Source organism: Pantherophis guttatus, chromosome 5 (assembly GCF_059756535.1).
Source record: "Pantherophis guttatus breed Tessera chromosome 5, ASM5975653v1, whole genome shotgun sequence".
Lineage (NCBI taxonomy): Eukaryota > Metazoa > Chordata > Lepidosauria > Squamata > Colubridae > Pantherophis > Pantherophis guttatus.
Window position 1 is genome coordinate 12,972,098 of NC_142067.1, and position 144,179 is coordinate 13,116,276.

At 44.0% G+C, this 144,179-nt stretch overlaps 1 protein-coding gene and 1 long non-coding RNA gene across 2 annotated transcripts in view; one reads left to right on the top strand and one right to left on the bottom strand.

Annotated features, from left to right (window-relative positions):
* Positions 1-884: 884 nt before the first annotated feature.
* Positions 885-76,716, top strand: DEUP1 (deuterosome assembly protein 1). The gene is made up of 13 exons (XM_034408566.2): positions 885-921; positions 1,193-1,254; positions 13,242-13,413; positions 18,790-18,885; positions 20,695-20,829; positions 28,025-28,138; positions 29,547-29,801; positions 34,572-34,717; positions 37,809-37,914; positions 39,649-39,798; positions 47,673-47,872; positions 72,309-72,585; positions 76,309-76,716. The coding sequence occupies exons 2-13, from the start codon at positions 1,211-1,213 to the stop codon at positions 76,480-76,482; spliced, it is 1,869 nt and encodes a 622-aa protein (XP_034264457.2). The 5' UTR covers positions 885-921; positions 1,193-1,210; the 3' UTR covers positions 76,483-76,716.
* Positions 76,717-100,151: 23,435 nt separating this feature from the next.
* Positions 100,152-144,179, bottom strand: part of LOC117660476 (uncharacterized) — a 73,313-nt gene continuing 29,285 nt past the window's right edge. The window contains exons 2-3 of the long non-coding RNA XR_004589661.3: positions 107,111-107,203; positions 100,152-100,941 (exon numbers count right to left, since the gene is read on the bottom strand). This is a non-coding gene — a long non-coding RNA (uncharacterized LOC117660476). The remainder of the gene's footprint in view (positions 100,942-107,110; positions 107,204-144,179) is intronic.

Sequence of the window (144,179 nt, forward strand, 5' to 3'; positions counted from 1 at the left end):
TATTGTAACCATTCAAAGTTACAACGTGGCACTGAAAAAATTTGACTTATCACCGTTTTTCACCGCTACGACCTTTGCCGCAACCCCATTGATCATGGGATCCAAATTCAGAGGCTTGGCCACAGGTTCCTATTTATGACCGTTGCTATGTCCCACGTTACGTGACCCCCTTTTTGAGACAAGCAAAGTCAATGGGGAAGCGAGGCTCACTTAACAAGCAGGTTACTAACTTATCAACCGCAGGGATTCCCTTAAAAACTGAGGCAAGGAAGGTCGTAAAGCGGAGCAAAACTCAACAAACGCCTCACACACACTTATAGCCACGGAAATGTTAGGCTCCGTTGCGGACATAAGCCGAGGTCTACCTGTAGCAGCCCTCCCACTCTCGGACTCTCAAAGAGAGAGAGAGGGGAAAAAAAGAGGCGACAGGGACTCGCAGCGGATCGTGCAGAAATATTAGGCGACTTGTCTATCTATAGCAGGGATGGGCAACTGTGGCCCTTTTACAACCTGTGGACTTCAACTCCCAGAATTCCTGATACAGCCAAGCTGGCTCAGGAATTCTGGGAGTTGAAGTCCACAGGTTGTAAAAGGGCCACAGTTGCCCATCCCTGATCTATATAGAGAGAGAGAGATTCTCTGAAGCGAGCGCCTCCGGCGTGCGCAGCGTCTGTTTTGACTCCGCCCCCTCGGGGTTTTCCCCCGCCGCCGTCACCGCCGCGGCTTGCCCCGTCGCCCCTAGCAACCGGAGAAGCCTGCCGGCCCCGCCCTGCAACTGCCGCCGGGCCGAAGGGGGCGTGGCCACGAAAGGCGGCAGCCGCGGCGGGAGGGCGGCCGAGATGCGAGGCGTCTTCCCCACCTGCGTGACTAGAGCCGCGGGGATCCGCAGGTGGATGGGAGAGTCCTGAGAGAGCCCTCCAGGTGAGCTCTTGGACCCCCCACCCACGGAAAGAGGGGCGCCGACCCATCCCGAGGGCATTTTTGAGGCGCGCGCTCTGCGTATGCTCAGAGGACCTCTTTCCTGATTCCGTCGTACTCGAACCCGCTTCTTGCTCCACCGAAAGTCTCTAGAAAGGGGGAAAAAAGCTTGCTATTCTCCTCCCCGCCCTCTGCAAAAAAAAAAAAAAAAAAAAAGGCGAGGGCTTCCAGAAAACTAAACTTTTTTCCTCTTGTTTTTCCCGTTTTAAAATAGAACTGATCAAGACCAAGGATGGAGAAGACCATAGAGGGACTGCAAGAACAAATGATGGCTAGGTAAGGTCGAAGGACAAGCCACGATTTGACTTTTTTTTTTAAGACAGGGAGCAATTTTGGGGGCTTCTGGAGCCCGGTGGCTAATTTTTAATTCCCTCATTGAAACCACCAACTGAATTAATAAGGATTAGCACAAATTCATTGGACGAATGAATACATAAATCGCAAGGCACATTTATAGGAAGCCCTTCTTTAGGGTTAGGATTAGGGTGCTTATCTTTTTTCAAGCTTCTCTGATCTTTTTAGACTGAGTCGAATGGAAAAGAGGAAACTTCAGATCATCGTCATTGCTTGACAGCGTATTCAGAAGTCAAGCTGTTTTTCTTTGTAGCCTCTTTCTTTTAAAACAAAATGTATTTTATTCTCCTGAGAGCATATACACACTGAGAGCATATACACCAAAGACAAATTCCTTGTGTGTCCAACCACACTTGGCCAATAAAGCTATTCTATTCTATTCTATTCTATTCTATTCTATTCTATTCTATTCTATTCTATTCTATTCTATTCCATTCCATTCCATTCCATTCCATTCCATTTCATTCCATTCCATTTCATTCCATTCCTCTATTCTATTCTGTTCTGTTCTGTTCTGTTCTGTTCTGCTCCTGCTCCTGCTCCTGCTCCTGCTCCTGCTCCTGCTCCTATTCTATTCTATTCTATTCTATTCTATTCTATTCTATTCTATTCTATTCTATTCTTAGCCGATTTTACCTTGCAGCCCATCCAGAGAGCCAGTCGGAGGCTGAAAAAAAAAACATTCTTTTTTTAATATGGTATATTTAAAATAAACAACAAAATACACTAAAAATACCCCAAATGCAAGAAAAGTCCAACTGATAAACAAAACAAAGGGAAAAATATATATAAACAAAACAAGGCTATCACATATACATCAATTATATACATTGTATTATTTTTTAAAAAAAATCATTTTGCAGTATACAATATTCAGATGGTGGATTTTACTTGTAGCCTATTCAGACAGTGTGTGAATAGCTGCTACAGGATGATTAATTTAGTTAGCATATAGTTTCCTGAGGGTAGAGGTTTCTGGGTTGGTTTCCAAATGTTTTGTTACCAGGCTAGGTAAAATCTTCAAGAATTTAGGGGATGTCAGTGTCTGTGTTCTTCTGCTTATAAGGGCTTGGTGGGGTCACTAGGTCTTCTGATGGTTTCCTCCAAAACGGTCAGATTGTGTGAAATAGGTAATAACATTTAGATACTATATTCTAATCTGTAGAGATTGGGTTATATAAACTAGTATCTAAACTATTCAGCTCCTCAAGTAATGCTCACCCACATAGTGTGAATTTCAATTATTATAATTTCCCAATTGGCTCAGTTTAACAGATAAACAGAGTTGGAAGGGACCCTATAGGTCATCTAGTCCAACCCCTCGCTCAAGCAGGAGACCCTATACCATTTCTGACAAATGGCAGTCCAATCTTTTCTTGAAAGTCTCAAGTGATGAAGCTCCCACAACTTCCGAAGGCAACTTCTGTTCCATTGGTTGATTCTTCTCACTGTCAGAAAGTTTCTCCTCATTTCTAGGTTGAATCTCTCCTTGGTCAGTTTCCATCCATTATTCCTTGTCTGGCCTTCAGGTGCTTTGTAAAACAGCTTGACCCCTTCCTCTCTGTGGCAGCCCTTCAAATATTGGAAGATTGCTATCATGTCTCCCCTGGTCCTTCTTCTCTTCACTAGACTAGCCATGCCCAGTTCATGTAACCGTTTATAGTATGTTTTAGTCTCCAGTCCCCTAATCATTCTGGTTGCTCTCCTCTGCACTTTTTCTAGAGTCCCAACATCTTCTTTATAGTGTGGTGACCAAAACTGGATGCAGTACTCTAGGTGTGGTCTTACTAGGGCTTTATAGAGTGGTATTTAGTACCTCATTTAATCTTGAGCATATCTGTCTGTTAATGCAATTTAGGATTGCATTGGCATTTTTGGCTGCTGCTGCACACTGCTGACTCATTTTTAGCAGGTTATCCATTAAGACTCCAAGATCCCTCTCACAGTCACTGCTATTAAGCCTGTATACTTTTGGTTTTTCTTACCTAAGTGTAGTACTTTACTTTTCCCTACATTGAATTTCATTTTGTTAGATAGGGCCCAGTGTTCAAATCTGTCAAGATCCATCTGGATCTTGAGCCTATCTTCTAGGGTGTTAGCTATTCCTGCCAGTTTAGTATCATCCGCAAATCTGGTAAATTCCCCTTCTATTCTCTCATCTAAGTTGTTTATGAAGATATTGAAGAGTACTGGCCTAAGACGGAACCTTGTGGCACCCCACTGCTTACTTCTCTCCATGTAGACTTAGATCCATTAAGGACTACTCATTGAGTACAGTTTGTCAACCAGTTGCGAATCCATCTGGTGGTGAAGCTATCCCACTTTTTTCTAGCTTACAAAGAAGTAGGATGTGGCCTACTTTGTCGAATGCTGGGGTATCCTGGCAATTGAAGTCCAATTGGAAGAATCATTTGTTATGGCTACTTTTAGAAGTAACTCTGCTTCCTAAAATACCTAGTCAGAAAGGAATTGACTGGGGTTTTATATGTAACATTAACATTAACACTGTAACAACATTGCCAAAAAGGCATTAAGAGTTGTTAACCTAATCTTGCGTAGCTTCTTCTCTGGTAATGTTGTACTACTAACTAGAGCATACAAACCATTTGCTAGACCAATTCTTGAATACAGCTCGTCTGTCTGGAACCCGCACTGCATATCGGACATAAATACAATCAAGAGAGTCCAGAGATATTTTACGAGAAGAGTCCTCCATTCCTCTAACCGCAATAAAATACCTTATGCCACCAGACTCCAAATTTTGGGCTTAGACAATTTAGAACTACGCTGATTTCAATCTGACCTAAGCATAGTACATAAAGTTATCTGCCACAATGTCCTTCCTGTCAATGACTACTTCAGCTTCAACCACAACAATACACGAGCAAATGATAGATACAAACTCAAGGTTAACCGCTCCAAACTAGATTGCAGAAAATATGACTTCAGTAACAGAGTGGTCAATGCCTGGAATGCACTACCTGACTCTGTAGTTTCTTCCCCAAACCCCCAAAACTTTAACCTTAAACTGTCTACTGTTGACCTTACCCCATTCCTAAGACCTTACCCCATTCCTAAGACCTTACCCCATTCCTAAGAGGTCTGTAAGGTGCATAAGCGCACCAGCGTGCCTACCGTCCCGGTCCTAATATTGCTTTTTACTTACTCTTTTCATGTATTCAAATTATGTTTATAATTTACCTGTTATCTTATATATGCTTGACAAATAAACTTATGATTATGATTATGATTATGCAGTGATGCAGCACAGTTAATCTTAAAATGAGTTACATAATGTAGGCACTACTGGTTTAAGTCTTGTCCCTGGGATGCCTTCCTGCAAATTTCTTTCTCCACTTCTGGTCCTGCTGTTACATCTTTCTTTCCTTAAAAAATGATGCAAAGATAAGAATAGGTTAATGCACATAAAGCACTCTGAGCCCTTAAAAGCATCATACAAATATTACCCCTTTTTTATTAAGACAGTTTTATAAGAGATACACAAGGTGTCCTTTTGGTTCTCCGCATTTTTTCTAGCTATGACATTGCGGTTCAACCTAAGAAAAGAAAGCTCTTTCAAAGTTGTTGAAAGTGCCTTTTGCCAGATCTGACAAAGAGGAAGAACTGACCACATGCTGATTAGAAATGCACCATAAGCAGTGTAAAATATGTTACTACCGGTTCTGTGGGCGTGGCTTGGTGGTGGGGGTGTAATGTGACGGTGGGCGTGGCCAACCTTTTTTTTTTTACTTTTAAAACCATTTTTTCTACAACCTCTTCAGCTGAAGAGGTTGTAAAAAAATGGTTTTAAAAGCCTCTGATGATCTCAGCTGAGTTGCCTGATTGGCAGAGGCTTTTTTTTCTTTTAAAAACATTTTTTCTACAACCTCTTCGGCTGAAGAGGTTGTAAAAAAAAATGCTTTTAAAAGGCGCTGATGATCAGGCAACTCAGCTGGGATCATCAGAGGCTTTTAAAAGCATTTTTTCTACATTTTTAGCGAATTTTAGCAACAGGTTCGTTGGTTGTGAGCTCTGCGCCTTGCTTTTTCAGCCTCTGAAGCCTCCATTTCAGAGGCTTTTTTTCTGAAGCTTTGTTTCAGAGACTTTTTTCTGAAGCTTCGTTTCAGAGGCTTTTTTTCAGCCTCTGAAACCTCCGTTTGAGGGGCTATATTCGGAGTATAAGATGTACCCAGATTTTCACCCTCTTTTTTGGGGGGGGAAAAGGTGCATCTTATACTCTGAAAAATACGGTATATACCGCTTCACAGTGCTTTACAGCCCCCTAAGCGGTTTACAGAGTCAGCATATTTATTTATTTATTTATTTATTTATTATATTTCTATACCGCCTTTCTCCCGTAGGACTCAAGGCGGTGTACAGTCAAGAAAAATATAGACACACAAACATCATAAAATTGCTAATTAAAATTGTTACTTAGTTTGGTCAATTAAATAAAACCCAGAATTAGATAACATTTAAAAAATCATTTGCATGTTTGTATGTTTAGCCCTGCCTGTTGGAACATCAGGGTCTTGAGGGCACGGCGGAAAGCACGGAGATCAGGGATATTTCGTATCTCCGGGGGCAGTTCATTCCAAAGGGTTGGAGCCCCCACAGAGAAGGCCCTCCCCCTGGGAGTCGCCAGTCGACATAATTTGACTGACGGTACCCTGAGTAGTCCCTCCCTGTGAGAACGAACTGGTCGGTGGGAGGCTATTGGTGGCAAAAGACGGTCTCGTAGGTACCCAGGTCCTAAGCCATGGAGCGCTTTAAAGGTGATAACTAACACCTTGAATCGCACCCGGAAGACCACCGGGAGCCAGTGCAGCTCGCGTAGGAGAGGTGTTACATGGGCGTAATGAGCTGCGCCCATAATCACCCGCGCGGCTACGTTCTGGACCAGTTGGAGCCTCCGGGTGCTTTTCAAGGGGAGCCCCATGTAGAGAGCATTACAGTAGTCCACACGGGAGGTAACTAGGGCATGAGTGACCGTGCGCAAGGCGTCCCGATCCAGAAAGGGACGCAACTGGCGGATCAGGCGAACCTGATAAAAGGCACCCCTGGCCACGGCCGTCAAATGATCTTCTAAAGATAACTGTGAATCCAGGAGGACACCCAAGTTGCGGGCCCTCTCTGTGGGGAGCAAGATCTCATCCCCTATTGTCAGTGATGGTACCAGCTGACTATACTGGGACGCCGGAAGCCACAGCCACTCGGTCTTGGAGGGGTTGAGTCTGAGCTTGTTTCTCCCCATCCAGATCCGCATGGCCTCCAGGCAACGGGACATCACAGCAAGGGCATCATTGGGGTGGTCTGGGGTGGAGATGTATAGCTGTGTGTCATCAGCATACTGATGAACACTCACCCCAAAACCACGGATGATCTCACCTAGCGGTTTTACATAAATGTTGAACAGAAGGGGTGAGAGGACTGACCCTTGCGGCACCCCACAAATAAGGTGCCTCGAGGTTGACCTCTGCCCCCCTGCCAACACAAACTGCGAACGGTCAGAGAGGAAGGAGGAGAACCACCGAAGAACGGTGCCCCCTATTCCTAACCCCTCCAGCCAGTGCAGTAAGATACCATGGTATACCATGCCCCCAACAATCTGGGTCCTCAGTAGGATGGAAGACTGAGTCAACTTTGAGCTGGTCAGAATCGAACTGCTGACTGGCTGGTAGCCGGTGATCAGCAAAAGTAGCCTACAGTACTGCATTCTAACCACTGCACTACCGCGGCTCTTAAAAGACTAATATCTCTCCCAGGAATTTACTACTAACTGATAAAACCTGCTCTGGTGCTACAAAAAATACCTCTCTGGAAAAAAAAAAACCTGAATGACTTAACATATATACACTCCATTGTGTAGTTGGGATTAATTAAATAAAATTTACAGATAATGGCTCATTTGGATGAACCAGAAAAACTGGTTTATTTTCCAGAATAAATGCTGGCTGGGGGATTCTGAGAATTGGCCCACGGGTCTTACAGTTGCCAAAGTTGGGAGCCACTGCTCCAAGCCATATTGTAATTGGTTTACTTATCAGTATCGCGTGTTCTGTATGTGTTCCCAGCCAATTGAGACTTGTTATACAAACCATATCTTAGCACAATATTTTTGCATGATTCCAATCAGTAAACTAGTATTATCCCAGGACTCCCTATTAAAAGAATAATGGGAAACTCTGGTTTAAATGAGAGGCTTGAAGCTGTCGTGTAAAGCGAGATGTGATCGATGGATGACATGTTTTCAATGCTTCTTCATGGCTAGCTAAGCAACAGTTTAGCAAGGAAGATCCATTAGATTTGAAACAGCCCATTACTTTTTAGTGAGGCTTATTTCTAAATGGCCTTACAAATTGGCAGAATCTGGCAGATATGGACAGAATTTGGAAACTTAAGAAGGGCAGATCTGATTAGTACCTGGATATTGTTGTTGTTGTTAGTTGTGAAGTTGTGTCCGACTCATCACGACCCCATGGACAACGATCCTCCAGGCCTTCCTGTCCTCTACCATCCTCTGGAGTCCATTTAAGCTCACACTGACTGCTTTAGTGACTCCATCTAGCCACCTCGTTCTCTGTCGTCCCCTTCTTCTTTTGCCCTCAATCTTTCCCAGCATTAGGCTCTTCTCTAGTGAGTCCTTCCCGCTCATTAGGTGGCCAAAGTATTTGAGTTTCGCCTTCAGGATCTGGCCTTCTAAAGAGCAGTCAGGGTTGATCTCCTCTAGGACTGACCGGTTTGATAGCCTAGCAGTGCAAGGGACTTGCAGGAGTCTTCTCCAGCACCATAGTTCAAAGGCCTCAATTCTTTGGCGCTCAGCCTTCCTTATGGTCCAACTTTCACAGCCATACATTGCAACTGGGAAAACCATAGCCTTGACTATATGCACTTTTTTGGCAGGGTGATGTCTCGCTTTTTAGTAAGCTATCTTATACCTGGATATACAATGCCACAATACATTGGAAAATTTAAAAAAAAAATCCTACCATACTCTTCTCAAAAAAAAAAATAGCATGTAGACATTAAGAGTAGAATTTAATTTGAGACTTTACAGCTAACACATATATAAATGATTGCTGACTTAATATTTTCATGCAACATTTGTGATGAGGATTCAAGGTGCTACAATCTGCATATCATTTTTAAAAGCAAACTTGTAAGGAAGGCCTCTTTACAGATGGGAAAAGCAATCTTAGGCATGGTGCTGATTGTCTGCCTTGAACTCAGGGTTTTTGTCATTAAACTGAGATTTGGACTGTCTCATATCTGCATTCTCTTGTTTTGTCATGATATTGACAAATAGTATGACCTGTGACCCTTCAGTTTATTTAACATTTTTTCTAAATAGGACACTGTACTGGTAGTCCTCAACTTAACGACGACAACTGAGCCCAAAATTCCTGTTGCTCAGCAAGAGAGTTGTTAAATGAGTTTTCCTTCATTTTACGACCATTCTTGCTGTTCTGTCCCCGTCTCAGACACGCACACAAACAGTCAGCCAGGAGTTAAATAAAACTTGCAGACAATAAATTCCTTCGATAACAGGATTGGCAGCAACCCAGTAGCTGCTTGCCAAGAACTTTACTCACAGAGGGAGGTGTTCCTCCTCCGTCAGATAAACCAAAACAAATACACAAAGCCACAGAATTGTCAAGTCCAGTCCGTATTAAATCCAAGGCAGGCAGATAACATAGTTTCAGAGATACAATGCGACTCGCTAGTTATTTAGTTTTGTCCGTCACAGAGCCTGAATGGCCACCACACCCCCTTTTATCTCCTGTGGGGTGTGGTCCAGTGACTCAACTTAATCTCTGGCATGCCTCCTTTTCTGCTACGTGCGCTTGTCTCTCCGACCCTGGCATGGATCCAGCCAAGACTTATCTCTGTTACTGTCCGACTGCGACTGTTCGGAGATACCTGGCTCCTGGCCAATCTCTTCTCCTTCGGGAGACACCTGAGGCATTGCCAGAGAGGAGGGTTTTGGAGAGGGAGGCCTGGCCAACTCCTCTCCTTCACTTTCGGAGCCTTCTCCCTCCGATAAGACGGGCTCGGGAGTCGGAGTCACAACACTTGCCACAGTTAAATAAATTGCTGCAGTTGTCAAGTTAGTAACACCGCTGTAAAGTGAATCTGGCTTCTCCATTGACTTTGCTTCTTAGAAGGTCACAAAAGGGGATCACATGACCCCGGGATAGTGCAACTGTCATAAATATGAACCTGTTGCCTAGCATGTGAATTTTGATCACATGACCATGGGAATGCTGCAACAGTTCTAAGTGTACACCGCCTTGAGTCCCTTTGGGAGAAGGGCGGTATAAAAATTTGATAAATAAATTTGATAAATAAATAAGTGTGGAAAAATGGTCATTAGGCACTTTTTTCAGTGCCCTTGTAACTTCGAATGTTCACTAAATGAATAGCTGCAAGTTGAGGACTACCTGAGATTTCAAAACTTCTTTAGATTTTGAAAATACGGTTGTGGCCTGTCGGCTGCTGGCCCCTCCAGCAGCTGACTCAGAGGAGGAGACGTGGGAGTCAGGATCCGCATCAAGGCAACCTGAGAGCTCCAAGGGAGAAGAGGGAATGGTTTGGGGAGGGGAGAGAGAGAGAAAGAGAGAGAGACAGAGATGGAGACAGGGGCGGAGTCTGGGCCGTCTGTCAGCCCTCAGATGGAAAGTCAACAGCCCCCAGGTCCGGAGGTGGCTGATGAGGAAGAGGAGGAACAGCTGGGCCCAGTGCCTGACACGCGGATGCGCAGAAGGCAGAGGAGAGGAGAGCAGTGGAAATCAGTGGGCTGATCCTGGGGAAGGAAGAGTCACCGCTGCTAACTCTGGAGATAAAAGGCAGGGGGCAGAGATATGGCAGACTATTCATCTTCTGGCCGGCCGGACTTGTTAGCCTGCATTGAGAAAGAAACTTTTTGCCGGGGCTGTCGGCGCTCCTAAAAATGGAATCTTTTGATTCCTTTCAGTTCAGAGGGTTTGTCGTGTTTGGGGAGCTGGGCCAGAACATATATTTGAGAATCTAAGGAGGTTGTGGGGAAGTGTCTCTCAACCTCAGCAACTTTTAAGATGCATGGATTTCAACTCCCAGTATTTTTCCTCCCTAAAAACGCATTTAATCGCCTCGGTAGCCTTGCAACACATCGCCACACATAATAATCGGGAATTGAAGTCCACACATCTTCAAGTTCCTGAGATTGAGAAACACTCTTCTAGAGATTTATACGGAAACCACAAATACGCAAATCATATTGTGTCACTATTACAGATGCAAAAGCCAATCAGCCTGTTAATTAGCACCCTAAACGCTTGATACTGAAGAATTTAAGATTTCATTTATTAGGGCTATGGAGCCACAATGGGGCTAACTGCTTTTCATTAGGAGGACTTTCTTAATTGATCCTCATTAGTCGCTGAAATTACTTTCCAAACCTGGTCAAAGAAGGGGAGTTTTCTTTCTTTTCATTTTTTTAACTCTCTGGCACACATAAACTTGCTAATTAGGAAAAGGTTTACAGTTGATCAGTTACCCTCCTTTCCCCACACCCACATCAAAGGAATCTTGTTGAAAAACATTTTTAATTGTTATCTAATTGGGCTACTTCAAAAGCTTTAGTGTAAAATGGTAGGCTAGTACATCATCAAGAAGAGATTTCCTGAAGTTTGGGATTATTTATTTATTTTCCTGTCAAAGAGACAATCTTGGCCTATTACACAAAGTCCTCGACTTACATCCACAATTGAGCCTAGGATTTTGGTCATAAGTCTTTGCGGTCATAAATTGAGTCAGTATTTGACCAGACTCAATTTTACAACTATTTTTATGATGGTCATTAAGTGAGCCCTGTGGTTGTTAAGCAAATCGCACGGACATAAATCCAAATTCAGCTTATCCAATGGATATTTGTTGCCACGTGACTGTAGAATGCTGCAACCTGTTATAAATGCGAGCTGATTGCCAAGTGACCCAAATGCCGCCACTTGACCATGGAAGTGGTATGGCAGTTGTAACTTTGAGGCTGGGTCATAAGTAATCTTTTTTAAAAAATCTGTCGTAATTTCAAATGGCCGCTAAGAAACCGGTCATAAATCAAGGGTTACCTATAGAGTTTTAATTCAATTTAAATTTTACCTGCAATGTTTCTTGGTGCTGAACCCAATTCTATGCAATTCAGAAGTAGTTTAGTTTAGCTGATCTGTGTGTGCCTTTCTCTGGGCCTGGTGGCTCAGCAGACTAAAAGCATTGTGATTAATACCAGCTGTCTGCAATTACTGTAAGTTTGAATCTCCCCAGGCTCAAGGTTGACTCAGCCTTCCATCCTTTCTAAGGTAGGTAAAATGAGGACCCAGTTGTGGGGGCAATAAGCTGACTTTGTATAAATATACAAAAGTATGAAGGCTATTGCTTAACGCATTGTAAGCCGCCCTGAGTTTCCGGAGAAGGGCGGCATATAAATCAAATTAAAAAAAAAAAAAAAGTATCTTGGGAAACAGGCCAAAAATCAAGGTTATTTGCAAAGTAGTTTGTAGAAGTAGTATCTTGGCATTACCCGTTGCAACAGTCATGTAGCTACAAGGTGGAGGATCCATTGTGAGGACGTGGCGAAAGGAGAGGTGGGGCATCTCGCAGCCAGATGACATAGCTGGGCAGATGACCCCTTGGTAAACAAGTTACAGTAGTGGCCAAAATTGTGAAAACCAAAGTATATTTTCTAAAACTAGCTAATAACACTAGTTTTGGAGTAGTACCATATTTTTTGGGGGGGGGGAGTAGTACCATAAAACTATATATCAATGGAAAGATAATTTAATCAAGAATGTAATGCAATAACTTTTATGAAGGATTTGCTATTAGAATAGCAGTTACATTATAAAGAAAAGTGAAACATAGAAAAAATATGAGATTTACAAAAATTATCACCATAGAAAAAACAAGATATACAAAAATTATCACCGTGTCAGTTAATAGTTGGGTAATCTTTAGCATGAATTAAGGCCTTACAACGTCTTCTCATGGAGTGAACCAAGTCTTTTAGTTCTGCAGCTGTTATCATGTGAAACCAAGATTGAATGATTGCTTTTATTAACTGGGTTTTATTGCTGGGTCGCTTCTGACTAATAAGTTTCTTGAGTCAGCTCCATAGATTTTCCATTGGGTTAAGGTCTGGGCTATTCCCAGGCCATTCCAGCAGTGGAATATGATTATCTTGAAACTCCAAAAAAAAGTGTGTATTAGCCATCATACCTCAAAAATACACTTTTCCCAAAAGGTTTCCACAATTTTGGCCACTACTGGCCAATATTTACTTTTTTTTTTATATTTACATATTTACTTTTGTATGAACCAAGTCAATGGCACCCCAAAGCTTGATCTGAACACATCATCACAAATGTCTTAGCTTAGAAATGATCAGTGTCTAAATACAGGTAATCCTCAATTTATGATCACAATTGAGCCTAAAAGTTCTGTTGTTTAGTGAGACATTTGTTCAGTGAGTTTTGCCCCATCTTACGACATTTCTTGCCACAGTTGTTAAGGGAATCTGGTTTTCCCTTTGTCTTTGCTTGTCACAAAAGGGGATCAGATGACCCTGGGACACAGCAACTGTCGTGAATATGAACCAGTTGCCAAGCGTTTGAATTTTGATCACATGATCATGGGTATGCTGCAAAAGTTGTACCTTGTGAAAAATGTTCAGAAGTCACTTTTTCCAGTGCTGTTATAACTTTGGTGACTAAATGAACTGTTGTAAGTCGAGGACTACTTGTATTCTTTCCTTGCAGAGTTTTCCCAACACAAAAAGACGGACTAATGGAGAGGGGGAGTTGTCATTTTCCAGATAAAATGTGGGTTCTGTAGATGTTTTAAGTTGCTTAAAGAATGAAACAAATGGTTGCTTTTAGATCTATCCCTTGTGATGCTGAACTTCAACAACTAATGCACCAGATCGACATAATGGTAAACAAGAAGAAACTGGAATGGGAAAAGAGGATGCAGGGATTGGAAGCAAGAATGACCATCCGGGATCAAGAGTTAGCAAGTGCCCAAAGCAAATTAGATCAGAAAGGTCAAGAGGTAAGGTTGCATCATTTATTTTGTGACTGTTGCATTGAATGGGAGGGTCTGCGCAATCATTTCCCTTGGATGATCTCAAAAAAGATGAACAGAAGCCAGCCTGATTAGTTGCGGGATAGAAGTCCAGAGGAAAGTCCCTGGCTTGTAGAATAAGTAGATTGGGTAGCCATTTTGCCTTGTGGTTGCCAAGGAAACAACATGGACCAGGAGTGTCAAACTGGTGGCCCGCAGGCCAGATGTGTCACACGGAGGCCGTGCCCACCCCAGCTCCATGAAGGGAAAGACATCATCATACGTCATGGCAACGTGACACGACGGGTTTTACACCTGTGACATAGACAATACATAGTACATAGAAGAAGATATTAATTAATGAGGGACTTTCTCTTTTTGATACTTCACCCCCGTCGCTATCTTATGCCCAGTCATTTTATCTATGTTGAAATCTAAATCTTAGCCTTGTTATACTCCATAACCATGGGAGGGTTTAACAGGGGTAGGGAACTATGGTCCTTAAAGGAGAAGGTTTGTAGCTCAAGGTTGAAATCAGAGGTCCTTGGTGCTCTCTGAGCTTGTTTGCTTTCTTGCAGATGTTTCATTACCCACACGAGTGGGTGTCAGCTGATGACTAGCACTGGCAGACTAGACTAGCACTGATGATGTTACCTAGTTTGATTCAGGCAAGAAACCTTATACCATTTCAGACAAAACTCTAGAAAGAGTGCAGAGAAGAGCAACAAAGATGATTAGGGGACTGGAGGCTAAAACATACGAAGAATGGTTGCAGGAACTGGGTATGTCTGGTTTAATGAAAAAGAGGACTAGGGGAGACATGATAGCAGTCTTCCAATAACTCAGGGGCTGCCACAAAGAAGAGGGAGTCAAGCTATTCTCCAAAGCCCCTGAGGGCAGGACAAGAAGCAATGGGTGGAAACTCATCAAGGAGAGAAGCAAACTAGAGCTAAGGAGAAGTTTCCTGACAGTTAGAACAATTAATCAGTGGAACAACTTGCCTGCAGAAATTGTGATTGCTCCAACACTACTACTTCACCTGGCTGCCTCCGACACAAGAGTGACACGAAGTTGTTAAGAAGATGTTTTTAAGAAGATGTTGGATAACCATTTGTCTGAAGTGATGCAGGGTTTCCTGCCTAAGCAGGGGGTTGTTCTAGAAGACCTCCAAGAGTCCCTTCCAACTCTGTTACTCTGTTCAATTCTAAAAGGTTGTCCAATTGCCCTAAAAACTTCCAGTATTGGAGCACCCACAACTTCTGGAGGCAGGTTGTTCCACTGATTAATTGTTCTCACTGTCAGGAAATTTCTCCTTAGTTCTAGGTTGGTTCTCTCCTTGATGAGTTAGCATCCACTGTTTCTGGTCCTGCCTCCAGGTGCTTTGGAGAATAGGTCAACCCCCCTCTTCTTTGTGGCAGCCCCTTAGATATTGCTGTCATGTCACCCCTAGTTCTTCTTTTCTTTAAGCTAGACCATGTATGGTTTCATTAAGCTAGCCCACATCATCAGATTGTTTTCTGTCCCCCACATCTGACACAGATGTTGTTAATCGGATGATGTCTGAGGTGGCATGATTCTTCTAGTTCGTGTCACTCTTGTGTCTGAGGCAGCCAGGTGAAGTAGTAGGAGGTCTTTGCCCAAGGACGGCTATTGGTACGGCCAGGATTTACACCCCGGTATCCTATGTGAAAAGTGGCTCTCTAACCACTACACCATCCAGCTGGCATGCGCGCACACGCACAAACACAGATAGACAAACAGACATATCAGGCCTTCTCTCAGCAATATTTTCCTGATCTTTCTGGGGTTGGGGTTTTTTTGGGGAAGTTTAATAGACCAGGTATAAAATGTTCCAGAACAAAAATAGTATATCCAGGGCAGTGGTGGGTATCAAATGTTTTTACTACCGGTTCTGTGGGTGTGGCATGGTGAGTGTGGCTTGGTGGGGTGGTAGGGGAAGGATACTGTATCTCCATTCCCTTCCCACTCCAGGGAAGGTTATTGCAAAAGCCCCATTTCCTCCCAATCAGCTGGGACTCAGGAAGCAGAGAATAAATGGGGGTGGGGCCAGCCAGAGGTGGTATTTATCCGTTCTCCGAACTACTCAAAATTTCCACTACCAGTTCGCCAGAATTGGTCAGAACCTGCTGAAACCCACCTCTGATCCAGGGCCTCCTACCTAACCTTTATACATGGATTGCATTCATACATAACGGATAAACCATTTTAAAATAATACTTTGTTGCACAAGCTGTGGAGGCTTTTCCCGCCACATAGAAAGCTAAGCCATAATGGGTTCATGCATCATGCTGAGCTGAAACCTGACAGGAACATAATGTAGCAAAATGTGTGAACCAGGCAACGGAATAAATATAACTGATATTTTGCATTATTTATCCCCTTTTTCAAAAAGATAGACTCTATAAAATAATTAGGTTTCGACAGAGCAGGCTGGAAGGAAGGAAAGGCATTCTGGCTCCTACTAAACAGTGTTTTGTGCAGAGTGGATCAGCATTTTAAAAAATAAAAAGTAGAAGCCTCCTAACGAATTCTTTTGCGTGAAAAGATATATTTCTCTGCTCTCTCCCTTCTGATAATTAGGATTTGTATGTACAGAGATCTGTATCAGGTTAGAGACGACCAGATATTCGTAATTCCTCAACAGAATTTTTGTGTAACCAAAAGTTATACAAATCATTTTGAATTCTAAATCTAAATTTTTCCCTTCTTCCCAACCATCCTTAAATCCTGTAAATAATATTATGACTCCTGTTTTCTTTTAGCATCTTTTCCTTTTCTCTCACAGTTATCGGCTTCCAAGTTCACTTGTAGTTTCTGTGAAGTAGTTCCAATAAATCTCTTCAGGGGTGGGCTTCAAAAATTTTAGCAAGAGGTTCTCTGCCCGGTTGCTGGGTGGGCATGGCCATGGTGGGCGTGGCCTAGTTGGCCTCCTGCACCACCATGGGGGGGTCGTTTTTGCCCTCCCCAGGCTCCAGAAGCTTTCCTCAAGCCTCTGGGAAGGCCCTCCTCAAGCCTACGCGCACACCCTGCACTTACCTGCATCCAAAATGGGCCACGTGGGGACTCCGGGGAGGGAAGGGGCGGGGTGGGTGGGTCCGGCCAGGAGTGGAATTTGAGGGTTCTCTGAACTGCACAGAATCTTAGCTAGAGTTTCTCCCAAACCCCTGAGAACCCCCAGCAGCCCACCCCTGAATCTCTTACATTATAATTTGAAAGAGTAACCCACAGTGTCTTTTTCCATTTTTAAATGGCCATCCAATTGCATTTGTAAATCCAATGTATGTGTCCATCTCTGTGGTCTCAAAAGGGATTTGTTCATCTTCAGTAGTAACTCCTAGTTCCAGCAGAGTGTTAAAAAATCCAAGCCCTTCACAGGCCCATAAGTCAAATATTGCCTTTAAAGTAGGCATCTTGTGCTTTGATAATCAGCCTTCAAGGTGTTGTTTTACAGCTGATAATAGGACACCAAGAGGTTCTTTCTATTCACCTTTTCAAAAAAAGAAAAGTTATTTCTGCCCATTTAAATATTTTAATCTTTCCAATTCTCCGTTTTCTGCAAGACAAGCAAAAGTCAGTAAAATTCTCAAACATTTTTAAATAACAAACACCACCAAAGAGAAACACTTATCTATCTCTGAAGAAAGTTTTTTTGTTTTTTTTTTAAACTGAAGACAAAATTATAAACTGTGTTTCTCAATCTTGGCAACTTTAAGATATGTGGATTTCAACTCTGAAATTTTCAATGCTGGCTGGGGAATTCTGGGAGTTGAAGTCCACATATCTTGCTAAGGTTGAGAAACACTGATCCAAAAAATGTATTAGAATTGAGGAATTGTGGTTCTAGTGCCCATAATTTAGGCTGCATCACAGCTATTAACTTTTTTTTTTAATTTGATTTATATGCCGCCCTTCTCCGGAGACTCAGGGCGGCTTACAATGCGTTAAGCAATAGCCTTCATCCTTTTGTATATTTATACAAAGTCAGCTTATTGCCCCCACAACTGGGTCCTCAATTTACCTACCTTAGAAAGGATGGAAGGCTGAGTCAACCTTGAGCCTCGGGAGGTTTGAATTTGCAGTAATTGCAGGCAGCTGAATGTTAATAACAGGCTATTAGTCTGCTGCACCACCAGGCTCTTGATGGAAGAGCCTGCCTCCCGGTCACTCAACTCACCAGCCAAAGAAACCACCATTTCCATGACTTTCTCACGAGGATCAACAATCTGGAGGACAGATGGGTCGATTTGAAGTTTCCTTCTTAAATCTGGAGGAAAAAACAAATCCAATACTCTCTCCCCCCACCTCCCCAAGGAGCAAAACAAATCTGTGATACCATCTCAACTTAAACATCCATTTTCCCCACTGGGACCTGGAACCCAGAGGTGGTATTCAGCAGATTCTGACCAGTTCTGAAGAACCGGCAGCGGAAATTTTGAGTAGTTCGGAGAACTGGTAAATACCACCTCTGACTGGCCCCAACCCCATCTATTCTCTGCCTCCCGAGTCCCAGCTGATTGGGAGGAAATAGGGATTTTGCAGTAACCTTCCCCTAGAGTGAGGAGGGAATGGAGATTTTGCAGTATCTTTCCCCTGGAATGGGGTGGGAATGGAGATTTTACAGTATCCTTCCCCTGTCACGCCCACCAAGTCACACCCACAGAACCGGTAGTAAAAATTTTTGAATCCCACCACTACTGGAGCCCCACACTTTCTTCTTTTCAACTACAGTTAAATCTGGGGTGTTAAAAGCCAAGATTTTATTAGGTTGTATTCGGAAATCCCACAGTATTTTAACCAGTTTGGTGCAGGGGTGAAATCCAGCAGGTTCTGACAGGTTCTGGAGAACCGGTAGCGGAAATTTTGAGTAGTTCGGAGAACTGGCAAATACCACTTCTGGCTGGCCCCAGAGTGGGGTGGGAATTGAGATTTTGCAGTATCCTTCTCCTGCCACGCCCACCAAGCCATACCTGCCAAGCCACACCACACCCACCAGGCCACGCCCACAGAACCGGTAGTAAAAAAATTTGGATTTCACCACTAGTTTGGTGTAATGGTTTAGGCTTCAGGCTAGAAATCAAGGGACTGTGCGTTTACTCCAGTTTTAGGCACTAAGCTAGCTAGATGACCCTAGGCCGGTCACTTTTCTCCTTGCCCTAGGAAGGAGACAATGGCAAATCACTTCCAGAAAACTTTGCCAAGAAAACTGCAGGAATTTGTCCAGGTAGTCTCCAAGAATCAGACATAATTGAATAGAAGAAAACTATTCTTACGTAGCCCAGTGTAGGAATAATTTCAATATTGGATTTGTTTCAAGGCTCCAAATAACATCCCTTTCAAATACAGGTGGGCTTACTCAGACAGAAACTGGACAGCTTACAAAAGTCAAAATATGAGATGGCTCAGAATTACGATGCCCAGCTTCAAGCCTTGAAAACTCAAGTAAGGAAAAAGTCAGATTCCTATTTTACAGTGCTTGAAATATCCCAAGGTTAGTTTAGTGATTTGGAAAAATTATTACCTAATTTTACCCCTACTAAGGGATTTTTATTCGGGGAACGAAAGAGGTCATGATGGAATCCTCACCAGCATTTGGGTTAATAATTTCCTTCTCGCCAAAATGTCGGCTAAAGTTACTCTTCCCCCCCACCCCACCCAAATTGGACCGAACTGTTTTTATCTATGGAGACTTGGCTTGATTCATATGCTTGATTAATTGGTAATTGTGGACCATGGCTGGGATTCAGCCCAGTCTGTTCAGATAAAACCAATTAAACCATAGTCCGAAGCCAGTCACTCCTCATTCTTGAAGCTCACGTGCTCAAACAGATTAGGCGAGGAATGAGATTGTGTGAATGCAGAAAACGGGTTTGTTCTGGAAAGCAATCCACCTATGAGTTCATCCATTGTTTTTGGATTGTGCTTCAGGAAATGGTTATATACGTCCACCATGTTCCTCCATTTGCCTGAACATTTTGGTGGCTGACATACAACCCTTCAAAGGCAGCATCTAATTTTGTCCATTAAAATCCAGCAATTCCCATTCAACACTTGGGGTGTAAGGAATAGAGATGATATGTTCTTTTGATAGGGTATCTGGGAGTGGGAAGTACTGTACTGGTAGTCCTTGACCTACAACCAGTCTCTTAGTGACTATTCGAAGTTACGACAACATTGAAAAAAAGTGACTTATTACTGTTGCAGCCTCCTCATGGTCACGTGATCAAAATTCAACCACTTGGCAACTGACTTGTATTTATGACAGTTGCAGTGTCCTGGGATCATTGATCACCTTTTGCGACCTTCTAAAAAGCAAAGTCAATGGGGAAGCCAGATTCCTTTAACCACCATGATACTAGCTTAAGAACGGCAGTGATTCGCTTAACAACGGGGGCAAGAAAGGACATCAAGTTGTCCTTTCTTGCCAAAGTTGTCACGTAACAACTTTCTTGCTTAGCCATGGAAATTTTCGACTCAATTGTGGTCATATGTCGAGGACTCCCTGACTGTATTTCTTTCTCCACCTGTATGCAATCTTTCTCTCGCTTTCCCAGAACAATCAGGAGCCCTCTGAACAATGTATTTTCTGTGCCCTTTTGAAGGTAACCTCCTTCTGGATACACTCATTTTCTTTGACCCTAAATGTCATCTTTAATGATCATATTCTTAGATCCATAAATGGCAAGGCCAAACGATATATTTTACACAAGAACCTCACTTAATACATATGATTTTGATTGGCCCGAGTTGCTTAGCTTGCAAGTTTAGAATTGGGATCACGGTATTCAGGTAGAGAGGAACGAAAGAGAATCATTCTTCGTGATCTAGGTAAAAAAAACACTTTTTTTCCCAATGCTACTCTTTATCACCTAGAGAAGCCACTATTAGATCTCTTAAAGATGACTTTATGCTAGTTCACTCAATTCTTTTGATTTTGAAGAAAGATTAAGTCTGCCTGCAGAAGATGGCGCTAAATTAATGCAAAACAGTGCCTACAAATACTAGATAGAAATGCTTTTAGACAGCGGGTACAATACACCAAATAAACATTGTTTAATCATGCAGTTAATCGATACCACAAACTGTGTGAAAGTTCATCTGTGTTCAGATTTAACTGCTTAGTTGTAATAGCTGATACAATAAAAAAAAAAGTCTGGTTAATTATAATATTCAAGCTTAACTGCCTCAGTCTATCCCACTGTCAGTTTTTAAGAAAGAAATAATATATTCTTGGCATTCATTTATTTTTAGTTTGCTAAGCTGACACAAAGCTATGAAAAGTTACAGTTGCACCAATTAAAACAAAACAAATCTCACAGCATGGAGAAATGCATGGAAAACCAAGAAGCACCTTTCCAGATGAACAGTTTAAACCAGAAGTTGGAGGTAAGGATCTCTATTTGAAGTAGTGCTTCTTTTTTTGCAAACCAAGATCAACAGAGGGGACAGGAAGGGAAAATATTATCATTTGTCTTTGGAGACCTGCAAGAGTCAGTCTCCTTTCACCTTTAATCATGCTCCACCTGATTAAAGGTGAAAAGAGACTGACTCTTGATATGCCATGAGAAAAATTGATTCCAGCTTTTGTTTGGTTTATAGGCGCAGAAAGCGAGGGCTGTTTCATATAACTTTTGATGGCAAACTGAGGGGCAAATGACATGGGTTTTGTAATTTGTTAACTAACATAGTTACTTTGTATTTTAATTTGATTTATTTTCTTGCTTTTAAAATGATGTTCAGATTTATTAGCTTTTAAAGTTCCTAAACTGATAAATTAGACTCGCTCCAGATAAGAAAAGTTAGTTAGTACAACCTGGGGTCTGGCTTATCTCTTTGTGAACTCTAAACAACCTTCTTCAAGGTTTCAAGCAGCGGTGAAATCCCTCCCGGTTCTATCCGGTTTGCTGAACCAGTAGCGCTGGCGATAGAGGATGTCATTACGTCCAGTGGTGGGTTCCTCCCGGTTCAGCCCGGTTCGGCTGAGCCAGTAGCGGTGACGATATGACAACACCGAACCGGTTCTCTTTGTTCGGGAGCTGGACCCTCCCGCCCCGCCCGCGTTATTCTTACCTTTTATTTGGCCCCGCCCCCAATCTATTCGCTGCCTCCCGATGGCTAGAAGGAAAAAAACTGTTTAAACTCTTGCCGCGGGGCTTCAAAGGGCCGCCCTACAGCTGATCAGTGTTAAAAGGCAGTGTGGTGGTAGATCGGTGCCTCCAAAAACAAATGGGTAGACTGAGACCCTCGAAAAACAAATGGTTAGACCAGGATACTCCAAGAACAAATGGGTAGACCGGTACAGCTCTGCAAGCAGTTAAAAGCCTGGTAGACCAGTACCTCTACTAAATCCTAAAGAATTGTCACATGACCATCAAACCACGCCCACAAAATAAGCCACACCCACAGAACCAGTAGTAAAATATTTTAGAACCCACCCCTGATTAAGTCCCTTTTTTAACCATTTGCGCATGCGCAGAAGAGGCGCGTGTGTGTGTAGCAGTCACACACTCCTGTGTGCTCCCATTCCTAAACCGGTAGTGAAAGTAAGTGGATTTCACAGCTGGTTTCAAGGTTTACAATTACGCCCCTTCTGATGTCAGACCTCATTTTAATGAACATGTGTGATATTATGGGATGCAAATATGTAACATGCGTGATTATATGTAATTGATTTCCTATGCAAAGGGGAGGTTACTTTTATTCTGTCGAAACAACTTTTCTCTTGCATTTTCTTTGTTGTGTTAACTATAAAAAGGAGGGAAACATGGGGTTCGAGGGTCTCTCTTCTTTTTACATAGAGAGACTCCACTTTATCAGGGTACCCTAATAAACTGCTTTTAAATGATCTTCCGACTCAGTTGCTTATTGGGAAGGTAAACTGAGGCAGAACCTAGAGCCAGATTTGGCTTTCAAAACCAGAAGGATAAGCACAGTGGTGAAATTTTAAAAATTCCCCTTCCGGTTCTGTGCGCGTGGCATGTTGGGGGGAGGTCATGTGACTGGGTGGATGTGGCCAACTCGACATCACTCACATCGAGGGGCTCCTCACTGGCCCCTCCCCTCCCAGCCACTCCTTGTCGCGAATGCAGGAAAATGGGGAGGGGAATATTCCTGCATACCATCCATCCTTCCCTCAGTCTGTGCTGAGATTGAGGAATGGATGACAGGCAGGAAAATCCCCTTCCCTATTTTCCTGCCTTTCACGAAAATGGCTCCATTCCAGCTGCTCCCCCCCCCGTCCCCCTCCCTCCTGAGGGCTACCTTAAAAGGGACAGGCTGCAGCAGCTCTGTTCTGAATGGAGGGAGAAAAGTTAGCATTCTCTCTGCTGCATTTAACATTGAATTCTGTGGAATATCGAGCGGCTGGAAGAGGTGAGCGGCGACCGGCCAGGCTTGGGTGGGGCCAATGAGTGGTGATTACTACCAGTTCGGCGAACTGATGCCAATAATCCATAGCCGGTCCGAACTGGTAGGATTTCACCCCTGGATAAGCAGCTGATTTGTGTCCCAGGAATTTGACACAGGCATAGGAAGGCCTGCCTCTCCCACCTGTTCTGATTTCCTCTTTCATGGGCAAGCCACAGGATGGAGTAGAACAAGAGAGACACCTGACATCAGGTGTACCGTGACATCATTTGGACAATGATATAATGAAGCACATGATTGTATCATCTGCTGGACACCTGTGATCCTGTCCGATAACTTAAAAGCACATCAAAATATGACAAGGACAGGGACTTATTTTTGTCGTTGTTAGTTGTGAAGTTGTGTCCGGCCCATTGCGACCCCATGGACAACGTTCCTTCAGGCCTTCGTGTCCTCTACCATCCCCCGGAGTCCATTTAAGCTCACACCAACTGCTTCAGGGACTCCATCCAGCCACCTCGTTCTCTGCCGTCCCGTTCTTCTTTTGCCCTCCATCTTTCCCAGCATTAGGCTCTTCTCCAGTGAGTCCTTCCTTCTCATTAGGTGGCCAAAGTATTTGAGTTTTGGGAAAGGGAAAGGAGACCTCTCAGCTGCCAGCTTAAGTTGGGAACAACAGATTTGACATGAGGGGTTCTTGGTGCTCTCTGAGCTTGCTTGTTTTCTTGCAGATGTTTCATTACCCAAACTAGTAACATCATCAGTGCTAGTAAGGAGTGGGGTTTGCTCCCGCTTCTTACTAGAAATTCCTTACTAGCACTGAGGATGCTACCTACTTTGGATAATGAAACATCTGCAAGAAAGTAACCAAGCTCAAAGAGCACCAAGGACCCCTTCAAATTTATATGCCCCGAACAGGGGTGAAATCCAGCAGGTTCTGACATGTTCTGGAGAGCCGGTAGCGGAAACAGCCACCAAGCCACGCCCACAGAAGCGGTAGTAAAAAAAATTGGATTTCACCACTGGCCCCGAGTATATAAAAGATTCCTTGATACATTATTTGGGTATCTACAGTTTGGCAGGAGAGATTCTATCACTGGATTCTAAGGACAGGGAGACATTGATGAGTATTGCTCAACCGAGCTTCTTCATCCAGTAGTGTTTAATTGCTAATTTGCTGCTGGGTCTACTGCTTGGAGCCGTCCTTGTGTCACAGAATCTGCATTTTGCCAATGCAAAATTTACACGTTTCCCCAGAGCTACTTCAAAAGACAATGATTTCAGAAGAGGGTACATGGCATTTCTCTTCTCCATGGCAGAAAGAGCTGAAGAAAATGCCCTTTTCAAAGGCAGCCTTGTCTTTTATTCCGGGGGAAGGATGAAAGAATAGCTTTTGCATTTGTTCTTAGCTTGAAAGCAAAGCGGGGAAGAGCTGTTTACAGGCTTCTGAGGAAGCCAGCGAAAAAGTGCAAGACGGCAGAACTTTAGTGCAGAAAAGAATGATAGAAAAACCCATTCAAGGGTGGGTTTTGAGTCTACTTGTCTTCGGACCAGAGAGATAAATGATTCTATTATATAGTCATCAACTTATTTGAGCTGTGAGACTAGAGAAGGCTTCTGCATGTTCCTTGGACAGCAAAGGTGACCAGCAACCAAGTAACTGGAGCGCATAACACCAGACATGTCACTGGAAGAAGAAAAAAATAATCACAAAACTGCCCCTCACTTATTTTGGCCATGTCATGCGGGGGAATTCATTGGAGAAAGCAATTGTGTTTGGAAGAGTTAGCGGTAAAAGAAAACCAGGCTGCCAAAGAACACCGTGGCTGGACACCATCAAAGCTGACACTAGCCAGAGCTTAGAACAAAGAAGTAGCGCAAGATTGGAAGATGTGGAGAGACCTGGCCCAGAGAATCGCCAAAAATCAGAGATGACTGGATGGATAACATCATCATCATCATCATCCCCCTGCCCATCGTCATCCCTGCTAGATGTGGGTATGGTAATTTCTGGAATGGTGTTCAAAATCTCAAAACAAATGTATTGTAGGAATTGATCATTGGAGATGCCTTTTGAACTCCATTTGACGGGTATGTCAACCATCCGTGGCTCTCTGTGTCACTCTCTCAACAAACTGGTAGCAATAGCAATTAGACTTATATGCCGCTTTACAGTGCTTTACAGCCCTCTCTAAGTGGTTTACAGAACAATCTGGGTCCTCATTTTACTGACCTCAGAAGGATGGAAGACAACCTTGAGTTTGGTGAGATTCGAACTGCCAAATTGCAGTCAACCGGCAGTCAGCAAAAGTAGCCTGCAGTACTGGACTCTAACCATTGTGCCACTGTGGCTCATAATCCTGGTGTTTTCCACTCAGGGCAAATCTGGAGGTCTAGAATTTAGAACTTCTTCCTGATTCTACTGACACGACTAGTCGTCTTCTTCTTCTTCCTGAAGTTTAGATTCGTATCTCCTTCACTAGGATGTTGGATTTAAAAAGGTGTCCTTGGGTGAGAAGAACTGTGGATGCTCATATGTAATGATTGATTGATAGTTCAGAGAAGAACAACTAAGATGATCAAAGGCCAGGAGACTAAAACGTATGAAGAATGGCTGCAGGATTTGGGTTTGGCTAGTCTAAAGAAAAGTAGAATTAGGGGTGACATGATAGCAATATTCCAGTATTTGAGGGGTTGCCACAAAGAAGAGGGGGTCAAATTATTCCACAAAGCACCAGACGGCAGGGCAAGAAACAATGGATGGAAACTAATCAAAGAGAGAAGCAACCTGGAATTAAGGAGAAATGTCCTAACAGTGATGACAATTAACCAGTGGAACAGCTTGACTTCAGAAATCGTGGGTGCTTCATTGCTGGATATTTTAAAGAAGAGACTAGACAGTCACTTATCTGAAATGGTATAGGTTCTTCTGCTTGAGCATTAGAAGACTTCCAAGGTCCCTTCCAGCATATTCTATTCTATTCTATTCTATTCTATTCTATTCTATTCTATTCTATTCTACTCTACTCTACTCTACTCTACTCTACTCTACTCTACTCTACTCTACTCCTATTCCTATTCCTATTCCTATTCCTATTCCATTCCCATCCCATCCCATCCCATCCCATCCCATCCCATCCCATCCCATCCCATCCCATCCCATCCCATCCCATTCTATTCTATTCTATTCTATTCTATTCTATTCTATTCTATTCTATTCTATTCTATTCTATTCTGGTATAGTCCAACACACACACTATAGCGTGATAAAATGGAGGATCTATCAATGCAATTGTTTGCAGATCCTTATTCGGTAAGGGTGCCAAGGCTATAAAACAGACAAAAGAATAGGTGAGTAACGAGTGACCCAAATTTCATATTGCATACGAGCAAGCACAAGTGAAAATACATGCTCAGGTCCAGTTGGGACAGGGCATCCTCAAGTATTCATCCCACAGAGCTATTCCTGGACTCAAATAGATTATGAAGATGAAACCTAGCAGGGATGTGATGAAACCATCAAAGCCCTGCTGTGACAGGTTTGCAAGCCCCCTTCAAGAATAAAATTGCTCATGCCACCTCTGACTTCAATGCTGGCATGGATAATTCCAAAGAAAAGGCCCATTGTCTACCCTAAGCAAGCCCCATTCCCACCTACTACCATTTGGGGATCGATTGCCTGCCTATCGTAGCCTAATGCTCTGAATAGCTTTCCAAGCGGGGGACCCATAAATCCAATATGACAATATTTTTTAATATACGCAAGAGTGCATTCATAACGGCATCACAACCAAACTCTGCTCCTCTGTGGGATCCAACAAATGAATCACAACTAGAGGAATTGCAGCCTAACTTCATTGCTTTGGGCTGATGTATACAAACAAGGGCAAGCCCTTTGTTATTTTTTTTTTTAAGTTTTATTTTTTTTCTTCATAAACATATCTTAAATGTACAGTTTCTTATCTAACATACGTATTTTCTTTTAGCTTTCATACTAATACAATTTTCATCCTAAACAATTTAAGTATATTCGGGGTTGCTTTTCTACCATTTCATCTACCTTATTTTACAACAATCCTTCTTCTCCCTCTCCTCTCTTTCCTTTCCCTCCCTTCTTCCATCTACTCTTCTACTTTCTTCTTTCCTCCTCTCCTTCTCCTTTTCTACTTCCCCTTCCTTTCCCCCACACCTCCCTTCTTCTTCCCTGCTAACCTTCTCTCCTACTCTTATTTCCCCTCTCTTTTTTCCTCTCCTTTTCCCTTTCTTCTTTCCCTTTCTCTCCTTCCTCTCTTCTCTCCTCTATCCTCTCCATTCTCTCTCTATTGTTGTATTCATTTTCAATTTAGTATTTTCCAAAGTGGTATTCAAGCAATCCCGATTTTTACTTTCTTTTCAATTACTTTTTCATTTGACTAAATTCACACATATCATGAATGTACATTTATATAATATTTTCTTTCTCCACCCCCCCTTTCCCCTTTTCCATTTACACAGGTGTCTTCTTGGTTTCTATTTCTTTTTTGTCTTCTCTCTCATTTACTTATACCTTATCTGATTTATTTCTCTATAATCTTTTATTCAGATTTCTTTTCTAACCATACATAAAATTGTCCCCATGTTTTGAAATACACTGATTCCTCTTTATCTTTTATTCTCAATGTTAACCTTTTCATTTCTGCATATTCTAAAATCTTCTTCATTACCTCTCCTTCTGATGGGATTTTTTCTGTCTTCCACTTTTGTGCAAATACAATTCTCGCCACTGTTATTATATGAATAATCAAATATGTATCTTCTTTGCTATATTTCTCCGGCAATATACCCAATAAAAATGCCTCTGGTTTTAACTCTATACGTTGGTGCAACATTTCTTCTAACCATACCTGTATTCTAACCCGATAAAGTCCTTTGTTATTTGAAGGGCTGGTGGAGAAGGAAGCACAGTTCTATGTGAGAATGCCTGTTTGTAGGCCAAGCATTTCGAACACTTAACAGCAAGTGCTAAGTGTAATGAATGGCGGATAATGTGTTTTGCACCTAGCCAAGGACTATCTAAATTGCTAATAATGATGTATTATAGAAGAACATTTAAGTGCAAAAGGCTCTTGATATTGAAGGTTGCACCGGTTGTTCGTTTTCAAGAAATATAAAGAGAAAGTAGATATTCAATCATCATTTTTTAAATTTATTTTTTTGGTCTGCCGCTTTTCTCTTTCAGGAATTTAGAGCAAAATCAAGAGAGTGGGATAAGCAGGAAACGCTGTATCAAAATCATTTGGTTTCTTTAGATGCTCAGCGAAAATTATTGTCTGAGAAATGCAATCTGTTCCAGGTACCATTCTTTGCTTCTTCTCTAAGAGGAATTGGAATTAAATGAACTGTGAAGCCTAGATAAATACTTAACAGAATATATATACTCACCTACATTTTCTAAGCCATAAAAATGAATACGTAGATATCTTTGCAAATGAGGTTCGTCACATTTAAACATTCCAGGAAACACACACACACACACACACACACACACACGCACACACACATACATACATATCATATTTTTTGGAGTATAAGATGCACTTTTTCCCCCATAAAAGAAGGTGAAAATTTGGGTGCATCTTATACACTGAATATAGCCCCGCCCATCTGCCAGCCCCCCAGAGAATAGGACGCACGGAGGTGGCAATAGGCTATGGCAATCCCTACAGCGTGAAACAGCTGCTCTTCGGGAGGCCGATCCAACCGACAATCAGCTGCTTGTGCTAATCAGACTGTGCTAAAGCTGAAGCTGAAACGGGCTGTTTGCTGCAAGGAGGCAAATTGCTGGGAGGCAATTTTTTTTTCTTGTGCTAATAAGGATGTGCTGAAAATGAAACTGAAACAGGCTGCTTGCTGCAAGGAGGCAAATTGCTGGGAGGCAGAATCAGAGACAGATTTTTTTTTCTTGTTTTCCTCTCCAAAAAAGGTAGGTGCGTCTTATAGTCCGGATAATAAGCCCAATCAGGCTTTTGAGCGTATGGCAATAAGGCCAAACACTTATTTCAGGGTTCAAAAAAATATAAGACAGGGTCTTATTTTCGGGAAAACTCTGTGTATACACACACACACACACACACACACACAAGCAGACAAATTACATTTTTAATAGCAAGAACTGTATCTCAATCACTTCAAATGGTTTTTACACTCACGAATGTCCTTATAACTCGTTCAGATAAGGGAGGAGGGGAGATGTTTCTACATTCCTTTGTTCAGAGTGCAAGTTTTTTAGAACTGAGACTACACTGAGCACACTAATAAAGCAGTACAACCATCCTCAGCCAGTGACTTCCAACAAACCAGGTGTTGCTTCTAAGTCATAAGTCAAAGATGGCAGCATTATACTCTGCATTAAATCTGCATTTCTTCCTCACTTGGTGGAGAATTAGTTGTTGATGTATTCATCATAACTGAAGGGTTCCCCCCCCCCATGTGGTCTCATTTCTGGAGATCATTGGGCATACAAGGATAAATTTGCTCTGTTAGAAGTTTGGGCTAGTCCAGGACTGAGAAATGATTGGTATACAAGGATATCGCCTATAAATCTCCTAACTGAAATTTGCTTTAAATAAATAGAGTTACAGTTCTCAAGTGCCAGCTTTCTATAGCGGCATAAATTTCGGTGTAGAAGAGAAATACCGTTCTTCCCAAAGCAATGAATTTCATGCAACTGTTTTCTTGTTTTTTGTTTTTTGTTTTTTCAGAAACAAGCTCAAAATTGTAAAATCCAAGTACACTGTCAAAAGCTGAAGCAAAATGATAGGGATACTTGCAGCCAGTACAGAAACGAGCAGCTTGGGGTCCAGAACAGTGCTTTCACCGAGCCCGCTGATAGGAACGAATTCTTTATGGAAAAACTTGAATCAACCGTGAGTGAAATAGCAGTGAGCAGAAACAAACTACAAGAGGAAAATTTAAAGCTCCAACAGGAAGTAAAAATGTACCAAAGAAAATGCCAGGTAAAGACCAAGCTATTTGCTCATTGTTGTTTCTAAACAGTGGTTTTGTAATGTTTTATGGGAATGATACTGGGTGCTGCTCAGGGGTGAAATACTCCCGGTTCGGACCGGATCACTCGATCCGGTAGCAAGGGCGGCGGGTGGTTCGGAGAACTGGTAGCAAAAATCCCTCCCCACCCCAACCCGCCATGCCCAGCTGAGCCACGCAATCATCAGAGGCTTTTTTTTTTAATTTTCAAAAGCATTTTTTTTAACAACCTCTTTGGCCAAAGAGGTTGTAGAAAAAAATGTTTTTTAAAGAAAAAAAAGCCTCTGACCATCAGGCAACTCAGCTGGTATCATCAGAGGCTTTTAAAAGCATTTTTTTTACAACCTCTTCGGCCGAAGAGGTTGTAGAAAAAAATGGTTTTAAAAGTAAAAAAAAAAGTTGGCCATGCCCACTCAGTCACATTATCCACCACCACCACCAAGCCATGCCCACAGAACCGGTAGTAACAAATTTTACATTTCACCACTGGTGCTGCTGCCAATCTAGAAAGAGTTGTGAGCACATGAATGCTGATTGGACATATAAATGGTCACAGCTATGTACTATGGATGTAACCAGCTTTCCCCAAAGAAAAGGAGTTTAGAATCTCTTGGATTGCATAGGTAGATCAATAAAAGTTGTCAATAATCAAGCTATGAATGAATGAATGAATGAATGAATGAATGAATGAATGAATGAATGAATGAATGAATGTCGCCTCTTGTACGCAACAGTTTTCCCTTTCCCAAAGACTTACCTGTGGAATAAGAAAGATTTGGGAAAACAGTAAACTTTATCCAAAATTCAGAAGAAGAATCTGTGAGCAGGTGGGACCAGGAATCTGATCCGCTATTTTAAATCCTGCAGATTGCTCCTTTGGAGCCAGGAGGGTTTATAATGCAAAGTTTAAAAAAATCCTATCATGTATATTTTCCTGTGATGGAAAATAAAAGACTTACAGCTGTCAACAGATGAGGAATGCCGCTAGTTATAGCTAAGTGGCGTTGTGGTTATTTTCCCCCTCCTAATCCAACATGTTGTTCCTCATTACTGTTGCAATATCTCTGATTTAAGCAGTCAGTTAGAATAGAATAGAATAGAATAGAATAGAATAGAATAGAATAGAATAGAATAGAATAGAATAGAATAGAATAGAATAGAATAGAATAGAATAGAATAGAATAGAACAGAACAGAATAAAATAAAATAGAAATAGAATTTATTGGCCAAGTGTGATTGGAAACACAAGGAATTTGTCTTTGGTGCATATGCTCTCAGTGTACATAAAAATACAACATACAACATACAACAGAACAGGGGTGAAATGCTCTCAGTTCGGACCGTATCGCCCTATCCGGTAGTGATGGCGGCGGGTGGTTCGGAGAACCGGTAGCAAAAATCCCTGCGCTCCCCCCCATGCGGGGGGGAGCTTTACTGCTTTACTGCTTTTCCAGGAATGTCTACTTACTAGGGACATAAACCTGGACATTATCATTTCACTTTATTGGTTCCTACTGGAAGTGGGGAGAGATTGTCTTTTTTAAATCAATAGAGGCAAAGTTGCTAACAGCATCTCCTTGACAGCTGCAACAGTTTATTCCAGCCTCAAGGGATGAAGCTTCTCTTCCTAATAACCCAGTTAAGGCAACTTTTCCGTTTAGAAAGATCTCGTTTCTTTCCACAAATCAGGAATTCTCTGGAAAACAGATGTTCTCTCTGAATGGAAAGCAGATGTTTCCCTCTGAATGATCTGGACATTTCTCGGATTCTTAGAAAGTTCCACATTTTAATTAGAGGCTGCTTAGAAGGATATTAAATCGATGCTTTCCCCAGGACCTCAGTTTACAACTTCACCCTCAGGGGTTGTTATTTTTTTTTCCCTCCAAAGAACCAACATTTTCTACCTCAGAATAAAATGTTGGAAGGAAAATCCATCTGGTTCAGTTCCAAACTGAGAGAAAGATGCTGGAAATAAAATGGAGGCTGGAAGCTGATTGGAAAGAAGGTCCATTTATTGATGGACAAAACCACCAGGGTTTGTGGTTCTGGGGCAGCTGACCAACCAGCTTGGATGAGTGCCAGGATTTTTATACAGGTCCTGAAATGTTGCTGGAGTGTGTGTGTGTGTGTGTGTGTGTGTGTGTGTGTCCAATGTCTGAAATGCCCTTAGGAAATTGTGCAATGTAGTGAGCTCTGTGTCTTCTGCTAAATGGTAGTGGATTAATATTATTACATCCTAAATCAAGGGTAGCAAATTCGATTTCATTGAGGGCTGCATCAGGGTTGTCCTCAGGGGGGCCGGGGTGGGCGTGGCTGGGGTGGGTATGGCCATCTTGACGTCACTCCTGTCGGCACCTGTGGTGGCCTATGCGCTCTGCCAGCGAAAAGGGGCTCCCGAGCTCCGTTTTTGGCTGCCACGGCCTCCTGCAACCGTCTGCCAGCGAAAACGGAGCTCGGGAGCCCGCTTTCGTTGGCAGAAGCACTGCGGGCTGGTCCTTCGCTGTTTCCAGGGTGGTGCCATGGGCCAGATCTAAGTATCCCGCAGGCCAGATCCGGGCCCCAGGCCTTGAGTTTAACACCCTTGTCCTAAATGGTCATGTCCTGTTCTTAGAATTTTGGGTGGAGGAGAACATAAATTTTAATCCCATCACTGGAGCTGAAGATCTTTCGTTTTGTAGATAGGCTGGCCCAGTCTTTCTTAATGGGCACAAAATATCTACTGGGGGCTATTCTGAAAGACTGGGTCTGCTTTCCGTCTTTAAGAGCTTGTTTCTCCATTTCTCCTTTAGGGAAATATAATATTCTGCCTCTTTTAATATTCCCCAAAATATTTCATTCTTCTAGGAGGCGTCTTCCCACAATTGGGAAGAACTGGGGTATCTCTTTATGTACGTGGTAGAAAGTAATTACTCATGAGAATGCAAGTCTCTTTGCAGCTGGCAAGTTACCTGAAGTATTGTGATTTAAAGTGCATTCAAAAAGTATTGAGACCCCCTTCACTTTTATCGATTTTGTTGTGCTGCAGCCTGATTCTACAGTTGTTGAAATTCATTTTTTTCACCTCATTAATTTACACTCAGTATTCCATAGTGACAAAGTGAAAACAGAATTTTAGAAATGTCTGTATATTTATTAAAAAGGGGGGGAACCCCTGAAATTTCACAATGGCATAAGTATTCAGATCCTTTGCAACAATGCTTGAAATTTAGCTCAGGTGCCTCCCATTTTTCTTTGCTGACATGTTTTTTACTCCTTGATTGTACAACTGTAGAATCTGGGCTGCAGCATAACAAAATGGACAGAAGTGAAGGGGATCTGAATACTTTCTGAATGCACTGTATCTGACATGAGGCGCTACATTCAAAACCTAACCAGGCAAAGGCCCAACTTTCAATCCAACTTTTAATCCAGAGAAAGTTCAGGAATTGACATTTTTTCATTTCATACTACAGATAGACAGAGTGTAGCAAAGCCCGGATATCCCAATTTTATATGAGTTTTTAATGAGTTTTTGATATTAGGAGAGATAGAGAAGGAGGAGAGAGGAAGAGAGGGAAAGGGAGGGTGAGAGACGGAGAGAGAGAGAATACACATAAAGCTGATATACGTTTACAATGTCATGTTGTGACAATGTTAATATTGTGTAGGAATAGGTAATAAACAGGAGTTCCAAATGTGTGGCTTCCCTCTTCTAAAGGTGCTTTTTCAGGAGACAACTGGACTTCCTTGTTTTTTCTTTGAAGACATTTCGCTTTTCATCCAAGAAGCTTCTTCAGCTCTGACTGGATGGTGGGGAATGAAAGGATTTATATTCTGCCTTGCTGTCTGCAAGGAATATAAATCCTTCCATTCCCCACTATCCTGTCAGAGCTGAAGAAGCTTCTTGGATGAGAAGCAAAACGTCTTCAAAGAAAAAAACCTGTTTGGGATAACCATGACCTGGATGACTGAGAATCTCTACAGACTTCCCTCTTCTAGGGACGTCTCCCAACTGAATTAAAATGACACCACACATATTGGGGTCAATAAAAACTTGACCCCAGCATGAAATTGGCAATCCCTATTTTCAATTCGGTTCTCATTGCCTCTGTTACCAGTCATTGCCACTCACCAGAAAATCTTGCAGATTATATCTGAGGGAGCAAGAAATAAAGATCTCTGCCTCCAACTATTCTCCACACCTCTTCAAATCTCAGCTCATAAGGTACCTGTAGGGAAGCCATGTGATTAAACTGGTTCAAAACATATATGCAGTCTGTTGTGTGGGTCGATATGTGATTGAGTTATTGAATGTAATACGATTCTGAAGTGCTTTTCAGAATATCCAGCCCCATCATCTGTTTTGGATTACGACTGACACCTGTGCATAGCACATCCTTCATGTTAACCATATTGTTGTAATCGGGACAGGAGTTTTTAATGTGTATTGAATCTGGGCCAGCTTTCTTAGACGTAAATACCACAAAAGGGCCCATTTTCCTTCTGAATATACAACGTCTTGCAGCTTCCTTGCTTTATTTCAAAGCGATCTTCCTGCAGAGAGAACCTGGCAACTCAAAAATTATATAGGGGCAATTAAAAAAAAAATCTAAAGCCTACTTTCCAAATGAACAAGAGTCTTTGGTTCCATGGAATATCGGCATTAAAGGCCAAGCAAAAGAGAGCTCTGAATGTTACAGAATCGCGAAACGGCAAGTTATCGGTGAACAAATGAATTGAGGGCGCTCTTTGGATTTATTTAGAACACGGAAGCCAGACTTATGGAAGTGAGGAATGAACTGCAATCTCGTGAAGACCTCCTAACTATGGTGGAACTGGAATGCCAGCAGTTGCGAAAGGAAGTGGCCAAAATCGAAGAGTATAAAAACAAAGAAGAAAATCAAGTGAAGTAAGTATTGAAACAAATTCAAATCCAAATCAAATGCAAACCTTTATTGTCAGAGTACAACATGCGTATAACGAGATTGGCTGAGCCTCCCTTCGTGCACACCCCCAACCAGGGGTGAAATGCTCCTGGTTTGGACCAGATCGCCTGATCCGGTAGCGATGGCGGCAGGTGGTTCGGAGAACCGGTAGCAAAACTCCCTGCGCCCCCTCCTTCCCACCATGCCCAGCTGAGCCGCACGATCTTCAAAGGCTTTTTTTTTTTTTACTTTTAAAAGCATTTTTTCTACAACCTCTTCCAATGAAAAAATGCTTTTAAAAGTTTTTTAAAAAAAGCCTCTGATGATCATGCGGCTCAGCTGGGATCGTCAGAGGCTTTTCAAAGCATTTTTTTCTGCAGCCTCTTGGCCAAAGAGGTGGTAAAAAAAATGCTTTGAAAAGTCTCTGACGATCCCAGTTGAGTTGCCTGATCGGCAGAGAGGCATTTTTTAAAAAGCCTCTCTGACGATCCCAGCTGAGTTGCCTGATCAGCAGAGGCTTTTCAAAGCATTAGAAAAAATGCTTTGAAAAGTTAAAAAAAAAAAAAAAAGTTGGCCACGCCCATCCAGTCACATTACCCCCCACCAAGCCACGCCCACAGAACCGGTAGTAACAAATTTTACATTTCACCCCTGCCCCCAACCCAATACAACTCACAGTGAAAGACAGTAAAAGAGAAATCCCTAACCCAGTGAATCCTACTAACAAACACACAATCCTGCTGCACCATGTGAACTTATTGTACATTGCGCCGGCCCCACAACGCAATCGTACTATGTTGTTGTAAGGTTATTTTCCATTCAGAAGCCTGACAGTCCACGGATAAAAACTGTTCTTCAGCCTATTTGTGCGGCTGCCTATGTTTCTATATCTCCTTCCTGACGGCAGGAGAATAAAAAAGTGCCGACCAGGATGTGAGTCATCCCTGAGGATTTTCCTCACTCTTCTAAGGCAGCGAGCCCCAGTGATGTTGTCTAATGATATCGGGGGACAACCCACACTATTTTGTGCTGTGCTCACCACCCTCTGTATCCGTGGCTGTCAAGCCGGCATACCACACCATAATGCAATGAGTGAGAACGCTTTCTATTGTGGACCGGTAAAAGGAGGTCATCAGTTATTGTTCCACTGTACACCAATACTTCAAAAACTGGTTCCATGCTTTCTACATGGCAGTAGACTAGAGGCATGATCTTCTGCAGGCCAGCTGGGAAGTAAGTCTCAGTAGAGACTCATTCAGTAGAGACTTATCTCTTTAATGGCACTTACTTTTAAGTAAGGATGCACAGCTTTCTAGTTGTGTACATTTTAAATGCAGAATACAAATAAAAGCAAATTGCATTTTTTTCAGTGTCAATTAGAATGGTTTATACCAGCGGCCCCCAACCGTTTCGGGACCAGGGACCGGTTCCATGGTTTTTCTGTGGACCAAGGGGGCGTTTCATTGGTGCCTGCATCCTGCAAGATGGGGCTTCTCTTGTTTGTGCCAGTCCGGTTTCTGGCATGTCATGCATCGAAGCCGATCCACAGACTGGGGGTTGGTGATCCTGTTGTGACCTAGGCTTACTAAGTCATTACAAGACACAATTAGTTCCAAATAAACCTATTTTATTGTTAACAGCTGAGAATTACGTTCATTCCCAGCTGAGTCCCAATTAGTTGCAAAACAAGTCCTTCGGAAGAAGTCCTTCGGGATAATCACCAATCTTTATCTTCTTTGGCACCCTGCCAAAGGCCTTACTTGGCAAAGCCCCATGAAGGTCAGAAACAAACAAGAGACACCAACTAGAAACAGAGTTAGCAATGTTGCTTTCCTGCAAAATGGCCCAAGTGCCTTTGTTTCTCTTTTAAGCCTTATGGGAGGGTCCAATCATCTTCTGGCCTTACTCCCGAGTCGTCCCTTTTGCTTTAGCTGTTCTTGCCTTCTGGCAGCTCTGTGCATGTGTGCACTAGGAACAGGCTCCTCCTGTTCCTCTGCCTCTCTGATGTCCGACTCTGGGGGCTCCGGTGTCCATGCATCACTCCCAGATGGCCCTGGCCCCATCTCTGCCTCCGACACAGAGCCCTCGTCCAGGCCTTTCCCAGACTCCAGGACTGGCCCATTATCCTCCCCAGCCTCCTCACTGTCCGACTCAGCTGCCAGCTCCGCAGGCTGCTGGCAGACTACAACAGATCCCTGATTTATGCAGTCCATTTTCCCTTAAAGTCTCAGAAGAGATACAAATGTAACAATGTGTCACAACTTCATGTTTGATGTTTTACATCAAGGGTCCCTAACCTCAAGGCCATGGACCGGTATCCAGTTCCGCATTGGGAACTTGGCCAGGCAAATGGAGGGTGAGCATGTGAAGCTTTATTTGCTCCTGCATGGGATTAGATTGTGCATGTACGCAACCATCCCATCCCCCTCACTGCGCCGCTGGTGGTCCACAGACCCAAAAAAAGTTAGGGACCACTGCTTTAAATAATTTCCACTACTATCACCTTTCTGGAAAGAGGAGGAAAATTCTCTATTTTTATAGTCAATATATCCTGTGTGGTGGTTAGTTACATTGACCACCAGGAGGCAGTGTGTGACTGATTTCATTCTTATTAGGCATCATCAGAGATAGCTGGATTGTATGAAAATATTAGATAATTACTGCCCAAGCTATAAATATTGTATAGAGACTTATTCTGTACATTAAAAAAAAGGGAAATAAGTGAAGAAAATGCACATTGTACAATATAATTGATACTGCCTTTTAGGAATCATTTTTCTAAGGTCAGGTCTTGTATTTTATACTTACAAAAATGTATTTTTTATTGTAAGTATATTCTTGTGATATATGAATACGTGGGGGGGAGGGGGAGCCCTTGAGAAGAAAATGGATGTATCACATTTATTGTAGGAGGGGAAAGAAATCCTCTGACTTGCTCAAAAACTGGAAATAATCAGATCTTTCCCGAGAGACAATTTCCTATATCTTCTCTGATTTTATTTAAATATTTTTGCTGACAACACAAATGCTTTGGGTAAAGAGCTTGAAATTTATATATATATATATATTTAATAGGCTTCAGTCAGCTTACGCACAATGCATCAAGGATCTGGAAATAAAGAAAACTCAGATACTTATTCTGGAAAAGCAGCAGGACAATCTACAAAAAGAGCTAAATGAGGTATTATTATTATGTATTTATTTTGAAGATATATTTCAAAATGTCTCATAGACAGTATTATTGGGGATGATGTAGTTAAGGCCTAGTTCGATTCTAAGTAGAGGCAGACATTTATCTCTCTGGGCACACTGAGAATATATCTGCTGAAAAAAAACTCCGCATTGGCGACCGGAAGGGCATCCGGCCAGTAAACACTCAGCTCCATTCAGTTGCCCAGACTCCACCCCGCAAGGGATTATGGGGGTCGTTAAAAGAGGATGATGTAGTTAAGGCCAAATAACTGCCTCAAACTGAGAAGCATTCTAGCTGAAAAGTGTTGGAATGAACATGGTAGCCACATCTGGTGGTCTCCTTGATATTTCCTTGATAAAAGTCACTATCAAGGAAGATCAACCAAGAGTTTCCCGCAGAAGTGACTTCTGAGGTGGGGATTGAAGGAACCAAAAGAGAGGGAACAGGGAAGCTTTAAATGCTAAGGTGTCAGCTTTGGAAGCCATATTAGGCCAGAAACTTCCATGCTGCCACCTTCTCATGTGTGGGAAAGTAGGAGGGGGGGATTTAGTAGAGGGGTTGTCTCTAGACATTATAGCATTCTTCCTGTCGGTCAAGGTCAGGGCGATCCTGCATCCAGAGAAGGAGTAGTCGTAGTGCTGTCTCAAGATGGGACGGATGGTAATTGGAGCATGTGATTGACTGAGGAGTGAGGGGATGGTTTGGGAGGTTTTGATTTACTGAGGGAAAACCTGGACCTCTCAGATTCGGGTTTTCCCAGATGTGCCAGTTTACCTATCCTAGTAAATAGAACTTTGAAAAAATGCTTGCTTCAGAGTTTTTACTTGGAGTTGGGGGATCTTTTCTGGAACGCTGACATAGGGTTGATGGAGCAAGAAGAGAGGGGGAGCAGAATGTAAGAGCAGAAGGATAAGTCGGGCGTTGGGGTGGAGGGAAGTAGATACAGAGGAAGGCCGAGAAAGTAGATACAGAAGGGAAGAGCTATAAAATGGACTGCTTGCCTCTTGAAAAAGCACCTTTGGGACAACCGTGTTACTAACTTAACAACTGCAGTGATTCACTGAAGAACTGCGGCAAGAAAGGTTGCAAAACGGGGCAAAACTCACATAACAACCTTCTCGCTTAGCAATGGAAATGTTGGGTTCAATTATGGCCGTATGTTGAAGACTACCTACTCTCCGTCATCCAGGTCATGGTTGTCCCGAAGGTGCTTTTTCAGGAGACAAAGGTGACAAGCACAGGTGACCTTGAGGACACAGATAACCCTCCAAGTGCTTCAACGACCCTCTAAAAGGATGCAAATATCCAGCTGTCTGCAAGGAATATCAATCCTTCCCATTCTCCAGTATTTAATCAGAGCTGAAGAAGCTTCTTGGATGAGAAGCGAAACATCTTCACAAGAAAAAACAAAGTCCAGTTGCCTCCTAAAAAAGCATTTTTCCTATTGGGGGCAAGGGATAATTCCTTCCAGATTGTGTTTTATGCTCAATATCTCTTTACCTGTGGGGTAGACATTGGGAGTGACATAGAAGAACCCATAAACATGCTCAAAGCAGTAGCAAAGCTTGGCCATTCTGAATCAACCCATTTTAATTCCTGTGTGCTTCCACTGTATGGTTGATATTTAAGAATAGACCGCTCCAAAAGTCACTCGCAGATGAAAAATGATACCTTATGAAAAGCCAACTCTCATTGTTCTTTTTTGGCCCACGTTGGGTGCAGATAAGTGGCCGACTTTTTCGGGAAGCGCAAACCCATCACTCCGAGGTGGAGAGACTGAGGATGGAAAACTCGAGCTTGACAGAGGAGCTTCATCAGAAGGAAATTACTATAGCAACTATCGTGGAAAACGCCGCTGTGCTGGAAAAGCAGGTACAAACAGAGTTAGAGATAAAAGAGAAAATGTTAGCAAAACAACAGGTATGCGGCGGGAATAAAACATGGTCGAGGTCATTTGGCGATTGCAGAGATTAACACCTATGGACATCTGAAAAGCTGCTGCTTGGCACCCTTGAAACCCAAATATGTGATCTGCCAGTATCAAGAGCAAAAACGTAGAGAATGATAAAAATATGGACTTTATATTATTCCAGAATAAAAGCTTTAATGCAGGGGTCCCCAACCCCTGGTCTGTGGACCAGCAACAGGCCACGGCATGCTAGAAACTGGGCCGTGCAAACAAGCAAAGCCCCATCCACGGGATGCAGGCAGCACATGAAACCACGCCCCCTCTGGTCCGTGGAAAAATCTCCACAGAACCGGTCCCTACTACAGAAAAGGTTGGGGGCCACTGCTTTAAATGTTTATTATTTGTCTAGAGCAGTGGTGACAAACTGGATTTCTTCAAGGATCAGCATTGTAGTTCTCCGCAGGCTGGCTGGAGGGTGGGGGGGGGGCATTTTCATGGCTGGTTTTCAGCCTGGACAGACTCCTGCAGCACTTTGCTGGCCAAAACAGGGTGTGGGGGAGGCCACACGTGGTCCCCGCGTGGTCTCCACATGGCCCATTTTCAGCCTGGACAGTCTCCTGCAGCACTTTACCAGTCAAAACCCTAACCCTGTGAGCCTTGGTGGCACAGTGGACTAAGTGCTGTTAATTAGCACTTAGCTGCCATCTGCCTGCAATTACTGCAAGTTCAAATCTCACCAGGCTCAAGCTCGACTCAGCCTTCCATCCTTCCGAGGTAGGTAAAATGAGGACCCGGATTGTGGGGGCAATAAACTGACTTTGTATAAACAAAGAACACCGCTTGGGGGGGGTGTGAAAGCCCTACTAAGCAGGTATATACAAAAGTATGAAGACTATTGCTTAACGCATTGTAAGCCTCCCTGAGTCTCCAGAGAAGGGCGGCATATAAATCGAACCAATAAATAAATAAATAAATAATAAACCCTAACGCACACAGACACAGACACAGACATAGACATAGACACAGACACACACACACACACACACACACGCTCCGTTTTGGCTGCCAGAGGCACCGCGGACCCCAGGTCGGTCCTTTTGCTATTTCCATGTCGGCCCTGTGGGCCAGATTGAAGCACCCCGCTGGCCGGATCCACCCCTGGTCTAGAGTCCTTGTTTTGTTTTGTTGATTTTGCTGTTTATTATATTGTTTTAGTCCAAGTGGTTTGTCTGATTTGATGTTTTTAGCCGTTTTTATGGGAGTTTTTTTTTTAGTTTTGTATGCCACCCCACAGTCCATTGGAGTTGGGCAGCTGGCAGATTTAAGTAATAATAATAATAATAACTTTGGAAAAAAGTGCAGAGAAGGGCAACTAAGATGATTAAAGGCCTGGACACAAAAACATATGAAGAACGGTTGCCTAGTCTCGAGAAAAGTAAAACTAGGAGGGGACATGATAGCAGTGTTCCAGTAAATGAGAGGTTGCCTCAACTTATTTACCAAAGCACCAGAGAAGGCAGGACAAGAAACAATGGATTGAAACTAATCAAGGAGAGAAGCAACCTGGAATTAAGGAGTAACTTCCTAACAGTGAGGAAAATTAAACAGTGGAACAGCTTGTCTTTCAGATGTTGTGGGTGCTCCATCACTGGAGGCTTTTGAGAAGAGACTGGACAGTCACTTGTCTGAAATGGTATAAGGTCTCCTAGTTGAGCAGCAGGTTGGACTAGAACAGGGGTCCCCAACCTTTTGGACCTCAGGGACCACTAAATTCATAATTTTAAATCCCAGGGACCACTAATATGATCTGCCTAATGAACGGCTGGATGGGCATGGCTAGGTGGTCATGTGACTGGGTGGGTGTGGCCAATTTTGATGTCACTCACGTCGAGGGGTGCCTCGCCGGCTTCTACTCACCCTTCCAGCCACTCCTCGCCTGTCCGCTCGGGCTCCTTAGGGCCCCAACAGGAAGCCGTTGTTGGAGCTAAGCAGCCACCATGAGAAAGAGTTGGCAAAACAGCTCAGTTCAAATGGGATCTGACCGAGAAGGAGGCTCAGCAGAAGCACCTCACTGAGGACTACGAGCATAGGCTTTCCAAGCAGAGGGAAGACCTGCGGGAGTGCAAGGCCAGGTACCGGCGCCTGGAGACTCAGTGGGCTGAGATGGTCAGCCAGTTCCAGGCCACGATGCAGTCCCACTGGAACAAGGCCCTCCGGCTCCTTACCACCAGTGGTACTTCCCTCCAGCCTTCGCCCAAAGCCCCTCACCAGGAGGCTGAAGCAGACGAAGTCAGAATTTCTTCCCCCCTCCGACCCCCACAAGAAGACCCCAAAGGGGGAGACTCTCTGCAGCAACACAAACGTTCATTGCATGTATTTAACCCAGGGGCCATAGTTTGAGGACCCCTGATTTAGTGCAATATAAAAAATGCAAATAATTTTTCTGCGGACCACCAAAATTTTCTCGTGGAGCATCAGTGATCCACGGACCACCAGTTGGTGACCGCTGGACTAGAAGACCTCCAAGGTCCCTTCAAGCTCTATTCCAATTGATTGATAGCAATAGGCACTATTTAAGCTATTAATTATGGCTTATGCAGAACCAGCGGTACAAAAGCAAAGATTGCCTCCAGAGACCTGGCACTTACAGTGAACAATGTGAATAAGGCATGTGCGAGTATTAAAATAACATCCGTTGAACAGACCAATCGGCTTGCCTACAGCAGAGCAGTGGTGATTACAGAAGGCCTGGGTATCGAAATTAAAAAAGCAAAAGCAAAATCATATTTAATCCCAAAGTAAAAGATCAGACTAGAGACCAAGATAAAAAAAAAAAAATTAAGATCAAATGCAAATAATTTAAAGAACACAAAAAAAGCAAAAATTAAATAACTGTTAGGATCAAGATAAGCCTAAGGGGGGGGGGAATAAAACCCCCACATTGGCTTAGCACCAGAAAAATAATTAAAAAAAAAGCTTTGGAAATCATAAAGCAGAAAATCACAGCAGTGTCTGGGAAAATTGAACACTGTAAGGCACAAATCATCCAATTGAAGCAAAATCAGCTATTTCAATCAGGCCAGAGGCGATTCTACCCAAAGTGTAAATGGCAATAGAGATTCAGAAAATGGAAAGCCAAACAAAAAGGAAACCGTTCAGTTTTGGAAGATCTATGACAGTGATGGCAAACCTATGGCAGGCGTGCCAGAGGTGGCACGCAGTGCCCTTTCTGTGGGCACATCGCCCCAGCTCAGCTCCGGCACAAATGCGCTCACTCCTCCCGCCGGCCAGCTGATCTTCGGGTCTCTGCCGCGCATGTGGGGGGGATGGGGCACATGCGGGGTGCACACATGCATTCATGGGGGCACACATGCGTGGGAGTGGGGCACAGGGCGGGCCATGTGTGCATGCAGGGGGCTGCACATGTATGCGGGGGCACACATGTGTAGGAGGCAGGGCGCATGTGGGCGTGCATGTGTGGGGGCAGGGCGCATGCAGGGGGCACACACGCATTGCATTTGGGGGCATTGCGCGTGTTTTGGGCACTCGGTCCGGAAAAGGTTAGCCATCCCTGATCTATGGGAAAGCTCAAAAGGACGATAATAAAAATGCTGGCTAGATAAAAGAATTTGAAGATGAATTTAATTAAAAAATCAAGCGGAAGAACTAATAATAATTATCCTGATCAACACTAATAATCACTACAAACAATAGCATGATAAAGTATCAACAATGGTTCATTGGAAGATCTGCAAGAAATACCCTTTACCTACCAGCAAGCATTGGGGGGCCATAAAATGGAGAATGTGATAGAAAATGAAAACGTTAAAGTGATCTGGGGCTTTGGAATTTAAACCGACAGAAACCTGCCACATAATACCTCAGAGTTAAAAATTGTTGATAAGAATGACAAAAAAAGTCTGGATGTGGCAGTACCTGGAGACAGCAGACAAGAAGGGAAGGACCTGGAGAAAAATCACAAAGTACAAATTCCTGCAAATAGAAGTAGAACAACTGTGGAAAAATAAAACAAAGATAGTACTACCAATAGTGATAAGTAGGTAAAAAAGGTAAAGGTTCCCCTTGCACACATTTGCTAGTCGTTCCCGACTCTAGGGGGCGATGCTCATCTCCGTTTCAAAGCCGAAGAGCCAGCGCTGTCCGAAGACGTCTCCATGGTCATATGGCCGGCGTGACTAAACGCCAAAGGGGCACGGAACGCTGTTACCTTCCCATCAAAGGTGGTCCCTATTTTTCTACTTGCATTTTTTACGTGCTTTCAAACTGCTAGGTTGGCAGAAGCTGGGACAAGTAACGGGAGCTCACCCCATTACGCGGCATAGGGATTCGAACCACTGAACTGCCGACGTTTTGATCAACAAGCTCAGCGTCTTAGCCACTGAGCCACCGTGTCCTATAGTGATAAGTAATTTGATTGCAAATTGCAAAACATCTGGGGCACCATTGGAACACTGTCACCATTGACAAAATCTCCAACAGTCAATTGAAAAAGTAGTTTTATTTAGAAGAGCCTACATCCTGCAACAATAGCTTTTAACGCCACCAAACATCTGCCTCTCCCAGTTCCTTGGGAAGGACTTAATAGGTGGATTAATATCAGAGAATCGAGCTGGAAGGGACCTTGGTGGTCTTCTAGTCCAGCCCCCCTACTCAAGCAGGAAACCCTAGACCCGTGAGAGCGAACCTATGGCATGCGTGCCAAAGGTGGCACATGGAGCCATATCGGTGGGCACCCAAGTGTTGCCCTAGCTCAGCTCCAGCACATATACATGTGCCGACCAGTTGAATTTCGGGCCTTCCGGGCCCATTGGAAGTCGGGAAATGAGCCGTTTCCAGCCTCCGGAAGGCGTCCGGAGGGTGAGGGAGGCTGTTTTCGCCCTCCCCAGGCTCCTAGAAAGCCTCTGGAGCCTGGGGAGGGCAAAAAAAAGGGCCTACCAGGCCCACCGGTAATCTTTTTGCCATCGTGTGCCAAAAGAGGGGGAGCGCGGGGGGTTAAACGTGCATGCGCGAGGGGAGGGGCATGGGGGAGGCATTGAATTATGGGTGTGGGCATGCATGCGCACGACCCCTCTGTGCTCCCCCCACTTTTGGCATGCGACAGCAAAAAGGTTAGCCATCACTGCCCTAGACCATTTCAGACAAGTGACTGCCAGTCTCTTCTTAAAAACCTAGGTATAAAATAGGTCATAGAAATATAGCTGTTGTGACTCCGACCCTCGAGCCCGTCTTATCGGAGGGAGAAGACTCCGAAAGTGAAGGAGAGGAGTTGGCAAGGCCTCCCTCTCCAGGACCCTCCTCTCTGGCAATGCCTCAGGTGTCTTCCGAAGGCCAAGAGATAGGCCAGGAGCCTTGCACTTCCGAGCAGCCGCAGTTAGACAGCGACGGAGATAAGTCTTGGCTGGATTCCCGACAGCGTCAGAAAGACAAGCGCACGCAGCAGAGAAGGAAGCATGCCAGAGATTAAGCTGAGTCACTGGACCACACCCCACAGGGGATAAAAGGGGGTGGTGGCCATTCAGGCTTTGTGACGGACAAAACTGAAAGCTAGCAAGTCATTCTGCATTTCTGGAACTTTGTTATATGCTCTGCTTGGATTGATTTTTGGACTGGACTTGACTATTCTTTGGCTTTTGTGGACTTACTTTGATGTTTCGGTGGGAGGAGATAAACCTCCCTTTGTAAGTAAAAACTTTTGGCAAGCAGCCACTGGGTTGCTGCCAATTCTGTTATCAAAGGAAATTCTTGTCTGCTGGTTTATTTTAACTCTTGGTCGACTGCTGGTGTGCGTGTGTGAGACGGGGACAGAACATCAGCATGTGTAAAAGTATGTAGAATAAATGATTAAAACTAAATGACATTTGCTTAGTATCTAGCCATGTCAACAGCATTTTGTCCTGCCAACATGAGATCTTCCTCTGTACGTAACAGAATAACAGAGTTGGAAGGGATCTTGGAGGTCTTCTAGTCCAGCCCCCCTGCTCAAGCAAGAAACCCTATACCAGTGATGGCTAACCTTTTTACCATCACGTGCCAGGAAAGGGGTGGGGTCGCGCCCACACCCATAATTCTATGCGCCCCACCCTCATACATGCATGCACGACCCCACCCCCGCTCCCCCTGCTCCAGGCACACAATGGCCCAGTAGGCCATTTTCTTTCTCACCTGGCTCCAGGGCCTCTCTAGGAGTCTGGGGAGGGCGAAAACAGCCTTCCCCACCCCCATCCCCAGAGGTCCTCTGGAGGCTGAAAATGGCCTGTTTGACAACTTCCACTGAGCTCGCGTGCCCACTGAAATGGCTACATGTGCCACACATGCCATAGGTTCGCCATCACGGCCCTATACCAGGTGGGCAATTGTGGCCCCTTTACAACCTGTGGACTTCAACTCCCAGAATTCCTGAGACAGTCAAGCTGTCTCAGGAATTCTGGGAGTTGAAGTCCACAGGTTGTAAAAGGGCCACATTTGCCCACCCCTGCCCTATACCATTTCAGACAAGTGGCTGTCCAGTCTCTTCATAAAAACCTCCAATGATGAAGCAGCCACAACTTCTTAATATATAATATTAATATATAATATACGTTATATATTATTTATTCTTTATAATAATAAAAACAACTGCTTAAACATCTTGCTGACTGTGCAACCCACCATAATAATAGCTTTTCCGCTGTTTGCCTTTGCTGCTTTCTCACTTTTTCCATCGTCTTCCAAACATTCAGCTGCATGATTTGTTTGTTTGTTTTATACCCTGCCTTTATTGTTTTGGTCAATAATTCAAGGCAGCAAACGTTATACTTGCTCCGTTTCTGCAAGGGAGGAATAGCTTTGAACGTCAAGTTTTTCCTGGGTTTATTTCCAATAGTGGAGAATAAGGGGAGGATCTGAACAGTAATTTATGTATAAAAAATAGGGTGAGCATAAAAAGACGTAGAGAGCTTAGTCTAGAGGTGGGACCAGCTGGCCCAGATGTTCCACCACATTCTCCACACATGTATGCATTTTTTTAATGTTGGGACAGCATTATGTATGCAGAATCCAGCCAAAATGAAGCCTTTTCAAATCTCACCGATTTTCAATCGAGAAAAAAAATGTTGCTTTGGTCCCTACTGTTGAAACCGGCAAAATCTAATTCTGTTTTTTAGTTGGTTTTTTTCGAATCCTCGCTTTGCCTCTTAAAATATTCTACTTTGTCATTCATTTTCATCAGTAGTGTGGCAGGATTTTATTTTCATTTTTTTTTCTATAGAACTATGGCAGGCCTTTTTTTTTAAAAGGGGTCTTTTTTTGTCCTTTAACACTCATGTATTGCATTTGTATATATATATTTTCATCGTTTGGTAACATTAGCTCTATAGAAAATTTTGAAAGCACGGTTCCGCTTTTGCCTCTGGTGAAGGCATAATTCGAGGTAGCATTTTAATGAAAATATTTACAGCTCTGGCAGCCTTCGAGCTTTTTTTTGGTGCTGCTTTAAGGCCTCGAAGGCGAGCGATTCAAATACACGGAGTGCTTTTTTTAAAAAAAAAAACCAGGGATACAGCCTTGAATGCAGGGTTCATTGAGCACGTATAATATGTTGTTTTTGTGTTCTCTAGGCTATTATCTTTTCTACCTATTTGTCTTGCTTGCTGCTTCTAGAGGCAATTCTATTGCTATTATTATTTACAATAAACGCTGTATGATTACAAATGGTGTGTGTGTGTGTCTGTGTGTGTGTTACCTTGTGCCTGTTCTTTTGTAGAATTGCATCAATTCAATTATATCAGAGTTATAAATAAGTGGTGGTTTTTTTTTTCTCCCTACCTTCCACCCACAGAAAATGGATTTATCGAAGAAAGAGCACAAAACCTGTTTGGATCCTGCTGATACGCTGGAGGGTAAAAATGGAAGGTTACACAAAGAACTCCTTAAATTGCCGAGGGACCCAGACATGCCATCCTTGGTGAATGCTCTTGCATACTTTGGAACAAATCACGCCAAGCAGGCCTCTCTGAAAATGCTGGCAAAGGAAGAGAAGTAGGTACATGACCGTGCACAAATCATTCTACTTTAGCTCTTAACATTTTTTTTCTTCTTCATTTTGATTTTTTCTTTCGTCCTCATCAGAAAGGGAAGAACTGGGTGCTGCGGTTACATCAGAGTTGCTGTTCTGTCCCCCTTCCTCACACAGGCAAACGTAATACCAAGCACGCCTGCCAGTATTTTATTAGGTAAACAGATTAGAATTCTTGGCAACTAAGGTTTTGGCAGCAAACTGCCAAATGCCTGCCAAGACCATTTTCACTCCCATAAAGCAGAAGAGGACTTATCTTCAGTCCGTTCCAGGAGCAACAAATTATCCACGAGACAAGAGTTTAGTCAATGTTCAGTCCAAAATATATCCAAGCCGAATTTCAGAGATCACGATGTGACTTTCAGGGTTTAACTTTGTCCGTCACAAAGCCTAAAGAGCAATCCCACCCACTTTTATTCCTGGTGGGATGTGGCTCCGTGACTCAGCTCAATCTCTGGCCCTCCCACGCCTCTTCCGTTGATGCGCAGGCTTCTCCCTCCGACGCTGCCTGGGATCAAGCCAGGATCCATCATCCTCGCTCCCTATCAATTGGTGCTCCGATATGCCTTCCTTCTGGCACATCCCAGACTGTTCCTCCTGGCCTTCGGATGGAACCTGAGGCATTGCCAGAAAGGAAGGTCCTGGAGAGGGAGGCCTTGTCAGTTGCTCCCCATCACCTTCTGAGTCCTCTTCCTCTGTTAGGACAGGCTCAGGAGTCGGGGTCACAACAGTTGCCTTGTTGAAGACAACTGCGTTGTCTTCATTCTTAGTCCAACTTTTGACACCAACTATCTTCAGTATATAATGCAAATCCTTTTGGCTGTTCCAAGGAGATTCCATACCTCTGATACAGGTGATCCTGAGGGCATAGATAGCAATAGCACTTAGACTTATGCACCGCTTTACAGTGCTTTTACAGCCCTCTGTAAGTGGTTTACAGAGTCAGTCTATTGCCCCCAACGATCTGGATCCCAATTTTACCCACCTCGGAAGGATGGGAGGCTGAGTCAACCCTGAGCCTGGTGAGATTTGAACTGCCAAATTGCAGGCAGCCGGCAGTCAGCAGAAGTAGCCTGCAGTACTTGACTCTAACCACTGCGCCACCATGGCTCAATTTGCAATAAACACTGTAAACAATAAAACCCCAAATAGCCTCAGGGAGTGTTAAGACCAGATGACTGCAAAGAAACACAGCCCTCCCATTCCCTCCCCCCACTCCACCAACCTGTCAGAACCTATCCTTCCGTCCCACCCAATTAGCTAGTCTCAACTGTCAGTACCTGTCCTTCCTTCTCCCCCATCAACCAGTACAACTGATGAAGCTTCCTGAATGGGAAGCGAAACATCTTTTTCTTCTTCCTCAAAAAAGTCCAGTTCCCTTTTCAAAAAAAAAATCACCTTTGAGAATCCAGCTTTCAGGATTCCAGGAATACCTGACCAGGTGCCTCTGATTTTGCAAAGGCATCTTTTGCAGATCACTACTTTTACATCAAAATTACAACGCAGCTCTGTTGGGAGAGGTTTGCTGATCCATTCTTGAGTAGCTGAAAAATGTTTCTGTAATAACAAAAGTGCTATCTTCCCTTCTAAATATTTTTTTTTGTTGTTGTTGTTAGTTGCAAAGTCGTGTCTGACCCATCGCGACCCCATGGACAATGTTCCTCCAGGCCTTCCTGTCCTCTACCATCCCCCAGAGTCCATTTAAGCTCACGCCGACTGCTTCAGAGACTCCATCCAGCCACCTCGTTCTCTGCGTCCCCTTCTTCTTTTGCCCTCAATCGTTCCCAGCATTAGGCTCTTCTCCAGTGAGACCTTCCTTCTCATTAGGTGGCCAAAGTATTTGAGTTTCATCTTCAGGATCTGGCCTTCTAAAGAGCAGTCAGGGTTGATCTCCTCTAGGACTGACCGGTTTGATCGCCTTGCAGTCCAAGGGACTCGCAGGACCATAGTTCAAAAGCCTCAATTCTTTGGCGCTCAGCCAAAGATTACACAACCGGAAATGGAAAGGTGGGGCAGGAAAAAGGCTCAAGGTTGACTCAGCCTTCCATCCTTTCTAAGGTAGGTAAAATGAGGACCCGGATTGTGGGGGCAATAAGCTGACTTTGTATAAAATATACAAAAGTATGAAGGCTATTGCTTAACGCATTGTAAGCTGCCCTGAGTCTCCGGAGAAGAGCGGCATATAAATCAAATCCAAAAAAAAAGCAAACTCCAATACCAATTCTTAAAAGTTTTTTGTTCTTACCATTGTGGGATGGTCATGCTAAAGGATATTTAGAGATGAGCTAAAGCAAATTACTGTATTTTCTACTAATTGTGTAACCATCTGGAGGACATTTTATTGCCAAGGGTAATAACCACCAAAGTTCTACTTTTTTAGTTATTAGATTTATATTTCATCTTTTCTTCAGGAATCTGCATAGGGCTCCTTCCACCTATATTTCCCCATAAGTCAACCTGGGTATAAATTGGGCTCAGAGATTTTGACCAAAGTGAACATCCATGAACATCCAGTAGAGAGATCCTATTCAAGCCCAAGGTGGACATCCATGACTGAGTTTGGGCTTGAATTGGATCTCTCTACTCTTGGTCCTACCCATTGTCCACTGCATCACCTTCACTCTCTCTACTGTGCATCAGGTCTCCTGTTTGAGCAGGAGGTTGGACTAAAAGACCTCCAAGGTCCCTTCCAACTCTGTTATTCTTTTCTGTAATGCCTCACCACCATCATACCTTCTGCTACAGGAAGCCCTCGACTTACAACAGTTCGTTGAGTGAGCGAAGTTACGACAGCGCTGAAAAAAGTAACTTATGACCGTTTTTCAGACTTACAACCATTGCAAACATCCCGATGGTCAGACACTTGGCAATTGGCTCCTATTTATGACGGTTGCAGGGCTCTGGGGTGACGTGATCCCCTTTTGCAAACGTCTGACGAGCAAAGTCAATCGGGAAGCCCGATTCACTTAACAACCGTCTTACTAACTAAACAACTGCAGTGATTCATTTAACAACTGCGGGAAGAAAGATTGTAAAATGGAGCAAAATTCACTGAACAGATGTCTCATTTAGCAACATTTGGGGCTCAGTTGTGGTCGTAAGTTGAGGACTACTTGTGCTGAATTCTAGATAGAAAGGAATACTTCTTTGTTTCTGTCTCCAAGTCCAACTGACAGATCTTTGCAAATTCACTATTAACTGTCCTCTGTTGTCTAAACCAGAGGTCCCCAACCCCCAGTCCATGGACCGGCACCGGGCTGTGGCATGCCAGAAACCTGGCTGCACAAGCAAGCAAAGTCCCATCCGAACGATGCAGGCAGCATGTGAAACCACACCCCCTCTGGTCCACGGAGATAGATTAACAGAGTTGGAAGGGACCTTATAGGTCACCTAGTCCAACCCCCCGGTCATCAGGAGACCCTACACCATTTCTGACAAATGGCAGTCCAATCTCTTCTTGAAAGTCTCAGGTGATGAAGCTCCCACAACTTCCAAAGGCAACTTCTGTTCCATTGGTTGATTGTTCTCACTGTCAGAAAATTTCTCTTTATTTCTAGATTGAATCTCTCCTTGGTCAGTTTCCATCCATTATTCCTTCTCTGACCTTCGGGTGCTTTGGAAAATAGCTTGACCCCTTCTTCTCTGTGGCAGCCCCTCAAATATTGGAAGACTGCTATCATGTCTCCCCTGGTTCTTCTCTTCTCTTCACTAGACTAGCCATGCCCAGTTCTTGTAACCGTTTTTAATATGTTTTAGTCTCTAGTCCCCTAATCATCCTAGTTGCTCTCCTCTGTACTTTTTCTAGAGTCTCAACATCTTTTTTATATAAGGAAAAACCTCTGTCCATGGAACCGGTCCCTGTGCCCAAAAATTTGGGGGCCACTATTATAAATCTGTCCACAGACCCCTCACCCAATTCTCTCCTGCATCAACAGAGGCATCTTCTCTCCTTTTGACCCTCTCCCCATTCACCCCATGCAGTTTCCCTTTAGCCTGCCCCACTCACTTAAAACTCATCTTCCGCCATTCATTGGCACCTGCACATCCCAATCTTTCTCTCAACAGCAGTTCCACCACATCTGTGCACACGCACTCCATAAGTAACGTAAGATGAACACACTGGAACATGTGCTCCTTATGAGTCATATGTCTTCCCACCCGTGTCTGTGCCCGGAATGGGACTTTTCGGCTCCTACCCTTGGCTGCACCTCCTCCCCCAGGGTTTCTCCTCTAGCTTTTCTCCTCAGCTGACACCCCCCCCCCCCAATTCATTTGCCCTGGCCGATGGGCCACGGCCCCTCCATTCCATGCGCTTCGGCAGGGCGCATTTGCCAAAGCAGGGTTCGTCCTGGGCTTTTTGCCACCCAGGACAGTTAGCCCTCTCCCACCCCGTCCCCATACTCCTTACCTGGGACTCCCACTCCTTCCCACTTCACAACCTGCACATCTTGGGGTTTCCACAGCAACTGGGACTCCCCAGGATGTCACTAAGCAATGACATCACACTTTAGGATCAATTCACTCAGAGACGGCAATCCCAATCCCAACTGCCATTGTAACCTGAGCACTGCCTGCATTGTCCGTACCTTTAGCAGAATTTTTTTGCATGGGAAATGAGGGAATATAAAAATTTTGTTAATTTTGAACCATACTTTCTTTATGTTTCTAAAAGTGTGAAAGCCTAGAGTAGTGCAAAAAGATGTGTATTTGTAAAACTCAGAGAAACCAGACCAATGTAATAGATCAGAATGAAGTAGGGGTGGGTTCCACTTATCTTTACTACCGGTTTGCAACGGGAAGCTTCTGCATATGCGCAAATCGTCCATGATGACGTCCGGGCGGGTGGGCGGAGCCTCTCGCCGCCACTACTACCAGTTCACAAAAACCGGACTGAACCGGGAGCAACCCACCACTGGAATGAAGGTAATCTGGTCTTGTGGAGTGAAGTTGGTGAATAAAGATACAGGTTTAACTATAAATGAAAGTGTTAAAATATGTGTCAGCAATTACAAATTAGATTAGTGCTTATTAAAATAAAAATTTATAGGTTGATGCAACATTGTACAATGTTCTGAATGAAAGCCATCCAGGGGGAAAATGTTTCTGATAAGAAACATGAATATGATTGCAGATGGGCCGGCAGGAATAAAATGAAACTGTCAGCGTTCCAAGTAATGCACCCATAGAAAGCAGAACTCCGAGGCAGGAAGATTCCTCAAAAGAACAATATTATTGGATACATTATATTCGCACAATTGGTGAAAACCAACTCCGAAAGTTCCTGTGGTTTTCACCTAGTTAAAAGAGAAAGTTTTTCTCCTTTCTCCAAGTCATCAGTCACATGGTCCAATTGAGGTGCTGGCCAGTTGCTTGGTTACTTTGCTCCTCCTCTCTCAGCCTTCAGTTGGAATGACCTTGGTTCCCACAGGAAAACTTTTTATTTTGACTACAAAACCCCAGCTAACTATTTCCCTCCCCCTCCCAACTATTGGCAGCCCTGATGCCTCAGGGTTCGTTCTGGGTTGACAGAAACCACAGAAAAAGTTATTGAGCCATTAGGAAGCCCAAGAATGGATAGTCATGAATGAAGGCTACATAAACATGTCCCAGAATAATGTTCCAGGACCAAATCTCGGTCGGTCAACAGGACCAGAGATATAGTCATCCAAGCTTTTGGACTCATGCTAGAGCCCATCCGCAGGGAACTTCTCTCTCACCATACATTCTGATGAGAGAGAAGTTCCCTGAGGATGGGCTGCAGCACGAGTCCGAAAGCTTGGAAGACTAGATCTCTGGTCCCGGTAATCGACCCAGATTGAATCCTGCAATGAATAGTCATGACTATGGTTTGGTGCAGGGGTGGGCTTCAAAAATTTTAGCAAGGGGTTCTCTGCCCGGTTGCTGGGTGGGAGGGGGGCTTTTGCCCTCCCCGGGCTCCAGAGGCTTTTCTCGAGCCTCCGGGAGGATGAAAATGGCTTCACCAGGCTCCGGAGGCCCTCTGGAACTTCTGAACTGCCCTTCCTAAACTTCCAGTAGGCCCATTTTTCGCCCTCCCCAAGCCTCCCTGCATGCCGTCCACTTACCTGATCCAAAACGGGCCACATGGGGACTCCTGGGAGGGGCGGGGTGGGGTGGGCGGGGCCAGCCAGGAGTGGGATTTGGGGGTTCTCCGAACTGCACAGAATCTTAGCTAGAGGTTCTCCCGAACCCCTGAGAACCCTCAGCAGCCCACCCCTGGTTTGGTGTGTATCTGCTTACCGGTAATAGTTCTCTTTATTTCAGATAAGCACCTTAAGTATTAGCCTCTCCACACACATACACATGGGCAAAGGAATTAATCTAAAAGCAGGATTGATTTGTTTGTTTCTGGTGAAAGATTGAGAGAATTAATGAGCCCACAAGGCTGGTGAGAGGCGTTGACTGGGAGGGACTGAAAGAAAGGAGAGGGAAAGTAAAATGACAGCTGGGATGGAAAATACGAGCCTGTATAAGAAAAAAAAAAAGTATTAGGAGGCAGATTAATCTTCTGACCGAACGAATGGCAATGGCCATGAGGAAAGAGAATGCCGAAGCAGCTCGTAGCAAAATGAAAAGAATTGCGTTGCTGACGAATGTGGAGTTACGCTAATGGGGAAAAATGAAAAAGGATGCTTGGAAGAACAATGAAGTGAAAGAAGATGCAGATGAGAGGGGGAGAAAAAAAACACCCCTAAGAGAATGATTGCGGCACAAAATGAGGATGAAAGGAAAAAAAATACCGTATATATAATGTGTATAAGAGGAAATCATGGCAAAGCATGCAATGAAAGGGACCAAGGAACAAGTTATCTGGCTCACATGAAGAGAACAGGGAGGAGGTAGCAGCGGGGACCAATTAGGCCTCTTAAAACCCATCTTCCTTCAGCCAAGCCCTGCTACCAACCTGTTTATTTATCCTCTTCAGCGACGCCTTGAGAGCCACTACAGCTGGCACAGTACAGCAGCCTTGAGTGAAGTGGGGGGGGGGGAGGAAGCACCTCTCTTAGTGCAACGTTCAGAAAAAGGAAGCTTTTCTATCAAACCAGGAACAAGCTGCGGTCAGACACACAGAAACAATATTGGCCGCCAGGTTCCCAGCCCCTGCAAGCGGGTAAGTGATGGTGAGATGACTGATCCTCCAGGTGACTTCATGGCTACCGTAAGCATCCAGATCTTCTTCTAAAGTGGATGTGGCCATGCTCGTTCCGGCAGAAAAGCGAAGAATGAAGAAAAGTGGTGGTGAAGGCAGAACAAGCAGCTCCTGTTGTACCTGAAGTCTAGCTGGATTGTGGACGCACCAGAGCACTTTCTTGCACTGCCTGGACCACAACAAGTGACAATTATCCTTCTCCCAAAAGAGAAAGAAAAATAGAAGTTTCTGTCTGATACTTTACGGCATGAAATCCCTAAAGGTGTCAGCCCTTTGAAGTAGACCAGAGTAGGAAACCAAAGTTATGACTACTAATGCTTTTACTATAAGGTTAGAGTAATAGGAGCTTGCAAAACTGGAAGTGCTTCTTCCATCCATGCCTTTTATCTACAAGAGACCTGGGGAACATCAAGTCTGAGAAGTTTTCTCAAATTACATTTCTACTTTGGACTCAGGTTTCCCTTATCTAACCGGTTTCTTGTTTTTGGCTATTCCTCCTGCTCCTTAAGGTTCTTCTACTCCAAATGGCAACAACTGAAGAGGTCATGGCTTATGAACTCAAAAATCTAGAACGTTGCATGCTGGTTTATTTACATATTTTTCCAACCTTATGTTCCAGCCAGAACACGTCAGGTTCTACAAGAAACAAAGAAGGGGGAGATTCTTCCTACAAATCTTCTATGCCATGAGAAGACAACAAATCACAGAGGAGAGGGAGGAGAGGAAAGGGAAAGAGGAAAGGAAAGGAAAGGAAAGAAGGAAGTAAAAGAGAAGGGAGGAGAGGAAAAAAGGAAAGAAAAAGGAAGGAAAGGAAAGGAAAAGAAAAGAAAGGAAAGGAAAGGAAAGGAAAGGAAGTAAAAGAGGGGGGAGGAAAGGAAGGAAAGGAAAGGAAGGAAAAGAGAGGGAGGAGAGGAAAGGGAAAGAGGAGAGGAAAGGAAAGGAAGTAAAAGAAGAGGGAGGAGAGGAAAGGGAAAGAGGAAAGAAAAGGAAGTAAAAGAGGGGAGGAGAGGAAAGGAAAGGAAAGGAAAAAAGGAAAGGAAAGATGGAGTGTTTTTTCTCCAGTGGCACTGGTCTATCAGGGCAACCTAGTTACCCAATTATGGGACTGAGCATACTGCTTCCGTTTTCATCTTTCAGCCCCAATCCAGAGGCCTTCACAGGCAGCCGCTTTCACATTTATGTTAAAACATAAATTTAACACAAAGAGAGAGGAGATGGTGTCCAGACAAGGTTGCATCAAGAGTTTCTTTGCTGGCAAAACGTTCTGAAAGGCTGGTGGCTATTGTGACAACGTTTACTATTCAAAATCTAGCCTAGATGGTATTATAAATCATTTTAAATGTATAGGACAAGCGATTGAAGGTTTCTTTAAGTTTCTTGAGTTTGATACTTTACTCCAGGAGCATCTAAGAAGAGTCACTGCTCAAGAAATCTATACACTTGACTACTTTGGTGGGGGGGAACCTTTATCATGTATAATAGTATTTGGGAATGGCCTTGGGAGACCGGATGGAGAGCTGCAAATTGGACAATGGGCTTCTGAAAGATGTCTCAGCTCAGAGGAGGAGGGATAGAATGAGAATATCTGAGGGGGGCTCCTCCCTTGTTCTCCAGAGAGCAAAAGGAAAGGAGGAGAGAAATACTTTCAGGCTTGTAAGGTTCAGAATAACAGAACTGGAACAGACCTTGGAGGTTTTCTCCCCTGCTCAACCAGGATTCTGCTTAACATAACCTTACAATAAAAAGAGAACTAGTACACCTAGTTGTGCTTCTTGGCTAGGCTACCTTGCAGGCAGAGGTGGGATTCACTTACCTTCCCTACCGGTTCACAAATGTGAGAGCGTGCACGCTCTACGCATGCGCAGTAGTTGCACATTAGGTCCGGGCAGGTGGACGGAGCCTCCCGCAATTGCCGCTACCAGTTCGCGCGATCTGGACCGAACCGGCTGAATCCCACCACTGCTTGCAGGGCTAAAAAAATGAGACCACGCCACATTAATGGCAACAAATGTCCAACGGAAGATTGTAGCCGTAGATGTCAAATCAGTCAGCTATTACTGTACGTTGCTATTCTGGACAGCACACCTGAGATCAGCCATATAGAACAAATGGCCTTTTTGTAGCAAAGAGAATCTAATAAAAATGTCCTTGCAATGATGATTGCTACTGTAGACTGCATTTCCTGGAATTTATTGACACTGAGGATCCTAGAGCAATTGATATGACAAATATACTTCTCAGAAAGCCGGAAGACCTGAGAATTGCAGTAGCTGAAGTGATGATTTGGGGCTTCGGTAATGATATCACCAGTAAAAGGGAAGACTAGAATAGCTCAGACACACTCCAAAGGTGTCTCTCCTTCTCTTCTCCTCTTCCAGCCTGCCTGAATATCTCAGCCAGGCACTCCAGGTCCCCTGAGTCAGTCATGAATTGATTGGATAAAAAGTGAAGTCAACCCCAAGTTGAAGTTGATGACTTCTGTTGTTGACTCCAAGGATATGTTCATCTAGTTTTCTTCTCAACCATATAGAAGTGATTGGTAGCTGCTCTTCTGGGATAGATTTCTTAATTTCCCAGTCAGTCTGGTTCATTTCCTCATGGTCTCCACACCCGTTCCATCCAGGCTGTGCTTCTAGAGCCCAAACAAGATTAACTAAGTATGACCAACTGCCGAAGCACTGAATAGGGTAGTGAGGATTAAAGGAAAGGGCAACATAACTGGCATCAGAGTAAGTGTACAGTTTTGCTTGGATTATGATAGATAGATCAGTGGTGAAATACAATTTTTTTTACTACCGGTTCTGTGGGCGTGGCTTGGTGCGCGTGGCAAAATCTCCATTCCCACCCCACTCCAGGAGAAGGTACTGCAAAATCCCCATTCCCACCCCACTCTGGGGCTAGCCAGAGGTGGTATTTGCCGATTGTCCGAACTACTCAAAATTTCCACTACCAATTCTCCAGAACCTGTCAGGACCTGCTGGATTTCACTCCTGAGATAGAAAGAAAGAAAGAAAGAAAGAAAGAAAGAAAGAAAGAAAGAAAGAAAGAAAGAAAGAAAGAAAGAAAGAAAGATGATAGAGGTATAGCACTATAGGTATACATATATATATATATATATATATATATATATATATATATATATATATATATACACACACACACACACACACACACACACACACACACACACACACACACACATATACATACAGAGAGAGAGAAAGATGAAGGATGATGGATGGATAGACAGAGAGATAGGACTATAGGTATAGGTAGAGATAGATAGATAGATAGATAGATAGATAGATAGATAGATAGATAGATAGATAGATAGATAGATAGATAGATAGATAGATAAATAGATAAATAGATAAATAGATAAATAGATAAATAGATAGATAGAGTAGTTAAAAGACCCTGAAAGCTGACAGCACAGGTTCAAGACCCAAGCAACGCACGACGGGGTGACCTCCCATCCTCGGCCCAGCTCCTGCCAATTTAACTGTTCGAAAGCATGAAAATGCAAGTAGATAAATAGATGCCACTTTAGTGGGAAGGTATAGTCATATTGGCCACAGAAGTGTCTTTGGACAACGCCGGCTCCCTCAGTTAAACAGAGATGAGCATCGCCCCCTAGAGTCGGACACAACTGGATAGCAGAAACTTTTACCTTTATCTCTTTGGTAGTCTGTTTCTCTTTCCACCCCCAGCCCATAGAAAACCCCACTTATTTTTATTTTTAAAAGTTTAGGGATCTCTTCCAGCTTTAAAGGAATTGGGAAATTCAGGGGCGGGGAGGTGTTATAAGCAGTAGATCCAGGGGTGAAATGCTACTGGTTCGCTCTGGTTCGGGCGAACCAGTAGTGATAAAAATTACCAGTTCGGGCGAACCGGTAGTTAAAAAAAGCTACCGGTTCCTCCAAACCAGTATTTCCGACAATCAGCTGTGCCACGCGATTTAGCTTTGCTAGAAAGTTAAGCTAAATCGCGCGGCACAGCTGATCCCCCCCTTGCTGTTCTACTTAGCTTCCCAAGCCTCCTTTTGGCGTGTACTGCGCATGTGCGTGCACAGCTCATGCTTGGCACGCATGTGCACACAGCACACGTTTGGCGTGCAGTGCACATGTGTAGCCAGCAAACCGGTTCAGATTTCACCACTGGGTGGGTCCCACTTTTGTAAGAATCAGCGTAGTGGCGCAGTGGTTAGAATGCGATATTGCAGGCTGACTCTGCCCACTGCCAGGAATTTGAATCTGCTCAAGGTTGACTCAGCCTTCCATCCTTCCGAGGTGGGTAAAATGAGGACCCAGAAGTGATATATACAAAGAGAATGTTTTTTGGAACACTTGGCAACCATTTGTGGACTTTGCACTTGGGAGATTTGATGAATCGGCACCAGTACCTTATCAAAGAGATTTCTGAAAGAATTGAAGACTTTAATTTCCTAAAACTTCCTTTCCATTTGTATAGCACGTTGCGGGGAACAATTTTTTCTTTCTTTACTATTGATTTTTGTATTGGTTTTTTTTTCTGTTATTATTTCACAATAAAAATACAATAAAAATAATAAAATAATAAAAAATAAAAAATAAATGAGGACCCAGATTGTTGGAGCCAATAGGCTGACTCTGTAAACCGCTTAGAGAGAGGAGGGCTGTAAAACACTGTGAAGCAGTATATAAGTCTTAAGTGCTAGTGCTATTGCTGTCGTCGTTGGCTCAATTATAGATGCTGTATTTGGTTGTGAAAAATGAGTTGCGATTTAGAGATGCAATTTGGTCAAGCCCGCGCCAGCTTTTTAGGAAATGTGTGCTGGATTTGAAGAAGGCTATGCCAGCTTTTAACGCTTTTTAAGAGGACAGGAGAGCGAAACAACCTCGACATAATTGGGCTCAGTCTATGGCAATCTATGTTTGACAGCACACATTGACAAGAGGCCCCAGCCAGCACCGGACACCTTTGATCTTTCAAACCTTTTTTCATCCCTGTTGTTTGGCTGCTAGCAGAGTTTTGAAAATGAACCTGGCCCTTGCTTGCTCGCTTTCTAATGACACTTTAGGTCACTGTAGTTTATTAGAGGTTCTCTCTTGACAAAGCCATTGCAATTACGGCAATTACAGCGGAGGGCAAACCAATGACGCCGTGCGTGCTGCCATTTGTCATGTGTTAAATAAGGGGACAGGCCATTCCATAATAGTCAATTACAAAGTGATCATAATGGTCTTTGAAGCCCAAAAGAAAAATCAGATTTGATGGGACGTGCTCGCTCGGCTCTAGAGTTCTGTCAAGCGGCAAAAAAAAGGGGCATTGTCTCCAGCGATAGGGTGGTTTGTGTGTGTGGGTATGTGTGTGTGTGTGTGTCCAAAGCAGAAAAAGGCACAAACCAGGGATACTATTCAGCAGGTTCTGACAGGTTCTGGAGAACCGGTAGCGGAAATTTTGAGTAGTTCGGAGAACTGGCAAATACTGCCTCTTGGCTGGCCCCAGAGTGGGGTGGGAATGGAGATTTTGCAATATCCTTCCCCCAGGAGTGGGGAGGGAATGGGGATTTTGCAGTATCCTTCCTCTGGAGTGGGGAGGGAATGGAGATTTTGCAGTATCCTTCCCCTGCCATGCCCGCTACGCCACACACAGAGAACCGGTAGTAAAAAAAGATTGACTTCCACCACTGGCACAAACAGTTGTAAAATCTTTGAATTTTGCAACAGTTGCCTGAAGTCTACTTCCTTGTTATCACTTTCACTGCTTCATTGGTGGATAAAATATAAATAGTTAACAATGAGAGAGGATGCACATCTCTGAAGCGCCAGGCATGAAATTATAGATGAGATTTTTCAGAAGATGACAGTTACAAAACGGGCTCTGAAATTCCTCTGATACCTTGCGATAAAACTCAATGGAACCTGTATTTAATCTATCAATCAGAACAGAGCTAGAAGAGACCTTGGAGATCTAGTCCAACTTTAAGCAGGACACCTTATACCCGTGATGGTGAACCTATGGTACGCGTGCCACAGGTGGCACGTGGAGCCATATCAGTGGGCATGCGAGCTCAGCTCTGGCACACATGCGCTGGCCAGCTGATTATCGGACTTTCCGGTCCCACCGGAAGTCAGCAAATGGGCTGTTTACGGCTTCCGGAGGACCTCCGGGACAGTGGGGAAGGCTGTTTTTGCCCTCCCCAGGCTCCTAGAAAGCCTCTGGAGCCTGGGAAGGGCGAAAAATGGGCCTACCGGGCCAACTGTGCCATCACGTGCCAAAAGCGTGGTGAGTGCGGGGGGGTCACACGTGCATGTGCGGGGGGGAGGGCGCATAGAATTATGGGTGTGGGCACACACACGCGGGACCCTCCCATGCTCCCCCCGCTTTTGGCACGTGATGGCAAAAAGGTTAGCCATCACTGCCTTATACTATTTCAGACAGGTGTCTGTCCAGTCTTTTCTTAAGTGATGAAGCACCTACAAAGCCGTTCCACTGGTTAATTGTCCTCACTGTTAGGAAGTTTCTCCTTAATTCCAGGTTGCTTTCTTTCCTTGACTAGTTTCCATCCATTTATTTGCACTAAGTTGTTTTTGTGTCTTTAAACACTTGCTATTACATTATTTGACATTCAGGGGTTCTGACCTAGGCCTCCCAAGATCATGAAGCAGACCCCTCGTCCTGATACAACCTCTTTTATTTAGGTTAAAGGGAATTCCTCTCCAGCAAGGTCCCGGCAAACAGTCTTTCATGAGATTTCACAGCTACAGACCTTTATCAGGCTTGGAGAGTTGCCAGGCCGATATCTTCTAAATGCCACGTTGTAGCAGATATTATTTGGCAAGAAGTCAGGAACAGATCTTCACCCTCATGAATTGAACTAATTGTCTCCTGCAAACTCCCCTCCCCTTCGCTCCTCTTTATTCCCTATGGGAGGGGCCGTTCACCATCCACCTGTGGCTTTACTCCTGAGTCGGCCCTTGTTCCTTAGCTGTTCCCTTCTCCTGACAGCTCTGCGCATGCGCACATTGGGAACAGGCTTCAGCTGTTCTTCTGCCCCATTTATCTCTGACTCCGAAGGCAGCTGGTAATTGTAGGACTGCCCTGGCCCCATCTCTGCCTCTGATGCAGAGCACTCATCAGAGCCTTCCCCCGACTCCAGGACTGGCCCATGTTCCTCCCAACCTCCTCACTGTCTGAGTCTGCCACCAGCTCCACCGGCCGCTGGCGGGCCACAACATTCAGCTACGATTACAGGTAGTCCTCAATTTACAACGGTTCGTTTAAAGACTGTTTGAAGTTATGAGGCCCTGAAAAAAAAGGGACGTTTGATCAGTCCTCGCCCTTACAACCATTGCAGTGTTGCAGCTGGCATGTATTTAAATGGTTGCAGCATCCTGGGCTTGCGTGATTGCCAGTTGCAACTTTCCCAGCTGGCTTCCAAAGAGCAAAATCAGTGAGGAAAGCTGGGTGCAATGAATGACTTCAGGCTTCACTTAACAACCTTGGTGATTTGCTTAACAACCATGCCAAAAAAAAAAAAGGTTGTAAAATCAGGGGTGACACACTTAAGAACCATCTCCTGTAGCAATGGAGGTTCCTGTCCCAATTGTGGCTATAAGTCAAAAACTCCTTGTATAAAAATATACTATGCTATATAAGAAAAATCTCAATAACAGCCTAATATTTTACCCAAATAAACCACATTTTATTCAGAGACACCAGCGTAACCTCCTGCCGTTTTCAGAATTATTTGAAAGGTATTTTCATCTCTTTTATTTTCTAAAGAGTTAATTGGATTTAAGGCTTGAGACAACACACAAACCATTTTTCTTGATGGTGAAAATGTTTCACCACAAATCCCCTAGGACCGTGATGGCGAACCTATGGCACGCGTGCCCCAAGTGGCACGCGGAGCCATGTCGCCTGGGACGCACGGCATCGCCCGTTCCTCTTCTGGGCTTCTGGCGCGACAATCACCTGGCCTTCGTGCATGGCGCAGTGCCAGAAACTGGAAGACCTGGTTTTCCATTTTCCTGCATGAGCATGCATGCCAGCCAGCTGATCGTCACACGCATATGCGCGCCAGAAACCTGGAAGACTAGCTGGCCGGCGTGCATGCGTAGGCCGGAAACTGGAAGTCCATTTAGCTCCTCTTCCGGGTTGTGGCACTCGCATGTTCCCATTTCAGCACTCAGTGACAAAAAGGTTCGCCATCACTGCCCTAGGTGACTTTTTTCACATAGTATTTTTTCATTTATATACCGAGAAATCAAGGACTAATTCTTTGTTTTCCAGGAAATGATTGGTTATACAGGAAGTCCTCGACTTACAACAGTGTTGTAGTGACCATTCAAAGTTACAACAGCAGTGAAAAAAGTGACTTAAGACCGTTTTTCACAGTTATGACCTTTGTAGCATCCCCATGGTCACGTGATCAAAATCCAGACACTTGGCAACTGGTTCCTATTTACGACGGTTGCCGTGTCCCAGGATCACGTGATCACCTTTGACGACCTTCTGACAAGCAAAGTCAAGGGGAAAACCCAAATTCACTTAACAACCAGGTTACTAACTTATCCACTGCAGTGATTCACTTAACAACTGGGACAAGAAAGGTGGTAAAATGGGACAAACCTCACTTAACAAATGTCTCATTTAACAACAGAAAATTTGGGCAGAATTGTGGCTGTAAATCGAGGACTACTGTAAATGGTACAAGTTAAAACTTACAGTAAATAGATGCCGAAATTGTTTCTCTTGAACTGGTTTTTCCAACTGTAAGTGTCCTCCATACTTCCATTAGCCTAAAAAGTTGTATATCCTTCTGTGGCAATATACAAAATGCAAAAAGCTAGGAACTAGTTGGGCTCAAGTCCCCCATGCAGGGGTGAAATGCTACCGATTCGCTATGGTTCGGGTGAACCAGTAGTGATAAAAACTATCGGTTCGGGCGAACCAGTAGTTTTAAAAAAGCTATCGGTTCCTCCGAGCTGGTATTTCCAACGATCAGCTATGCAGCATGGTTTAGCTTTCCTAGAAAGCAGGAAATCCTGCTTTCTAGCAAAGCTAAATTGCGCACCACCGCTGATTCCCCCTCCCTCGCTGTTCTACTTACCTTCCCAAGCCTCCTTTTGGCGTGTACTGCGCACGCACACGCATGCAGCATGCACCAAAAGGAGAAGATAAGTAGAATAGCGGGAGGGGGTGATCAGCTGTGCAGCACAGTTTAGCTTAGCTAGAAAGCAGGAAATCCTGCTTTCTAGCGAAGCTAAATCATGCGCCACAGCTGATCCCCCTCTCTCGCTGTTCTACTTACCTTCCCAAGCCTCCTTTTGGCGTGTACTGCGCATGCACACGCATGCAGCATGCACCAAAAGGAGAAGATAAGTAGAATAGCGGGAGGGGGTGATCAGCTGTGCAGCACAGTTTAGCTTAGCTAGAAAGCAGGAAATCCTGCTTTCTAGCGAAGCTAAATCATGCGCCACAGCTGATCCCCCTCTCTCGCTGTTCTACTTACCTTCCCAAGCCTCCTTTTGATGTGTACCGCTCATGCGCACACAGTGCGCATTTGGCACGCAGCGTGCATGCGGAGCCACCAAACTGGTAGCAAACCGGTTCGGATTTCACCACTGTCCCCATGCCATATTTTGTCACAGGCTGGGGTTTTTTTTTATTAAAAACCTGCTTAGTCTGCCATGCTATTCTCTCTATTTTCTTTCATTTTTCTTCTTTTCAAGTCTTGGGAAAGCACAAAATGTCCAACATCATATTTCCCATCTCCGTTACATTTTTTTTTTTTTTCATTTTGCCAAAGCTCAAAATTTCCTTTGATTTAGCAGAGGCTCATTAAAGAGATTTTTTTTTAAAAAAAGTATGGAAATCATACTCTCTTATGCTTTTTCTAAACCTTGGAAAGATATTTCCTTTTGTGGGGGAATATCATATTGTAAAGCCTTCCTAATATGCCACCCTGGTTTTTTCCTCCCAATATTAATTTTAAAAGCCGTATAGGACATGTTAATGCTAAGTAATAAAAAGGTAAGGGGAGGGAACAAAAAAATCAGTATATGATGTAAATGGCTCAGTAGGAAATTATTTTAATAAGCAGTCTGAACTACGTCTTTCATCTCAGCTCTCTTCTCTCATGCCAGATGCAATTTTGAGAAGTTTCATTAAAAGTACTTCAGCATGAAAAGTTGTGTCATTTCAAGCAGTACCAAATGAAGGCAGAGCACATGAAGTTTTAACGTGAAGGGAAAAGAGGACAAAAGAAGAGGATATATATGTAGCTCAGGCTTGAACAGTAGAGTCTTTGGCATTCCCAGTGCTTGGTTGTTTTCTTACAGACGTTTCATTATCCAACTAGGGAACATCATCAGGGTGAGTGAGGGTGGGATTTGTTCCCTGTTTACAAAAACAGGCCTGTTTTTGTCCTCCCAAACCCCCCCACGCGTCACGTTTTTGCCCTCCCCAGGCCCCAAGAGCACTCTGCAGGCCTCCCAAACCCTCTGCGCATCCCGATTTTGTGAAAAACGGCCCTGTTTTTGGTGAAAACGGGGCGCACGGGGCGGGGTTTCGGGAGGCCAAAAATGGCTGTATTCAGTATATAAGACACACCAACATTTCCACCCTCTTTTAGGGAGGAAAAAAGTGTGTCTTATACTCCGAAAAGTACGGTTGGCCTTAACTTATGATTGATCATTTAGTGACCATTCAAACTTACGACCTATCTGAAAAGGAGAAGCTTCCCCCCACCCCGGTCATTGTGACTGCACTTTGGATACTTAGCACCGCACCATGTTTAGGGCCATTTGCAACATTCCACAGTCACGTGACTGCAGTTTACAACGGTTTTTGCTAAAAACTGTCATTTCAAAGGAAGCAATGCAGGATTTAAAAGTATTTATTAGCCACCACGATGTCATCTGTCTTTCCTACATTCAGAAAGAAACCGGTGTATTTCTAACTTCCACCTGAGTGCACTAAATAGCTCCACTCAGTGGCAAATTGAATTATGTTCTTTCTGGATTCTTTCTTAAATTCTTCTAGGTCAGTGATGGCTAACCTTTTTGCCATCGCGTGCCAGGAGAGGGGGGGCAGGGGAGGGTCGCGCACGCATGTGCCCATGCGCATGCGCGTGCAACCCCCCCCCCGCTCCTGGCACATGATGGCCTGGTAGGCCCATTTTTCTTTCTTACCTGGTTCTAGATCTCTCTATTTATCTGGGAAGGGTGAAAACAGACTTTCTCACTTTCAGGCCCTCCAAAGGCCTGAAACGGCCCATTTCCCAACTCCCGGTGGGACAGGAAGTGACATTTTTTGCTGTCCCCAGCCTCCAGAGCCTCTCTAGGAGTCTCTAGGAGCCTCTCTAGGAGTCTCTAGGAGCTTCTCTAGGAGTCTCTGGAGGCTGAGGACAGCAAAAAATGTTACTTCCTGTCCCACCGGGAGTCGGGAAATGGGCGCTTTCCACCACCGTAGGGCCTCCAAGGGAGTGGGAAAGGCTGTTTTCGCCCTTCCCAGATAAATAGAGAGGATCTGGAGCCAGGTAAGAAAGAAAAACGGGCCTTCCCCATCCCCCCCCTCCAGGCCCTCTGGAGACAGGAAACAGCCTGTTTCCCTACTTCTGGTGGGCCCGGAAGGCCTGAAAATCAACTGGCTGGCACGCGCATGCGCCCCAGAGCTGAGCTGGCGTGCCCACTAATATGGCTCTGCGTGCCACCTGTGGCACGCATGCCATAGGTTTGCCATCACGGTTCTAGGTGGAACATTGTAACAGTAACAGAGTTGGAAGGGACCTTGAAGGTCATCTAGTCCAACCCCCTGCTTACGCAGGAGACCTGTACCAGGGATTCGAACCGCCAAACTGCAACAACTAACCCCTTTCTTTTTGTACCACTTGTGTTGTACATGTCAGCTTGCTGAAGCTCCTGTTGCTGGCTCGAAGGACATGTGGAGATGTGAAGCTGGTATTTATTTAACTGTGGTGGCTGCTGTTGACATTTTCCATCCTGGTGTCGTAGCTTACGAAAAGGCTATCTGCCTTTTTTTTTTTTTTTTGAAAATACAAATTTAAATGGCTGGAATAGAGTTATGTATCATGGCATCCCAAATGTTTAAACTCCCCCCCCCAAACTCTGCAAATCTCTAGATGAGCTAAAGTTTTCTATATCTCTCTGCATTTGTTTGGTGGTCATCCAGAATTTTGCAGCTCATATTTGGCAATGGTAAACCTTGACATCCGGGAAATTAAGTGCATCTGTGATTCTGGCTTTCTCTTAAGACTTTTTGATTTTTTTAAAAAAAAAAATTAAACAATCCGTTATGGTTTTTCCTTTAAAAGCTACTGTTAAAATTATCAAATATCAAAGAGAAGTAGGTGAACCAAACTATTATTGATAGCTTCTTTTAACTCCAGGGTGTCGCTTATTTTATGATAAATGTAAAAATTTATCTTTTTTAATTTGCTGTTCCGTTACCATGGCAATTATACCAAGCAAAAAAATGGCAATGGATAAGTTTAGGATAGCAAAAATAAAAATGTGTTGGGCTTTGGGGAAGACGGGGGTAGATAATTGGCAATTTCCAGATGCCGCGCTAATGTGTTTCTGCTATTTATAGTCACTCTTCTTGATCGTGTTTGTCCAGTGGACAGAAAAAACAACAAAAACAAATGGATATAAGTAATTTTCCTTCTCTTAACTGTATTATAGATATTTAACATTTGAAGCAGAGGTTCTTAACTTTTATGTGTCAGATTCCTTTTAGACTATAGTGAAGCTTTAGAGCAGGGGTGTCAAACTCAAAGCCGACAGACCAGTGGTGGGTTTCAAAATTTTTTACTACCGGTTCTGTGGGTGTGGCTTGGTGGGCGTGGCATGGTTTGGTGGGCGTGGCATGGCTTGGTGGGCATGGCAGGGGAAGGATAGTGTAAAATCTCCATTCCCTCCCCACTCCAGGGGAAGAGATACTGTAAAATCTCCATTCCCACCCCACTCCGGGGGAAGGATACTGTAAAATCTCCATTCCCTCCCCACTCCGGGGGAAGGATACTGTAAAATCTCCATTCCCACCCCACTCCAGGGGAAGGATACTGTAAAATCTCCATTCCCTCCCCACTCCAGGGAAAGGTTACTTCAAAATCCCCATTTCCTCCTGATCAGCTCCGATTTGGGAGGCAGAGAATAGATGGGGGTGGGGCCAGTCAGAATTTTTACTACCGGTTCTCTGAACTACTCAAAATTTCTGCTACCGGTTCTCCAGAACTGGTCAGAACCTGCTGAAACCCACCTCTGCCGCAGGCCAGATCTGGCCCGCAATGCAGGGGCGGGTTTCAAAACCTATTGCTACTGGTTTGCTCATGGGCGCTTGCTGTGCATATGACACTTCTGCGCATGCACAGAAGCGTCCGGGCGGGTGAGTGGAGACTCCCACCACCGCTACCGGTTCACCCGATCTGGTGCAAACCGGTAGCAACCCACCACTGCCGCGATGTGGTCAGATCTGGCCCATGGGGCCATCCTGGAAAATGTAAGGGGCCAGCCCGCATCATTTTGGCCCAATCTAGCAGTATCCCTTCAGCCCGGTCTACCAAAGAAGAAAGATCAGGCCAGTATGGCTTCGGCCCAGTCTATCCAATGCAAAGAGGAAACATGCCAGCAGTTTGGGGAGTGGTGTCAAGCTGGCCACACCCACCCAATTTGCCACGCCCACCCAGCCTCCCAAGGTCAACCACAATCCTGATACAGCCCTCAATGAAATTGAGTTTGATACCCCTACCTTAGAGAGAATATCAGCCATGCCCAAGTTGTAAATAGTCGATCTAAAACTCCCAGCTGACAGAATTGGAGGCAGATGTAGCCCTCTAACATCTGGAAGATATGGAGCTGAAAACGGCTGCAGTATACAGTTAGTTCTTGACTTACGACCAAAATTGGACCTAAAATGTGTGTTGCTAAGCAAGTTAAGTGAATTTGCTCCATTTTATGACCTTTCTTGCCACAGTTGTTAAGTTAGTGACATGGCTGTTAAGTGAATCAGACTTCCCCATTGACTTTGCTGGTCAGAAAAGGGGATCACATGACCCTGGGACACTGCAACCATCATAAATAGGAGTCAGTTGCCAAGCATCTGAATTTCGATCACGTGACCACTGGGATGCTACAAAGCTCGTAACTCTGAAAAACGGTCATAAGTCACTTTTTTCCAATGCTGTAACTTTGAAGGGTCACTAAATGAATCGTTGTAAGTCGAAGACTACCTGTACTTTCCATGAAAGATATATTACGAGGTGGTTGGTTGGAAATCTCTTCTTACCGGGTTCAATTGAATTGCAGTAAAGTTAGGCACAAAACAGCTTCCCATACATTTTACGAACACCACATTTACTTAATGACTGCCGCCAAAAAAAAGGGTCATAAGATCAGGTCGGTCACATGACCAACACATTTTACAACCATCATAACATACAACTCTAATGGACAAGCTTCTTTATGGTCCTATGTCGAGTATCTTATCCGAGTCAAGGTGGTGCAGTGGTTAGAGTGCAGTACTACAGGCTACTTCTGCTGACTGCCAGCTGCTTGCAATTTGGCCGTTCGAATCTCACCAGGCTCAAGGTTGACTCAGCCTTCCATCCTTCTGAGGTGGGTAAAATGAGGATCCAGTTTGTTGGGGGCAATAGGCTGACTCTGTAAACCGCTTAGAGTGGGCTGTGAAGCAGTATATAAGTCTAAGTGCTATTGCTATCTACTAGTTTTCTGTACATTGCAGAGAGCTGGAGTAGGTGAGCTTGGATTCCTTTCTCATTCTATATTTCTGTGATTTTATGAAATAAAGAGACCAATTCTTCTGATTCGGTAAGGCTCTTCTTCTATTCTACCGTATGCTATAAACAGATCTGTACCAGTGGTGAAATCCAATTTTTTTTACTACAGGTTCTGTGGGCGTGGCTTGGTGAGTGTGGTGTGGCTTGATGGGTGTGGCAGGGGAAGGATACTGCAAAATCTCCATTCCCTCCCCACTCCTGGGGGAAGGATCTTGCAAAATCCCCCTTCCCGCCCCACTCCTGGGGAAAGCACATTGCAAAATCCCCCTTCCCTCCCCACTCTGGGGCCAGCCAGAGGTGGTATATGCCGGTTCTCCGAACTTCTCAAAATGCGCCAAAGTATCTGTGCGTTGTTTCATTCGTTGTCACAGTGCCAGGACTGATAGCAAAATGCAGCAGGGCTCCACTGTGCTAAACAGAAGCGATTCGCTTCAGATGTTCGTCATAGCTATGCTGGATGTTTGGACAGAGTCCAAACTTTAAAAAGACTGAGATCTAAAAGCTACGGAAGACCACTTCTGGAATACAATACAGGTAGTCCTTGACTTACAACCACAACTGAGCCCCAATTTTACATTGCTAAGCGAAACATTTGTTAAGTGAGTGGTGCTGCATTTTATGACCTTCCCTGCCACAGTTGTTAAGTGAACCATTGCCCTTTGTTAAGCTAATAACATTGCTGTTAAGTGAATCTGGTGTCCCCATTGACTGTAGCAATAGCAATAGCACTTATATAACACTTTACAGCCCTCCCTAAGCCGTTTACAGAGTCAGCCTATTGCCCCCAACAATCTGGGTCCTCATTTTACCAACCTCGGAAGGATGGAAGGCTGAGTCAACCTGGAACCTGGTGAGAATCGAATTGCTGGCAATCGGCAGAATTAGCCTGCAGTACTGCATTCTTATCACTGCGCCACCATGGCTCTTTGGTTCTGACTTTGCTTGTCACAAGGTCACAAAAGCTGATCACGTGTGTTTCCCCCCCCCCCAAGACACAGCCACCGTCATAAATATGAACCAGTTGCCAAATATCTTTGGATCACATGACCATGGGGATGTTACAACGGTCGTTAAGTGTGAAAAATGGCCACAAGTCACATTTTCAGTGCTGGTCTCGGCTCTGTCTCTCATCCAGTCCGTGGCCATCAAAAATAACCAAGAAACGATGTCAAGCGGCAATAGTTTAATCAAGGTTTAGCAGCAACACAGCAAGAAGAACAGAACGAGCCGGATCACGGGGTTTAAGTCAGTGGTGCACGCAACCGCTGTGCAGCGCTATTTATTTCCTCCCCGGCTCCTAAACTATCATCTGGCATTCAAAATTCCCCTTCCCCACATCAGCTGTTGAGCGGCTTGACGATCCCGCCGGCGCAGCCATAGCGTCATAGGACAGCGCCGGTAATTCAGATTCGGGAAGCTGCGCCGATTCTGGCTGCTGTTTGCTGCGCAGAGCCGTCCCCACCGTCATAGGCATTCAGGTGGGCGCTTCAATTGGCCCCAGACCCCCAGTGATGGCGAGTCCTAGCTGGGGCTCGACAGCCGGTATCACTTTGAACAGTCACTAAATGAAATGTTGTAAATTGAGAACTACCTGGATTAAATCCCAGGATGTCTTTGTTCGTAAAGATGTTGTTCAGCTGGACTTTCTTGTTACAAGCCAGTTGGGAAGGTCACAAATGGTGAACACATGACCCCTGGACAATGCAACTGTCATAAATACAGGTAGGCCTCATTTACTCTGACTGTCGATACGTTTTTAGGTGCGGTCGAAGGAGCTGGTAGCTCTTCATTGGTAGCTCTCGATTTACAACTTATAGTTGTTAAGTTAGTAACCTGGTTGTTAAGTGAATCTGACTTCCCCATTGACTTTGCTTGTCACATGGTCGCAAAAGGGGACCCCGGGACACTGCAACCGTCATAAATATGAGTCAGTTGCCAAGCATCTGGTCACGGGGATACTGCAGTGGTCGTTAAGTATGAACAATAGCCACATGTCACTTTTTTCAGTGCCGCTGTAACTTCAAATGGTCCCTAAATGAACCGTTATAAGTCAAGGACTACATATACGTGCCAGTTGCCAAGAGCCCAAATTTTGATCACACGACCACCACAGGATGCTCCGATGGTCATAAGTGTGGAAAAACTGGTCACAACTCACTTTCCGTTGCATTGTAACTTCGAATGGCCACTAAACGAATGGTTGTAAATCAAGGATTACCTGTGTTTGATATGTTTTATATAAAATTAATATCTTAAGAGAGTAGACGGTTCCATGGTGGGGGTTTTTTTTCTGCCACATGGATGTTGCCTGTCATTCCATAAAAACGCTGGATAGACAGTTTCGTACCGAATATTTTGCTTTTTAGGAACATTTCAAAGCTCCGGCTGATCACCATAACCTTGTAAACATTTTTTGCCCTTTTAGGCCTGTGCAGAATTCAATCCAGTCTGCAATATATGAACATTTGGGATGCTGCCGAACGCATGTCCCTGACTGGCATGGCCTACAGGATATTACTACTCTCGAAAGCAATGGCACTTCACCTCTTGAAAGCTGGAGCAGAGATCGTGAACCCGTAGCGGATGGTAGATCTCCATCCCCACTGGAGGCGCTCCCACCATTTTACTCCACTTCCTTTCCTCAGAGGAATAAATCTGACATATTGCTGAACCAGGTCTACATTATGGAAGAAAGACAGATGGTAATTTATTATTTTGCTTCATAAGAGAGTGGTCAATATTCACTCAGCAAGCCAAGGGATGACAAACAGTTTTTCAGCGAGTGGGCATGACATAATTTTTTTAAGAATCTGTTGTGGGTCCTCCTACAAAGTGACAGCTGTCAGGAACTTGTGTATTCACAAATGACAGCGGTGGTAGACACCTCAGTCCCACTAGGTCTATTTATCAACCTGTCAATTTGACGGCGTTGTTTCCTCCTTCTCGTGCTCTCCAAGATGTTCTTCAACTTCACCTTCAAAAGTTCTTCTCTTTATTTTTTTTTTTTCTAGGACAGCTTCACACACTTCCAAACGCAATACAGATAGTCCTCGATTTATGACCGGTGGCCTAGCGACCATTTGCTAGGACCATTGGCCCTGCCTAAGGAATTCTTACGATCCAGATTCGAAGTTCTGAGGGCTGCTTCCTCTCACAGTCACACGACTACAATTCGGGCACTTGGTACCTGGGCCACATTTTACATCCGTTTGCGGTGTCCTGCGGTCACATGACCATGATTTAAGACAGTTTTGTCCCAAGCTGGCATTTATGTTCAATTTTTGGCAAAACTGGGCCCACAGCAAGCCATTGGTTCGCTTAACAATCACAGCGTTCGCTTAACAACTTCCATAAAAAAGATCATATGATCAGATGGCTCACAACCTGCTTTCCAACGATCATGAGTCAGGACCCCGATGGGCAGGCTCCATTACGGTTGTAACTCAAGGATTACCTGAATTTAGCTCACCTTTCCTATTTTATAAGAAGTGCCCTATGGAATCTACTATGCAGCATGCCAGTTGCACATGTATTTATTTAAAACCTTCAAGTCACACCCAGAATACTGTATCCAGTTTTGGTCACATTATAAAAAAGATGTTGAGACTCTAGAAAAAGTGCAGAGTAGAGCAACCAGGATGATTAGGGGAGTGGAGGCTAAAACATATGAAGAACGGTTGCTGGAATTGGGCATAGTCTAGTGAAGAGAAGGACCAGGGGAGACATGATAGCAGTCTTTCAATATTTGAGGGGCTGCCAGAGAGAGGAAGGGGTCAAGCTATTTTCCAAAGCACCTGAAGGCCAGTCAAGGAATAATGGATGGAAACTGAACAAGGAGAGATTCAACCTGGAAATAAGGAGAAATTTTCTGACAGTGAGAGCAATCAGCTTCCCTTCAGAAGTTCTGGGAGCTTCATCACTGGAGGTTTTCAAAAAGAGACTGGACTGCCATCTGTCAGAAATGGTGTAAGGTCTCCTGCTTGGGCGGGGGGCTGGACTAGATGACCTACAAGGTCCCTTCCAACTCTTGTTAATCTGTTTTTAAAAAAAGTCTGGATTAGCAGGGAACTAGTTTACACCAAGGCAACTGTGTGTGACTGCGAACACATTCATGCTCAGAGACATCACATTGCCAGTCCCTGCTCTCAACAATCAAGAATCAAATGGATAGTCAAAAGAATACTTAAATTTGCAATCAGCCTACGTTTAAAGCCTTATGTAGATTTTTTTTTTAATCGCTTCTTTTAAAGAGGTATTTAAATGTGCTACTTCATTTCAGATTTAGATATTATGCATCCTTTTGGCATCGTGGAAATCTCACGATTCTATTTTCTTCATCTTGAGGATGCTCCAGGAAGCATTAAATTTACTCCGCCGAAAAATGTCACTTTGGTGATAATATCCAAAGTAATGTAAAAAAATATATCTACTGATTAATTTGTAATGGCTCATTCCTGCACATGAGCTCGCTTAATTCTTCATTAAAATTGGAAGAAAATGGATATGCAAGAAACTAACTTGAATATATAGACCAGCATTTCTCAACCTCGGCAACTTTAAGATATGTGGACTTCAGCTCCCAGAAGTCCTCAGCCAGCGTAGACAGAAGTGCTTTTCTAAAAATTTTCACCATAGTCGTTAAGCAAACGTTGCCGTCGTTAAGCAAATTCGTTCATTTGAATGGCGTTTTGTGCCAAAAACTGGTTAAAATGTTACAAATTGTTGTTGTGTGACTGCAGAACGCTGTAAGTGATTATAAAGGCAGCCGGTTGTGAAGCACACAACATGTGTTTGCGTGTCCACATTGGTGTGTGTGTGTGTGTGTGTGTGTGTGTGTGTGTGTGTCTGTGGCATTAGCATTTACAATAGCCAGTGGGTTGTTTTATGGGCAATAAAACACCTGTTCTGTGACCTTAGTAAATTCAAATGGTTGTTAAGCAACTGGAGGTTAAGTCAAGGATTACTGTAAATTGAAGTGGCAAAACATACCTAATACTCCTTCCTCCTTCTATTTTCCCCACAACAACAACCCTGTAAGGTGGGTTAAACTGAGAGTGACTGGCCCGGTTAGCTTTCGTGCCTAAGGAGAGAGAAGAATTCACAGATTCTGGTGATTGATCCAAAGTCACCCAGCCGGCTCTCATGCCTAAAACAAAACTAGAATTCAGTTTCCTGTTTTCTAGACCAGGGGTCGGCAACCCACAGCTCTGGAGCCGCATGTGGCTCTTTCATCCCTCTGCTGCGGCTCCCTGTTGCTCCACAATTGATAGGGCTTTCGGTTAGGACAGGTAGAGGAAAAAGGACGCCACGCTAGGAGGAGACTCTATGGTGGGGGAACCGGACTTCCGATTGGCTCCAGAATTGAATTGGGGGGCTTCCGGTTAGGACCTTTGTGGCTCTTTGAGTGTTTAAGGTTGCCGACCCCTGTTCTAGACCAACAACTTAACCATTGCACCAAACTGGCTGATAATACAACCCTGATTAATGTACCATTGATTTCATCAGACCAAAATAAATATATACATACATATGTATATAGTAGCAGGATACAGTTAGAAAAATGGAGGAGGAGAGGCTGTTTATAGGAACCTCCTTTCCTTTCCATCTTGCAGACTTGTTTTCTGCACCACCTTCAACATTTAGAGTAGACCATCAACAAGTATGAAGGCTATTGCTTAACACATTGTAAGCTGCCCTGAGTCTCCGGAGAAGGGTGGCATATAAATCAATTTTTTTTAAAAAAAAACTAGGGCTGCTAGAGTTCTAACAACCACTAGATGGCAGCAGAGAGATAACAGAAAACTTTATACACATCGCTGCCATCTGGAGGCCCTCTGCATTATATGGCCTAGATACAGTACAGGTAGTCCTCACCTTACAACAGTTCGCTTAGTGACCATTCAAAGTTACAACGGCACTGAAAAAAGTGACTTATGACCATTTTTCACACTTGTGACCATCATAAAAATGAACCACTTGCCAAGCAACCCCATGGTCATATGATTTATATTCGGATGCTTGGTAACTGGTTCATACTTACGACGGTTGCAGTGTCCCATGGGTCACGCGATCCCCTTTCGCGACCTTCTGACAAAGCAAAATCAAGGGGGAAGCCGGATTCACTTAACAAATCTTGTTGCTAATTTAACAATTGCAACGATTCACTTAACAATGGTGGCCAAAAAAAGTCGGAAAATGGGTTTCACATAAATTTTGGGTTCAATTGTGGTCGTAAGTTGAGGACTACCTGTATAGGATCTCATCATATCACCGGAGGGGGTTGTTGGGCCCAGCAAGATACCTGTAAAGATTGCATGTCTAAAATATTTAAAGCTTACTTCCAGCAGTGCCCCTGCGCTAATAAGAAAAGCAGCCTAATTATACGTGTCTTCATTGTGTCAAATTTGTGTGTGTGTGTCATTCAGCCTTCCCCAGAGACTTTGTTCCCGGCCGCTGCAGCAGAGAACTTCCGAGAGGAGGAAGAGAGGCGAGCAAAAGACTTTGAACAGATTTTAAACTCTCACATCGAAGAACTGCAAAGGCAGTCAGCGAACACCGTAAAGCACCATGCCACTCTCAAGCAAACCCACCGCAGATGAAGCTTTAAAAAATAATAATAATAAAACCTTAAAATTGTACAGATAATCCCTGCACCCAATCATCAGCTACCATTTAAAAAAAAAACAAAACAACTTTAGCCAAAGAAATTTTTTTTGTAACGTGAGATTTTATATCGTTTCGCTGTGGATTTCATTTCAACGTGAATTTGGAAGATTGTGTATCAAGAGGTCTCAAAAGAAAATCTGGAAATTAAATATGAATATTTTTTTTAATTTTTTTTAGTGCGATCCAAATTCTGTTTTCTTATTCGAAATGCTGCATCCAAAATGTTCTTTTGGAGACTGATTCAAAGGGGGTTGCAAGGCTGGGAACAAAATTCACACTAATGTTGGCTGTTCTGGGTCTCATCAAAACAAGAAACAGTTTCAAGTATTTCAGCTCTTGAGTAACAATTTAGATTTAGAGCAGCCTCTCAGGATGCATAAATCTGGGTGATGGCAGTTACAATCCCCTCATTGACTGCAGTTTTGCAACCCAGATATGGTAGTGTTAACTTTAGCCTGTCTTTAATTCAGATACAAAAATCATTTTCCCTGGAAAAATCTAACTAAATACAGGTAGTCCTTGACTTACGACCAGAATTGAGCCCAAAATTGATATTGCTAAGTCAGAAATTTGTTAAGTGACTTTCCCCCATTTTATGACTTTTCTTGCCACAATTTGCCTCCAGAAGTTGTGAATGCTCCAACACTGGAAGTTTGTCTGAAGTGGTGTAGAGTTTCCTGCCTAAGCAGGGGGTTGGACTAGAAGACCTCCAAGGTCCCTTCCAACTCTGTTATTCTAAATGATTAGTTGTTAAGTGAATCACTGCAGTTCTTAAATTAGTAACCTGGTTGTTAAGTGAATCTGGCTTCCGCATTGACTTCAACAACCAGGTTACTAATTTAAGAACTGCAGTGATTCACTTAACAACTAATCATTTAGAATAACAGAGTCTTAGCTTGTCAGAAAGTCACAAAAGCTGGAACACAAGACCTCCGGGACACTGCAACCGTCATGAATATGAATCAGTTGCCAAGCATCTGAATGAACTGTGAAAAATGGTCATATGTCACTTTTTTCAGTTGCTGTTGTAACTTTGAATGGTCACTAAATGAACTGTTCTAAGTCAAGGACTACCTATAGAATGGAAGGAGAAAATTTCCTATAAGGATGGTCTATGGTTTCTGCTCTTTCAAATTTGATACAGACCCTTTAAAGCAATTACCTCTTGCTGGGCAGGAGGGAGAAAATAAGAATTTTTACTTGATTCATTAAGGGGGCTGCTTTAATAAATGCTTTAATAAATAAAGACGTGGTGGCTCAGTGGCTAAAACGCTGAGCTTGTCAATCGAAAGGTCGGCAGTTCAGCGGTTCGAATCCCTAGTGCCGCGTAACGGGGTGAGCTCCCGTTACTTGTCCCAGCTTCTGCCAATCTAGCAGTTCGAAAGCACGTAAAAAATGCAAGTAGAAAAATAGGGACCACCTTTGGTGGGAAGGTAACCGTTCCGTGCACCTTCGGCGTTTAGTCATGCCGGCCACAAGACCACGGAGACGTCTTCAGACAGCGCTGGCTCTTCGGCTTTGAAACAGAAATGAGCACCGCCCCCTAGAGTCGGGAACGACTAGCACATATGTGCGAGGGGAACCTTTAACTTTTAATAAATATTTCAAAAATCGTTTCTAGATCTGTATTGACTACCCATAGATAACTGCTCACTTTGGAGGAGTTAATTGGCCAAATAAATGCAATGAATGAATGTCTATGAAGCTTCTTGGTCATCCAGTCATGGTTGTCCCAAAGGTGCTTTTTCATGAGACAACTGGACTTAACTTTCTTTTTCCTTGAAGACGTTTAGCCTCTCATCCAAGAAGCTTCTTCAGTCAGAACTGAAGAAGCTTCTTGGATGAGAAGCTAAAGTAATTAGTCCCACAACTTACAACCACAACTGAGCCCAAAGTTTCTGTTGTTAAGTGAAACATTTGTTAAGTGAGTTTTGCAGCATGTTCCAACTTTCTTGCCACAATTGTTAAGCGAGTCGCTGCAGTTGATAAATTAGTAATCCCGGTTGTTAAGTGAATCTGGCTTCCCTATTGACTGATTGTCAAAATATTGCCAAAGGGGATCACATGACCTTGGTGGACACAGCAATGGTCATAAGTATGAACAGTTGCCAACCATCTGAATTTTGATCACATGATCATGGGGGATGCTACAAAGGTGGTAACTGTGAAAAACGGTCATAACTCACTTTTTTCAATGCCATTATAACTTCAAACAGTCACTAAATGAACTGTTATAAATGGAGGACTATCTGTAATAACAATAAAAGGGGCAGATCTGTCACTAATGGGATCCTGGCAGATACAGAAGGATTTTCCAATGGCGATGTAGGACTTGGCCCAGTCAGAACTGAAGAAGCTTCTTGGATGAGAAGCAAAACAGCTTCAAGAAAAAACAAAGGAAGTCCCAGCTGCCTCTTGAAAAAGCACCTTTGGGAATGAATGAATGAATAAATGAACGAACGAACGAACGAACGAATGACCTTTCCAGACACTCTGGAATATGGAATGCATACAATGAGATGGGAGCAGAGGTGGTATTCAGCCGGTTCGGGTGAACCGGTAGCAGCGAGTTCGGACCGGTTCAGGTGAACCGGTAGCAGAAATCATGGGTGGGCCCGCCCCCGCACACACACACTCACGCACACACACACGCATGCCCCAGCTCTATACCGTCCTATTTTGGCACGTTTTTGAGGCTGGACGCATGCTCAGAAGGCAAGATGCATGCGTGGAAGGCACGCCTGTGCATGAAGCAAGTGTGTGCGTGCGCGGCAAACCGGTGGTAACAAAATGTGAAACCCACCATGGATGGGAGGGATGGAAGGAATAGCCAGGATGTCAATAACAAATGGAAAAATACAGGTGCCACACCCACTCTATTCTTAAGTATTTACCTCAGGAATGAAAACGCAAGATTGGGCTCTTAAGAAGGACCTTTTCTATGCAGGACACAACTGAGAAATATGAGCCAAGTCCTACATCAGCATTTGAACATCCTTCCGTATCTGCCAGGACTCCCATTAGTGACATCTCTGCCCCTTTTTTATGATTATTATTATTATTACTGTGTGAGGGTAATTAGATTCAGAGTCGAAGATTGGTGCAAACTTAATAACCAAGGACCCAAGAATTATTAAGGTTGAGTCTAAAATATAAGCAGTTCCAAGCAGGGTAGGGATTGTTTTTGTAAAATTAGGGTGTTCAGGTCTGGTAAATTCAATTATTTCCAGGTATCAATGGTATCATTTAGATATTTCATAGCATGATAGCACTCTAAACCGAGAGGGTCAACTGGACCTCGTCCAGATTCTCACCATAAATCAACAGGGTGTTTCTTCAGAGGTTTCACAGAAAGCTGCAACTTTGGCTGTGTTCAGTCAGGGATGCTCCATGAAGATGCTACCTGCATCTTGGGCTGTTGTCATGTAAACCAACTGGTATCCGTGGAGAGAAGATTAAATTCTGTGATGAGGTTAAAGGAACTTGGTATATTTAGCCTAAAGAAGAGGCGGTAGGGAGAAATGGTAATATCTTTCAATACATGGATGTCTCAAGAAAGAGACTGTAGAGTTGCTCTCCAACACCTAGATGTTGTCTTACACCCAGGTAAGACAGGTGGAAGTTTAATGGAAAAATCCAAACTTGAACCAAGGAGGAATTTCTTGAATGGCAATGCTATGGAGAGAACCGAGCCGAACCGGGAGAAACCCACCACTGATTTTAGATCAATCTGAAAAGAGATTGATGGAGAGAATTTATCACAAAAGAAAAAGGAAGGTAAAAACACAAAGGATGCTAAACTAAATCACTACGGACAACTTAAGTTAGTTACTTACTACCTTTTTAAATAAGGTTTTGGACTTCAGCCTAGATGTTGCAAAAGTTTATATTTGCCGAGGCCAAGTTTTCATGTGTGTGTGTGTGTAGATCATACACACACATATATGCATACATATATATACATACTAGCTCGATACTCGTACTTCGCTATGAAACTATGTGCTTGAGCTTGATAAACACACTTACAGCCTGAAACTTAATGTAGAATGTGTAACACTGTAGCATCAGTGTTAATATAATGCAAGTGGCAGTTGGAACAGAGGGGGAGAGGGAGTAGAATGTCTCGGCCCACAGCATCCATCTGTATTCATCTGACTAGCATTCTGTCAGTGTATGAGAGAGTTGAGGGGTGTTTGGAAACCCAAACAGTATTTGCTGTGCGAGCAAGGAGGCAGGAAGGAGGCTGGGTGTGGCTTAGCTCAACTGTTCTGTAGTAAAGCTGCTTGCTCCTGTGAAAGTAAAACTGAAAGTGAAACTCCTGTCCTCTGCTTGTGTTTTGCATTTAGAACAGATTTCTTTTGAGGTGGGGAGGGGGAGTAGAACTCCTTAGCATAAGAGCGTGTTAATAATAATCTAGGAAATACTAATGCTCTGATGGTCATTTTGAAAAATCCTTTCTTAGTGAGCACCTAGAAGCCAAGAGGAACATATGTGGCAAATTTCAAGTTTGTAGGCTTTACGGTTCTGGAGATTTCGTGATTAATATCTGAGTGGTTTTCGCTTTTATATATATTATAGATACACACATATACACACACATCGATATACACACACACAAATATGTGTGTGTGTGTATATATGTGTGTGTGTATACATATGTATGCACACATATACATACACACACATACATACACACACACACATGCATGTATATGTACCTAAGAGAAGTAGGTTTGTTAAAGAACAATTTGAGTATGAATGCAGACAGAGGAACAATTAATTTTATAAACATAGCGGGCTTAGTTTATAAAAATAAATTAATCATTATGTTAATGATTAGTCTGCCTTTGGAAGAAGGAGCGGTATGGCTTCTAACTGTGTGTATGAGTGAGTGTGAGTGAGTGTGTGGTGTGTGTATACACAACCATGATTAAATGTATCTCACGGACACATTCTTATGGATTGGATGCAATGGGAGCTGGCATTTGACAAGAAAAAAGAAGCCACACGACCTACAAGAGTTTTTGTGGATGTTTTATTGTGATCTTTTAGAGGGGAGGAGAAATTGTCTTCAATTTTAGGATGTCTGTTCTTTCAAGTAAATGCGGTAAAATGCAGGAGAGCTGAAATTAAATTAACTGAACTGGTAAGTTCAGCCGAAGAGAAATGTGAAAGTTCATGGCAAGTCTCCAGAAAGGACAGAGTCAATAATAATACAGTAATTAAAAATAATAATCTATTATATGTACATGCTGCCCAACTTCCAGCTACGTTGGGCAGGAGAGACCAAGGTCAACCTTATACGTGGACATGGCTGCAAATCTTTTTAACATGAGCCACAGTACAGATCGCATTGATGATAATTGGTGTCCTGATCATTGCAAATTCAATATTCCAGTATATAAAATGGGAGGTTTTGGCTGTAAGAGACAGAAATAATAATAATAACGGTAGAATTACAAATAAATAAATCTCTCTTGGGGAGAGAGACAGATTTTTAATCTGAGTTGGCTAAAAGTAGTTAAAATTTTAGCCAACTCAGGTTATGAACCCAATGTAATTTCACTGACCAATTAGTCAAGAGCTCCCAAGAGACATTTATTTAGTTGTATTCTACCGTTATTATTTTTAAAAATAACTCAAGGTGGCAAACATATCCAACACACCTTCCTCCTCCTATCTTCCCCACACAACAACAACCCTGTGAGGTGGGGGTTGGGCTGAGAAAGTGTGACTGGCCCAAAGTCACCCGGTTGGCTTTCATGCCAGCAGCAGGATTTGAACTCATGATCCCTGGTTTCTAGCCTCATGCCTTAACTACGAGACCAAACTGGCTGTCTGGTGTAGATTTGCACAAAGTGAACTGCCATCATGGAAGCATAAGCTTAACGCACTGTAAGCCGCCCTGAGTCTCCAGAGAAGGGCGGCATATAAATCAAATTAAAAAAAAAGAGAGAGCTGGAGAAACCTAAGATGTCATCAAATCCAACCCCCTGTACAATGCAGGACTCGGTTACACCTGGGTTTGTCAAATTCTTTGCTCTTGCGACCCCTTCCCACTTTTAAACCTTATGCAGGACCCCAGAATAGCTTTTCTTTTATATGGTTTATATTGATCAATATTTACTACATTCAACATTAAAATGGACACATTGGTAGAATATTGATTTGTCAAATCCTGTAAAAGCAAAAATATTAAAACTAATAGGGATTGACATAAATAACCTATTTATTTACTTATTAAATTTATTTGTCGCCCAGCTCGTATCAAAACAACTCTGGGCAGCTAAAAAAAAACAAACACCTCTATATATAGTTAGCAAATAAAAAGTAATAATGAGTAGAGTGACATTGTTTTCATTTTTTGCAAATATCTTCAATATCCGGCGAAACAAAATTGATTTTCCAGAAAGTTGTTGTCTTCACACAACCACTGCACTTCATCATCTCCAGTTTCCAGCCTCTGTCTAAAAACCTCCAGTGAGGTTCAGGAAGGTATCAAAGGAACTCTACGAAGAAAGAGTCCAGAAATCATTAGAAGCCGCAGAAAAGAAGTTCAAGGGGAAGAAAAATGTGATGCCAGAAATCTTCACACAAAGACACAATTCCTTGGAGAATTGCAAGGAACATGTCCTATCAATAATGAAAGAAATCAGGAAAGGGATTTTATGTTTACACGCATAAAAAAATGAGTGAAGCTTCCATCAGACCATCATGGCCGCCATTTTGATTTTTTCGGATCACACCCCGTGGATGCCCTCGGCCGGGAAGGTGGATTTACAAAAATGTGAAATGCATTTGACATTTTAAAGGAGAGTGGGAAAAAGGAAGAGAGCTATTATGTATTATCAATTCATTTTGTAAGAATGATTTCAAAGGTATCAACATCTGAACAAACTTCTAACTTCTCCACCTTGGCAATTTCAAGATATGTGGACTTCAGTTCCCAGAATTCCCCAGCCAGGCAAGCTAGTTGGGGAATTCTGGGAGTCAAAGTCCATATAACTTAAAAGCTACTAAAGTTGAAAAACATCCATTTTAGACAGGGGTGGGTTCTAAATTTTTTTACTACCGGTTCTGTGGGTGTGGCTTATTTTGTGGGCGTGGCTTGATGGTCATCCTTTAGGATTTAGCAGAGGTACTGGTCTACCAGGCTTTTAACGGCTTGCAGAGCTGTACCGGTCTACCCATTTATTTTTGCAGGCACTGCTCTACTCATGTATTTTTGCAGGCACCGGTCTACTCATGTATTTTTGCAGGCACCGGTCTACTCATTTATTTTTGCAGGCACCAGTCTACCCATTTATTTTTGCAGGCACCAGTCTACCCATTTATTTTTGGAGGCACCGGTCTACCACCAGACTGCCTTTTACCACTGATCAGCTGTAGGGCGGCCCTTTGAAGTCCCACGGCAAGAGTTTAAACAGTTTTTCCTTATAGCCCATCAGCTGGGACTCAGGAGGCAGCAATAGATTGGGGGTGGGGCCAAATAAAAGGTAAGAATAATGCGGGGAGAGGCAGAACCGATTCGGTGACGTCATATCGTCACCGCTACCGGCTCAGCCGAACCGGGCCGAACCGGGAGGAACCCACCACTGATTTTAGATCAATCTGAAATCCCAAGATTGATGCAAATGCTCTTTTCTAACTGGCCTTCAGAGACTCTCCAACTATGGCTGCAATCAGTAGCACATCTCTTCCATGGAATTATTTGACTTGGAGCACTTGGAGGTTTCTCTGTGTCCTCAGGGTCACCTGAGTGGTGCAAATGGTTCCTGTAGTCTGCAATTTTGTTCCTCTGGAAATCCATTCCTCCTCCCACACCATTCCAAGGGTGTTCATCCCAAATTGTATAGCTAAAAGTCTGTCGAGATTTTCAGTCATCCAGGTCATGGTTGTCCCGATTTGGGAGAACCATGACCTGGATGACTGAGAATCTCTGTCGACTTTTAGCACTGATGTTGTTACTTAGTTTGGGTAACGAAACATCTGAGAGAGCACCAAGGAGCCCTCATATTCTCTTCCGTCTGTGCCAAATCATGGAATTCCATCTTTCCCTTAGCGATGCGATAAAGCCCAGAAATTATGTGGAGCACAGGAAAAAGATGCAGCCCAGAACTACCTCTCTCTCTCTCTCTCTCTCTCTCTCTCTCTCTCTCTCTCTCTCTCTCTCTCTTTCTCTCTCTCTCTCTCTCTCTCTCTCTCTCTCTCTCTCTTGAGAAAATGGTTTGTGGGACGCGTGTACACTTGACCGAAATAATATCTGAGCAATAAAAATAATGAGTCCCTGCAGGAGATAACTTTCAGTGGCGAGGAGACAGGCCTTCAAAAAAGGATGCGACCTAACTTCAATAGGCATCTGAAGGCAACCACCCAAAATACAGACTGAATGTTGTATTATTCAGAAGGGGATTTGGAAATTGGAAAGGTAGCAGCTGTAGCCTGAAGCGCTTCCTGACTCACACGTTGGGGCAGGCTTTGATAAGTACAAGGTGGTACTAATTATAGACCACGTTTTATTAATCTTACTTATTTATAAAGCACCTGTTCGCCGGCAAACATGTCACTTTCATTTCTAATCCATACGCTGCATTTACAGCTTCCCTATGGAAGATACTTTGTGTGAAATGGGGAGAAGAACAATCCATCTCGCACGTGCGACAGTGCATACGATGTCCTTCAAGATGTTTTACAAAGCACCAGAAGGCAGGACAAGAAAGAATGGGTGGAAACTAATCAAGGAGAGAAGCAACCTGGAACTAAGGAGGAATTTCCTAACAGTGAGAACAATTAACCAGTGGAACAACTTGCCTGCAGAAGTTGTGAATGCTCCAACACTGGAAGTTTTTAAGAAGATGTTGGATAACCATTTGTCTGAAGTGGTGTAGGGTTTCCTGCCTAGGCAGGGGATTGGACTAGAAGACCTCCAAAGTCCCTTTAAACTCTGTTATTCTGTTATGTACGGAGGAAAACGTTGGCAGGACAAAATGTTGTTGACATGGCCAGATACTAAACAAATGTCATTTAATTTATTCTACATACTTTGGCTACCTAATGAGAAGGAAGGACTCACTGGAGAAGAGCCTAATGCTGGGAAAGATTGAGGGCAAAAGAAGAAGGGGACGACAGAAAACGAGGTGGCTGGATGGAGTCGCTGAAGCAGTCAGCGGGAGCTTAAATGGACTCCAGAGGATGGTAGAGGACAGGAAGGCCTGGAGGAACGTTGTCCATGGGGTCGTGATGGGTTGGACACGACTTCGCAACTAACAACAAAATTTTCTATGTCCTATTTTATAACTACTTTATTCACTCAGTGTTGAATGTTATATGACTATATAGCAGTGGTAAAATCCATTTTTTTTTTACTACCGGTTCTGTGGGTGTGGCTCGGTGGGCATGGCAGGGGAAGGATACTGCAAACTCCCCATTCCCTCCTCACTCCTGGGAGAAGGATATTGCAAAATCTCCATTCCCACCCCACTTTGGGGGCAGCCAGAGGTGGTATTTGCTGGTTCTCCAAACTATTCAAAATTTCCACTACTGGCTCTCCAGAACCTGTTAGAACCTGCTGAATAGCACCCCTGTTATATAGGTAGTCCGCGACTTATGACCACAATTAACCCCAAAATTTCTGTTGTTAAGCGAGACATTTGTTAAGTGAGTTTTGCCCCGTTTCACGACCTTTCCTGCCACAGTTGTTAAGTCAATCACTGCAGTTGATAAGTCAGTAACCCGGTTGTTAAGTGAGTCTGGCTTCTCCCATTGTCTTTGCTTGTCAGAAGGTCGCGAAAGAGGATCACATGACCTTGGGACACAGCAACGATCATAAATATGAATCAGTTGCCAATCCTCTGAAGTTTGTTCACGTGATCATGGGGATGCTGCGAAGGTCATAACTGCGAAAAACAATTCTAAGTCACCTTTTTTCAGTGCTGTTGTAACTTTGAACGGTCACGAGATGAACTATTGTAAGCCGAGGACTACCTATCATTTGTAGCAGGGATGAAATCTACTTACCTTCCTTACCGGTTCGGAAGCGTGTGCATGTGTCATGTTTGCGTGCAGACCTTTTGCGCCTGCACATTACATCACATAAAAAACACATTACTTCCTGGTTAAAACCAGGAAGTAATGACACCTGGGTGGGTGGGCGGAGCTTAGCTCCGCCATTGCTACCGGATCACCGAACTACCAGCCAATATCGCTACTGGATCGGGCGATCTGGTCCGATCTGGGAGCATTTCACCCCTGATTTGAAGATGTTTCTGACATGATAAAAGAAGCATTTTCACCCCATATTTTACAACAGTGTTGCCAAAAAAAAAAATAACCCCCTCTTGGATGATGGCAAAACCACACTATAGCAAACAACGGATTTGCTTAACAACCGTGGTATTTCTTAATGACCATGGCATTCATTTTGCTTAATAACTAGTGCAAAAAAAATAAACGTAAAATTGAGTCAGTCACTTTTTATGATCGTTACATCTTATGACTATTAATCGGCGGCTCCATCACAGTCATAATTCTGTCACGCGCTTAAGACGTTTTTATTCCATCAAGCTGGCCTGACCTAAACTTTTCCTCTTTTTAAATGGAATTTTAAATTTGGTTTTAATTTATTGGGGTTTTAAAATGTCTCAGCTAAATTTATTTAATTAGTTTTATCTCTATTTTAAATTTTGTATCTACATGTTTTATTTTATGGCTGTTCACCGCCCTGAGTCCTTCGGGAGTAGGGCGGTATACAAATTTAATAAAATAAATAAAATAAATAAATTCAAAAACTACTTGTAATGCATGCTACGGAGGGGCTGTTCTCTATTTCTGATATGAATGTGAATCTGGTTGGTTCAGAAGTGGGCTTCAAAAATTTCAGCAACAGGTTCTCTGCCCGGTTGCTGAGTGGGCGTGGCCATGGTGGGCGTGGCCTAGTCGGCCTCTGCACCACGGCTGGGGGGGATATTTTCACCTTCCCCAGGCTCCGTAGGCTTTTCTTGAGCCTCTGGGAGGGTGAAAACTGCCTCCCCCGGGCTCTGGAGGTCCTCTGGAGGCTGGAAACGGGCCTGTTTTCAGACTTCCGGAACTTCCCAGAGGCCCATTTTTCCCCTTCCCCGAGCCTCTGCGCAGGCCCTGCACTTACCTTGCATCCAAAACAGGCTGTGTGGAGACTCCTGGGAGAGGAGGGGAGGGGTGGGCGGGGCCAGCCAGGGTTGGGATTTGGAGGTTCTCTGAACCAGCCATAACGTTAGCTATGGGTTCTCCTGAACCCGGGCCAACCCGTAGCAGCCCACTCCTGGGTTTGTTGATCCAAACAATAACGTAGAAGATTTGCATGTAAATTGAGTAGGTTATCGTCACATGTCCTTTTCTGCCAATGGAATGTTGTTTCTCAAGCCCTTCTATATTAAAATTCTGGAAAGAAGCCCAAGGCCTCTCGCTCCGTTGCATCTTTTGCAGGTAATTATCAGAGGTTCCTTTTTTAAACTCAGTTTCCCAAAAAAAACCCATGTGCGCTGCTGCGGTATTAACTAGTGGTAATGGCCAGCGTCTTAGGGCGCATCTGTCTGGCTGAGTTAATAAAGTGGAGGGAAAGGGGAAGATTGTGTGCACCATTCCCCAAAACAGCCATTAATTCACAGCCTCGGGGAGAATAAATATATTAAAAACAATTGAGCTGAGCTGAAAAAATTGATTGGGAAGGTTTCTCTGCCTTGCGGTTTATGCCAGAGTTCAGCTACCCATTCCCTTATTCAGAGCGCATGGGTGATTTTGCCCAGCTGGGATCTGATCCTGACAAAAGGATCAGAAGCAACCCACCATCACAACTCTGAGTCAAATATTTAAACCTGTTTTTGGTGCCCAGAAAGGATCCAGGTTTGTGCAGAGTATATCAGGATCTGCACTCAAAAGGAGGTTTGTCCCAGGGGTGGGCTTCAGATTCTTTAGCAACGGGTTCGCTGTGCTGTTGCTGGGTGGGCGTAGCTATAGTGGGCGTGGCCTAATCGGAGGCATTTTTTGCCCTCCCCAGGCTCTGGATGTTTTCCTCGAGCCTCCAGGAGGCGGAAACTGCTTGCCCGGGGTCCGGAGGCCCTCTGGAGGCCGGAAACAGGCCCGTTTCTAGACTTCCGGAACTTCCAGGTGGCCCGTTTTTCGCCCTCCCAGATCCTCCGCACGGCCCCTGCACTTACCTGGAATGATGAATGGGCTGCATGGAGACTCCTGGAAGGAGAGGAGTGGGGTGGGAGGGGTGTGGTGGTCGTAGCCAGCCAGGGGTGGCATTTGGGGGTTCGCTGAACCCCGCCAATCCTTGGCTAGAGGATTGCCCGAACCCTGCCGAACCCCCAGGATCCCACCCCTGGTTTGTCCAGAGAAAAAAAGGAGATGCAGAGATTCAGAAGAAGGCCGTGGCTGGAGCCAGAATTAAATACAAATAAATTTAATACACGTGTGTCCATTTTAATCGATGAGGTATGGAAATGTTCATGGTGAGATACGAAATATGAAAGCTGGACCTTAAAAAAGCAAGACAGGAAGAAAATCGACTCATTTGAGCTATGGTGCTCCGCATTGGCGATAGGAAGGGCATCCGGCCAGTAAACACTCTGCTAGCTCCATTCAATTGCCCAGACTCCTCCCTGCAAGGGATTATGGGGTTGTTAAAAGAAAATGATTTGAGCTGAGGTCCTGCAGCTTCCTTGGATAGCCAAGGTGACCAACAAGCACATACTGGAGAGCGTAACACCAGACTGGAGAGCAAAACTCACTTATTTTGGCCATATCGTGCGGGGGAATTTATTGGAGAAGGTAATTATGCTTGGAAGGGTTAGCGGTAAAAAGGCCGCCAAAGATAGCTGGACACCAACAAAGCTGACACCAACCAGAGCATAGAACAGGGGTGTCAAACTCAATTTCATTGAGGGCCGCTTCAACATTGTAGTTATCCTCTGCGGCCAGCGCAGTTTGGCTGGCAAAGTGCTGCAGGAGGCCATCTAGGCCAAAACCGGGGCATGGTGTTCTGCCCCAGCTACTGACCCCAAAGAACGCAGCACACACAAAGTCTGTATAAACCTTAGTTTACTAAATTAAATCAGTCTTTTTCAAACAAAGGCTGTTAATTAACTTTCTTAACAGCCTACAAGAATCCAAAGAATATATAATCGTAATCTTACTATGGTTGGCAGAAAGCCCAGAAGCAATTTGCAGAGAAGTAAGATCCAGACGCGAAGGAGAGTGAACGAAGTTGTTCCCTGCAAATTGCCTCAGTCGTCGTCCTTCCTTAAATAGGCTAAGGGAGTGGCCAATTAGCCCCAAGCCTTACTCTCGAGGAGACCTCCTCCTGAGGAGCCACTCCTGCCATTTGGCAGCTCTGCGCGCCCATGCATCGAGAAGAGGCTCCTCCTCTTCTTCCTCTTCACTTATGGGAGCTTCTGGAGGTTCTGAAGGCCCTGGCTGAATCCCCGCCTCTGGTACCACATCTTCTCCAGCCTCCTTATTGTCCGACTCGAGTGCCAGCTGCACAGGCTGCTGGCGCAGCACCACACCAGCCTCCTTGTTGTCGGAATCAGCTACTAGCTGCACAGGTCGCTGACGGGCCACAACACATGGAGGGGCCGTGCGTGCCCCCCCCATGCCCCATTTTGGCCAGCAGGGTGCTGCAGGAGGCCGTCCAGGCTGAAAATGGGGCACAGGAGGACCTCACGTGCCCCACCCCACACACTCCATTTTGGCTACCAGAGGCACCGTGGGCTGGTCCTTTGCTATTTCCAGGCCAGCCCCATGGGCCAGATTTAAGCATCCCGCGGGCTTGATCCGGCCTTGAGTTTTACACCCCTGGCATAGAACAACTCAAAGAAGCAGTGCAAGATCAGAAGATGTGGAGAGACCCGGCCCATAGAATCATCAGGAGTCGGACATGACTGAATGGATAACATCATCATCACATGGGCAACAGGATGCTGGCTTGAAAGATTGTCTGTAGTCTAGGTAACGAAATGTTCGGAAACCAATCCGCAAGCTCAGAGAACGAATCTTCACCCTCACCTTATAGGTGTCCCTGAGAAAGCACAAAAGCCGAGAGAGCTGTCTTTTTTTCTTTAAACATCCACGATAAACTCTTCCAAGTCATCTCTTTTTCTCACTCTCTGTTAACCTACTGTTATCAAGGAAGGATATTTGAATTTAAAAATGCCATTAAAGTGGGTCAAAGTATTGCTGATTTCTTTATCTGAAATTCATCCAGCGGTCATGAATAATACACAATCCTGAATATTTTCTTGATTGGCAAACTTCTTTTTCCTGGGGATAACGCTGTCCTTTTTGGATGACTAGAGATCCTTTCCAAGAGTTACAGTACATCTCCGAGGTCTAACGTAACTCTTGGAAGTTACGTCAGTATGAGTGTGAGTGGCAAATGGCTGTACTGAATTTTGGCATTAACTGAGGCATGGACGCAGGGGTGCGTTCTACTTACCTTTACTACAGGTTCGTAGCGGGGCCGCGCACTAGCTTCACGCATGTGTGCATGTGCACTTCTGTGCATGCGCAGAAGCGTTTTAGTGATGTCGGGGTCGGTGGGCGGAGCCTCCCTCTGGTTTTACTACCGGTTCTATAGAACCAGTGCGAACCGGGGTCAACCCACTACTGCATGGAAGGATCTAGAGCCCATCCAAGAGGCCACATCAGATCGTGGCTTACCCATTGCCAGCTGCCACCTATGCTTGCTTGTGCTTCGCTACGTTACGGTGACAGGTTGCCATGAATTCTGAGGAAGGAAGAAGGCAAGGGGGAAAGCGAAAGTAAGTGCTGTATTTCTTTGAGATGCTGCTTCAAGGTCATCCGGCATACCAGCTGCATACCATCCTGTGCTTGGACAGACCATTAGGAAAACATCTTGCCTGAATTTAATTGGTCACATGGGGGTGGGCAATGGGACATAGCTTAGGGAGGGAAAAGTTGAATTTAGGGATTTTGGCCTGCGATGCTTGGATATGGCTATGCATTACTGCAGTGCACTTGGCTTCTAATAAATGATACCTTTCTCTTGGGTGGATACTATAAACCTAAAGATTAATTCCATGAAGAATTCATCCTTGGAAATCCAAGTCTACAACCTTTATGAATTATAGGTAGTCCTCAATTTATGACACCTAAAGTTTAATTCCATGCAGAATCCGTCCTTGGAAATCCCATTCAGTTCAGCAACTCTACAACCTTTATGAATTGTAGGTAGTCCTCAAACTTACGATCACAATTGAGCCCAAAATTTATGTTGCTAAGTGAGAAATTGGTTAAGTGAGTTTTGCCCCATTTTATGACTTTTCTTGCCACGTTTGTGAAGTGAATCACAGCAGTTGTTGAAATTAATAACATGGTTTGTTAAGTGAATCTGGTTTCCCCATGGCTTTAGCTTGTCAGAAGGTTGGATCATGTTACCCCCGCGACACTGCAACGGTCATAAAAGCGAGTCAGTTGTCAAGCCTCTGAATGTAAATCACGTGACCATGGGGTGTGTGTGTGCTACAATGGTCGTAAGTGTGAAAAATGGTCATAAGTCACTTTTTTCAGCCGTTGTATCTTTGAATGGGCACTAAGTGAATTGTTGTAAGTTGAGGACTCCCTGTTTATAATTTTTCTTCTTCGGTTGGAACAGAAATTAACGCATGGCTCCAAGTGCCATTTTAATATAGGATTATCTTTCCTGGGACAACTGTCCTTTTAGTTCTTTCCTTTAATATTGTAGGGTTGGTTTTGTTGTTTTTCAGCTTGGATTTTATCTGCAAAAAAAAAAAAAATCTTACTTGTTTTATAGTTTTAATCTGCCCGGTAGCCTTAATTTTGCCAGCAGTTGACAAGGTGATTTAAAACATCGAAAACAAGTTTTGACTGACATCAAGATTTTGCATAGAATATTGGGATTTCCTTTTTAATCAGACGTGACCCAGCCTCAGAGCTGGAGGAGGATATATTTCGCAGGTGAAGCATGGAAAAGATTACCAGAGTGAGGAAAGAGATCAAAAACAGCTTGTGTTTAGAGGGAGAGAAAAATGAGATTTTTCAGATGCATTAGGCTATATCCAATATGACGCGGTGGCTCAGTGGCTAAGATGCTGAGCTTGTCGATCGAAAGGTCGGCAGTTCAGTGGTTTGAATCCCTAGTGCCGCGTAACGGGGTGAGCTCCCAGCTTCTGCCAACCGAGCAGTTTGAAAGCACGAAAAAAATGCAAGTAGAAAAATAGGGACCACCTTTGGTGGGAAGGTAACAGCGTTCCGTGCGCCTTTGGCATTTAGTCATGCTGGCCACTTGACCACGGAGACATCTTCGGACAAACGCTGGCTCTTCGGCTTTGAAACGGAGATGAGCACCGCCCCCTAGAGTCGGGAACGACTAGCACATATGTGCGAGGGGAACCTTTACCTTTTAATAACAGGCATTAGGGGACTAAGACCAGGTTTTGAGCATCATGCTGGAGGACGTGGTCCCAAAAAGGAATGGATGGACTTAGCACTGAAAATGATTTAATTCCCTTTCATTTAAATGTAATTAGACTAGACTCTGATCACGAATTTAATCATTTTCCCCATCTATCAACTTAAATATTACAATTTATTCACAAGTTATGGAGTTTCCCGGGCTACGGCAACCCTAAGGCCCCATGCTTAACAGAGGTTTCTGCAGAGGGAGGTCAAAAAAGTCAAAATGGCAGATTAAAACCCTGCCATTTTTTAAATATGTGTGGCATATGTAAAAAAAAGAATGGAGCTGCCATTTTGACATGTTTGACCTTTCTTCCCTATGGAAATCTCTGGGATTAGTATCTCTAAGATACAGTATATACCTACTCTGAGTCTACTCTAATAGTTTCCACGAGAAGAACTTCCAAGAAATCATACTTAACCAATGTTCTTGGAATCACTTTTGAAGCTCTTGAGAGCTTTTCTTGATATAAAAATCCATATTCATGTGTATTATTAAGGGAGCCAATTTGGTCTAGTAGTGAAGGCACCAGGTTACAGATCAGAAGACTGTGAGTTCTAGTCCCTCCACAGACATGAAAGCTGGATGGGTGACTTAGGGCCAATCACCAGGAGACTGGGAGTTCTAGTCCCTACTTAGGCATGAAAGCTGGCTGGGTGATTTAGGGCCAATCACCAGGAGACTGGGAGTTCTAGTCCCTCCTTAAGCATGAAAGCTGGCTGGGTGACTTAGGGCCAATCACCAGGAGACTGCGAGTTCTAGTCCCTACTTAGGCATGAAAGCTGGCTGGGTGATTTAGGACCAATCACCAGGAGACTGGGAGTTCTAGTCCCTCCTTAGGCATGAAAGCTGGCTGGGTGACTTAGGGCCAATCACCAGGAGACTGCGAGTTCTAGTCCCTACTTAGGCATGAAAGCTGTCTCTGTGACTTTGGGCCAATCACCAGGAGACTGGGAGTTCTAGTCCCTCCTTAGGCATGAAAGCTGGCTGGGTGACTTAGGGCCAATCACCAGGAGACTGTGAGTTCTAGTCCCTCCTTAGACACGAAAGCTGTCTCTGTGACTTAGGGCCAATCACCGGGAGACTATAATTTATAGTTCTGCCTTAGGCATGAAAGCCAGCTGGGTGACTGGGCCAGTCCCTCCCTCTCAACCCAACCCACGACACAGGGTTGCTGTTACGAAAATAGGAGCAAGGATTTGCCATCGTGAATTATTTATTAAAAAAATAATACAGTTGGGATATAACTATCTAAGAAATAGATCAGGGATTAACAGTGAAAGAGAAATTCAACCTATCCAACAAATGGAGGATCAAGTAATTTTTTTCTGATCTTCTCCTGTTTACACTCTCCTCCCAACCACTCAGCTCACGTTCCCTCCCACTAAAAAAGCTAAGTGTATTCCCGACACCAAATGTTGTTTGCCTCCGATTTTAATTTTTGAGAAATGGCTTGGGAAGAAGGTGAAAAAAAGAACATCTGCTGTGCCTCTCCCAGGCCTCTCATCCTGCTCCATGTAGGTTTCCAGCAAGCCAAATTTCTTAGAGGGATGGTCTCACAGCTCTCTACCCTGCTTATGAATCCTTTTATAATTCAATTCCCCTCCTTCATAAATATTTTCCTGACACTTTGAAATAACAAATGACTATCGAGTGGGCTGCAGGTTGGATATTCTACCTGAGCGTGTAGATAGTCCTCGTTTAACAACCACGATTGGCAGTGGTGGGATTCAAATAATTTAACAACCGGTTCTCTGCCCTAAGGACCGGCTGGGTGGGTGTGGCCATGGTGGGCGTGGCCAGGGAGTGTGACAGACAGCACTTGGGCTCCTACACTCCCCTGGGAGCAAAAACGAGCCATGGGGCGGCTGCACCTCCCCCGCACCCCATTTTGGACCTAAAGCCGTGATGGCGAACCTATGGCACGCGTGCCACAGGTGGCACGCCGAGCCATATTGGTGGGCACACGAGCGTTTCCCTAGCTCAGCTCCAGCACGCATGCGCACGCTGGCCAGCTGATTTTTGGGCCTTCTGGGCGCACCAGAAGTCGGCAAATGGGCTGTTTCCAGCCTCCAGAGGGCCTCCAGGGAGGTGGGAAAGTCTGTTTTCGCCCTCCCCAGGCTCCTAGAAAGCTTCTGGAGCCTGGGGAGGGCAAAAAAACGGGCCTACTGGGCCCACCGTGCCATCACATGCCAAAAGTGTGGGTAGTATGGGGAGGTCGTGCGCACATGCATGGGGGGGCAGGGCACATAGAATTATGTGTGTGAGCACACATGCACGCGACCACCCCACACTCCCCTTGCTTTTGGCACGCGATGGCAAAAAGGTTTGCCATCACTGACCTAGAGTCTTCCCTGCAGTCTCCTGGGAGCAAAATCGGGCTCGGGGGGGCGGCATGCCACACCCTCCCGCCAGAGGTGGGTTTCAACAGGTTCTGACCAGTTCTGGAGAACCGGTAGCAGAAATTTTGAGTAGTTCGGAGAACCGGTAGTAAACATTCTGACTGGCCTCGCCCCCATCTATTCTCTGCCTTCCGAGTCCCAGCTGATTGGGAGGAAATGGGGATTTTGCAGTAATCTTCCCCTGGATTGGGGAGGGAATGGAGATTTTACAGTTTCCTTCCCCTGGAATGGAGTGGGAATGGAGATTTTACAGTATCCTTCCCCTGCCACGCCCACCATTGCCACAAGCCATGCCACGCCCACCAAGCCACACCCACAGAACCGATAATAAAAAAATTTGAATCCCACCACTGCCTCCCGCACCCCGTTTCGGGCCTAGTAGGCCTCCCTGCACTTACCTGGGAGCCAAAACTGGGCGCATGGAGACTCCTGGAAGGGGCGGGGTGGGGAGGGGCGGGGCGGTTAACAACCGGTTCACTCAAACCAGACCGAACCAGTTGAATCCCACCACTGACGATTGGCCCAACAAGTGGCAAATAAGGGAAAGTCACATGATCTTGACTAGGCCTACAATTTTACTTCAGTTTTCCTTTCCTCCTTGCTGCAGGTAGTCGATTTACAAGTCAGTTTAGTGACTGTTCAAAGTTACAACGGCACTGAAATAAGTGACCTATGACCGTTTTTCACACTTAACAACCTATGTAGCATCCCTGTGGTCATGTGATCAAAATTCAGACCCTTGGCAACTGACTCATATTTATGATAATTGCGGTGTCTTGCGGTCATGTGATCTCTTTTTGCGACCTTCTGACAAACAAACTTCATGGGGAAGCCAAATTCACTGAACAATCGAGTTAGTAATTTTAACAGCTGCAGTGATTCACTTAACAAACATGGCAAGAAAAGTCGTAAAGTGGGGCACAATTCACTTGACAATTTCTCACTTAGCAACAGAAATTTTGGGCTCAATTGTGGTTATACGTTGAGGACTACCTGTACTATTGCTATAATTATTATATTGCAACCTTTCTTTAAAAAAGCTACAGCATGCCTTGCAATACACATAAACTTATTTTAGGAGCTTTAGAAATCATGCTAATACTTACGTGAGACAGTTGAGATGTTCCTTCTTGTAACACCCTTGTATTATTAATTCCCAATTCTTAAGAAAGCACCCACTTTTTCCCACTTTTTTGCTCTTTATGGTCTTTGCAAATGTTTGATATACCTTTGAGGATGGTACCTCCATTGGCACAATTTACATTTTGAGGCCAAATACTCTGTGGGGCCTTAGTAATATATATATATAAATTTGATTTATATGCCGCCCTTCTCCGGAGACTCAGGGCGGCTTACAATGCGCTAAGCAATAGCCTTCATACTTTTGTATATTTATACAAAGTCAGCTTATTGCCCCCACAAACTGGGTCCTCATTTCACCGACCTTAGAAAGGATGGAAGGCTGAGTCAACCTTGAGCCTTGGAGAGATTCGAACCAGCAGTAAATTGCAGGCAGCTGTGTTAGGAATCTTTAGACAGTTGAAAAATGAATACAATGGAAAGAAATAAATAAATCCTACATTTAGAGTTGTTCAGTAATGTAAAACTAAAATGCCCATTTTCCCGTATCTTCACTTTTAAGATTCTGAACTGAAAGATAATAAAATTACAAAAAAATTGCCTTTTTAAATGCTTGGAGTCACGATAGGACCCAATGCTAAGATTGCATTGCAAGCCATAACACCTTGGCTATAAATGGATTTGTGCAAAGGGAAAAAGGTGGTTAGAAATATATGTAAAATGGCTTTATCAGGTAATAAGCACTCTTGGTAGCTTGATCGTTTGATGAGGTAGGAAAGAAAACAGCAATGAGATTTTTCTGTTAAAATGATTCTAATAAATCACTCCATTCTCCTACCATCACTTCATGTTAAGAGAGAAACAGCTTGAAAATTCTACTGGTGAAATGCTTTGCTTCCTTAGTTCCTATGCTAAGTCAGGAACTTTCTTTTTCATTTAATTTTTTTTTTTTAAAGTGGGGGTGACATGATAACACCGTTTCAGAATCTCAGGAGCTGCCACAAAGAGGAGGGGGTCAACCTATTCTCCAAAGCACCTGAAGGCAGGGCAAGAAGCAATGGATGGAAACTAATCAAGCAGAGAAGCAACCTAGAACTGAGGAGAAATTTCCTAACAGTGAGAACAATTAATCAGTGGAACAGCTTGCCTCCAGAAGTTATGAATGCTCCAACACTGGAGGTTTTTAAGAAGAGATTGGACAATCATTTGCCTAAAATGGTATAGGGCAGGGATGGCTAACCTTTTTGCCATTGTGTGCCATGCATGCATGCGCAACCCCCTCCCCCTCCGCTCCTGGCACATGATGGCCTGGTAGGCCCGTTTTTCTTTCTTACCTGGTTCCAGATCCTCTCTGTGTATCTGGGAAGGGCGAAAACAGCCTTTCCCACTCCCTTGGAGGCCCTACGGAGGCTGAAAGGGCCCATTTCCCAACTCTCGGTGGGACAGGAAGTGACATTGTTTGCTGTCCCCAGCCTCCAGAACCTCTCTAGGAGTCTGTAGGAGCCTCTCTAGGAGTCTCTGGAGGCTGGGGACAGGAAAAAACATCACTTCCTGTCCCACCGGGAGTCGGGAAATGGGCCCTTTCAGCCTCCGTAGGGCCTCCAAGGAGTGGGAAAGACTGTTTTTGCCCTTCCCAGATACACAGAGAGGATCTGGAGCCAGGTAAGAAAGAAAAACGGGCCTTCCCCACCCCCAGGCCCTCCAGAGGCAGGAAACAGCCTGTTTCCCTACTTCTGGTGGGCCCAGAAGGCCCGAAAATCAGCTGGCCGGCGCGCGCATGCGCCCCAGAGCTGAGCTGGCGTGCCCACTAATATGGTTCCGCGTGCCACCTGTGGCATGCGTGCCATAGGTTCGCCATCCCGGGTATAGGGTCCCCTGCTTGAGCAGGGGGTTGGACTAGAAGACCTCCAAGGTCCCTTCCAACTATTATTCTGTTAATGCGTGTTAGAGTGATCTCTAACCGGTAAATGTGGATACTGTCTTTTTTGTTTTTGCATTTCTTTTACTACTAGTTTGTTTATTGTTTATCAACCGTAACACTACTAATGAAAGCAATTCCTGTCATGTGGTATTTTTTTTTTTGTAAGGGCAAACAGGTCACACAATGCCTGAAGCTAAAATCACATTAAGGCTCAGTATACCATATTGCGCGTCCTGCATTAAGGCATCGTATGATGTTTACAACCAGCCCGTGAATTTTATGGATACTTAACAGCATTGAGAACCAAGCTATAGGGCTTAGGCAATAAAATACAGCTTATCATGGGAGGAACTCCATGCCCCTATTGGTTTTCTGTCTACATGAAAAGGCAAAAGACTACATTTCTGCTTCAGCTTTCACTCTTTTACTTTTTAAAAATTCACAATGTCATCAAAGAGTTAAGATATAATTTCACCAAAATGCGCCAAGCCAAATTTAGGGGTTGCCTTTGGGATATCTTCAAGGGTTCGGGGATCCTATTTTAGGCATCGTCTGACTATAGATGTTGTGGCTCCGTTACCTGAGCCTGTGTCATCGGCAGGAGAGGACTCCGAGAGTGAAGGAGAGGAGTTGGCAAGGCCTCCCTCTCCAGGACCCTCCTCTCTGGCAATGCCTTTGGTGTCCGCCGAAGGGCAAGAGATAGAGCCGGGTCCAAGCACGTCCACGCAGCCACAGGTGGACAGTGATGAGGGTAATGAGTCTTGGCTGGATCCTCGGCAGCGTCGCAGAGATAAGCGCGCGCAACAGAAGAAAAGGCATGCCAGAGATTAGGCTGAGTCACTGGACCACACCCCACAGGGTATAAAAGAGGGTGAGGTGGCCATTCAGACTCTGTGACGGACAAAACTAACTACTACCGAGTCACACTGCATCTTTGGAAACAACATTATCAGCCTTGAATTTATTTTACGAACTGGACAATTCTTGACTGTGTGTATTTTGTTTATTGAGTAAAGTTCTTGGCAAGCAGCTACTGGGTTGCTGCCAAGCGTCTTATCGGAAGAATTGGTTGTCTGCCAGTTTATTTAACCCCCCGCTGTCTGTTTGTGTGCGTGTGTGAGACGGGGACAGAACAATAGACACATGAAAGAGCTGGGTTACCTTCCCTTATTATTGCAGTGTATCTCAAAATTTGGATACTGTATAGTCAATTATTGCAGCTCCCAAACCTTTAGGGCACCAGGGACCAGTTCTGTGGAAAGAGGTTTTTTCGTGAATCGGAGGGTGTGTGGTTTTGCTTGCTGCCTGCATTCCGTGGATGGGCTTCATTTGTTTGTGCGGCCTAGTTTCTGGCATGCCACGGCCCAGTGCCAGTCCACTGGTTTGGGGACCCCTGGTCAATGAAATTAAAAATAGTTTGGGTATTTGCATTTCATCATGTGGTAAACCGTTGTTTTAGTATACTGGACTCAGGACTTCTTTAAAAAGCGTAGACACTTTTAAAAATCAACATTAATGCTGTCCGAAATTCCTACTATTTTACTAGTACAAACATATCCGATGTGAACTTAAAAAGTTACCTTAAATTATTCATTGGTAAAGCCTCGTCTGGAGAAAGGAACTATTCTGTTTATATTCTAGCTTAATTCTGAGGAAAACATTATCTACTCTCTGTCGTTTTCCACCACAGAATGGTTTCAAGAGTAAATCAGGAGGAAAGCCTTTTATGTAAGACGTGGTTCTCTTTATTCCAAAAATAAATACTTTTTTTAATCAAAGGTTTTTCAAATGCCATTATATAATTACAACGGAAGGGGGAAAATCCACTTCTTTTGGCAGCCGTGAAGCCAACAATACAGGACCTTGACAGGAGCAATGCTGCTGACAAACTCAAAGCCGATTTATACAAATTTCCAAAAGCAACAGAATCTACTTTTTAAGGAGCGAGCAAGAGACCGTTGAGGTCTAAAAAGGCACATTATGCTAGACGATAAAACATACTTTGGGTCCCTGGAATCAAGTATGTTCTATGTTACCTCCCACCAGAGCAACTGTGGACTGTCAATCAAGTCAGAGAAAGAGGATTCCTTTGTAAAAGGATTGTTAGTAACAGTGATTAAAAACGGATCTCTTGGGGAAGGGGGGGCTTTGATTAGTTGTTGGGCCTTGGCATGCCCACCCAAGGGGCAGAGTTCAAAATCCATGTCATTCAGTTGTATTGGGGCGGGTAGCCACGTAAACGAACACCACAATCAAAAGCACCACCACAGCCAAGGTGGGAAGCACCACCGTTGTGACTTGCTGACGGGCTTCGTGCATGGCTTGCTTTCTCTCCTTTTTGTCTTTGGATGTCTCTTTTTTGGGCTTCCCTTTCAGCTGTCTCATTCTCCTTCCTTCCTGGACCTCTCCTCAAGGAAATCTAACCAAAGAGGTGTCAAAAGGGGCAACCAAGAGATGTTTCTTCCGGTCGACCTCGTCTCTTTTGGCCTTGGATTGGGTCCGGTATAAAAACCTGGAAGACAGAGAAGAGAAAAAATGATAGTCCAGTGGAGGTGGATGGTGTTGGTTGGTCAGAGGCCTCCAAACATGGCAACTCAAAGACTTATGGACTTCAACTCCCAGAATTCCCCAGCCAGCGTATCTAACTGAGGAATTCTGGGAGTTGAAGTCCGCAAGTCTTAAAATGGCCAATTTTGGAGACTCCTGGTGTTGATGAACAAGAGTGACAGGGTTAATACTGAGAACTGCATCCTATGCAGCTGGGAGCTGACCCCTTAAAGCAGTGGCCCCCAACTTTTTGGGCACCAGGCAGTGGTGAAATCCATATTTTTTTACTACCGGTTCTGTGGGTGGCTTGGTGGGTGTGGTGTGGCTAGGTGGGCGTGGCTTGGTGGGCATGGCAGGGGAAGGATACTGCAAAATCTCCATTTCCAAACCACTCCAGGAGAAGAATACTGCAAAACCTCCATTCCCACCCCTCTCTGGGGCCAGCCAGAGGTGGTATTTGCCAGTTCTCTGAACTACTCAAAATTTCCACTACTGGTTCTCCGAACTACTCAAAATTTCCACTACCGGTTCTCCGAACTGCTCAAAATTTCTGCTACCGGTTCTCCAGAACCTGTCAGAACCTCCTGGATTTCACCCCTGGCACCAGGGATTGGTTTCGTGGAGAAAGGTTTTTCCACAGACTGGAGGGGTTGTGGTTTTTCCTGCTGCCTGCATTCTGTGGATGGGGCTTTGCTTTTTCTGCGGCCCGGTTGCTGGCATGCCACAGCCCGGTGCCAGTCCATTGGCCAGGGGTTGGGTACCCCTGCCCTAAAGCTTTTCCAAACTTTGCCAAGTTTTTACCTTTTTTTTAATGAGGTAGGTTTAGGTTTAGGTTTAGGTTTATTAAATTTGTATATCGCCCTTCTCCCGAAGGACTCAGGGTGGTGAACAGCCAAGATTAAAATACATGCAATATAAAAATTAAAATAAATTAAAACAGAATTAAATCAAATTGGCTTCCCAAAATTTAAAACCCTTTGCCCATAAAATAACCCATTAAAATTTTAAGCCAGCCTGGCTTGCTGAAATAGGAAGGTCTTCAAAGCTCGACGGAAAGAACGGAGGTCTGGGATCAGTCGTATTCCTGGGGATAGCTCGTTCCAGAGGGCGGGTGCCCCCACAGAGAAGGATCTCCCCCTGGGGGTCGTCAGTCGACATTGCTTGGCCGATGGCACCCTGAGGAAACCCTCTCTGTGGGAGCAGATTGGCCGGTGGGAGGTTATCGGTGGCAGAAGGTGGTCTCGTAAATACCCGGGCCCTAAACCATGGAGCGCTTTAAAGATGAGAACCAATACCTTGAAGTGCACCCGGAAGACCACCGGGAGCCAGTGCCTTTCTGTGAATAGCCAAGCTAATCCATTTATAAGAATATCTATAATAATTTTTTTTTTAAAAAAATGGTGATAGTAGTGAGAGAACAGCCCGAATCTCAACAGATTTCAGTAAACACAGCCCCCGAGTTTTCATGAGATATTTATTTAGCAAGAACCCTGAAATCTCTGAGATTGCAAAATGTTATTTATTCAAACAGACAAGTAGGAGAAATCAGTCAAGGCATACAAAACGTGTCCTCATTTCTACACAGTCAACTTATCTAGACTTATCCAAGTTGGTAGGTTGCCGATGTGCTGGGATTTGATGTTTCAGATTATGTGTTATATTATGGAGAGAAGAGGATACAATATTATTAAAGTAAAATCTCCTAGTTCTTGAGATGATGGGTGTATATTTCAGGTATCATGAATATTTTCTACTGAGCTATACAGGTAGTCATCAACTTAAGATCGGTTGCTTAACAACCATTTGAAATTACAATGGACCTCCCCAGAGCTACTTATGATCAGTTTTCAAAGTGATGACAGTCACATATACATACCATAGTCACATTTTGAGTGCTTGGCAACTAGCTCACTTTTATGTATGTTTGAAGCATCCCGCAGTCATGTGACCACAATGTGTGACCTTTTTTTTTTGCCAGTTTCCAGCATTTATTTCCATGTCTGGCAAAAAAAAACACCCACGGGGGAAAATGGATTAGCTTTGATGCAAAAAATGTAGTGAAATTGGGCCCATCACATAATGTTCGATCTAGAACCACAACAATTTATGAGAAGATATTGGTTGATACCTGTAGTCACAGTGCAGACTGATATCTTTACCCTTCAGGCCATGCTTTGACCATAAAATATAAAACCCATATATCACTGTCACAATCATAACAAATGAAAAAACAACATAACATGAAAATTATGTGTATGTGTGTGTGTGTGTGTATTATACATACATACATACATTCTGGGGTGGGTTCTAAAATATTTTATTACCGCTTCTGTGGGTGTGGCTTATTTTGTGGGCATGGCTTGGTGGTGGGGTAATGTGACTGGGTGGGCGTGGCCAACTTTTTTTTTTTAACTTTTAAAAGCATTTTTTCTACAACCTTAAGAGGTTGCAGAAAAAAATGCTTTGAAAAGCCTTTGCCAATCCCAGCTGAGCCGTGGGATCATCAGAGGCTTTTTTTTTTACTTTTAAAAGCATTTTTTCGGCTGAAGAGATTGTAGAAAAAATACTTTTAAAAGTAAAAAAAAAAAAAATCCTCTGATGAGGTGGGGTAAGCGAGTGGCGACAGGGTCGGGGACCGGTTCGGGGGCGTGGCCAGCCAATGTTATTACCGGTTCTCCGAACTACTACAAATTTTTACTACCGGTTCTTGTGAACCGGTGCGAACCAGGAGCAACCCACCCCTGATACATACATACATACATACATACTTACATACATACATACATACATACATACATACATATATATTACTTATATATATTATATATATCCTTGTTGTTTGTTGTCTAGCTGGCTTCGATCTGAGAAGCGGGAAAACTGATCAAAACAGTCATTTGAGGCTCTTATGCTGGTTAAAAAAAAGCTAAATTGAAGATGACAGCATCTCTCTTAAAGGCCATCACTGTCACAATCATAATGAACGATAAAACAACATAACATGAAAATTATATAGAATCTACTTTATCCACCGTCAATGGCCCGTGATGGCACAAACCCGTGTTGTGCCCAGCTCTGCAATTACAGGCCTTTGAATTGATTGCCATTGCCAGGGCTGCAATCACCAAAATGGTTTGGACTGGGACAAAGAAGTGGGAGGCCTCAAGAAAGCAGTGAAATGAGTTTAAATCAAATTAATAGCACTTAGCAATAGCACTTAGGCTTATATACTGCTTTCACAGGGCTTTACAGCCCTCTCAAAGCAGTTTATAAAGTCAGCATATTGCCCTCAACAATCTGGGTCCTCACTTTACCCACCTCAGAAGGATGGAGTCAATCTCGAGCTGGTGAGGATTGAACCCCTGGCAAGTCAGCAGAATTAGCCTGCAATACTGCATTCTCATCATTGCACCACCATGGCTCAATGAAATATAGTTCATATTATACTCTGCTATTTTATTTTTCTGTTGTGTTAATTTTTTTTTTCTTCAGAGACTTTTGGAAAGGTTTTGGGACACATCAACAGACCTGGGCCTATTAATTATACATCCAATACAATACCTCTCTTGAGAGCTCCACTGTATTTGCAGCACAGGTAATCCTCGATTTACGACCACAATTGAGCCCAAATTTTTTGTTGCTAAGAGAGACTGTTATTCAGTGAATTTTACCCCATTTTACGACTTCTCTGGCCATAATTGTTAAATGAAACAGTGCAATTGTTAAGTTAGTAACATGGTTGTTAAGTGAATCTGGCTTCTCCGTTGACTTTGCTTCTCAGAAGGTCGCAAAAGGGGATCCCATGACCCCGGGAGACTGCAACCCTCACATGTACATGCTGCTGCTAGGTGCCCAAATTTTGATCATGTGACCATAAGGATGGTGTGACGGTTGCAAGTGTGAGGACTGGTCATAAGTCACTTTTTTCAATGCTCTTGCAACTTTAGAATAGAATAGAATAACAGAGTTGGAAGGGACCGTGGAGGTCTTCTAGTCCAACCCCCTGCTTAGTCAGGAAACCCTACACCACTTCAGACAAATGGTTATCCAACATCTTTTTAAAAACTTCCAGTGTTGGAGCAATCACAATTTCTGCAGGCAAGTTGTTCCACTGATGAATTGTTCTAAGTGTCAGGAAATTTCTCCATAGTTCTAGGTTGCTTCTCTCCTTGTTTAGTTTCCACCCATTGCTTCTTGTCCTGCCCTCAGGTGCTTTGGAGAATAGCTTGACTCCCTCTTCTTTGTGGCAGCCCCTGAGATATTGGAAGACCGCTATCATGTCACCCCTAGTCCTTCTTTTCATTAAACTAGACATACCCAATTCCAGCAACCGTTCTTCATGTTTTAGCCTCCAGTCCCCTAATCATCTTGGTTGTTCTCCTCTGCACTCTTTCTAGAGTCTCCACATCTTTTTTACATCATGGTGACCAAAACTGAATGCAGTATTCCAATATTTTGAGCAGTTGCTAAATAAAATTACCTGCCCCTGAGTTCCCTTTTCCTGTGCTGAAATCAGCAAAGAAATTTTAATTGTAAGCCGCTCTGAGTTGCTTTGCAGGGTGAGATGGGCAGCCTATAAATTTAATAAATAGATAAGCTGAATGTGTTTGGCTCTTTAGAAAGCTATCTTCGTTTTTCCTTCCCTTTTCATCCCTTCAGCAACCTAAAGATTCTTCCCTGCCTTGGAGGATCAACAATATAAATACCTCAGCCTGGAGTAATTTCTGACAGATTCAAGCCACAGTTTTGCTTACTTAAACTAAGCCTCACAAAAGTCACTGAAACATAACTTGCGAGCAGATGCGTGATGAATGGGGCCTTAAATTACGAAGTGAAGTGAAATACTGGAGCGCAAAATATTTCACCCTAAAAAGCAATGGGATGAGAGAATCACAAGCTGTGGTGGTTTAAATTTGACTTTCTTTCATTTGGAGGCCCCTGGATGAGATGGGCAGCCACAGAGATTTAAGAAAACAAATAATGAACAAACCCAACCCAATGTATCACAACTTTTCTGCTACTGTTTGGCTTTTCAAAATAGGCTTTTGCAGACCATTCTTTGGATCTCATTTAAACTTAACTAAATCCAGTGGCTGCCAACTCTGGAGTTAAGTAGCAACTAAAACAGGGAATAAGAAATGACCAAATTCCATTCAACTTTGACCCCATCTAAAGTCTCTACAGAGCTTTAGACAAACAGCTAGTTCCTCTATAATTTTTAGGGTTATTCTACACAGAATTACAGTGGCATTTATTTGTGGCAATTTAAAGACTAAAAAAAGCAATATATGTGCCCATTATTTTGTTTAACCTTAAGCTGTTCAAGACCACTATTATTAATCATGCTTCCAACACAGATTTGAACCGAAAGCTAAATTGTTATGATTACTACATATAAATAGATTCATATCTATCTGAAAAGCCTTTACACGGATGCTTAAGTCTCTGTTTTTCTGGTAGCTTGGTTTTCTTGTAAATGAGAGCTGAGCGGCTTGCAGCCTAATCATCTTGACTTTATAACGCACACAATCTCGCTAAGGGTATTAAGCAAAAATACAAGTTTCTGCAGTCCTGTGATTGCACTTTGGGTGCTCGGCAACCAGCTCATATTTACGGCTGTTTGCAGTACCATACCACACGGTCAAGAAGCAAAGCCTGACAAAGTCTTTGCACATTTCCAAATGCACCGATTTCAGGGGCTTCACAGTGCTGAAATTATCGAAATTATGCAGAACTGTAATGCTGCACGATGGCTCAGCGGTTAAAGACGCTGAGTTTGTCAACTAGAGAGCTGACAGCCAGGTTCGAGACCCGAGTTCCGCCCGACGGGGTGAGCTCCTGTTACGTGCTCAAGATCCTGCCCAATTAGCAGTTTGAAATTATGCAAATGTAGGTAGATAAATAGGTGCCACTTCAGTGGGAAGGTAATAGAATTCCGTGCACCTTTGGCGTAGAGACATGCTGGCCACATGATCATGGAAATTGTCTTTGGACAATGCTGGCTCCCTCAGCCAAGAAACGGAGATGAGCATTGTGTCCTAGAGTTGGACATGACTGGACAAGGAAATCTTTCCCTTTCCCTTTTTTGCAAAACTATGATCAAATCTCATAAAATATTCCAGGGCTGAGATGCTTACCTTTGGTTGGTGATTCTCTTTCTATAATCCTTTTTCTAAAGCCTTGCTTTGTCCAAAACACTGGCTCACACCACCAACAAACAGACATTCATGCTGAAAGAAAATAAATAACTTTATTTTAGAAAGCTGGCCTAGGAACTTCCATTGATAGCTTAATAATATAGAATTCTTTAATTGGCCAAGTGTGATTGGACACACAAGGGATTTGTCTCCGGTGCATAAACTCTCAGTGTACATACAAGCAATAGGTGATAAATCATGACCATAGTCATCATAAAAATAGATAAATCATAAGATACAACACATAGTGATAATCATAATACTAAATAAGCAATCAACATATATCATGCTTGGATACTAAATAAACAATATAAATTGTAAGATACAAGCAACAAAGTTGTAGTCATAAGATAAAGAGGTAATAGGAAAGAGGCTAAGAAGAACAGAATACAGCCTTACCAGATACTTAATAGATAATAGAACAATTAATTACATAATTATTAATTAATTATAGCCTTACTGATGCTTAATAAAATAATTAATTACTGTATAAATCCAAACAGAATTATCAAAAAGTACTTAAACTCTCAAGAGTTTGGTCTAGCGGTTTGAGTTCCAATCCCGCCTTGGGCATGGAACCAGCTGTGTGATTTTGGGCCAATCACTTTCTCTCAGCCCTAAGAAAATGACGATGGCAAACCACTTTTGAAAAACCTTGCCAAGAAAACTGCGAGGACTGTCCAGGCAGTCTCCACGAATCAGACATGACTGAATGGAAGAAAAAAAATATTTAAACCCTATACAGACATAGAAGAGAGCTTCTATAGAAGAATGTAAATCATAATCTCTTACTTACGACTGCTCACTTAGCATCTCTTTGAAGTTACAACATACCTCCCTTGGGGCTACTTACGACCCGGAAGGTGAAATACAAAACGAACAAAACAAAAGCATACATTCAGCACTAGCAACAACCAAAAAGAAAAAGATTGGTGTTCAAAAAGGAGAGAAAAAGGTGATCCAAATGCCAAATAAATTTAACATTTAACATATAGGCGGATTCAACGTTCTGATGGCTTTCCCGGTTTTCCCCACCCAAAGAAAAGTCCAAGTCCCTGCCCAGCACCCACAAGTCCATCACATGGTCCAATCAAAGCACCATGCCAACTGGAGAGGCCTCCCAGTTCCAGCCCTCCAGGTGCAGGGCAAGATGTCCTTGACTCTCTGAGAAAAGAATGTTATTATGACTATACATCACCCCTGCTCCATACAATCCCCCCTCCCAGTTTCCCACAGTAGGAAATATGGCAGGCCTGAAGGCCCAATGCAAAAGATGGTTTCCAGGCCCGACACCAACCCCGTAGTGAACCATGGGTTCACTTAGCAATTGCTACAAAAAAATGTAATAAAATACAGTTGCCCATATTAAGGATCCGTTTCAAAGTGAATATCACTTGTAGCTGGCTAGAATTCCAACAGAGGCGTATTATATAGCAGTATTGTGTTGAAAATCTCATTTATGCTTAGATTTTTTTTAACCCCAGGCTGACTATTTTGCCCCTAGGCTTCCATAATATTTGCTTCGCATCTACCTGGACTATCTTTTTTTAATAACTGCATCTCTGTTATTATAAATTTAATAAAACAAATCTTGTTTTGAACATTGATCTGAACAGCAGCTGACCCATGATATTAAGTGATGATAGCAAAAATGATAGTTCCACAATTATTGGATTTGTCACCTTCATAAGATTGCAAATCATGGCTAAATCGAAACACACGGCTGGAAAGAGCGTTAACCATGGTGCAATATTCTAATGTTGATGATCATCTACATCAGGGGTGTCAAACTCAAGGCCCGGGGGCCGGATACGGCCCACAGGGTCCTTAGATCTGGCCCATGGGTCTGCTCTGGAAACAGCAAAGGACGGGCCCGTGGTGCTTCTGCCAGTGAAAACAGAGCTCGGGAGAGCTGCATGCAACCCTCCCGAGCTCTGTTTTCACTGGCAGAGGGTTTCAGGAAGCTGTCACAGCCAGTTTTCACTGGCAGAGTGCTCGGGCCACTACAGGCACCCCCAACAGGAGTGACGTTGAGCTGGTCATGCCTAACCTCGGCCATGCCAACCCCGGCCCCCCAAGATTAAACACAATCCTGATGCGGGAAGAAATCAAGTTTGACACCCCTGATCTACATTAACCTAGGGGTGAAATCCAGCAGGTTCTGACAGGTTCTGGAGAACCGGTAGCGGAAATTTTGAGTAGTTCAGAGAACTGGTAGCGGAAATTTTGAGTAGTTCAGAGAACCGGCAAATACCACCTCTGGCTGGCCCCGGAGTGGGGTACGAATGGGGATTTTGCAATATCCTTCCCCCAGGAGTGGGGAGGGAATGGGGATTTTGCAGTATCCTTTCCCTGGAGTGGGGTGCGAATGGAGATTTTGCAGTATCCTTCCCCTGCCACACCCACCAAGCCACGCCCACACCCACCAAGCCACGCCCACAGAACCGGTAGTAAAAAAAAATTGGATTTCACCACTGCATTAACCCTAACAATGGACTGTTTTAGATCAGGGGTTAATGTCGATATGCAAACCTCAAGTTTGTAGAGATATGGTTCTAATACAGAACACACAGCTAAAATTTTAAAAAAAAATAACTTCCAACAGCAAAAAGCAAAAAACAAAAAACAAGAAACTTGTAACACACACCTTTTGTTTGCTCCAAAAATACATTTCTTTTGGGCAAATGGAGAGGCGGTATTATTATTTCTCTTCTACCTCCAGTTCTATGTTTTCAAGGGTAAAAAGCTTTTAGTTATATGCAAAGCAATTCTGGGGAAATTAGGAGGCACACAAAATTACTATCCTTGAGACGGCAGATAGGTATTTTTCTTCCTTGCCAAATTACATGCCTGAATCAAAACTGACCGGCTATTAGCAAAACATTGCTTTTAACGTAAGTGCAGGTTTGAGAGTTTCCATGCTTTCCAATTGCATTTGGAAAAATGAGTTTCAGCTCTGCCTCCAGCCAGAATGACAGAAAAGTAGGGGAAAAAAGGACATTTGATCAGATTTTAATAGTTCCCAATGTCAGGAGATGGCTTTGTAGGTCTGAGATACCTTCTCTAGGAGGGTGTGAAAATGAAGGGAGGAAATACAAATAGTCCTCGACTTACGACGACAATGGAGCCCAAAATTCCTGTTGCTAAACGAGACAATGGTGAAGTTAATTTTGCCCCACTTTTCAGCCTTTCTTGCCACCGTTAAGTGAATCACTGCAGTTGATAAGTTAGTAACTTGGTTGTTAAGTGGATCTGGCTTCCCCCTTGATTTCGCTTGTCAGAAGGTCACAAAATGGGATCACACGACCCCGGAATACTGCAACCATCCTAAACATGAGCCAATTGCCAAGCATTTGAATTTTGATCACATGACCATGGGGATCCTTGCAATGATCGTAAGCGTGAAAAATGGTCATACGTTTTCCTCTGGAAACTGGCACGTGCTTCCAGTTTCCAGGAAAAAAAATATTATGCCACAATGATTTCCTTAACTACTACCAAAAAGTTGCAAAATCAAGTCGGGTCATGTGATGATCCACTTTAGGACCATCATGACTTACGACAGTAATTGCCAGGCTCAGTTACGATCTAAATCAAGGACTACCTATAATTATGGAATTTCAAGACTTTCAAAGTAAAGCTGAATACTGTTCTTATACGAAAACAGCTAGATGAGCCGCGGTGGCGCAGTGGTTAGAATGCAGTACTGCAGGCTACTTCTGCTGACTGCCAGCTGCCTGCAATTTGGCAGTTCAAATCTCACCAGGCTCAAAGTTGTCTCAGCCTTCCATCCTTCCGAGGTGGGTAAAAGGAGGGCCCAGATTGTTGGGGACAATATGGTGACTCTGTAAACCACTTAGAGAGGGCTGTAAAGCACTGTAAGGTGGTATATAAGTCTAAGTGCTATTGCTACTGTGTTTCCCCGAAAATAAGACCCTGTCTTATATTTTTTGAACCCTGAAATAAGCGCTTGGCCTTATTTTGGGGGAGGTCTTATTATTTCGGGGCACATGGAGCAAGGCAGGGCTCCTCTTGCCGTCTTACCTGATTTCCAGCTCTGTCTCCCTAACCCTAACCAGAGGAAATGGTGGGGACCGGCTGCACATGCATTTAAATATTTTTGGGAAGGGCTTATTTTTGGGCACATCTTTTTTGGGGGGGTCTTATTTTGAGGGGGGTTATTTTAGCGCATGCGCTCAAAAGCCCGATTGGGCTTATTATCAGTGGGTGTCTTATTTTTGGGGAAACATGGTAGATGATCGTAAATCAGTCATTCTTTCTCAGTCCTAGGAAGAAGGAAATGGCAAACCACTTATGAAAAATGTTGCCAGGAAAGTTGCAAGGCCTCAGCCAATACCACCACCACCTCCTCCTCCTCCTCCTCCTCCTCCTCCTCCTCCTCCTCCTCCTCCTCCTCCTCCTCACCACCATTGTTTATCCACTGCAGGATGAAGGCCTCTTCTGCATGTTTCCAACCAATATGTTTCCTCATAATATTGGAGAATAAAAAAAACTGGTAAATAGTTTAGTTTATAGTTTATTTGATTTGTATACAGCCCTACTCCCGAAGGACTCAGGGCGGTGAACAGCCAACAATAAAATACATAAATACACAAAATTTAAAAACCCGATAAAATCAAATTAAATTATTTGGCCCAGACAAATTAAAATACCCCAATAATTTAAAAACAGATTAAAATTTACGTATTTAAAAAGGGAAGAGATCAGGCCAAGCCCGCTTGATGGAATAAAAAGGTCTTCACAGCACGGCGGAAGGAGCGCAGATCCGGGATCCTCCGTATCTCCGGGGGGAGCTCATTCCAGATGGTAGGTGCCCCCACAGAGAAGGCTCTCCCCCTAGGGGCCGCCAGTCGACACTGTTTGGCTGACGGCACCCGGAGGAGTCCCTCTCTATGAGAGCGTACTGGCCGGTGGGAGGCTATTGGTGGTAGTAGGCGGTCCCGTAAATAACCAGGCCCTAAGCCATGGAGCGCTTTAAAGGTGGTAACCAAAACCTTGACACACACTAAAGGACGGCCTAATTTCTATACAATATTTTAACTTCTGCGTAGGAGCATAGGTGTCGTATGGTCCTGAAGAACTTCTACGGTCCACTTTGCAACTTTCTAATAAAAAGTCCTTCTTGGGATGCCATATATATATATATATATATATATATATGGCATCCCAAGAAGGACTTTTTATTAGAAAGTTGCAAAGTGGACCGTAGAAGTTCTTCAGGACCATACAATTATATATATTTATATATATATATATATATATATATATATATATATATATATATATAAACCCACTAAAAACAGCATCCATAAAGTTACTTGATGGACAGGCAGAATGACTCACAGAAAACATATTGGAAATACTGTTTAAGAAAACACACACACACACACATACACACACATACGTATTATCTTATGTGTGCCATCATAATAGTACTTGGCGGTATCTCACAGCCCAGTTTGTCTATTTACAGGCCAATGTTAAAAAAGAAACCTCAAAAGAAACAGGGAGAGCTTGGGAGAAGGATGACAAGCGCTATGAAGGGAGATGGAAGAAATTCAGAATTTTCAGCCTCAAGAAGACTCAGAATACTTTTCAACTACTTGAAAGATTTGTCTGGTAGAGGCAGGTCAAGGCCTGCTCTTTCTTCTCCCAGATTGCAGGACACAGAATAACGGGCTTAAGTTATGGGAAGGCAGATGCCAACCAAACGTTATGAAAAAGGGAAACCTTTCTAACATTACGAGGAGCTTGACTGCAGAGCCAATTATTTAGAAAAGTGATGGGGGTTCTCTTCCCTGCATGGATTCAAGCAAAGGCTATACAGCGATCGCTCACGGATACTTTAATCTGGATTTCTACACTAAGTAAGGGGTTAGATTTAATGGTCCCTTCCAATTCTATGCTTCTATGAAAGAATAACAAGCATTGATCTTTCCCACAATTATTAAGGAGCCGAGGTGGCGCAGTGGTTAGAGTGCTGTACTGCAGCTACTTCAGCTGACTGCTAGTTCAGCAGATCAAATCTCACCAGGCTCAAGGTTGACTCAGCCTTCCATCCTTCCGAGGTGGGTAAAATGAGGACCCAGATTATTGGAGGGCAATATGCTATTTAGTATACTGTCGATTGCTGTAAGCCGCCCAGAGTCCTCGGAGAGAGGGCGGCATAGAAATATGATTAATAAAATAAATAAATAATAAAATATTAAAGCTAACAACAATATGTTGTGTGACAACAGGTAGAGAAAGCAAATGGGTCATACAGCGGCTTGTTTTCCTCTTTTAAAAAAAAAGAGGAGAAAGGGGAAGGAAAGCATCCTCCTTACTGAATACAGAATAATAAAGTTGGAAGAGACTTCGGTGCAGGGGTGAAATCTAAAATCTGTGGGCGTGGCTTGGTGGTGGTGGTGATGTTATGTCTGGGTGGGCGTGGCCAACTTTTTTTTTTACTTTTAAAAGCATTTTTTCTACAACCTCTTCATCCGAAGAGGTTGCAGAAAAAAATGCTTTTAGAAGCCTCTGACGATCAGGCAACTCAGCTGTGATCGTCAGAGGCTTTTAAAGGCATTTTTTTTTTCCTACAACCTCTTCGGCCCAAGAAGTTGTAGAAAAAATGCTTTTAAAAACCTCTGATGATCCCAGCTGAGCCGCGCGATCATCAGAGGCTTTTTTTTTTTTTACTTTTAAAAGCATTTTTTCAGCTGAAGAGATTGTAGAAAAAATGCTTTTAAAAGTTTAAAAAACAGCCTCTGATGATCGCGCGGCTCAGCTGGGCATGGGGGGGGGCACAGGGATTTTTGCCGCTGGTTCTCCAAATCACCCGGCGCCATCACTACTGGATTGGGTGATCTGGTCCAAACTGGGAGCATTTCACCCCTCCTTCGGTGGTCTTCTAGTCCAACACCCTGTTCAAAATGGAGACCCTTTACCATCTCTTCTTAAAAAGTCTCCAGTGATGGAGAATCCAAAACTGCAGCACCCCCCACCTGGCCCATTTTTGGGCGCAGGAGGCTGCAGGGAGGCCTGCTAGGCCAAAAAGAGGGGGTGGGCAGTTGTGCGCGCATGTGGGGGCAGGGCGGGGGGGTCATGCATGCATCCGTAGGGGGGGCGTATTGCATTACGGATGCCAGCACGCGTGCGTGCTTTCGGCACACAATGAGAAAAAGGTTAGCCATCACTGCCATATACCATTACAAATCTTAGTGGCATGATTTGGTGATGAATTGCCATCGTCAACAGAAGCACGAATTCTGCTTTGTATAGAAAAATATCTACTATTAAATCCCCTGTACGCCAGCTGAAGCCGATTCATAAGCGGAAACTTGCTACATGGCAATTATCTTCAAATTATATAAGCAAGTCTATAAGAAAGTGAATGAAGAAAAATAAATTCAACATTTCGGAACAGGCCAAGTCAAAGACCAGGGCAAAATTCAAGAGAAATGTTGTGGCAGGATTCCTAGTTTATGCTAGAAAATTGAAATGTTATTGCGTTGAAGTGGTTTGCCATGGAGGCGTGGACCACATATCTACGCAGCAAGATGGAAGACTGTTCAGAAATTTTAAAAAGCATTTGGTTGTAATTATTTCGACGAATAATGAGGCAGGTATCTAAGGCAGTCTTTCTCAAGCTACACAGGTAGTTCTCGGCTGATGAGCACAACTGAACCTGAACATTTATGTTGCTAAGTGAAACATTTGTTAAGTGAGTTTTGCCCCATTTTATGATCTTTCTTGCCACAGTTGTTAAGTGAATCACTCCAGTGGTTAAGTTAAAAACTTGGTTGTTAAGTAAATCTGGCTTCCCCATTGACTTTGCTTGTTGGAAGGTTGCAAAAGGGGATACGGCAACCGTCATAAATACAAACCAATTGCCAAGCATCCAAATTTTTATCACACGACCATGTGGATGCTGCAACAGTTGTAAGTGTGAAAAATAGTCATAAGTCACTTTTTTCCAGTGCCGTTTATGTAACTTTGAACGGTCACTAAATGAAATTTTGTTAAGTCAAGGACTACCTGTACCGGCATATCATTTATGAGATTATTTTGTTTATGAAATAAAGAAGCCAAATATTATATCTTCATCCCCTTTCTACCTCTGTAGGTGTTCTGCCCCAGCTCCGGATTCCCAAGGATTGTGACACACACCAACGGTCCTTATCAAAGTTATAACGTACCAAGAAAAAACAAAGTCCGGCAAAGGTTGGCAACCAGCCCAGAAAACAAGATACGATAAGACACTCACTCTCCAAAATGCTCTGTAATAATTACACGTTGTTTCCAGCAAGAAATTACTAACTGCGTGCGACTTAAATAGGCTAAGGGAGTGGCCAATTATCCTCAAACCTTACTCAGGAGGAGACCTCCTCCTCCTGAGTAGCCACTCCTGCATCTTGGTAGCCCTGTGTGCTCGAGCATTGAGGAGAGGCTCCTCCACTTCGCTCTCTCCACTTGAAGGAGCCTCTGGAGGTTCTGAAGGCCCTGGCTGAGTCTCTGCCTCTGGCACCACATCCTCTTCAGCCTCCTCACTGTCAGACGCGAGCGCCGGCTGCGCAGGCTGCTGGTGCGACCCCACACCAGCCTTCTCCTTGTCGGGATCAGCCATGATCCGCGCAGGCCGCTGGCGGGCCACAACAGTAGGATCTACAATAAGCTTCATAATATTATAGATAATAGATAATATTCAAAATGGTTATGCAACATGGAGAACAGCTGAAAGAGAGGAAATAGCTTTGCAGCAAACTGCATAAAAATGGTTAGTGTGCTTATTTATGGAAATGGCCACTCAATAAAGAGAGAGAAGGAACACCTTTACAGTTCATGTTTCAGTAATAACACTCACTCGCTTCCACGGGCATTCAAGCACTTTCACAGTATGTAATGTAACATCTGCGCCAGAAATTTATTGACCTCATTTCCCCATAGTACAGCACAGTGAAGCACAACACAAAGATCTTCTGAGTGCTTTTGAATCAAACCTCGGTTGGCATTAAAATTCTGGCCCAGGGGGAAAAAATTAAAAAGTCTTTCAGGCACCGAACTTGGCAGGATGGCACCCATATTAGCAATGGATTATTAATTCTTAAAACGATGGAATTGAAAGGCTTCCACCAAAGAGGTGATTAGAGGAACCAAACAAGAGTTTGGTTTAGAGTTTGGGCTAAATTCCAAAAAAGAGATTACCATACTTTTCGGAGTATAAGACGCACTTTCCTTCCCCAAAAAAGTGGGTGGAAATGTCTGTGCGTCTTATACAGTGAATGTTGCCAAAGGCCCACCCACCTGCCGCCCCCCACCCTTCGGCCTCTGCCTCCCAGCAATTTACCTCCTTGCAGCAAACAGCGTGTTGAGCTTCAGCACAGCCTGATTTAGCGCGAGCAGCTGATTGGCGGTTGGATCGGCCTCCTGGAATACCACCTATCAGCTGTTCCAGGCTGCAGGGATCGCCACTACCCACCACCGCTGTCATCTATCACTGCCTGCGCGCATCCCATTTTCGGCCCGTTCCAGGCAGCAGAGATAGGCAGCAGCGGCAACGATCCCCGCCGCCTGGAATGGGCTGAAAATGGGGAGCACGGAGGCCAAAAACGGGATTTGCAGAGGGTGAAAATGGGGAGCATGGAGGTGACGATAGGTGACAGTGCCGATGGGCGGTGCCGGCGTTGATGGACGGTGGCGATACCTGCAGCCTGGAACAGCTGATAGGAGGTATTCCGGGAGGCAGATCCAACCACCAATCAGCTGCTCATGCTAAATCAGGCTGTGCTGAAGCTGACCACGCTGTTTGCTGCAAGGAGGCAAATTGCTGGGAGGCAAAGGCAAATTTTTTTTTCTTGTTTTCCTCTCCAAAAGCTAGTGCATCTTATACTTCGGAGTGTCTTATAGTCCGAAAAATACGGTATATATTAATTGAAGGTAGATAGATAGACAGACAGAAATAAGAGTTGAAACATACAAAAAGCCTTCTCTATTAAAAGGGCATTTATAAGGGCACAAAAAGAGGATGCTAGAGTCAGATCAAGTAGAGGGATAACTTATTTTAATAGATTAATTGGGGAGAAGGAAGAACTTATTACATTCCCCAAAGCTGATTGATTCAAGGGCACGGGTGTCAAACTTGTTCACGTCACATGACGTTTTGTGATGTATCGCAACATTTTTTGCATTTGCAGAGCTGGGGTGGGTGTGGCCTACGTGTAACGCATCCGGCCCGCAGGCCGCCAGTTTGACAGGCCTGCTCAAGAATATCTCATCACACCAATGCAAATGAGGCAAAAATTACATCATTTGCATCGTTCATACCACTTGCATCGTTCATATCATGGGCAAAATGACATCACTATGCAATTGGCGTAAATCGGTATCAATACAGGTAATCCTTGACTTGCAGCCACAATCGGGATGAAACTTTCACCCATTTTTGTTTCTTTCGTTTCCCGCCTTTTGGACTTGGCTTGTTGGAGCTGGCTGGGACAGTCGCAAATGGTGGTCACGTGACCAAGGGATGCTGCATCCATTGTAAACACATGCCAGTTGCCAAGCACCAAAATTTGAACATATGATAGTGGAGATGCTGCAACAATCGCTAAGTGTGAGGATAGGTCATAAGTGCTATTCTAACTACAAACAGGCTGTCAACCCTGAAGCTGACCTGACTGAAGCCATTTCTGACCGCTTCAGTGTTGCCACACTGGAGCTGAGGGACAGGGAGGGGGGAATTGAGATAAAGGGGAACATATAGCTAAAACATATTGGTTGGAAGAAGGTGGAGTGATGCCACCCGGCTGTCAGCCCATTCTACGATTGGACCAGGGGTGGAATCCAACAGGTTCTGACCAGTTCTGGAGAACCGGTAGCGGAAATTTTGAGTAGTTTGGAGAACCGGCAAATACCACCTCTGGCTGGCCCCAGAGTGGGATGGGAATGGAGATTTTGCAATATCCTTCCCTCAGGAGTGGGGAAGGAATGGGGATTTTGCAGTATTCTTCTCCTGGAGTGGGAAAGGGATGGAGATTTTGCAGTATCCTTCCCCTGCCACGCCCACCAAACCACACCATGCCCACCAACCATGCCCACAGAACCGGTAGTAAAAAATTTTGGATTTCACCACTGGATTGGACCATGTGACTGATCGTTTTGAGAAAGTGGGAAAACTTTTACATTTAATTACCCTGTTTCCCCAAAAATAAGACATCCTCTGATAATAAGCCCAATCAGGCTTTTGAGTTCATGTGCTAAAATAAGCCCCCCCCTCAAAAATAAGCTATCCCCAAAAATATTTAAACACATTAAATTGTTTTAAATTTTGTATATTTATATGTGTTTTAATATGGCTGTACACCGCCCTGAGTCCTTCGGGAGAAGGGCGGTATAGAAATCTAATAAATCAAATCAAACATGAGCAGCTGGTCCCTGCCATTTCCTATGGTTAGGGTTAGGGAGACAGAGCTGGAAATCAGGTAAGACGGCAAGAGGAGCCCCATCTTGCTCCATGCGCCCCAAAATAAGGCCAAGCACTTATTTTGGGGTTCAAAAAAATATAAGACAGGGTCTTATTTTCAGGGAAACACGGTAGGTGACAATCGTGGGAGACCTTAGAGTCGGCTTTCACCAGATTATGTGCCAACATGATAATTCCAAATAAAAGTATTCTTTTAGGAGTCTACATTCCTCCGAGTCTATGGATTTATTATTTTGAACCCTGACATTAAACCGACTCTCCTAAACCGAAAGGAAACTTTCTGCTCCATCCGGAGCCGCTTTCCTGAGGGTCCTGAGCCCCGGCTGCTTACCTGATCTACCAGGCAGCAGGAAGAGTCAGGGAAGATGGTGACACAGTCACTAAACAAATGGTTCTTAAGTCGAGGATTCATGACACCCATTTAACAGAAAAAAACTCGCTATGGCCAACATGCTGTGTGACAACTTGACACGACTAACTCACCACAGAACAATTCACTGTGGGACAATTCAATGCTCTATTAACCATTTCATGCAGTTACTTTTACTATTGGTGACCCCTGTGGCAAGTTGTCCCATTCCGATCTCAGCTATATTCACCCAATTTTAAGTGTCCCACACAGTGGTGGGTTTCTACTAGTTCAGGCGAGCCGGTAGCGGCGATGGTGAGCTGAGAGCGAACCGTGTGCTCCAACCATCAGCTGGGCCTTCCCGCCTGCCCCTGCACTATACCTACCTATATTCATTCGCTTTTAGCCCAGCTGATAGGCGTGGCAGAGAAGATTGCCACGCTTCAGCTGTTCTGAAATGCAATGCACTTGGCGAAGCAAAGCGGTTGCAACAACAGTTGAAACCCACCACTGGACCCACACTAGCAGTTAGTCTTCTGATTAGACAGCGGCACAGATTGTGACCCTTTTTCTTCAAATACTTGTATGCTGATCTGATAAGAGATGTCTCTCACATAATTCAATATCCCTAACTGGAATATCCTAAAAATACAGACGTGAGCTGCAAAACGTGAACGTTCTTATAGAGCCGTAATGGCAAACCTATGGCCTGGAGCCATATCGGTGGGCATGCAAGCTCAGCTCCGGCGTGCATGCGTGCACCAGTCACCTGGTTTTTGGGCCTTCTGGGCCCACCAGAAGTCAGGAAACAGGCTGTTTCTGGCTTCTGGAGGACCTCCGGGGTGGGGAGGCCCATTTTTCGCTCTCCCCAGGCTCCTAGAAAGGCTCTGGGCTCCAGGGTGGTGGGGAAAGCTCCTAGAAAGCCTCTGGAGCCTGGGGAGGGCGAAAAACGGGCCTACCGGGCCCACCGGGCCATTGTGTGCCAAAAACGGGGGGAGTGCGGGGGGGGGTCATGTGCATATGTACAGGGGGTGGGGCGCACAGAATTATGGGTGTGGGTACCCGTGCACATGACACACACACCCCACGTTCTCCCTGCTTTTGGCACGCAATGACAAAAAGGTTCGCCATCACTGTTATAGAGGAACTAATAGAGATGGTTTACTGTTTCCTTCTCTCCTAACTCGCAAGAGGAAAGAAATTGTGACTTCAGAGTGATTCGGTGTCTGCCCAAGAGCAGTGCCAAGGGCAAAATATTGAACTGGACCAAAAAAGGCTTAGCAGTGCTTCAGCAGTAGAACACAACAATAAGAGAAGGCTAGAATGAAATTATTCTTGGTCCTTCCATAAAGGATAGATTCATATCTCTAGGGGGGTCTACATCTTGAACTGTTGATTAATATTACCTTCAGCATTTTCAAAGCCCAATGAAATGACAAGGTCTGAGAAAAAGGCCAAATAATTAGAGTTTATCTTCCAGGTTTTTCGTCCATAGGGATTTAAAGCTATTGAGCAGAAATCTTGTAGAGTAAGCTGGATGGTTCGAGCAAATGTCAAAAGCTCAACGCAGATCAGGACTGTCATAAGAACATAAGATCGCACCGCCGGCTCATCTAGTCATACATTCTGTTCTTAGAGCAGTCAACCAACTATGCCAGGAAGCCCTGTAGTCTTCCAGAAGATGGCCTTCAGAAGCAATTCCATCGTGGCCAATACTATATCTACTGCCAATGCAGTGTTGCCTTTTTCTCCTCTTAAAAGAAGATGCTTTAAACTCCCAAGTGTTTAAAGATCACGTGAAGGGTTAGCACCAGAGGTGGTATTCAGCTGGTTCTGACTGGTTCTGGCGAACCTGTAGCGGAAATTTTGAGTAGTTCGGAGAACCGGAAAATACCACCTCTGGCTGGCCCTGCTCCCGATTTATTTGCCGCCTCCCGAGTCCCATCTAATTGGCTGGGTCTTCTTTTGTTGCCCTGCACAGGAGAACGGAGCTGGAAAGCAGGTTAGTGGGGTGGGGTGGAAATGGAGATTTTGCAATATCCTTCCCCTGCCACGCCCACCAAGCCACCGGTAGTAAAAAAATTTGAATCCCACCACTGGTTAGCACTGCTTCATATGCTGCACTGGTAGGACCACACTTGGAACACTGCATACAGTTTTGGTCACTGATACAAAAATGATGTTGAGATGCTGGAAAGAGTGCAGAGAAGAGCAACACAGATGATTAGGGAATTGGAGGCTAATCCGTATGATGAACGGTTACAGGAACTAGAATAGAATAGAATAACAGAGTTGGAAGGGACCTCGGAGGTCTTCTAGTCCAACCCCCTGCTCAGGCAGGAAACCCTATACAATTTCAAACAAATGGTTGTCCAATCTCTTCTTAAAAACTTCCAATGTTGGAGAATTCACAACTTCTGGAGGCAAGTTGTTCCACTGGTTAATTGGTCTAACTGTCAGGAAATTTCTTCTTAGTTCTAGGTTGCTTCTTTCCTTGATTGTGAATGTCCAATCTAATGCAGAGAAGGACAAGGGGTGACATGAAGGCAGTCTTTCAATATCCGAGGGGCTGTCAGAGGGAGAAGGGGACTTCCCGCCTGGACTACTGCAATGCTCTCTACATGGGGCTCCCCTTGAGGAGCACCCGGAGGCTCCAGCTGGTCCAGAATGCGGCCGCGCCGGTGGTTATGGGAGCGGCGTGGCACTCCCATGTGACCCCCCTCCTGCGCGAGCTGCACTGGCTCCCGGTGGTCTTCCGGGTGCGCTTCAAGGTTTTGGTTACCACCTTTAGAGCGCTCCATGGCATCGGACCGGGGTATTTACGAGACCACCTTCTGCTACCAATAGCCTCTCACCGACCAGTACGCTCCCATAGAGAGGGGCTTCTCAGGGTGCCGTCAGCCAAACAGTGTCAACTAGTGGCCCCCAGGGGGAGAGCCTTCTCTGTGGGGGCACCTACCATCTGGAACGAGCTCCCCCCAGAAATATGGAGGATCCCGGATCTGCGCACGTTTCGTCGTGCTCTCAAAACATTTTTATTTCAGCAGGCTGGCCTGGCCTAACTCTCCCTTTTAAATTTTTAAATCGTTTTAATCTGTTTTATAAATTGGGTGTTTTAAATTTGTTTTCGGCCAAAATATTTAATAATTTTAATGGACTTTTAATGTTTGTATTATCTGTATTTTACCTTGGCTGTTCACCACCCTGAGTCCTCCGGGAGTAAAGTGGTATAGAAATAAATAAATAAACAAACAAACAAACAAACAAACAAACAATTCTCCAAATCACCTGAGAGCAGGACAAAAAGCAACAGATGGGAGCTTATCAAAGAGAGATCCAACCTAGAACTAAAGTGAAATTTCCTGTCCGTGAGAACAATTGATCAGTGGAATTATTTGCTTTCAGAAGTTGTGGGTGCCCCAACACTGGAGGCTTTTAAGACTGGATTATACATTAAGTAAGTTCAGTTTCCTCTATTGACTTTGCCAGCTGAAAAGATTTTAAATAGCCACCACGTAAACCAGGATATTGCAATTGTTTAGTTTAGTTTAGTTTATTTAGTTTTATTAAATTTGTATACCGCCCTACTCCCGAAGGACTCAGGGCGGTGAACAGACACAGGATAAAATACAGAAATACGAAAGTTAGAAACAATTTAAAACCAAATTAAATAATTTAGCCCACAACAATTAAAATCCCAATAATTTAAAACAAATTAAAATTTCAGTTTAAAAATTTTTAAAGATTTAAAAGAAGGGGAGAAAAATTAGGCCAGGCCAGCTTGCTGGAATAAGAGGGTCTTAAGAGCACGGCGGAAAGTGCGCAGATCCAGGATCCTCCGTATCTCCGGGGGGAACTCGTTCCAGATAGTGGGTGCCCCCATAGAGAAGGCGCTCCCCCTGTGTGTCATAAACACACGTTGGTTGCAAATTTTGATTCTGTGCTCATGGGGATGTTGCAACAGTCGTAAGTGCGAGGGCTGGTCACTTTTTTTTCAGTGCCGTTATAACTTTGAACAGTTACTAAATGAATAGCAATAGCCCTTAGACTTATATACTGCTTCACAGTGTATCACAGCCCTCTCGAAGCGGTTTACAGAGTTAGCCTATTGCCCCCAACAATCTGGGTCCTCATTTTACCCACCTCGGAAGGATGGAAGGCTGAGTCAACTGTGAGCCTGGTGAGATTCGATCTGCCAAACTGCTGGCAGTCAGCAGAGTTATCCTGCAATACTGCATTCTAACCACTGCGCCACCCTGGTTGTAAGCGGAGGACTACAGGTATTCTAGTCACATTCTAATACCGTAGGGCAGGGGTGTCAAACTCAAGGCCCCGAGGCCGGATCCGGCTTTCAGGTTGCTTAGATCTGGCCTGCGGGGCTGTCTTGGAAACACATGCGGCCCTCCCGAGCTCCATTTTTCACTGGCAGAGGGTTGCAGGAGGCCGTCGCAGCTGAAAATGGAGCTCGGGAGGGCCGTTTTCGCTAGCAGAGGGTTGTAGGAAGCTGCCGCAGCCAAAAATGGAGCTTGGGAGTCCGTTTTCGCTGGCAGAGCGCTCGGGGCACCACAGGTGCCTCCGACATGAGTGATGTTGAGCTGGCCACGGCCACCTTGGCCACGCCCACCATGGCCCCCGAGGTCAAACACAGCCCTCGGCCCTCAAAGAAATCAAGTTTGACACCCTGCGAAAGGATGTCCCTGCTAAAGGAAATCACAACGGCTAAATAAGAAACTATTTCTTCCCCCCTGTCCAGCTAAGTGAAATATTATTATAAAGAAGAATGGGACACCGCCATTCCTTTTATTCATTTTTTAAATCTGCTGTGCCATTCCTTTTCACTGGACAATCACAGCCAGGAGCGTAGCAGCACTTGAATTTACGAAGAACCTTTTTTGCTATTATTTAAGGCAGACCATAATTGCAGCCGCTCAGAATGCAGCCCGATTTAATTCCCTGTTCATTTCTCTTTAATACTGTGTAGGAAGACAGCGGGGCATCAATATTACCAGAAGTCCTTTTTTGCTGCAATAAATTCCTGACCGAACCTTTAAAAAGATTTCCCTAACACAGACAGGTAAGGTAAACATGTTTTTCACATAAATTTCCTCTCGCTGGAACAACAGGAGGTTCTTTTACAAAAATTTGCAGCTCGTTTTTACACCCCTTCGGTGCCAATGAAAGAAAACAAGTTCCCGTCGCAATATAAGAGATTCATTCAGCTTCAGCCTGATTTGGTCAGCAGGTTGCCTAATTTTTTTCCCCCTGTTCAATGTGAAGCCAGGGGAATAATACGTGGGTCCATATGGTTTGTTTGTTTGTTTTATTAGATTTATATACCGCCCTACTCCCGAAGGACTCAGGGCGGTGAACAGGCACAAAACAAAATACATAAATACAAAATTTAAAAGCAGAAATAAAACCAGATTAAACAATTTAGCCCGAGACAAATTTAAAACATCCCAATAATTTAAAAACAGATTTAAAATTTTCAATTTAAAAGAAAAGAATATAGGACGGAAGAAGGCAAAATGAATACTTCACTGACGCATATCTCGATTTTCCCCAACACAAGCATGTTTTATAGGTAGCCCTCAACTTACGACCGGTCACTTAGCAACCATTGGAAATTAAAACTGACCTCCTGGGGGTAGGTGGGGGACTCATGACCTGGATTTTCAGTTCTGGCAGTGCCCCCCCTCCCAGTGTGGTCATGTGACTGCACTTTGGGCACCTGGCAACTGTGAAATAATAGAAAATACTTGTAGCTCGGGTGTTAAGATTTTGGCAGTGGTTTCCAAAATTCACGCTAACAATCTTGCAAACAAACAGACTCCATTGTTATAATGGACTTAGAAATAGGGGAAGTACAGAAAACGTAATTTCTGAAATTTCAATGTCACTTCATTCTCTCAGATTCTGAAGTACATATAATCATAATACATATATCCTGTTTCCCCGAAAATAAGACCCAACCAGAAAATAAGTCCTAGCATGATTTTTCAGGATGCTTGTAATATAAGCCTACCCACAAAATAAGCCCCAGTTAAGATTGTCAGCCAGATGGATGCATTTAGTATCGTATTTCCCCAAAAATAAGACCTAACCAGAAAATAAAGCCTAATGCGTCTTTTGGAGCAAAAATTAATATAAGATACAATCTTATTTTTGGGGAAACATAGATATATATACCACTAAACTAGGTAGCACGGAAACAAAGACAGTAGCATCCACTGGTGACAATCCAGATCTCAGAATCCTCTAAATGAGTGGTTCTCAATGACAGATCCCTGGAGAACTGCATTGTTGTCACAGAGAGTCTTAAGAGAACAGAGAAAAGTTGATTTAAATCCTGGGGTAAGTCTTGGGGGGGGATCCGTGACCATGGTCCATGGCCACAAAAGGTATTTATAGGAGGCCCATGGTGAAGAAAATGTTGAGAACCACTGCTCTAAATGATATCTCAAGGTCTGGTGTGTTTTATGGTTCTACGGAAGAGGGAGGGGGCAGTCCAGATGACAAAGGGCAAACAGGAGGAGGCCTCCATTGGGGAAGACTCAATTACAGGTAGTCCTCGATTTACAACAGTTAATTTAGTGACCGTTTGAAGTTACAACGGCACTGAAAAAAGTGACTTATGCCTGTTTTTCACACTTACGATCGTTGCATTTACAACATGAACTGTTGTAAATCGAGGAGTACTAAATTGCACTTTTCAAGGATTACTTGATCCTGGTGGCTGTCTGCTCTAATACAGCTTTGGAAGAACACACACTTTATTTCTCATTCTTTTTTTTTTTTTGGACCTGAAGTTCAGTTAACAGAACTCCAAGAATTTTATCTGTAATGTTTTATGTTTGACCTTATACACTGGCACGTCTGCAGCATCTCAAAACCTGCATAATTTTTCCTGTTCCTACTTCAGCATGGTCCTCATGAGAGCAACATAACACATGGTTCTGTTTCCTGCTGCTTCTTATTAATTATTGTTATTAACTTCTGATAATTACTACCTTGAGGTATAATTTCAGAGCAACAGAAACAGCTCTTAGATGATGAACTCTTCCTCCCTAATGATTCCCATGTATTCCACCAAATATAAAATCTCCAAATTATATTATACAAAATACGACATCTTATTCTGTACCATAACAGCAAGAAGAAAAAAAACCCCACGTATTTATAGAATCATGCAATGTAAAAAAACCGAAAGGAATCTTGATCATTTAATCCAATGCTTCCCAAACCTTTTCCTTCATTAATCAAAACTGCTTATTACGAAAATTTTATTGAATTTGTCCGGTTGTTAAGTCTTTTCCTCCTGCACTGTTGTAACTTCAAACGGTCACTGAATGAATGGTCATAACTTGAATACATAACCTGTATTCTAAAAAACAATATCATTGCATGATCTTTATGTCATTTCAGCAAATTAATCATTGGTAATTTCATTGATTTTTTTTTGCCTTAATGGGGAGATTTTAGAACATATTTTAATACAACATGGCAATCTTTACGTCAATTTAGATGTAATGATGGGTCATGGGTTTGTGTAACTGTTAGCCAAAGAAAAACCAGTTTAGCCAATTTTGGCTAATTTATCCAGGTTTGGGAAGCACTGATCTAGTCCAACTCCTGGCTCACTGCAGGAATCCACTACAACTGTAATCTTAGCTCTTTAGTGAGTTTTCCCACAACTTGGTACCTTCCAAACGTGTGGTGTTTCAACCTCGATCATTCCTAGCTAATGTGGCAATGCCAGCTAAGAACGTTTAGAAGTTGAAACTCAGAATCTCAGGAGGGTACCAGGTTGGGGAAAAGTATAATGAGAGTATTTATGAATACTCTTCAAAATGGAAGAATAAGGGAAGCCGCTAGACAAAATAGTATATTTAGAGGCAAACTAACCCCAAGCCAGCATCAGGAGCAAAACCAGAGATCCTGATTTTTCTCGGTGCCTCTATACCAAGAAATGTATAATGGACACAATAGTTCTCAACCCTATAAAAGGCATACATACTATGGCTGTGGTTGCTGGGTAATCTGTTGCCGGGGTAGAATTTGCATATGGAATGCGGTATTCTGTAGGCAATAGACATCAGAAGACGTTCATCCAATTGGCTTCAGGTATGGAAATGAGAGGCCTGGATGTGCAATTGCCCATATCTGAGTTAGCGGCTTTTTTTTTTTTTTTTTTAATATACGGCCTCTCCCACTCCGCATACAAATGCACGCCTCAGCAGCCTGACCCCCAACCCGGTACTTTCCAACAGCACACTTAAAAGGAAAGCCGCCCTAGGGATGCGTGAGGCTCAGAAACCATCACAAATCACTCACTTTGGACCAAGGAAGGGGATGGGGGCAAGAAGCATCCGTCCACTCTCATCAACTGAAAATATTCGGAAAGCTATTCTCAGTTAAAACAGGTTGCTGTCCCCTTTAAGGGCCAGTAAGGGGTCCTTTGGTAGTGCTCCTCAAGGACCCTCAGGGGTGTCTGTGTGTGTGTGTGTGCGCGCCAGGGGGTGGGCTTCAGATCCTTTAGCAATGGGTTCGCTGCCCCGTTTTTGGGTGGGCGTGGCCTAGTTGACCACCTGCACCATGGCCGGGGGGGGTGTTTCTTGCCCTCCCCAGGCTCCAGAGGCTTTCCTCTAGCCTCCAGGAAGGCAAAAACTCCTTCCCCCAGGGTCTGGAGGCCCTCCGGAGGCTGGAAACAGACCCGTTTCTGGACTTCTGGAACTTCCGGTAGGCCCGTTTTTTGCCCCCCCCCCCAGACCCTCTGCATGGCTCCTGCACTTACCTGGAATGATGAATAAGCTGCATGGAGACTCCTGGGAGGGGCAGGAGGGGAGGGGAGGGGTGGGCGTGGGCAGCCAGGGGTGGCATTTGGGGGTTCGCCAAACCCCGGTGATCCTTGGCTAGAGGATCGCCTGAACCCTGCCGAACCCACAGGAGCCCACCTCTGGAGTGTGCCAAACTCACCATCTTTTGACACCTTGCACTCTAGCAACAATCCAAAGAAGATTGGGGACTGCAGGTTGAACCATATGGAGAACGGTTGCAGGAACTGGGTATGTCTAGTTTAATGAAGAGAAGGACTAGGGGTGACATGATAGCAGTGTTCCAACACCTCAGGGGCTTCCACAAAGAAGAAGGGGGTCAATCTGTTCTCCAAAGAACCAGAACTACATTCCACAGATAACATCATGTGGAGAAAGCCACCAGGTTCATGGTTGGTGGCTAACTTTAAGTAGAACTTGTAATCATCCTTGGACTATCACTATTGAAAAGAAGGACTAGGGGTGACATGATAGCTGTATTCCAGTATTTGAGGGGCTGCCACAAAGAAGAGGAGGTCAATTTATTTTCCAAAGCACCAGAAGGCAAGACATGAAGCAATGGATGGAAACTAATCAAGGAGAGAAGCAACCTAGGAGAAATTTCCTTGACAGTTAGAACTATTAATCAATGGAACAACTTGCCTCCAGAAATTGTGGGTTCTCCAACACTAGAAGTTTTTAAGAAGAGATTGGACAACAATTTGTCTGAGGTGGTATAGTGTTTCCTGCTTGAACAGGGGGTTGGACTACAAGATCTCCAGGATCCCTTCATATTATGATGTTCCTCTCTAGCATCATAAGACAATTGGCATCTTTTCCAATTGTCTTATGTATTTATTTTAATTTACATACATACTATTTTTATGACATAAACTTTTATGTATTTTTTATAGGTAGTCCTTGACTTACAACCATTTGTTTAGTGACTGTTCAAAGATACTGTTGTGGCCTGTCAGCAGCCTGTGCAGTTAGTAGCTGATTCCGACAGTGAGGAGGCTGGTGTGTGGTGCTGCGCCAGCAGCCTGTGCAGCTGGCACTCGAGTCAGACAATGAGGAGGCTGGAGAAGATGTGGTTCCAGAGGCAGAGATTCAGCCAGGGCCTTCAGAACCTCCAGAAGCTCCCATAAGTGAAAAGGAAGAAGAGGAGGAGCCTCTTCTCTAAGCACGAGCGCGCAGAACTGTTAAAAGGCAGGAGTGGCTCTTCAGGAGGAGGTCTCCTCGAGAGTAAGACTTGGGGCTAATTGGCCACTCCCCTAGCCTATTTAAGGAAGGACGACGACTGATGCAATTTGCAGGAAACAACTTCGTTTATATTCCTTCACGTCTTGCTTCCAGAAACGTTTGATTTGGCTCTTGTTTCTCTGTCAGTTTTCCTGCAAATTGCTTCTGGGCATTCTGCCAACCACAGTAAGATTACGGTTATCTGAAATACTATGCCTCAGAATTGAGTTATTATTCTTTGGATTCTTGTCAGCTGTTAATGAAGTTAAATTAACAGCCCTTGTTCAGAAATGACTGATTTATACTGTACTTGTATTCGAACAACTACTAAGAACTACTACTCATTAGTAGTCCTTAATTAGTAAACTAAGGTTTGTACCGACTTTGTGTGTGCTGCGTTCTTTGGGGTCCGTAGCTGGGGCAGAACCGATACAATAGCACTGAAAAAAGCGATTTAGGACAGTTTTCACACTTACCATTGTAGCATCCCCATGGTCACATGACCAAAATTTGGACACTTGGCAACTGGCTCATGTTTATGACAGTTGCAGTGTCCCAGGGTCATGTGATCACCTTTTGCGACCTTCTGATTTTCCTTTCCCCCCTCCCCCTTTTTCATCTGTGGCTTTTTTTGAAAATATCACCAAAAGAATTCTCATATCAGAGAGACACACACAAATGATACTACTGAAAATCTGCAGTATTTTCCACTATGACATTTCATGGGCTGGATTCCCACATTGTGCTAAGACATTATTTAACCACAGCTTACTAAATAAATCGCAATTTGCTGGGGTCTCTCATGAGCCAAGCAAAACCCAAGCTTTATAAATCTCAAAAGTTGGATTCAGCCAACACGCTAAGACATAATTGAGCCGTAATTAAGTTAACTTGATGTACAAACTAGATTATGTAGATCCAGTTGAAGAGAATATATTCCACTCAGGACTAAATTGTCGATTTCTAGTCTGTGCTACCTTGTGTGTATTTTTACTCAGTGGAATGGCCCACTCTATGTAATTAAACTTATTTCTAAATTAATTTTACAATTGTGGGCCAAGAAATGGTTTTGCATGCTTGAACTGAGTCCTAAACTATCACGCTCAGCTATACTCACCACTTTTATTTCCAGTTTGGGAAAAACAACATTGCAGACGCACTCAGAACATTGGACGTTCTGAACAATTTGAAATGGCTCTCCCAAGCCATCCATAAATCAGAACTGACACCAGTAGATTATTACTCAATCTGTTCAAAGCACCAATACTGTCCTGAGAGAGCTGGCATTATTTCAAAAACTGGTGAACGCTTGGTTAATATAAATGCATATGTTTTATTACTATTATTTTTACCCTCAGCAGGCAATTTTGCAAACGAAACATCAGATTAGAGACAAGGTAGGGCTTTTATTTCTGACGTGTGCCTCAGAAACCGAAAGCCTCTATGCAACAGCCTTGCTCCCTGAAACACCATTGATTCAATAGGGAAAAGATCCTGCCCTCCCTTTTGATAGAAAGCCAATTTCACCGTGGCATCATTAAAGCGCTTTATATTATAAATATTAACCAAGAGAATTCTTCTGGGTCAAAAGCGGACAAGCTTACTCTAAGCTCAATGATTGCTTCGGCTGCCAGTAGACACTGTAAGAGTGGAGCATGTTTCAAATTAATGTGTTTTTCAGCTTGTGCATCACAAGTGTGTGTGTGTGTTTGTATGTGTGTGTGAGGGGAGAGGGATCATCAAGTAATTCCAGTTCACAAAACGAAAACAACATTTTTAGAACAATCGGGGAATTCAAATTCAAAGAATGCAATTTAGGATTGCTAAGGGATCTTCCTCCAAGGAACTGGAGAGGCATTTGGTCTATATGAGATAGACGAATGTTTCTCAACCTTGGCAACTTTAAAATGGGTGGACTTCAACTCCCAGAATTCCCAGAGTTGAAGTCCACCCATCTTAAAGTTGCCAAAGTTGAAAAACACTGAGATAAACAATCTAAAAGATACCCTTCCTTATACAATCTAGTATGTTATCGGTAAACAGAACAGAACAGAATAGAACAGAACAGAACAGAACAGAATTTTTTATTGGCCAAATGTGATTGGATACACAAGGAATTTGTCTTTGGTGCCTATGCTCTAAGTGTACATAAGGAGAATAAAATACATTTATTAAGAATCATAAGGTACAACACTTAATGATAATCATAGGGTACAAATAAGTGATCAAATCATATTAGGAAACAGTCAATATAAATCATAAGGACAAGCAACAAGGTTACAGTCATAAGTGGAAGGAGATGGGTGGTGGGAACGATGAGAAGGTTAATAGTAGTGCAGACTTAGTAAATAGTTTGAAAGTGTTGAGGGAATTATTTGTTTAGCAGAGTGATGGCATTTGGAAAAAAACTGTTCTTGTGTCTAGTTGTTCTGGTGTGCAGTGCTCTATAGCAACGTTTTGAGGGTAGGAGTTGAAACAGTTTATGTCCAGGATGTGAGGGATCTGTAAATATTTTCACAAAGACCTGCAACTAAACATCTAATGACAATGTAGCTCTCACAGCCATTTGGGGAGCTGAATTCATACACATATGGAAGACATGTATGAAGTTTGGAGCTCTGGTTTATTTTTGTACGTAAAAGGTAAAGGTAAAAGTTCCCCTTGCACATATGTGCTAGTCGTTCCCGACTCTAGGGGGCAGTGCTCATCTCAATTTCAAAGCCGAAGAGCCAGCGCTGTCCAAAGACATCTCCGTGGTCATGTGGCTGGCATGACTAAACACCAAAGGCACACGGAACGCTGTTCCCTTCCCACCAAAGGTGGTCCCTATTTTTCTACTTGCATTTTTTATGTGCTTTTGAACTGCCAGGTTGGCAGAAGCTGGGACAAATAACAGGGGCTCACCCCGTTAAGCGGTGCTAGGGATTCGAACCGCTGAACTGTCGACCTTTCGATTGACAAGCTCAGCGTCTTAGCCACTGAGCCACCGCATCCCCTATTTTTGTAGGTAGCAAGACTGTTTTTCTCACTATCCCTCAATCCAGTTCCCTCAAGACATACATTCTGGAATTCCTAGCTAGTATGGACTTCATGTATCTGAAGGTGTCAGGTTAGGAGATGAAAAGGAGGTCATGTTGCATGTATACTATGCTCTCCTCATGATCTGTTGTCCAAGAGAGTTGTCTCACTTTATACAATGATGTGGATAATCCTAGCTGAGGTCAATGCAGTAAAATTTTACTTTGTGAATAATACCTGATCTGTTTAACAGATAAATGGCTGTCCAATCTCTTCTTAAAAACTTCCAGTATTGGAGCATTCACAACTTCTGGAGGCAAGTTATTCCACTGATTAAATGTTCTAACTTTCAGGAAATTTCTCCTTAGTTCTAGGTTGTTTCTCTCCTTGATTATTTTCCATCCATTGCTTATTGTCCTGCCTTCAGGTGCTTTGGAGAATAGATTGACCCCCTCTTCTTTGTGGCAGTCCCTTAGATATTGGAAGGCTGCTATCATGTCACCCCTAGTCCTTCTTTTCATTAAACTAGATATACCCAATTCCTGCAATTGTTCTTTGTATCTTTACTTTTTACTTTTACTTTATTTTGGATTTATATACCGCCCTACTCCCGAAGGACTCAGGGCGGTGAACAGCCACAAGATAAAACACACATAATACCAAATTTAAAAAACAATGTAAAAACACATTAAATAATTTGGCCCAAACAAATTAAAACACCCCTATTGTTTTAAAACAAATTTAAAATTAACAATTAAAAGGAAGTTAGGCCAGGCCAGCCTGTTGAAATAAAAAGGTCTTGAGGGCACGGCGGAAAGTGCGTAAATCCGGGATCCTCCATATCTCCGGGGGGAGCTCGTTCCAAATGGCAGGTGCCCCCACAGAGAAAGCTCTCCCCCTGGGGGCTGCCAGTCGACACTGTTTGACCGACGGCACCCTGAGGAACCCCCTCTCTATGGGAACGTACTGGCCGGTGAGAGGCTACTAGTGGCAGAAGGCGGTCTCGTAAGTACCCAGGTCCTAAGCCATGGAGCGCTCTAAAGGTATCTCATCTAAAGGTATCTCATCTAAAGGTATCTCATCTAAGGTATTAGTCAGAGGTAGGTTTCAGCATGTTCTGACCAGTTCTGGAGAACGGGTAGCGCAGGGGTGGGTTCTACTTATCTTTACTACCGGTTTGCAATGGGGCCGTGCACTTGCTCTTCTGCGCATGCGCAGAAGCATTCTGATGACATCGGGGTCGGTGGGCGGAGCCTCCCGCCAGTTTTACTACTGGTTCTATAGAACTGGGGGCAATCCACCACTGTGGTAGCGGAAACTTTGAGTAGTTCGGAGAACTGGTAAATACCACCTCTCACTGGCCCCGCCACCATCTATTCTATGCCTCCGGAGTCCCAGCTGATCGGGAGGAAATAGGGATTTTGCAGTAACCTTCCCCTGGAGTGGGATGGGAATGGAGATTTTACAGTATCCTTCCCCTGCCACACTCATCAAGCCACCCCACGCCCACCAAACCACAATCACAGAACTGGTAGTAAAAAAATTTGAATCCCACCACTGATAATAGTTCTGCTTCAAGTGCTGAGGGCCAATAATTTATTTTGATTTACTCTTAAATTTATTTGACACCATTTTATTTTAAAATAACTCTGGGCTGGCTTGCAGGGTAAAGATAAGTCTGATTACTTTAAAAAGTTTAGGGCCTCCACACAGGGTTCAAGCCGTGGGAGAAGGCTATGATCTTCATGTTATGAAGCATGTAGCTGATAATCTCTGTAAACAAGCTGAAGGGCAGTATGGATTTCAGAACTATCTCAGTTCCAACACTTCTAGTGAAACCTACCTCCCACTTGTTGCAAACTTGGTTTTTACCATGGGAACCAACGCTGTAGCAAGTAACCACAACGGAGTTGGTTCCATAATCACAGAAAGGGATTCCTCTAGCCAGTTTCTCCTTCAAATGTGTGATCTGCAGTTCAGGATGTAACTACAGGATAATTGACAAACGATTGTTCCAGTTTTCAGTGGAGATGTTTTCAGTAAGAAGAACCCCACAACCTCTAATCCTACTTCTCCTCTTGCTTAACTACAATCTTTATTTTTCTCTTTCCACCCACTTCTTTGCCCTCTCCTCCACAACTTGGCCTTCCAGCAGAACACAAAATAAGTTAGCTCAATGTGACAGCATTTCAATATATCTGGAGGCAGCTGACATGTTTCCTTTTAATCTTCTCTTCTGCAAGCTAAACATGCCCGGCTCCTTTTTATCATTTGTCACAGGACTTGATTATTAGAATCCTTCCTATCCGGTTTGCAAGTAGATCCAAGACAGATCATCCTGCAGAGCCTTGACCATTAGGGGAGGGGGGTGGAGGTCAGGGATATATATATAGATATAGATATAGATATAGATAAGCCATCTTCAGCTCCAAAGCTTGCTGCACTGAGAAGCAAGGAGTATTTTTCAACCTTAGCAATTTTAAGACGGGTGGACTTCAGCAAGGCTGGCTGGGGAATTCTGGGAATTGAAGTCCACCCGTCTTAAAGTTGCTAAGGTTGAGAAACACCGGCTGCAGGATATGAACCAGAGTTCAATTGCACTCATTTCAGTGGTGGGATTCAGCCGGTTCGTACTGGTTCAATCGAACCGGTTGTTAAATTATCACCACCCCGCTATCAAAGTGGATCCTGGGCACTGCGCTGCAATGGAGAAATGGGCAACGGAGTGGCCGGCATGAGGGAAGGAGAAGGCCACTTTCCCTCTTTCTTCTCCCTGCTCCTCCTCCTCCCCTTGTGCCAGCTGCTCTATTTCCTGTTTCTCCATTGTAGCTCAGCACCCAGGATCTACTTTGATAGCGGGAGTGGGTGGTGGGGGTGGATTTAACAACCGGTTTGCGCAGGGTCAGGTTGGCCATCACGGGACGCTTGTCCCGCATGTGTGGCGGAGCTGGAGGACGGGGATGGGCCACACCTCCCATGACAGCCAACCTGATTTGGGCGAACCGGTTGATAATTTATTCGAATCCCACTACTGACTCATTTGCTCATCAAAATAATTCACGGGCTCAGATCTTAACTCTCATTTAGTTCTTGCATAACCCGGATCCCTGAGGCTTTCCAGAGGCTGCTCGATTTGAACTCCTGGCAAATCAACCAGCATATCCAACAGGAAGGGATGCGCTGAATGTCATTTAGCAACATCTGGCAGGCGAAGTGTTGCCCATCATGCCGAAGGCTCTGATGTGCATCTGTGCATATGAATGCACCCATGCTCACGTTAAACAGCATTGCTTTCGGTGTAATTTTCCTCACTTTTTAGAAGTATTTTATGGTGACGGGTGAATTACAAACTGCTTGCCAGAGCAGAAAGAGGACATATGCGCAAAAAAAAACAAAACCCATTTTTAAAATAAAAAGGAATAGAGAAGTGGGATAAAGAGGCAAGTAGCCCCTCCTGAAGCATGCAAACAATCAGAGCTTTCAAAGAAAGAATTTATAGCGGTACTTTGGTACTCAACTGCTTTGAAACTCATCGAATTTGGTAACACATTCTGACATGAAATGTTTTCCCCGGTACTCATCTTTCATTTGATACTCAATGCACAAGCTACCCATGTTTCCCCAAAAATAAGACCCAACCAGAAAATAAGACCTAGCATGATTTTCAGGATGCTCATAATATAAGCCCTACCCCAAATATAAGACCCAGTTAAGATCGGCAGCCAAACAGACGCATTTAGTACCATATTTCCCTAAAAATAAGCCCTAACACGGCTTTTGGAGCAAAAATCAATATAAGACACGGTCTCATTTTGGGGGAAACACGGTAGACCTTGTCGGTGTTGGCTGCCTTGTGATTCACTATATTATTGGAAAAATCTGTTTGGCATTCCTTGTATTTGGTACTCACTGTGACTCCCAGAACCAATTAACAATGAGTACTGAGGTACCACTGTAATTTAAAATTCTGGGGTTCTGCCAATTTGCACCCAGAAATCTAAAAGCCACTCTCATCATTTTATAGATACAGCAAAAAAAAAAAAAGGGGGGGTTCAGCTAGTCCTTGACTTACGACCACAACTGAGCCCAAAATTTCTGTTGTTAAGTGAGACATTTGTTAAGGGAGTTTTGCCTCATTTTATGACCTTTCTTGCCACTGTCGTTGAGTGAATCACTGCAGCTGATAAAGTTAGTAATGTCTTTGTTAAGTGAATCTGGCTTCCCCACTGACTTTCCTTGTAAAAAAGGTTGCAAACGGAGACTACGACTCTGGGACACAGCAATGGTCATAAGTATGAATCAGTTGCCAAGCGTCTGAATTTTGATCAAATGACCATGCGGATGCTGCTATGGTTGTAACTGTGAAAAATAGCCACAAGTCACTTTTTTCAGTACTGTTGTAACTTTGAACGGTCACTTCAACTCAGATGCTTATCAACTGACTCATATTTATGACGGCTGCAATGACCCAGGGTCATGTGATCATCTCTTGGGACCTTCTGGCAAGCAAAGTCAATGGGGGAAGCCAGATTCACTTAAGAACCATGTTACCGCCTTAACAACGGCAGTGATTCACTTAACAACGGTGCCAAGAAAGTCGTAAAATGGGGCAAAACTCACTTAACAAGTATCTCACCCAGGAACAGAAATGTTGAGCTCAATTGCGGTCGTAAGTCAAGGACTTGACCACCTGTATCAATAAATAAACAAACCGCTTAACTTGACAAACTTGAACAAGGGGCCCTATCCAACAAAATGAATTTTAATGTGGAGAAAACAAAGTTTTACATTTCGGCAAGGAAAACCAAAGGTATAAGTACAGATTAGGTGAGACCTGGCTGAAAAACAGTAACTGTGAAAAAGACCTTGGAGTCCTAGTGGATAATCACTTCAATATGAGCCAGCAGTATGCAGCCGCCGCCAAAAAACCTAATACAATCCTGGGTTGTATAAATAGAGGCGTAGTATCAAGATCACGTGAAGCAGTGGTGAAATATAAAATTTGTTACTACTGGTTCTGTGGGCGTGGCTTGGTGGTGATGGGTAATATGACTGAGTGGGGGGTGGCCAACCTTTTTTTTTTACTTTTAAAACCATTTTTTCTACAACCTCTTCAACCTCTTCTAATTCTAACTATGGTCATAAGTTGAAGACTAACTTGAGCAGTAAACGCAAAATCTGATTCTATTGATAATAACTCATCATTTCCCTCCTGGCATTAAACCATCATTTGAGAGATAAGGAATAAAGCTCTTTTGCAATTCTACTTCTCAGGTTATTTCAATAGCCTCTCACCGCCCAGTACGCTCCCATAGAGAGGGGCTTCTCAGGGTGCCGTCAGCCAAACAGTGTCGACTGGCGGCCCCCAGGGGGAGAGTCTTTTCTGTGAGGGCACCCACCATCTGGAACGAGCTCCCCCCAGAGATACAGAAGATTCCGGATCTGTGCACTTTCCGCCGTGCCCTCAAAACATTCCTGTTTCAGCAGGCTGGCCTGGCCTAACTTTCCCTTTATATTGATTTTGATTTTATTTTAAACTGGGATGTCTTGAATTATCTAGGACCAGAGTGTTTAGTATATTTTAATTGTTGTTTTTTTTAACGTTTGTATTACATGTATTTTTATCGTTCGCTGTTCACCGCCCTGAGTCCCTCAGGAATAGGGCAGTATATAAATTTAATAAATAAATAAATAAATAAATAAATAAATAAATAAATAAATAAATAAATAAATAAATAAATAAATAAATAAATTTCACTGCACAGGTTGATCAAGGCAGAAATCCGCAGCATTAACCTTATTAAAGCAATTTTAAAGCATCTACCTCCCGACAGATCCTGCTGGAAAAAATCCATGTGGTCGCTAAAAGTTGACACCAACTCGATGGCATATAATCAATCAAACAGGCTGGTGCATTTTGCAGATTGCAAACATTCTACCTTTTGTGTGCTTGTTAAATGATATCGACGGGCACATCGGAGTCATATCTTTTCAACAGCAAGTGAGATGTGAATTTGGAAAGTTAGGCTGCCTAACAGTTCTTCCCCACTGGATTGTTATAACACAACTCTCAGTCTTCACAACATTTTTGGTTTTGCACTATTGTTAATTTTACCAAAGGAAAGGGAAAAAGAAAAAAAAGGAGTTAAGATAAGGCGGCCAGTTTATCTGAAACATATTGGATCAGTCCTCAACCTTAAAGCTAATCTTTGCTTAACAACCAACCGCAAAAAAAGGTCATAAGTTGAGGACTACCTGTATTCTTTGCCTCATTTTTGAAAAGTAAAACCTTCTGTAGTTATTTGGTATAATGTAGAACAGGGGTGTCAAAGTCGATTTCATTGAGGGCCACATCAGGGTTGTGTTTGACCTTGTGGGGGCGTGGCCAGCATAGTGTCACTCGTGTTGGGAGCGCCTGTGGTGGCCCCAGCATTCTGCCAGCAAAAACGGGCTCCTGGGCCCCATTTTTGGCCATGACGGCCTCCTGCAACCCTCTGCCAATGAAAAACAGAAATTGGGGGGGTGGGTGGGGCTGCACACAGTCCCCCCCCCCACTCCCTTTTTGCCGGCAGAAGACTGCAGGAGGCCGTTGTGGCTGAAAATGGACCCTGGGACGGCTGCGTGTGGTCCTCCTGAGCTCCGTTTTCACTGGCAGAAGCATCGAGGCCGGTCCTTTGCTGTTTCCAGGGCAGCCCCACGGGCTAAATCTAAGCATTCTGCAGGCTGCATTCGGCCCGCAGGCCTTGAGTTTGACACATTTGATTTAGAAGAAATGTCAGAATGAATGGATAGAAATCTATAATTTTAATACCAAGTTGAGTGTTTTATTCTGGCTTTGGACTGCCAGCGTACGTTGGCCGCAGTCACCTGATTTTTTGCTTTACAACCACTTCACTTACCAATGGGAATTGCCAGTCCCAATTGCAGTCGGTAAGTGAGGACTACCTGTACAGCCAATAATAAAAATTAAGGGTAAATAAACAAATAATAGCTGGAATCCACAACCTATTATATCATGTAGTCAGGAGAGCAACTGGTGACTCGTTTTCTCATACTATGTGTCGATAGATAGGACAGGAAATAATGGTCAAGATTTTACTGGTCTCTGCCCTGAAACTACCATATAAATAATATTTTGGCTTAACGTGACATGGGAACTTGGGAAGGCTTTCTTCTGGTGTATCGGTTTTTCCTTCTAGCACCTATTAACCTGGTTTGACCACTGTTATTCAAAATTCTAAACTAAACACAACACACAAGGAACTATGACTGGATTTCAGATATACAATTTTGGTTTGGTGGCTTTAAATTTTTTCTACCTTTAAAAACCCTGAAATCCTTGAAAAACAACAACAGGCATTCATTTTCCTGGGATGTCACAATCAGGTTGGTAAAAACATTGTCCCACTTCTCTGAGACCCCACCCCCCAAGTTTGGAAAAAGTAACCACCCCAATACTGCCTATTTTTTATACACTTTTATCCTTACACTGCCATTTTTTAAGCTAAAAAACAAACTTTCAAACCAAAGCTGGAAAATAAGGGAGCCCCTGGATATCTTCCTTGATCCTCTTCAGGATATACTCGTCTCAATATTTTAAAGATCTCTTTAATTAAAAATAAAACTAAAAAAAGGAAGCTGGATTGCTAAAAAGCCAGTAGCAAATTATCTAGGGCCCCACAGGCATTTTAGAAAAATAAAAACAGTGAATTTGTACAACCTACTTAGAAGTGGGCCAAACTGCCCAGGAGAGAAATGTAGAAGAGAACATTACTACAAGGAGTAATTAATCTTCTGCTATATGAGTGTTTTGTGACCGGCGATACACAACACTGCGGTGATTTTATGAAAGTGCAAGTGTCTGTCACTTGTTGGTGACAATACCCACAACATGTAAGGATGGGCTGCTGGGGGTTCGCAGCAGGGGTGAAATCTAAAATTTTTCCCTACCGGTTCTGTGGGCGTGGCTTGGTGGGGGGGGGTGTACTGTGATTAAGTGGGCGTGGCCAACTCAATGTCACTCACAGGCATGCCCACTCAGTCACAAGACCCCCACCATCAAGCCACGCCCACAGAATCCGGTAGAAAAACATTTTAAATTTCTATTCTGCTGCCCGCTCACCACCCGCTTTCCCTTCGCTTTGGGTCGGGGGCTGGGGCCCAGAGATGCGCCATTCACTGAAGCCCCGGAGCTGCCGCCTGCTCACTGCCTGCCTCACCCGGGTTGGGGAATGCACCATTTCCTGACTCCAGCCTTGCCGCGGAGCCGCCACCCACTCTTCCGCTCATGGCTGGCTGCCAAGGAAGGCAAGCGTCTGAAAGTTACCAGAGCTGCTCTCCTCCTTGAATGTGCCGCCAGCATCGCCACCCTGGTCCATGTGCTGGCTGCGCAAGCGCGCACCCAACCTGCCACTGATGAATGAATGAAATAAATGGTGTGCGCTTGCACAGCCGGCGCGTGGATCAGGGCGGCGATGCTGGTGGCACATTCAAGGAGGAGAGCAGCTCCGGTAACTTTCGGGCGCTTACCTTCCCTGGCAGCCAGTCACGGGAGAAAGGTAAGGAGTAGGACACACTGCGTGGCGAAGGGTGAGCGGGTGGTGGCTCCGCGCCAAGGCTGGAGCCGGGGAATGGTGCATTCCCCGACCCAGTTGAGGCAGGCAGTGAGCAGACGGCAGCTCTGGGGCTTTGGTGAATGGCGTGTCTCTGGGCCCCAGCCCCCGACCCAAAGCGAAGGGAGAGCGGATGGTGAGTGGGCGGGGCAAGGCCAGAGTCTCTTTCTGGGCGTGTCGCTTCTGCCTGTTGGGCCACTTCCTGAAGCTGGCTTACTTTTTCCCTCTTTTTCCTCATGGGAGGCTTGCGTGGTGGCACCAGCAGAAGTGCTGCGGGGAAGTGGCCCAACAAGCAGAAGCGCTGCACCCAGAAAGAGAAGGGCAAGAGTGGCCAGTGGGCTGCAGAGGCTAAGGCGGGTGGGTGGAGCCTCCAGCTGCCATCGCTACTGGTTCTCCGAACCACCGGCCATCATCACTACCAGATTGGCCGATCAGGTCTGAACCGAGAGCATTTCACCCCTAGTTCGCAGGGGTTTGGGAGAATCTCTAGCTAAGATTTTGTGCAGTTCGGAGAACCTCTAAATCCCATTCTTGGATGGCCCCGCCCACCCCACCCCTCCCAGGAGTCCCCACGCAGCCCGTTTTGGATGCAGGTAAGTGCAGGGCATGCACGGAGACTCGGGGGGGGCAAAAATGGGCCTACCGGAAGTTCTGGAAGGCCAGAAACGGAGGGCCTCCAGAGCCTGGGGAGGCCGTTTTCACCCTCCCAGAGACTCGACAAAAGTCTCTGGAGCTCGGGGAGGGCAAGGAGGCCAATTAGGCCACACCCACCATGGCCACACCCACCCAGCAACTGGACAGAGAACCCCTTGCTAAAATTTTTGAAGCCCACCCCTGACAACATGTTCTCAAAATCCAAATTCTGCCCACTGGGCCCAAGTTAACACCTTCTTTCCATCAGATTTAGGCACGCAGTATGCATGTGGAATAAGTTAATTATAAATAACCCTCATCCAACAACCTAAAGATGTGAATAGGAAATACAGAAAGTATGTACGTTAAACATTGATTCAACGGTCACTTGGGGCTCAGAAGTGAGAATCCCCTCTCTTACTTTCCTTGTGACAAAAGCTCAAGCAAGCGAAGCGGAAAATTCTTTTGAAAAGTGAAATAAAACAACCCTGTTGGGTATCAGTGCTTTCTTTGTTCGAAGAGACAATTCTGAGGAGGGACTACAGGGAGAGGGGTGGGGGGAGGACAGGAGAAATGAAGCTTTATTCACAAATCACCAGTCCTGTGTCAAAAACAATGAGAGTCAAGAATGCAAATGAATTTAGCTCAAAAATCAGGGCTTGGCAATCAATAAAAGGAAGGGCGGCTTGAGTGGGAGTCGATTCCACAGGAGGACAAGAGGAGTAGAAAAATGCGGGGGTGGGATGTGGGAAATGAAAAAAAAAAAAAAAAGACTCCATGGAAAAGCCAAACTGGAAAGCTTACATGTTTGAGGGAGGGGACAATAGCAAGAAAGCTATTGGTGTTGGCTTCGGCAAAAAGAGTTCCACAAGTTTGTGACAGAGAAAGAATAACAGAATAAGAGTGATAGAATAACAGGTTTGGAAGGGAACTTGGAGGTCTTCTAGTCCAACCCCCTGCTTAAGCAGGAGTCTCTGTATCATTTCAGACAAACAGTTATTCAATTTCTTCTTAAAAACCTCCAGTGATGGAGAAACCACAACTTCTGGAGGCAAGTCGTTCCACTGATTAATTGTTCTCACTGTCAGGAAATTTCTCCTTAGTTCTAGGTTGGTTCTCTTTTTGATAAGTTTCCATCCATTATTTCTTGTCCTCCCTTCAGGTGCTTTGGAGAATAGATTGACTCCTACCCCTTCTCTGTGACAGCCTCTCAAATATTAGAAGACTGTCATCAAGTCACCTCAATTCTTCTCTTCGTTAGACTACACATACCCAGTTCAGTGTCGGGATTCAATTTTTTTTTTATTACTGGTTTGGTGGGCGTGGCATTAGCATGGCATGGTTTGGTGGGCGTGGCAGGGGAACGATACTGTAAAATCTCCAATCCACCCCACTCCAGGGGAAGGTTACTGCAAAATCCCCATTTCCTCCCAATCAGCTGGGACTCAGGAGGCAGAAAATAGATGGGGGCGGGGCCAGTCAGAGGTGGTATTTACCGGTTCTCCGAACTACTCAAAATTTCCTCTACCGGTTCTCCAGAACTCGTCAGAACCTGCTGAATGCCACTTCTGACCCAGTTCCAGCAGCTGTTCTTCACATGTTTTAACTTCCAGACCCCTAATCATCTTTGTTGCTCTTCTCTGTACTTTTTCTAGGGTCTCACGATCTTTTTCGTATCGTGGCTGACCAAAACTGTACATACTATTCCAAGTGTGTGTCAACCCTGAAGCTGACTTGGTCGAGGCCATTTTGAGGCTTCTGTGTTGCCACACTGGAGCTGAGGGATAGGGATGGGGGAATTGAGATAGCTGGGGTTTTGTAGCCAAAACAAAATACTTTCTCCTGGGAACCAAGGACATTTCCACAGATGGTCAGAGAGAGGAAGAGTGACGTTACCAGGCAACCGGACAGTACCTTGATTGGACCATGTGATTGATTGTTTGGGAAAGGGGAAAAACTGTTACTTTTAATTAAGTGAAAATTGAGAGTCGGTTTTCACCAGATCTGTGCCAATATGATATATCTAATAAAACTATTCTTTGAGGAACCTACCTGCCTCTGAGTTCTGTTTGCTATGGATGTATTACTTGGAACCCTGACAGTGTGGCCTTACCAAAGAAGTTAGTGTGAAGGAGGAAAAAAAATACAGATTGCAAAAAAGGGATATTTGAGAAATTGGAAAGAGGAAGCAGCATTTGGCTTAGCAATCATTCAAAGTTCCAACCGGAACTTCCAAAGTTCTCCCCAGACCTACTTAAGACCCAGATTTGAACTTCCGAGGGCCAACGCAAAGACATGTGATTTGATTGCATTTTGAGCACTTGGCAACCAGTCTGCATTTAGAACTGTTTGCAGCATCCCATAGTCACATGACTGCAGTTTATAGCAATAGCACTTAGAGTTGTATACTGCTTTACAGTGCTTTACAGCCCCCTCTAAGTGGTTTACAGAGTCAGCCTATCGCCCCCAACAATCTGGGTCCTCATTTTACCCACCTCGGAAGGATGGAAGGCTGAGTCAACCTTGAGCCTGGTGAGAATGAAACTGCCAAATTGCACTCAGCCAGCAGTCAGCAGAAGTAGCCTGTAGTACTGCACTCTAACCACTGCACCACCACGGCTCATGACATAGTTTTGCTGAAAACCACATTTATTTCCGGTTTTCAGGGGGGAAAAAAAGCCCATTGCAGACAATGGATTTGTTTACGGACCACCACATTCGGTGGTGGGATTCAAATAATTGAACAACCGGTTCTCTGCCCTAGTGACCAGCTGGGTGGGCATGGCCATGGAGTGTGACAGGCAGCACTCGGCTTCCTGCACCCCCCTGGGAGCAAAAACGAGCCACAGGGGAGGGA

What these genes read in the sequence shown, in the direction of transcription:
- DEUP1 (XM_034408566.2), top strand. Translation starts at nt 1,211, where the DNA reads ATGGAGAAGACCATAGAGGGACTGCAAGAACAAATGATGGCTAG. An exon ending in AAAGAAGAAAATCAAGTGAA is followed by an intron (nt 34,718 to 37,808) that starts GTAAGTATTGAA and finishes TATATTTAATAG; the next exon opens with GCTTCAGTCAGCTTACGCAC. An exon ending in TTATGGAAGAAAGACAGATG is followed by an intron (nt 72,586 to 76,308) that starts GTAATTTATTAT and finishes TGTGTCATTCAG; the next exon opens with CCTTCCCCAGAGACTTTGTT.